Genomic DNA, 121,896 nt, shown 5'->3' with positions numbered 1-121,896 from the left:
TGAAAAAAAAAAAAAAAAAGTGAGGTCCAAAGCCTAAACAGAGTGGCTCTGTTGCTCTGGCTACAGGTCTTTTTCTTTTGAAAGTGTGATCTAGTAATAACCAAAAGCAGTCTGCAAATGCAAATCCAATTACTTAAATCAACTGTATTCTCACCCCTGGTGTAATGGAAGCTCATGCTACAGAGGAAAACCTGAATTTAGCATGGCCTGGGGTTCTGGGATCTGGGTTCTGAAAGCAGGTCTATCTAGAGCATCAGCTCTGAGGAAGCTTGCTCAAAGGAAGTGAACAGAAGAGAGATGTGCATGGGTGACCAAGTGGAAGCAGAAGACAAATGCCACGGCCAGGTGCAGGGGCCCACGCCTGTAATCTCAGCACTTTGGGAGGCTGAGGCTGGCAGATGACTTGAGATCAGGAGTTCGAGACCAGCCTGGCAAACATGGCAAAACCCCATTTCTAATAAAAATACAAAAAAAAAAAAATAGCCAGGTATGGTGGTGGGTGCCCATAATCCCAGCTACTGGGGAGGCTGAGGGAGAAGAATCGCTTGAACCCGGGAGGAAGAGGCTGCAGAGAGCTGAGATCTGGCTGCTGCACTCCAGCCTGGGTGACAGAGCGAGACCTAGCCTCTCTCTCTATATATATATATTCTATGAAACTGATTCTACTCTATAACGACATTTGTGAGAAATGTTGATTTTGACTAATGTATATAGAAATAAAACTGCTAAATTTAGCACTATTTACCGGAGATATAGAGCCTCATTATTTAAAATGCGATAAAGATTTTAGTTCAAAATCCCTTCGGTGTGGCTTATTGTGGAAGTGCACGTTTATCTCTTTTTACATACTTTTCTTTTTTTAGACAGAGTCTTGCTCTTTTTATTAATTAAAAAAGAGTAACAATTTTTTAAAAAAAGTAACAAATTAAAATTTAATTAAAAAAAACAAAAAAACAGAAATGAGGTCTCACTATGTTGCCCAGGTTGGTGTTGAACACCTGGGCCAAAACACCCCTCCCACATCAACCCTCCACCATTACTTCTAAAAAATAAAGCGAGGGTTACGGACATTGTTCAGGCGGGAAAAACTTGAAGTCTCTGGTCTACCTGCTTTCGCGGTGCCGGGTGCCCAGGATGACTGTTTGCATAGGATTTGCCAGATGAGCGTGTAGAAAGGCCTGTCTTCACAGGGGTGCCCCTAACTTTGCACCCTTATATCAAAGGATGCATTGTTGAACAGCTGCAGAGAGAGCTGCGCCCAGCCTTCACATTTAAAGAATATGAAAAACTCATTACTTATGGCATGGTCTGAGTTCAAATCCTGGCTTTTCCATATATTAGTGTGTGCTCTTAGCCAAGTTCTTTCTTTCACTCTTTATTAAAATATAAACTTCAGTTTTTAAATGAAGTAATACATGTACATGGTCAAACAATCTGACAACAGGATCTGGCGCATCTCAGAAATTTTCTAGGAATGTATATGTCCTTTTTTTACACAAATGTAATATACATAATGTTTTTATCTTAGTATCACTTAAAATATTATTTTCTAATGGGTTTCCTACTATTTTGTTTGAACGGATGTATCTTACTTACTGAAACAGTCCTGTTAACAAACACATACGGTGCTTTCTGGTTGGAGTCATTAAAGAACTCTCTTTGATGAACATCTTTGCTCACTTGCACAAGTTTGACAGGAGGATACATTCCTAGGAGGGCTTCTGGGTCCAAGGTTATGGTCATTTTCAATTTGAATAAGTATTACCAAATGGGCAAGTTATTTAAGTGAGCACTGATTGGCTCATCTTTATAAACAGTGGACAATAATGAGTTTCTCAAATGTTTCTTACAAGGATTAAATGAGATGGGGATGTAAAAGCCTAGCATACAGCAAGCAGGTTGTCAAAGAATGTTGGCCTCCAACATTTTATTTACGGAGAAAGACAACTATTTATGCATATTATGATGACTATAGCTTTAACCATGAGCTCAACAAACACAAAAAGTCACAGAAAATTCTGCAATACCGTGTTTATTTAATCTCCATTATTGAACTAGTGAAATCTCAGGTCAAACAGAATACATTTAAAAAGACACAAACTTGACATTAACTCTAAATACCATGGAGTATTTAGATTTGATCTGATGGTTCTCTTCTTACAAATACATCCCTCATAATAATAAAAAGTACTCCACTAGTATGCCAATTCAAATGTATCTTCCAGTCGTGTTTTGTCCTTGAGTGAAAAATCTTGCTGCTCAATTCAAGTCATTCTTTTATTCGTAACTCCCATATATATATATCCAACTCTGGAGAAAACCACTGGCAGAAAGATGGACAATTTTAGAACCCTCGTTTCCATTTCAGACATCCTGTTGTTCCCCAAACCTCTGGGGCCCTCGGGCATTTTTAAACGTTATCAAGAGTCCAGAAGGAGGTTAACGGGACGTCACAAAACGAAGCCCCCCAAGCTCCCGTCCCAGGGGCTCCTAGCCAGGACCCCGGCCTGAGGGAGCCTCCGGGCGAGAGGAAGAGGCCCAGGAAGCCATTGCTCCACTCCTTCCCGGCTGTTTCTGTGGCACTCAGGGTACTCGGCCCAGGGCACGGCGACCCCGCAGCACCCCCGGGCGTGGGGCACGGATCGCGGGGTGGGGGGGCTCCTGCCTTCCGGGTGCGTCGCGAGTTCCTGCCGCCCCCTCCCGCCTGTTGCACGGAAAGCCCCGAGCCACGGCGTTCGGCGCCGGCCGAGCGTGAACCGAGTCTGGGTTCGGCTCCCCCGAGCGGCTCGGTGGGCCGCGGAGCGCTTTCCGTGAGGCGGCTATGCGCACCGCGGGACATGGCTCCGGGCTCCCGCCCCGACCCTGTCGCAGCTCGGGACGCGGCCCCCAGCCTCCACCAAGGGGGCCGGGAGGCGGCGCGGCGCGGCGCGGGGGCGGCCTGGAGGCCGGGCCGCGGCCGAAGGCCCAGGGCGCGCTTCCGCCGGGCGCCGCGCGCGCCGCGGTAAATGGGAGGCTCGGCCGGCAGGGGCGGGGGCCGCGCAGCCGGGGACTTTCAGGAACTGCAGGAGCGGGCGGCGCGGGAGTCGCAGAGCGCCCAGCGGCGGGGCCTGAGCGTCGAGACTCGGGGCCGAGGAGCAGGAGCTGCCGCCGCGCCGGGGCCCAGCCGGAGCCGCCGCCCACGCCCTCGCGGCTCGGAACCACCATCCGCGGTGCAGGAGACGAGCCGGCCGTCCCGGGCCGCGAGAGCCGCCCGCCATGGCCACCAAGGTGAGGGGCGCGCGGCGCAGGCCGGGCCGGCCGCTCAGGCCCGCAGTGGCGCGGGGAGGGTCGGGGCCGGGGCCGCGGGGAGGGTCGGGAACGGGGGCCGCCGAGGGGCCACGCCGCGTCCTCGGTGGGGTCTCCGGGCGGCTCCGCGGCCCAGCCAGCCCCCTCCAGGCATGGGTGCGGCGGGCTGTGGCGACCGCCGGGATCCCGCCGGGGGAGGGCGTCGGGTCTGCGCGCAGACGCGGGTCGCGTCCCCGGGCGCAGCTAGGTTTGCGAAGTTTGCACCTGAGAGTGGGCTGCGGCTGGCGCTCCGGGAGGGGCCGCGGGAGCGGGACGGAAACTTCCCGCAGCCCGAGGAGGCCCCCCAGGCGACAGGCGCTCCCTGTGGTCCGCCGTCTCCGCGTCCCCTTCCGCTGCCGCCCGGGGGACCCTCGGCCCCGCGGGGGCGGGTAGAAGTCGGGACCCCGGCGGAGAGGACGCAGCGCTTCCCGTCCCGGCTTGCGGGAGCTCGCGGCCGGGGAGGGACGGAGGCTGGGACTCCCAGAGCCCTGCTGCCTTCGCTGCTGTTATTTTTTTTCTTTTGTTTTGCTACCTTTTCAGTGTGACTGGTATTGCCAGCATGAATAAAATATCAAGAGGGAAATGACTGTGCTTTCGATTACGTGTTTGCCTGAAAAAAGGCCCAGGCCCGAGTTACGTCGTGGAACTTTGGCTCCTGCTTGGTAATTGGCTAGGAGCGGTGGTTTGCCTGTTTTACGTTATTGTTTATGAAATTTGCAATCACTCCTAGCTCCCTGAGTGTTCAAAAGCCACCCTCCCCCGCTCCTTTTCCTTGGCCTTTTTCAGTAGTTACTTGATGTAAAATCGTTGCTGGGAAAGTCAGGGACGCGGAAGGAGGATCTGGGGGAGGAAGCTCCATCCCTGAGCCATTGGCTGCTGTGATACGCTGTGAGGAGTGGGTTTACTTTTGCATTTAGTTTTTGTAATGTCAGTTTCTAAGCATCAGAACCCTTTTCTCTATTTGTTTTTGAGATCTGTGAGCTACTTTGGGGTTGGTGGAAACCTTATTTTTTTATTTTTATTTTTCGATAGGTGTTTGTGTGTGTTGAGTGATAAGGTGGAAAATGATAAGAAATTTCAAATCCCTTTAAAAGATGAGAATTGCTTGACTTCATTCTGCCAGATTTTGTGCTCTGAATCCATCTAGGTGCCGCGTTTATGGAGAAATGGGGATTCTCCTCCAGGGAACCTGTTGCTGCAGTTACTGAAATAATTAACCTTCTTGTTAATGTATTATTGCCTGTGCTGTGCCTTGGTTTTATTAATGTGATAGAATTTGCCACCTTTTTAACGTATTAATTTTGTGTTGACCTTTTTAAAAATAAAACTTAGGCCAAGGATTTCTAAGGAAATTTGATTTTGAGGTTTGTCACCAAACGTTCCAGAAATTACCGGTTACACATCCTACTACACACTCATCTTGCAACCTGAAATCGGTTTATAGACCCTGCGCGGTGGCTCACTCCTGCCTGTAATCCCAGCACTTTGAGAGGCCGCGGTGGACAGATCACCTGAGGTCGGGAGGTCGAGGCCAGCATGGCCAGTATGATGAAACCCCATCTTTACTAAAAATACAAAAATTAGCTGGGTGTGGTAGCGTGTGCCTGTAGTCCCAGCTGCTCGGGAGTTTGAGGCAGGAGAGTCGCTTGAACCTGGGAGGTGGCGGTTGCAGAGAGCAAGGCTCTGTTAAAAAAAAATAAAAGGCGGTTTATGACCTAGAGATCTGTCCAGTGGTGGTCGTCAGTATTGTGTTTTTCCACTCTGGTCTGCTGAGGCTTGTTACCTGTACTGTCCTTTAAGTGGAATGCAGTTTAGCAACTAGTGCAGGTATACCTGGTGAAATTTTTATTTTGTTGTTAAGCCTAAACTTAATTTTTTCCCCCCAAAATTGAAAAGGACAGTGGTTCTTGTATTCATCTTTTTAATTGCATGTGTCTTTAGTTAAACACAAGTCTTAAAACATGTGTAAGCACTTCCTGCTTGGTTATCTACACCACTCCGAAGGCATATTCCAGTAGTTAGTTTCTTTCGGCTGTCTAATCACTCTTCCACATGGTGCTCATTTCCATGTTTACATTGTGACCAACAATTTCCGTTTGAAGAAAAAAGAAGAGCAGTGAAGCAGTTCTTAAAACGAAGACCCTTCCTTCGTTTTCTGACATGCTGATGATTGTTGTGTCCAACCAAAGTCTCATTTTTAAATTGTTCCCGGAGAGTCAAGTTGGTACTTTTCCACCCTTCCCCCATAAATACATGCCTGCCCTTCCCCACATCTGAGTAGTTCTATTTTTTTTCTTCGTTTTCTTCAAGAGTTGGGGGAATGTGTTTAGTAGTAATGACTACCTTTTAATAAAAATTTAGGCTCCATTGGCACTCAGGCTGTTGCTATAATTATTAAGTGATGAAAAGTAAATTCAGTGTCTGGATATTTTAGGTGATAACTGGTTTCCCTTTGAATTTACCAGAGAATTGGCTATAGTTTCTTCAGATACAATTTTCTTACTCGTTCTTATATTTTCTTAAGGATGTGGTTATCTCTGAATTATCGGGATTTAAAAAAAAATTCCGCTAGTATATTTTACAATAGAAAAAGAAATTATCTTTTAGAAGGACTGTGGTAGGACAGTCCTTCACTGCTAAGGAAAGTTAATCAGTAACTGCACATTTTAAAGGGATTATCTGTTTTCTATTTCTAATCCTTACTCAGTAGAATGCTGCATTCAGTTTAAGTGCAAATAGTGCAATCGAGTCTTGTTTTACAAATATTAATACAAAGACTGAAGAGCGTTTTTTGTCTTGACCTTTATTGGAAGCCTCCAAAGGTTATATTTTGACCTAGCCCTTTGGTGAATTTGAGTCATGATGTTTTATTTTAAAGATCAAGTCCTGGGAAAGAAATGCAGATTTTTTTTTTCAAGGTATATCAAAGGGGACACGAAGAAAATTGTTAGTGGAGGTTAAAACGTAGCTGTATAATTTAGCTGTAATTCCCATGTCAAAGTTAACCTTCAATCACTAATTTGGATCCTTTTGTGTTTACGTAGTCACCTTTGGAGTAATTGCAACAAGATTCCAGGAGTTCTTGATGCTTTTCATTTTTTTCCTTAACTTTTCAGTTCCAGTACCTAAAGTTACATGCATGTGTTACACAGCTTGTCTGATTGAATAAATGGTTATGGAATGTTAAAAATAATGGTAGGGAATGAATGAATTGCTTAAGATTATTCCATGTATAGGTTAGTGAGAACAATTTAGAAGGCATAGTTGTAGCCTCTCCAGAGCAGAAACCTTTATTTGAAGACTAGAATAGAAGTATCTAACAGATCTTAAAGTTGATTTTTATGATTTTTTAAGTGTTTGGAAAATGCTAACCATTTAACTTTGCATAACAGTAGTATTTTCTATGTGTCTTACATAGAATGTTTGTGTAGTATTTGTATAGTCAAAAGTTTTGTGACAGTCGAAAGATGGACAAATCTTACTAAAGAAGGAATAGATTAGAAGGCATAAAAATTTTGCACTTTTCTTCTATGCCTTGTTTTTATGTTGACCATCTGAAAATTATAGTTTTGCTTTAATCGCCTACTTAAAACTTTATAGCTTTGCAGTGCTGCTTTTTTTACCCCCCCCCCCCCCACCCCCGGACTACTGTTCTCCTTTGCCCTTCCCTAGGTACTTTGTTTCTACATGTTAGGTTTTTTGGTTTTATTTTGTTTTTTTGGAGGGGATAGTGTCTCGCTTTGTCATCCAGGCTAGAGTGCAGTGGCACGAACATGGCTCACTACAGTCTTCACCTCCCTGGCTCAAGTGATCCTCCCACCTCATTCTCTCAAGTAGCTTGGAATACAGGTGTGCCACCATGTCTGGCTACTTTTTGTATTTTTTGTAGAGATGGGGTTTCACCAGGTATCCTGAGCTCAGGTAATCCTCCCTTCTCAGCCTCACAAGTGCGCCAGGCCACATGTTAGGTCTTAACATGTCTAAGCATCACTTCCCCAGGAAAACCTTTCCTCGTGTCCCCAGCCCTGTTTCAAGGTCATATCATACACCCGACTGCCATTTTACATTTGTTTCTGTAACTAATGGCTGTCTCTTTTGAATGCTGTCAGCCTCAAGAGGCTGAGACTGTGTGTCTGCTCACTTTTGTACCTTCAGTGACCAGTTTAAAAGAGCAAAAAGATATTCCGGTGAGATAAGTGACTCAGTTATTGAAATAGAAAACTTAATCTCCGACTGTAAGCTTTTATTCTTTATGCATTGTAGTGTGTTTGTTAAAAGTGTATACAGGTACAACGCAAAATTTACATCTGCAGTTTAGGTATTGGGAATTATATTTTTAAAAACATAATTAATGATTACATGAGAAATTGCCTCTTATGCTTTAAGGCAGTTGGAACTTCTGAAACTTGAAAGAGTTGTCTTTAACCTGTGATTTGTCAGAAGTGTGTTTAATTTCCAAAAATATTGGGTTTTTCTCCTTATCTTTTTGTTGATGATTTCTAACTTGACTGTATGTGATCAAGGACTGTACCTGGAAATGTGTTGAGGCTAACTTTATACCTAGCATACAGTCAGCTTTTGTAATGTTTCACCTGTACACAAAAGGAATATGTATATATTATTGATGTGTGTGTATATTCTGTATACTGTATGTCCATTAGACTTACTCTGCTGTTTGCATCTATCCTTACTAATTGTGTTTCTCTCCTCCATCTGTTGTATCTAACTGATCCTCTGTCAACTTGATGGAGCTGTTAAAATGGTAAATTTTCTCTACATTTAGAGTTAGCATTATCTTCTAGGTGAATTGAAGTGTTTATCATTATGAAGTGAACCTCTTCATCTTTGGTAATGCATTTTTTCTTAAAGAATGTATTTCTCATGTTAATGTGATTTCACTAGCTTTTGGTAAATATTTCCAAGATATATAAAAGCCAATAGCTGAATTTTACCTTTTTATCTAGTCTGGTGATCTTAATGTCTGCCTGTAAAGTATTGTGTTTGCGGATGTATTTGGACTTCTGTCTGCCATCTTACAGATTGTAGGAGCCCACTCCCAACTGGGTGGAAGATTTGTGTTATATTTTCTTTTTACCAGTGGTTATCATAAGCATGTTAACATTAAGTCAAAGTCTGAAATTACTTCATATTATTACCCTTTTCCTTAGTTACAAAAAGACGTACTGTTATTTAACTCCAGTCATCTCCCCCAATATAATCAATTATTGCCCAGTATTTTAGTTATCTTTTTCACTACAGATTCGACATTATTTTTATTTTTATACAGTTAAATGTTTTAGATTTAATCATATTAATCATATTGTACTATGTCTTTGCTTACTATTTCTTCTCACATTTCAGTCTCTTCTTGAGATAATTTTCCTTCTACCTAAAATGAATTGGAATTTCCATTGAGAAGGTACGTTGTTGGTAAATCTCTTACGTGTCTTTTGGGTATGAAAATTACTCTCGTCTTAAAAGAGTTCTAGGTTGACAGCATTTTTTCCCAGTCCAGTGAAGGTATTCTTCCTTTGTTTCTACTGGCTTTGACATTTGCTGCTAAGAAGCCAGTTACCTAATTATCGTTCCTTTGTTGGTGGGGTGACTCCTCACTGCCTGTTTTTAAGACTTTGTCTGTGTCTTTAGTATTTTGCAGTTTGAATTTAGTGTGCCTGTGTATGGATTTTAATTACACAGCTTGGGCTTTGCTGGGTATCTCGGATCTGAGGACAGGTGCTACACTAGTTCTAGAACAGTGCTGTTCAGTGGAACTCGCTGTCATGATGGTCTACATCTGTGCAGTCCCATCTGGTAGCTGCCTGCCACTTGCGGCTAACAAGAACTTGAAATGTGGTTAATGTGACCGAGGCACTGTGTTTAAATTTTAATTTCAGTAGCCATATGTGGCTAATGGCTACTTTATAGGAGAGTACAGTTGTGGAAAACTCTCAGCAGCTATTCATGAAAATTGCCTTTTCTCCACTCTTTCTTTCTGGAACTGTAGTAACATGAAAAGGACCAAGAAAAAAATCTAACTTCCCACCTCTCAACTTGTCATTTTTCTTTGTGCTGCATTCTGGAGAATTTCTTTTGTTCTTACCTTCTGTTCACTATTCTTTCTTCAGTCAGACCAAGTCTCTTTTATCCATCCATTTAATTTTCATTTTCAGTTATCTTCAGTTTTTAGAAATTGTATTTGGTTCTATTTAAAATCTGCTTTTCGTTCATTATGGTTTCTGGTTCTTTGCTCATATTTTTAAGCTTTTCTTAAGGATGTAAAAACATTGATAGTTTTTTGTCTGTTCTAATATCAGAAGTCTGATTCACCCATCTGTGTCTGCACATTCTCACTCATTGTGCTTTGTTTTCTTGTGTGTTTTGTGATTTGATTTAATTTTCCCTTGAGTTGCTTGTTTTCCTTGGAACTTTATCTGAGAGAATCCTGTTACCTAGATTAACTTCCAGAGAGGATTTATGTGTGCTGGTACCAGTATCCTGGGGACATTATATCCGTGGGGTCACTGTATCTTTAATTCCTGCTTAATGTTTTTTCCACCATACTAAGTAGCATAAATATGGACCTGGCATCTCAGGAGAAATTACAGGTTTTCCTCTTTACCCTTACATTGGGGTCCTTTTGGAGTCCCAGCTTGTAGCCTAATACAGAAGTCTTTGTGTATTGCCTCCCCTGCCCCTACACAGTCCCTAGAGCCAGGCTTCCCGGTTTGTGGAGTCTCCAAGCAGGAAATCCTGCCTCAGCACATGTGTTCTCCCAGGGTTTCTGTTTTCACTTCCTTTGTGGCCTCTCTGGAGCCTTTCCTTTCGTGCTAACTCAGCAGTGTGTTTCAAAAGGTGTTTAGTTTGTGTCTTTTGCTTTTAATATTTTATTTAGCACTTCAGCTGTTTCAGCCTGGCAGTGGCTCAGGTATTAGCTTGCTGTAGTTGCTGGAACAAAATCCAAGTCAGAGCATCTTTGTAACAAACTGTCAAGTGAAGGGAGTGGAATATGTGCATGAAAGTGTTAATCTGTTCTTTGCAGCGGGGAAAAGGTGAAAAAGTTCTTAAGCATTTTGGTTGAAACCAAACCTTCAGTCAAGCTGTCAAACTGTGGGCATTCAAAACTTTCTGGTTGGCATTTGTCATTTTTCTTTTGACTATTAAAAGCACGTGATAGACTCCTCCTTCTTAATTTCTAGGCATTGTAAATGCAATGCTTAAGGATGCTATTTGGTCTGACTCAATTTTTCTAAGTTATTTTTAGTCTCTGGAAATCTGGTCATATTATAGTATTATTACACACAGGGGAAGTACTCAAAAATCACAGATTTGTGATTGTTCATTAAGTCAGAGAGACGCTTTAGGGATAAGTTAAAGAGGGGGAAATAGCAGCTTCATTCTGTTACCTGTTACCCATTGTCGTCCACCAACTCATTCATTTGAACTTCGGATGTGCTTGGTGCCAAGGCCTCTGTTCCATATTGGGATGTCAGTGTTAAAGGCCTGTCCTTGTACTCCAAGGGCACAGTGTCCTGAAGGAGGGCAGTCTGTCTGCAGGGGCACAGTGCAGGCTCCTGGCACAGTTCCTCAAGCCCAGAGGCTTTCAAAGGACCCAAGTCTTGAAATTTCTGTCTGTTCTCATGCTGCTATGAAGAAATGCCTGAGACTAGGTAATTTAAAAAGAAAAGAGATTTAATTGACTCACAGTTCCACAGGACTGGGGAGGCCTCAGGAAACTTAGAATCATGGTGGAAGGGAAAGCAAACATGTCCTTCTTTACATGGCAGCAGGAAGAAGTGCTGAGCAAAAGCAGGAAAAGCCCCTTATAAAAGCATCAGATCTTGTGAGAATTCATGTCAACAGGATGGGGGTGACTGCCCCCATGTTTCAATTACTTCCCACCAGGTGCCTCCTACAACATGTGGGGATTACGGGAACTACAATTCAATATGAGATTTGGGTGGGGACAAAGCCAAACCGTATCAGTGTGTTACTTTCTTTAGTATATTGAGTGAGGTCTTTTTTTTTTTTTTTTTTTTTTTTTTGAGACGGAGTTTTGCTCTTGTTACCCAGGCTGGAGTGCAATGGCACGATCTCGGCTCACCGCAACCTCCGCTTCCTGGGTTCAAGCAATTCTCCTGCCTCAGCCTCCTGAGTAGCTAGGATTACAGGCACGCAACAACATGCCCAGCTAATTTTTTGTATTTTTAGTAGAGACGGGGTTTCGCCATGTTGACCAGGATGGTCTCAATCTCTGGACCTTGTGATCCACCCGCCTCAGCCTCCCAAAGTGCTGGGATTACAGGCTTGAGCCACCGCGCCCGGCCTGTTGAGTGAGTTTTAACCCTTAGTCTGTCACTTCAGTTGCTTTAAAAGTATTTCCATAGTACAGCTCCAGTCTGAAAGTCCAGGCTTTGTCTTGTCGCATCCCAGATGTTCAGTTCAGCTGACATTTCAGTAGCTATTTTGTACCTCTTGGATGCTGGGAGTAAAGATTTGGATCCTCCCTAGGACAGCTGACATTAATGAATTGGTATATTTAAAATGTGTTAGTTTAAATGTATTTCCTAACTTAAATTCACAGAAAAAGGCTTGAAAATGTAGATGTATGTATAATAGTTGCCTGTTGTATAGTGGTTGCACATAGGACTTTTTTTATGTTTTAGCTTGTTTTATATTCTCAAGATTTTGAGTAATGGACATTGCTGCTTTTTTAACAAGGAAAAAAAGTTTTGTTTTTTTTTTTTTTTTTTAAATAAAAACTCACTGTCTTTAGGCTTCTAAAGCAGATTCCAAATTTATGTACCTTCTATTAATTTGTTTCAAAGTGTACTAATTTGGAAAAAAATTTTAATTAATGCTTAAAAACTAGTAAGGGCACCAAAGGGCACTGTAGAAAAATGAGAAAAATGCTAATGCATTCAGGATTACAAATATTACTTTGTACTTTCCTTAAATACCATATTTTCTTCTTTCAAGGGAGAAAAAGTATGTTTTAAAAGTAACTCTAAAAAAATAACTGAAAACTTACTGAACAACTAGCACTTAAACTGAAGGGGTTACACATTGCTGCTTCATGAATACATTGGTAATTTTACCTGCCTCTGTACGCCTTCTCCCTCAGGAGCTTAGAAGAGGCAGGGTGGCTGATCCTTTGTGGTTAGACATCGTTTCCAGAACTCTGCTTCTCCTACCTTCTTAAACCGTGATTCAGATTTTAGAGTCAAGAGTTGAGTAGTGTGATTTTACAGCTGTTTTGTTGATGCATCAGATTTCCTTTGTCCTGTGACTGTTATTACCAGTATTGCTGAACTGAACTGAGTCCATTTGCCCATGCAGTGGAAAGCCAAACACTGAAGTACCAGGTTTTTGCAGTAAGAAAGGCTTATTGCCAGACAGCTGAGCAAGGAGACGGGCGCTGGACTCAGGTCTGTTTCTTCACACTGGGGGCTAGGCCAAGTTTTGTACTTAGAAGGTAATGAGGCATGATCTGATTGGATCTTGCAATGAGGTGATGCTGGAGGCATGATCTGGATGAATCCTACCATGGGGTGACACCAGAGCTTGATCTGATTGGATTTTGGATCCTACCATGTGGTGTCCACTGTTTTTTTTTTCTTTTCTTTTTTTCTTCTGAGACGGGGTCTCTCCATGTTGCCCAGGCTGAAGTGCAGTGGTACAACTTCCGCTGACTGCAGCTTAACCTCCCAGGCTCAACTGATCCTCTTACCCTAACATCCTGAGTAAGCTAGTATCACAAGTGTGTGCCAGCATACCTGGCTAATTTAAAAAAAAATTTTTTTTTTTTTTTTTTGTAGAGATGGGGTCTCATTTTCTTGCTCAGGCTGGAGCACAGTGGCATAATAATAACTCAGTAATAATAACTCACTGCCACCTTGAACTCCTGGGCTTAAGTGATTTTCCAACCTCAGCCTCATAGCTGCTTGGACTACAGGTGTGTGCCAACCCTCCCCCACCTCCCCCCTCCCCAGCCAATTTTTTTTTTTTCTTTAGTAGAGTTGAGGTCTCGCCATGTTCCCCCAGCTGGTCTCAAGCTCCTAGGCTCAAATGATCCTCCCACATCAGCCTCCCAAAGTGTTGGGGTCCTCTTCTTAATTCAGTGCCCATTCCTCAGTCCGACCACTTGGGTTCTGTCCATGGTTGCACACTTAGTTCATCTGGGCATGCTCTGGTGATGTGACCTTCAACCTGGGGGTCCATGCCAAGTGAAAAGCAGCTCACAACTCTGTTACATAAAAGTTGAACCTGATTAGTCTCATACAATTCCACCAGTATATAAAGCACATTTAGTGTCCTTGCAACCCCTAAAAACTCCAAAAGCCTAGAAAGTCAGTAGCCATTAGGTTACTGAGATCTGTGGTTACAACAGGTTGAGCTGTTTGAATCATTTAAAGCCAAGATGTTACCACAAAGTATAGAGATTTTAAATTTTATTTTATTTTTGAGACGGAGTCATACTTTGTCACCCAGGCTGGAGTGCAGTGGTGTCATCTCAGCTCACCGCAACCTCTGCCCCCTAGGTTCAAGCAGTTCTCCTGTCTCAGCCTCCCAAGTAGCTGGGATTATAGATGTGTGCCACCACGTTTGGCTAATTTCTGTATTTTTAGTAGAGATGGGGTTTCACCATGTTGGCCAGCCAGGTTTTGAACTCCTGACACCAAGAGAGCCACCTGCCTTGGCCTCCCAAAGTGCTGGGATTACAGGCATGAGCCACCATGCCCAGCCGAGATTTTTAAATATTCTAATATTTATTTATATTAGAGTTTGATTATGATGACCATAAGCAAAGTTTTCAACCTTTTAAAACCCTTTGCCCTCCTTTTTTTTTTTTTTTAATTTTTAGACAGTCTTGCTCTGTTGCCCAGGCTGGAGTGCAGTGGTGCAAACACGGCTCACAGCAGTCTTGGACTCGCAGGCTCAAGGACTTCTTCTGCCTCAGCCTCCTGAGTATCTGTGATATGGTTAGGCTTCATGTCTCCATCCAAATCTCATCTTGAGTTGTAATCGCCATAATCCCCAAGTCTCAAGGGAAAGACCAGGTGGAGGTAGTTGAATCATGGGGATGATTTCCCCCATGCTGCGCTGATGGTTTAATAAGGGTCTCCTCCACCTTCGCTCAGTACTTCTTCCTGCCACCTTGTGAAGGTGACTTGCTTCCTGTTCACTTTCCACTGTGATTGTAAGTTTCCTGAGGCCTCCCTAGCCATGCTAAACTGAGAGTCAGTTAAACCTCTTTCCTTAATAAATTACCCAGTCTCTGGCAGTACTTTATAGCCGTGTGAAAACAGACTAATATAGTGTGGGACCACAGGCAAGCACAACTATGCCTAGCCAATTTATTTATTTATTTATTTATTTTGAGACGGAGTTTCACTCTTGTTACCCAGGCTGTAGTGCAATGGCACAGTCTCGGCTCACCGCAACCTCCGCCTCCTGGGTTCAGGAAATTCTCCTGCCTCAGCCTCCTGAGTAGCTGGGATTACAGGTACACGCCACCACGCCCAGCTAATTTTTTGTATTTTTAGTAGAGACGGGGTTTCACCATGTTGACCAGGATGGTCTCAATCTCTTGACCTCATGATCCACCCGCCTCGGCCTCCCAAAGTGCTGGGATTACAGGCTTGAGCCACCGCGCCCGGCCGCCAATTTATTTTTTTTATTTTTATTTTTATTTTTTTGTGACGGAGTTTTCGTTCTTGTTACCCAGGCTGGAGTGCAATGGCGCGATCTCGGCTCACTGCAAGCTCCGCCTCCTGGGTTCAAGCAATTCTCCTGCCTCAGCCTCCTGAGTAGCTGGGATTACAGGCATGCGCCATCATGCCCAGCTAATTTTTTGTATTTTTAGTAGAGACGGGGTTTCACCATGTTGACCAGGATGGTCTCGATCTCTCGACCTCGTGATCCACCCACCTCGGCCTCCCAAAGTGCTGGGATTACAGGCTTGAGCCACCGCGCCTGGCCATTGTGTGTTATTATAGTAAATAGTAATCTGCCCAGATTTGCTTTGTATAATATGTGCTACCATGATTATATAATGAAAATAATTTTTAGTGGGAGATTACTATCTAAAATAATCCTCTTTTTAAAATTATTTTATAAGTCAGATAATACATGCCTTTGTGTATATCCAGTTTTTAATGCTATTTTTGTCATATGTACCCATATCTAATTTTAATGAATTTGAATTTCAGCAGCTTCATTTTTCCTGTTTGCCTACTTAGAAGCTTTAAGGAAGTAAAGAAACAAATGTTTGTCAAAGTCAGAAAAAAGAATGGATATAGTCCCCAAACTAGATAAATCTACCTCTGATTAATCAAATGCACCCATGTATTATTGTAGGACCCATATGCATGAAGGCCCAGGCATGCTGTCTGTGCTCCTATGACCTGCCTCTGGAGAATCAGTAACAAGTAATGGGTATCTGAATAAGAGAAGGGCAGCAGATCATGAAGCCCTCATTGGCATTTGAACGAGGTGGCATTGTGGGATCCATGAACAGCATATGCTGTACCGTTAATTATGGAAGGAATACATGTAATTGTTACTGGCTGTGGTTAATATTAGAATATTATTATGCATGAACATCAAGGGGTGTTGACAGAAATATGGGTATGCTCCACTGTTACCAAAAATCAAATTTCATTTGTTTGTTTTTGAGACAGAACCTCACTCTGTTGCCCAGGCTGCAGTACAACGGCAGCCCGCTGCAGCCTCCACTTCCTGGGCTCCAATCATCCTTCCACCTCAGCCTCCCGAGTAGCTGGATTACAGACGTGCATCTCCATGTCTGGCCAGTTTTTATATTTTTTTGGTAGAGACAGTGTTTTGCCGTGTCGCCCAGGCTGGTCTTGAATTCCTGAGCTCAAGAGATCTGCCTGCCTTGGCCCCCCAAAGTGCTGGGATTACAGGCATGAACCACTGTGCTCAGCCAAGTTTTTTTTTTTTCATTCAGCAGTCTCTTTCCAGAATTTATACTGTAAGTGAAAATGCACGTAAATTTTTCTATTCAAAGAATTTGCAGTCTAATGGAGAACACAGACATACAGATATCTTCAATTAGGCGTACAGTTGCTATGGAAGAAGTACACTTAGTGTACAGTGAGATAGCACAGTACTTGGAGTCAGAAATGAGACCCTTCTAACCTGTTTCCCTCCATTTTGCTTGTGGAAACCTAAAAGTAAAAATAAATTTGCATCAATAAAGAGGCCATAGTGTGAAAATTGTATGTAGAAGTAAGTGCTAGTTAAATATTCTCACATTATGTTATTCATGGTGCAGAAGAGGGTCATTTCTCTACAGTTTAGGGAATGGCATTAAATACTTAAAGGCATGTTTAGTTTGAGGTCTCATTTAAAGAGCTCTTATTTTAGTGGCTGACCTTGCAGGATAAAAAATACATTTTATAGAAGTGTAAATGTCCAGTTTTCCCTGGTTGTGCTCTCTGGGACTAGTCACACTAAGCCACTCTTAGGAACCAGCGAGTATTCAAGGTAACTCGTCTTTCTGTGTCCAGGCTTGTTCTAAATCCTTTGTGGCCAAGGACATAGTGTCTTGGAATGGCTACAATGGATCTGCTCCTTTTGATTTCCAGGTAAGTTGTTGTTCGATGTGTTTTATTTACCTGGTTTGCAATACCCAGAGCTTATTCTAGAGAAGGGATTCCCAGCTGGCGAATTGTCAGGGGATCTTCAACTCTTTAAAATGTATATAGATTACGTAATAAAATACAGGATTGCTTAAAAACACTGGACTTATTGGTACCTTTTTGACATTAAGTATCAATGAATTATACTTGAGTGTAATTACTGTTATTTGTGTGTTTGGGATGTATATATGTTGAGGTCATTGGCATTCCTTTATGATTCATTGTAGCTATTACATAAAAGCTTATTTCCCTTATTAGTGTTTGGTTTCTCTTAAGTTTTTAGAATAAAAGAGAAATTGTGTCTTTTATTAGAGATGCAATGAATGAACAAAATTAGTTCGGCCTGATTATGAAGCGTCTGTATTTTCATGTAATCGTGGTGGTACAGCATAGAGATTAGGAGCCTGGGTTCAAATTCCAGTCCAGTTATTAATACGTAACTCTGGAAGGTTACTTAATGCTTTAGTTTTCTTGTCTGTAAAATACAAGTAACTGAATGGATTCGGGTGTGAATTTCATTGCACAGTCCAGGTGGGGGTAAAATTATAATTTTACTCTTCTGTAATAATTTACAACAAATTCATTCCCATCCTGCTGGGGAAGCAGACCTATAATCTTTTAGTTCCCAGACCACCAACTCTTGCCCAGGGTGAGGCATAATTTGAGGGTGGGGATAGTAACTTAGTGCCATGGCCTTGGGGATGTGACCCCATCTTGCCCTCCAGTCTCCTCTAGGCCTTTCCTGCTGCCCCTCGGTTTAGTAGTTCTCTGTACCACTTTATTGCTTGCTGCTTGAGGGCATGGGACCCACCTTGCTGGTTGTTCGTAGTCTTGGGGTACAAATCTCTGCAAAGCTCAGACATTTTCTCTCTTCATGTGACAAACAGCTGTTTGGATTCTCTACCCCCTCCGGTTGTTTCCTGGTTTCACTGTGGTTCTGGAAGCAGGTGAAAAAAACAAGAAAGCCTCACTGGGAAGGTGACACCCAGGCAGAGACCTGAGGTGGAGGGTGTCTGGATCTCAGGAAAGAGCAGACCCTTCAGGCTGGTGGTTGCACAGGGAGGCTGGAGCTGAGGGAGCACAGGGAAGACGGGCTGCTCCCCAGGTGGGGGAGGCCCAGGCAACCATGGGGACTTTGACGTTTATTTGGCAACAAAACCACTGGAGGGTTTTTACCACACCCAAAATGACTGACTTATAATTTTTTTTTTTTTTTTGGTTTTTAAGAGTTGAGTTTGCCTTTATTGGCTAAAGCTAACTGCAGAAGTTAACAGCATTCTGTTTGCTTTGATACTGGATTTAAGCCTTGTTTTATCCCTTCTTAAAACTTAATTGGTTGTATCTTATTAAAGCCACACTAGGAAAATCCTGCGCTCCATTTAAGTCAGTCAGTAGGAGAGCTTCAGAAGGATTGACACGTATCTTTCTCTATATATGAGGAATACTCCAGTCAAATCAGCTGGGAGAAAAAAATTTGTAAAGAAATTTTTAAAAAAATCTAATATCTTGAATTTGAGATTCTTTCTGATAGAAAATTTCAGATTATGTCTTCTGGATATCCTGAAAGTAAATAACAGCCCATCAGACCATTGACTGTTGTCATCATCATCATCATCAACATCCTGTTCACTTGACTGATGGTCACCTAGACATAAGCACAGTACTTTCAGCCTGCTGGATTTCAGGCTGATGAAACCATTTATGATCAGCGAGTACTCACTGCATTGCTCTTCTGATGAAGGTCAGTCTGTGGGTTTCTGATGTAAACATCCTGATGCCCTGGCAGTCTTGAGAGCAGCAGTAGAAGAAAGCAGCTGAAATCCTGAGAACTGGGTCAGAATGCTCTTATGGGCTTGGAAGAAATGGCATCATCTTAGCTTAGAATTTGGAGATTCAGTGAATCTTTATTCTTTCCTGGTTCTGTTAAGTGATTATTTTTAATATGAAATATATTACTGAAATTTCATGTTACTTGTCCTAAAAAATTCCACATCTGTGTGTTTTGAGGGTCTTTAAGATTAAGAGCATCCCCCAATGATTAGAGAGGCACAAGGTGGAAATAAAAGATTTTGTTACCTACAGGCCCTGGGAGTACACAGCATGCCTGGAGGTCACACAGGATGATCAGGGAGCTTGAAGGTCAGGAATCGTGAAGGGCGAGAGGGAGATTGAGACCCACCCAGAGACCCAAGGGCCAACGCCTTCATGGGGTCTAAACAGGTTTCCCTCAGAGAGGTTTAATTGGTTCTAGGAGGTTGCAGTGAAGTAGGCTGTGTGTGGCCTTCCCATGGGGAGGTGGTCACCAAGAGGAAGTTGTCTAAGACAGGTATCTGGATTGGCCACAGTGAGGACCTGGGAGGAGGGGTTGAACTGTGCCCTGTGCTGTGTCCAGGGTGGCAGAGCCCTACTTCTATGAGAAAGTCCTGCTTATCTTCAGAGTGCATGCTGAGGCAACATAAAATGATAGGAATTCATTCACTGCACTGTGACTTTTTAAACTATCATCTCAACAGTTTGGCATGATTCAGTATTTTCTATTTTGACTTTTTATTTATAAAACCTTCAAACATGGAGAAAAGTAGAACAGCACAGTGACCACCCCTCCCCGCCCCCGCCTTGTACCCATTACCAACTTCCGCAGTGATCCCGGCCTGTTTTGTTTCCTCTAACCTCCACTGCCCTATTTTCCTCTTCCCTCACTATTTTGAAGCAAATTCCAGACATCATTTCATGATGAATATTTTAATATACATCTCCAAAATTGTAGACTTAAATAACTGTCATTCCTGTTATACTAAAAAATTCAGAATAAGTTCTTAATATCTTTCTCTGTTATGACTTATTCTGGAATAAATTCAAACATCCAGTCTGTTGATAGGCAATGTAAACATTGATAAATTAAGTTTGCTGTATATATTAAGTTGTTTGATAGATATTAAAGTGAGAATAGTGCCATGTTATTGTTTGGCATTTGCATGAGTCCTCCCATGTTAATGTAAAACAAATTTGCCACAGGTAGTGTGACCGTACAGGTAACATAACCTAACAGTTAAAAAATATATGCATGTCTTGCTTTTATCTTGTTGACTCCAGTGCACTTACCAAAATCCTCATGATGCCACTGCCCAGTGTCACCTTGACTGTTGCCTAGACAGAACCTGTTTATCAAGACTGGGGAATTGCAGTGGAGAAAGAGTAGAGCTGACTGTGGGGGAGACCGAAGTTTATTACTCAAATCAGTCTCCCTGAGCATTCAGGGATTGGAGTTTTTAAAGAAAATTTGGCAGATAGGGGGTTGGGAAGTGGGGAGTGCTGATTGGTCAGGTTGGAGATAGAATCATAGGAGGCTGAAGTTCAGTTTTCTTAAAGTCTTCTGTTCCTGGGCTCCATGGCAGAACTGGTTGGGCCAGATTACTGGTCTGGGTGGCGTCAGCTAATCATGGACTACAGGGTCTGCAAAATATCTCAATCACTGATCTTAGGTTTTACAATAGTAATGTTATCCCCTGGAGCAATTTGGGAAGATTCACACTCTTGGAGCCAAAGGCTACATGATCCCTAAATTGTAATTTCTTGTAGCTAATTTGTTAGTCCTGCAGAGGCCAACTGGACCCCAGGCAATAAGGGGGTCTTTTCAGGAAAGGGCTGTTACCAGTTTTGTTTCAGAGTCAAACCATCAGAGTCAAACCATGCCTTAGCTTTTTTGCCGAAGTTAGTTCCGGCCTATGCCCAGGAGTGAACAAGGACAGCTTAAAGATTAGAAGCAAGGTAGAGTTGGTTAGGTCTGATTTCTTTCACTGTCATAAATTCCTCAGTTATAATTTTGCAAAGGTGGTTTCAAGGCGATGAAGCCCTTCTAAGCCTTTCTGTGCAGCTTAGGTGGTGCTAGCAATGGGAGGATGCTTAGGATAGGGGTTAAAGAATTGACAAAAATGAAGATTGAAAAGGAAATACAGTTGACCCTTGAACAACTTGGAGATTAGGAGCACCGAACCCCTGCCCAGTTGGAAATTCAGGTATAACTTTTGACTTCCCCAACACTTAACTACTAATAGTCTGCTGTTGACTGGAAGCCTGTTAAGAGTTAACACGTATTTTATATGTTATGTGTATTACATACTGTATTCTTACAGTAAAGCTAGAGAAAAGAAAATGTTACTGAGAAAATCATAAGGAAGAGAAAATATATTTACTATTAAGTGGAAGTAGAGCATTAGGTCTTCATCCTCATTGTCTTCACATGGAGTAGGTGGAAAAGAGGAGGGAAGGGTTGGTCTTGCTGGCAGAATTAGAAGAAACTGCATATAAAGTGGACCAGACCTGCGTTGTTCAAGGGTCAACTGTATTGATTATCTTATTTTTAACTTAAAATGTATAATGTGCATTTACTTACCAATCTTTTGATAGACAGCTATGATCTTTTCTTTGTGTGCCTCTGATTGCAATGCTAAATGATCCATTTTTGCATAATCCACACTCAATTCATTGCAATTCCCATTTTTTATTTTAAAAGAGCTTAAATAGTTTGGAGAATTTCAAAGCATCGTGAGTACAGAATTCTAGATTTTAAAATTTTATTTCCTAATTTTTTTTTTGAGATAGATTGTCAGAAACAATTGCTCAGTGTAGCCAAAAGAAACCCCCATTTAGCCAGAAAAATTTCTCAGCAAGGCACTTTTACTTTTGCAGAAGGGTACTGCTTGTGTAGGTTACAATGGCAAGAGCACACTAAACAAAGGAGGGAAGGAGTTTTTGACTCTAATGCAGTTCCTTTTTCTGTGTCCTTCCCCTATTGGCTGGGGTTGGACCACGCAATCTAAGCTGATCCCAATTGACTAAGACTTAAACTTTTTCCAAATAGGGTAAACACTGATTTTGCAAGCAGAGGAAAGATGGGTAGGATTGATTTACAACTTTTACAACTTACGACCAGAAAGTTGAGTCTTTGAAGAGGAACTTAGGTGTCCCAACACAGTCTCACTCTGTTGCCCAGGCTAGAGTGCAGTGGGGCAATCTCGGCTCACTGTAACCTCTGCCACCCAGGTTCAAGCAGTTTTCCTGCCTTAGCCTCCCACTTAGCTGGGATCACAGGCTCACACCTCGCCTGGCTAATTTTTGTATTTTTAGTAGAGACGGGGTCTCACCATGTTGGCCAGGCTGGTCTTGAACTCTTGGCCCCAAACTGTCTGCCCACCTCAGCCTCCCAAAATGCTGGAATTCTAGCCGCCTGTTGGGTTCACCTTGCCCACTGCCTAAACAGAGCAGATTTCTCAAGACAAGGGGAATTGCAATGGATAAAGTAATTCATGCAGTGCCAGAGACCGGAGTTTTATTACGCAAATCAGTGTACTCGTAGAGTTTCTTTCTTTTCTTTCTTTTTTTTTTCTTTCTTTCTTGACAGAGTCTCACTCTGTTGCCAGCAATCTGGAGTGCAGTGGCATGCGGCTCACTATAACTTCCACTTCCTGGGTTCAAGTGATTCTCCTTCCTCACCTACCTGAGTAGCTGAGACTACAGGTGCATGCCACCATGCCAAGCTAATTTTTGTATTTTTAGTAGAGATGAGGTTTCACCATGCTGGCCAGGATGGTCTCAATCTCTTGACCTCATGATCTGCCCACCTTGGCCTCCCAAAGTGCTGGGATTACAGGCCTGAGCCACAGCGCCTAGCTACCTGCTGAATTTTTAAGGACAACTTGGTGGGTGGGGGAAGCCAGTGAGTAGGGAGTGCTGATTGGTCAGGGATGAAATCATAGGAAGTCAACGCTGTCTTGCACCAAGTCAGTTCCTGGGTGGAGGGCACAACATCAAATGAGCCAGTTTACTGGTCAAGGTGCTGCCCAGCTGATCCATCAAGTGCAGGGTCTGCAAAATATCTCAAGCACTAATGTTAGGAGCAGTGGAGGGAGGGTCAGAATCCTGTAGTCCCCAGCTGCATGACTCCTAAATCATTTTTAATCTGTGGCTAATGTTAGTCCTACAAAGCCAATCTAGTCCCCAGGCAAGAAGGAGGTCTGCTTTGGCTGTTGTCCCCTCCTCTCCCCTCCCCTCTCTTTGGAGACAGAGTCTCACTCTGTTATCCAGGCTGGAGTGCAGTGGTGCAGTCTTGGCTCACTGTGGCCTCCACCTCCCAAATTCAAGGGATTCTCCTGCTGCAGCCTCCTGAGTAGCTGGAAGTACAGGCGCGCACCGTCATGCCCAATTAATTCTTTGTATTTGGTGTTTATTGGTTTGCAAGAAGGATTAACTGGAAGGGAAAAAGGATCCTGGCAAGTGTTGGGATTACAGGCATGCGCCACTGTGCCTGGCCTCATTTGTCTTAACTGCTGTCTCAACTACACTTACTTTGACAGTAAACTTTTTAGCCATGTACTAGATTTCTTGGAAACAATTACTGTTTTTTAAACTCGTGTTTCATTAGCTATGTAATAATTCAATTGCATAGCTACGATAATAACTTATTGTAATCACAACTGGTTTCTGGTAAGCCTATGGTTCAGTTGGTGGGATCACAATTGCCCCTGTGTGTTAGAGAGTATCCTGCTAAATGGAAGAGTTCATTACTATGCCACATATTTTATGTAAAGCATAGAGAGCATCGGTCTAGCTGTAAATTGATTGTGTGGAATACAGGCTGTGTGATACTCTTCTGTTAGTCATAGTTTTGAGATTTATGGCAAGTTCCTGGATTTGGTTAGGTTAGAGTATGGTTCTCATGGACCCAAGATTGAACCTTGAAAAGAATCGATAGTAAATGCTAAATTCGATATTGTTTTTGTTCCTTACTCTTGTAATTTGATTGAGTCCCTTAATGAATCAGTATCTTCCTGTCATATAATAATTTACAAAATGATCCGAGGTGCTTTTGTAACACTTTCAGTGTTAATTGGTTTGCAGGAAGGATCAGCCGGAAGGGAAAAAGGATCCTGGCAAAATTCTGGTGCGAGGTGCCGGTCCTGCTGTGCATATATCCCTTCAGGATCCCCTGAGGAAATTGTCTTCGGCTTCTCTGCCTTCTCATGCCATAAATCCTTCATTTGGTAATCTTTTCCGCTCTGTCAGCTGCTGATAGGCAAAAATCTCTTCTTTTGTCCAAGTATGATTCATTCTATCATTTTTGTGTAGTAACTTTAAATTAGCTCTTCAAATTTTATTTTTCCAACTTAATTCTCTTTGGCAGTCTTATTTTACCATATCCCTGAGCTTCCATTTGTGATGCAATAAAAGCCAGCTGTGGCTCAGTGGTGAGGTTTACATTAGTTCTATGAATCTAGAAGAGAAATTGCCTGAAGAGGAACTATTGATAAAAATAAATCGTGGTTAAGAATACTGGCCTCAGGCCAAGTATGGCTTACAGCAGAGACTCAGTCCTCATGTAACCTAGTTGTATGTGTATTTATGTTGATGACCTTAAGGAGAAGTATCATTTTGAGTAGCTTAAAGATCAGTATGTTTTACTTTAGTAATGTTCTTTAAATACTTTGATATAAAGTATTTAAATTCTTTAAAAAGGCCCATAGAGACTGGCACATCATCTAGGCTGACTCTGTCATTATTCGTGTGTGAAAGCTGAGATGTGGGAAGTAAGTATTCAGTGTCCTTCACCTTACACAATAATTCATGGTTATGATGGTGACCTTGAGTCATTAAGATTCTTTTTGGCAGAGTATGGTGGCTCACGCCTATAATTCCAACACTTTGGGAGACCGAAATGGGTGGATCACTTGAGGCCAAGACTTTGAGACTAGCCTAACCAACACGGTGAAACCCTACCTCAACGAAAAGTATAAAAATCAGCCGGGCCCGATGGCGTGTATCTGCAATCCCAGCTACTCGGAAGGTTGAGGAATGAGAATTGCTTGAACCTGGGAAGTGGAGATTGCAGTGAGCCCAGATAGTGCCACTGCCTTGCCAACCTGGGGACAGAGCAAGACTCCATCTCAAAAATCATAAAAAGAAAAGATTCTTCTAATTAATTATATTTTCAGAGTAAACTTTTTATGAAACTAGGAGAGTCTGTAGTATTTTATTTATTTATTTATTTATTTATTTTGAGACAGGCTCTGGCTTTCTGTCACCCAGGCTGGAATGCAGCAGCATGATTTCAGCTCACTGCCGCTTAAATGTCTTGGGCTCAGGTGATCCTGCCACCTCAGCCTCCCAGTTAGCGGAGACCACAGGTGTGCGCCACACCACCTGGCTAATTTTTGTATTTTTGGTAGAGAGGGGGTTTTGCCATATTGCCCAGACTGGTCTTGAACTCCTGAGCTCAAAGCGATCTGCCCACCTCCACCTCCCAAAATGCTAGAATCACAGTTTGTAAGCCACTGCACCCAGCCTTACAGTACTTATTTTTAAAACACCAAGAAAAATGGTTAGGCTAAAATTTTCCTGATGGTGTAGATCTTTGGAAAAGCTGAATAACCCAAATGATTTGTATTCTATAGGAGTTTTCTTACTGAAAAATAGTATTTTTAAAATTTCATCCATTTTTATTGTTGAGTTTTGGGGACTGCAGGTGGCAAGCAGGAGTGTGGGGAGGCCTTGCTGGGAAGGAGCCAGGCTACCTGTAGCCATCCTGATTAATCATTTCCATGGTGGGCCCAGGAAGGAGGGAGGAAGCCTCATCATAGGTTACACCTCGTCTGTTCTGGTTTTAGTAGTTCTACAATCCTGTAGTATATTCAGTGTATTTTATTTGTAAGTTATGTAAATACTCCTTTTTATCTCTGAATGCTGATTTATTTGCACAGAAACAACAGCAGGGAAGCCCTGCAGAAAATACGGTGTTAATTTTTAAAACTCTCTTGGTAAATGTACCTTTGTATTATTTGACCTATGGCTTTGTTTTGACCTGGCTTTACAAAGCCCTTTATCTGGGCCTCCTGCCACCCACAACCCCACATCCTCCCTAGCCCCTGTTTGTTCCTCACTGGCAAGACCCCTCTTTCTGCAGGTGTCAGCCTAGTGACCCCTCTTCAGCAACCTCCTTTAAAGCCCTTACTCTGTCACATCACCTGATTAACTCCTATAGTTGCGCTCACCACCTGGAATTGCTTTGCGTGTTGATGGCTGTCTCTTCTCCTAATGCTTTCAGTGCTTCTGAGGAAAGGACGATACCTTGTCCTTGGCTCTCCACCACTGTCTTCACCCAGAACGGCACTCCTGTAATAACTGCCTATTCAATATGGGTTGTTAAAATACAAATGTATCAGCTACCTAGCTTCAATCTGGTAGCTAGTCATTGGCTTTAGCCCCCAGAGAATGCAGAATTTTAGAATTGGCTCTGATGATGGCTTTAAGCAGAAAAACCTGGGTAGACTACAGAGGGAAAATTCCTTCAAACTGTGGTGGAGATTTAGAAAAAGTGTAATTAAGACATGTAGGGGATAAGCATTGGCATTTTGCAAAATAAAGTTTAGTTTATAGATTTGAAAGTTTAATGATTGCCTGTTAAAGTATTGGCTTTTGGTTCTTTTATCTGGGGCAGTAAACCTAGACTAACTGAAATTTTTTATTTCAAGGAAATTGTACTTTCTGTACCTGGAAAACTGAACTAGTAAGATTGAATTTATTTGGAAATGGCAGCGAAGCCTGAACTCTGTAAGCACCTCTTAGGTAGCAGGCGCTGTGCTACATGGTAAATGACTATACTGAGCAAGACCGAGAGGGAGTTTACAGTTCAGAAAATGCAGATGTGTCCACAAGCAACGATTATACAGCAGCCATAAAATCATAGGGGAGGGGTAGTATTACAAGGGCATCCATGGGAGGGATAGGTATGTAACCAATTTTGTAGGTCATAAAATGCTTCCCAGGCTGGGCAAGGTGGCTCACGCCTGTAATCCCAGCACTTTGGGAGGCCGAGGTGGGCGGATCATGAGGTCAAGAGATCGAGACCATCCTGTCCAACATGGTGAAACCTCGTCTCTACTAAAAAGTACAAAAATTAGCTGGGCATGGTGGCGCGCGCCTGTAGTCCCAGCTACTCGGGAGGCTGAGGCAGGAGAATTGCTTGAACGCAGGAGGCGGAGATTGCAGTGAGCCGAGATTGAGCCACTGCACTCCAGCCTAGCACCTGGCGACAGAGCAACACTCTGCCTCAAAACAAATAAAAAAATAAAATTCTTCCCACTTGTGAAATCTAAGCTGAGACTGAAAAGTGAGTAGGATTTAGTCAGGTGAAGAAAGAGGAAAGATTGTGACTTGTTTATGGAATTGAAGAGTTCAGGCCAGGTGTGGTAGCTCATGCCTGTAATCCCAGTATGCTGAGAGGCTGAGGCAGTAGGATCATTTGAGCCCCGAAGTTTGAGGCTGCAGTAAGCTGTGATGCGCCAGAGTACTCCAGCCTGGGTGACAGAGTGGGACCTTGTCTCAAAAAAAGAAAAGAAAATAGTTTAATAAGTCTGGAATTTATGGTTGAAGATAAGAATTGTAAGTGTTAAGGCCACGGAGGTGTTGGGGGTCAGGTGATCATATCATTTTTTGGGGGGGGGGTCCAAAGCGGAATACTTTCAGGAATAAAGAGTGTACCATTAATTCCACTGAGATGGCAGGGGTAAACTGGAGCTGGCCTGGATAGATGAGGATACATGGTCAGCCTCTTTATAAGCCGTGTTTATTCACATTGGGATTCATTTAGTGGACAAATAGGTGTGGAGCACCTACTGTGTTGCAGGCATTGTGCGTGGACTTTCTTGTGAGAGCTGTGGGAAGCATTGAAAGGTTTGGATCAAGAGGGGCAATACCCAGTGTGCACGTTGAAACGATCCTTGCAGCTGCAGGCAGAAGATGAATGGGAGCAAGGCTCGGCAGGTGTGGGGAGGCTAGAGGCGGCTTTTGAAGTGAATGAAAATGATTAAAGATGACTTGGACTATGGATCTCACACATGGGATGGAGAGAAGTGAGTAGGTTGTAGCACAATATTTAGAAAGTAGGTCTTTCTTAGAGGTGGAAAGGAATGAGAGGAGGAGTCACACCTTTCAGTTTCTTTCTGGGCAAGTGTGTAGGAGAGGTTCCATCTAGAAGTAGCTGGGGAATGCTCGAGAGAAGGCAGGTTCTGTGCTGGAATGCTGATGAGGCCTTGCTTGGTGTGTTGTGTATGCCCTTGGAACTGCATGCAGGAATCTGATAGGTGACAGATTTACAATCTGAACCTCAGGATGGACTTGGGATTCATCAGTATAAAGATGGCAGGTGATGTCATCAGTGGATGTCACCCAGGGAGAATATCCAGAGTAAGAAGAGTGTAGGACCCCGGGGAACACAGGCATTTACAGTGTGGCCTGGCTAACACCTGGGCAAGGAGAGAAGGTGGAAAGGAAGGAAGAAAACCAGAGGAAGGCAGGTGTGGAAAGGCTGGGGAGGAGAGTGTTGTAAGAAGGGAGAGTGGACAGCGATGTCTGATGCAGCTAGGCAGTCAGCTGGGATGAGGGCCTAGCATGGTGATTGGATTTATCGGTAAGAAGGCTGTAGGTATGCTTGGCCAGAGCCTTTTCAGTGGTGTCAGTGTGGGCAAGGCTTGACTAGTGGGAGTGAAGCATGAGTAGCAGATGAAGTAGACACAGAGTCTGTGGACAGCTTCTCTGAAATGTGAATTTCTTGATGTTAAGAGAAGGTATTAGTCAAAGGAGTATGTGCGGTTGAGGGAGGGTTTCTTTTTTCTTTTTAAGGATGTGACAGACAAGTGGGTTAAACAATATGGGAAGGAGAGAATAGCGAAGTTGTCATCAATGTGTGGGTGGGAGGAGTAACCAGGAGTCCCAGTGCAACTGGGTGGGCTCACATGCACATTATTGTTAGAGTTTGCTGGGGGAGTCTCTTTTCCTGGCTTCTCTCTCTCTCTCTCTCTCTCTTTTTTTTTTTTTTAACTTTCTGAAGTTGGGATATAGAGGTCATGGGCCGACATGTAACACCCAAGAGTTCCCTAAAGCAAAAATTTGATAGTGGTTTTTCATGTCAAGCTTAGAACATCTGATAATACTGTATTTAAAGTATTTTATTTTTCCTGAAAGCTCCTCTCAGGTCACTTTTAAGAGCATATCTTCATTTCTTTGACTTTTTAGCTCATGGCACTGCTGGCTGCCAGGGAGCTTGGTCAGTGCTTGGGTGCAGCAGCTGTCAGCTGAATGAGGCTAACTCCTTAGAAGGAAGGAGCGTGCAGTTAGGGTACCATTCTGGTTTATTCCACAATTATACATTTTTATTTATTTGTATGGTCTTTTAAAAATAGTGATAAGGCTGGACGCAGTGGCTAATGCCTGTAGTCTCAGCACTTTGGGAAGCTGAGGCAGGTGGATTACTTGAGGCCAAGAGTTCAAGACCAGCCTGGCCAACACAGCAAAACTCTGTTTCTACTAAAAACACAAAAAAAATTTAGCCAGGCATGGTGGCACATGCCTGTAATGCCCAGCTACATAGGAGGCTGAGGCAGCAGAATTACTTGAACCTGGAAGGTGGAGGCTACAGTGAGCCGAGATCGTGCCACTGCATCTCCAGGCTGGGTGTCAGAGCGAGACTGTCCAAAAAAAGTAAATAAATAAAAATAAATAAATATAAATAAACCTCTACAAAGTGTATGAACTCTTAGTTAAAATAAAAATAGTGGTGAAATACACATAACATAAAATTTACCGTTTTAACCATTTTAAGTACATGATTCAGTGACATTAGATATATTCACAGTGATGTATAGCCATCACCACTATTTAGAGAACTTTTTCACTATTCCAGATAGAAACTCTGTATTGCATTTCCCCACTGCCCCCAGCCTCTGGTAGCCCCTATTCTACTTGCTGGCTTTGCTTGCCTACTCTAGGTATCTCATATAATTGAATCATATATTTCTCTTTTTTTCTTTCTTTTTTTTTTTTTTTTTTTTTTGAGACAGAGTCTTGCCCTGTTACCCAAGCTGGAGTCCAATGGTGCGATCTTGGCTCACTGCAGCCTCCACTGGGATTACAGGCATGTGCCACCATGCCCAGCTGATCCCCTCACCTCAGCCTCCCAAGTAGCTGGGACTGCAGGTACAGACCACCAGGCCTAGATAATTTTTTTTTTTTTTTTTTGGTAGAGACAAGGTCTCTCCATGTTGCCCTGACTGGTCTTAAATTCCTGAGTGTGTGCGGCCCACCTTGGCCTCCAAAATGCTGGGGTTACAGGCATGAGCCACCAAGCCTAGCCTATGTATTTTTGTTAAACATTTTATTTCCCAGTATTAAAGACCCCAAAATACGTTGTTTTTACTCTTGTTTTGAAAGTCAGTTATCTTCTCAAAATCAGTTTTCTTTCAGAAAAGTTAAACAGTGAGATTTTATTTTTATTTTTTTTTATTTTTGCATGACCCATGTGTTGACTATTTTTGGTGCTCTTCCTTCTTTTGTGTGGATTCAGTTTTCCATTTAGTATCATTTTCGTTAGGTAAAAGTGCGTTTGATATTTCCTGTAGTATTGCTTTGCTGGTGACACATTTTTTTCTCAGCTTTTGTCTGAAATGCCTTTATTTCACCATCATTTTTGAAGGATGTTTTTGCTGGATATAGAATTCTAGGTTGGTAGTATTTGTTATTTTTCAGCACTTTTTAGGTGACTTTGGCTTGTATCATATTGTTCTTGAGAATTCTGCAGTTATTCTTTGTTCCTCTGTAGGTAATAATATATCTGTTTTTTTCCTTTCTCTGATTTTAAGGCTTTTTTCTTTGTTGCTGATATTCTGAAACAACTATGATGTGTCTGTGTGGTTTTCTTTGTGTTTTTTTTTCTGTGGAACAATAGCTTCTAGGATCTGTGGGTCATAGTTTTCACCAACTGGAAATTTTTGACGTTACTTCTTAATGCATTTTTTCTGTCTTCCCCTCCATCATTCTGGGATTTGAATTACATGTATACAGTAACTTGTTTCACAGGTGAGTAGGTAGGGGAATGTCTGGTTCCCTTACCAGCTGGCAATGTAGCAGAATCACCTTTCGTAGGAATCAGGCCTTTACTTTCCCTTGAACTCTAGGCTAGTTCTAGAGCCTTTGGTGGACTGGAAAGAGGCAATAGTTATGCCACAAGTTTTCGTACATGTGAATGTACATGTAATGTTAAAAACAAAGGTCGTGAGCTCCTGCATTTATGGGGCCCTATGTGCTGGTCCCTGTTCTGTGGGCTTTATTTTTATTACTTTATTTCTCCTTTGTGTCACGAGACACAGGCAGTTTGAGACTTATACTTTAAGGAATTAGTCCAAGTTTTCAGGACTGGTGAAACAGTGGCCTAGGGATTTGAACCTATGTGCCTGGCTTCAAAGGCAGCTTATCGTTGGTATGTTGCCAGTAATTTCATTTCCTCCCACTTTGGGGAGGAGGTGAGACATTGTAAATATACACACTGATGAGGGTGTGGGAGACAGGCACTGTTAACTGGGAGTACGTTTCTACCAGTTGTCTCTGGGGTTTGGGATTTGGCTATTGTTTGCTTTTAAACTTTTCTGTATTTATAATCCTGTCTCCCCACTCCCAGTGAGCATGTAGTTCTACAACTGGAAAAAGCAAATAAAGCTGTTTTAATTTGGGGCTGGCGGTGAGGTTATTTTCTTAGCCACAGCAAAGTAAGTTTTAATGTGCCTTGCCCTAGGGGTTAAATAGTGGGTTAGTAACCTTGCAGCTGTGATAAAGAACAGAGTAGATATGCTGATATGAAGAGTCTTTCAGATAAAATATGAATAAATAGAAGTCCTAAATAAATGAAATGTAGGTGAGCACATAAGGAATGTTAAAATAAGGAAGTATATACTGTGGTTCTCACTGGTTCTGGGCATGTGTGCTTTGACTAGTTGTGTATGTGCAAACGCATATGTCAGATGCATAATATTTTGAGGGCTATTTAAAAAATGATCAGCATTAGTGCCCTTTGGCACTTTTAGAAACTTTTCCTCTTTAACTTCATTATGTTGCTTTTGTTGTTGTATTAATAAAAGTATAGATGTGTATTTATATACACTGAAACTGTTAGTTCTCAGAATGAGAAGTCCAGAAATATGGTTTACCCCCTTAAGTAGCCTTTAATGCAGATTATCTTTGCCATCTAATCAGCTTTTTAGTTAAACTTTGGAGTATTTTGTGCTTTGTTGTAATCAAGGAAGCATTCTGTCATAAATTTTGGTGTTTGCAACATAATTCTGAGCATGCTAGGTAGAGACAATCCAAGGCAGTGCTTTAAATTTTTAAATTTTTTTTACTAGATAATAGGTTCACGTTTAAGAAAAAAAAACACAACGCTAAAAAAAAAAGTGCAAAAAATCCCCACTGAAAATTCCTCTCCTGCCTCTCCTCTTCCTTAGCCATCTTCTCTCAGCGGCAGTGTTACCAATTTCTCTTACATTCTTACCGAGATTTCTTGTGCATGCAGAAGCAAATGCATGTTCTGCGTCGCCCCATCTTCTTTCTTACACAAATGGTGTGCCTTGTTTTATTTTCTTATTTAAAAAATATGCATTAGAGATCATCCCACATCAGAAAAGTAAGCAAATCTTCATTCTTTTTCTGCATTATAGTACTCCATTTCATAGAGATCCTGTACTTTATTAGCCAGTCCTACCTTTTAAATTGTATTTGGTCTTTTGCTATTCTGGGTGACGCTGCAGTGAATAAACATGTATATATGTCAGTTTGCAAAAGTGTATTTCTAGGGGATAAGTTCCTAAAAGTGGAATTTCTGCTTTAGATACCATGTGTATTTGTAATCCTCACAAGCATTACGAAATTGCCTCTCCTGTCTGTTAGCACGATGTAAGGATACCTGTTTTCCCTAAACTGTATGCCCTCACCAACATGGTGTTAGCAGAGTTTCGCTTTCATTTTTTGCCAGCCTGATAGGTGAGAAATAAACTATTTGATTTTATATTATTTTATGAGTGAGGTTTTACATTCTAAAAGCTTTTTTTTTTTTTAACTGATTCATGCTCTTTATGTAGAGTAGCAGAACCAATCCTTAGTCTGTGTTATGAATTGCAAACATTTTCCCCAGATTGTCATTGATTTTTACCTTATGTTGGCTTTTGCCAGGCAGGTATGTTTTATTTTGGGTGAAGAGAGATTTCTCCCTGTTAAGAACTTGCGGATTTTATTTCATAAAGTCCTCCTCTACTGCAAAAGTATTTTTAGAAATTCTCCTAAGATTTCTTTGGTACTTTTAATTTTTTTTAAAAAAGACTTTGTTTAAGAGAATGCCAAACACATTCAAAAGTAGAAGTATAATGAAGCTGTTTGTAACCATTATCCGCCTTTGGCAACCACCCAACTCATTGCCTTCTTATTTCATCAAGACCCCATCAGTGTCTCTTGTTTCTGCATTATTTTTGAAGAAATGGCAGGTATTTTAACACTTCACCTATAAGTATTTTTGTGTGTACCTGTAAAGATGGGGAGGAAAGAGGAAATCATTAAAAAATATAACCACAATACTATTTTGATGCTTAAAAAGTGAATACTTAAAAAATATCACAGTCCTTTAAGAATCCAAATTTCATATTCATTTCTGCAGTTGGACTCAGAATCCCAATAAAGTCTACATATTGCCATCATGATCAGTCTCCTAAGTCTCTTCATTTATAGATTCCCTTACCTCACCCCCAACCCTTATCCCCTACTCGTTTTCGTCTTTGGGATTTGTTAGAGTGGATTTCTGTAGTACCTGGATTTCTTACCTTACGCTTGTTGCATAGTTTAAGATATTATTTTGTTTTCTTGTAAATTGTTATTAGGATTTAGAGAGTGAATAAGATTTGCATTCTTTTTTTTTTTTTTAGTCTATTTCATAACCGGAATTGTGTTCCATCAGAAGGCAGGTGATGTCTGGTTGTCTTTGTGATCCACTATGCTTAGATGAATTAAATCTTTGGGGATTGAAAAAAATGATCTCATTCTATTACTCCCTCTTTTATCAGCTGAAATACTTGTATAAGGAGAAACTTTTATCTACTACTAGGTTACTTCATAGTACAGGTTTTAAAGGATAAATGGTTGGGTTTTTTTTTTTTTTTTTTTTGGCTTTATATACCAGTTGTCAAAATGAATTGGTTTCCTGGTATTATATAATGATGACCAATTAGTTTTTATGAACTCATGATTTTAAGCAAATTTAATGTTTCAGTCTATTGTGGTCATCATCCCTATTGATGCTTGTACGTTGTTCCACATTTGGATAGCAAGCTCATCGTCAGATTGGTGCCTGTGTCTTTTTGATACAACCAGTAGGCTTTGCTAGTGTCCTTGATAATCTGGAGGAAAAGATGTTCCAGGCCCATCTTGTATGTTTTACATGGGGTTCTTGTTTCTTCCCCCTGAAACCTGGAGTCAGTCATTTCTCTAAGTAAATCTGGTTCCTTTTAAAGAAAAGTGCTGCTCAGAAATCCCATTCTGGGCATTAGATATGTGATTCCTTTTTTTTCAAATTAATCTTTGACCCATCATACGATTTATTTTGTTGTGAGGAGTAAAATAGGAATCCATTTTTCTTCCCCTCCAGGTAGTTAACTCATTTGTTCTAAAACAATAACATACCATCTTTATCGTGTTACCTACGTTTCTATATGTCTTTGGGACTTGTGGACTTTGTACTTTTCTAGTTTTTCCTTGTTTTATTTTTTTTTTAATTAAAAAAAAAAAAAAGATTGGGGGCCGTTCTTGTTTGTTTGTATGCCCAGATGAATTTTAGGATTCGTTTGTTCTGTTTCAGAAAAAAAAAAAAATTCTATTTGTATTTTTATTAGAATTAATGAGAGGAGGGGAGGTGCTATTAATGATATTGGGGCTTCTCATCTAAAAATATGGGAAACTCTTTGTATGAATCCATTTTGTTGCATAACAAACTATCCCCAAACATAAAGACATAAAACAACAAATATTTCATACTGCTTATGGTTCTGTGTGTTGACGACATGTGATTCTTGTGGTCTGGAGAGCTCAAACTAAGGCTGGATAGTCTTGGTGGCCTTTCCTTCTTGTTGGGGTCTTACCTTATACAGCTAGGATGATGCAGGCCTCTTTCCATGTGGTCTTGGATCTGCAGAGTTACTAACCCAGGCAGGTTCAGTGGTAGCACAGGTGATCCTGGTAGCAAGAAAGGGCAGCCCCCAGGTCTAAATGCTTTTCATGCCTGTGTTAGTATCACGTTTGCTATCGTTCTGTTGGCCAGAGTAAACACATGAACCGAACTTTTCCAAAGTATTTTTTTGGGGGGGTGTGTGTGTGTATGTGACCGAGTGTTGGTCCTGTTGGGCATGAGCTCAGCTCACCACAACCTCCGTCTCCCGGGCTCAAGTGATTGTCCTGCCTCAGCCTTCTCGAGTAGCTGGGATTACAGTTATGTGCCACTACGCCTGACTAATTTTTGTATTTTAGTAGAGACAGGGCTTCTCCCTGTTGGTTAGGCTGATCTTACACTCCCAACCTCAGGTGATCTGCCTGCCTCAGCCTCCCAAAGCTCTGGAATTACAGAGGTGAGCCACTGTCCCTGGCCATCATCCAGAGTCTTAATGGGGAGAGTGACAAAGTCATATTGCAAATTGGTAGATAAAGGGGTGGGAAGATTTACTGTGGCCATTGTTACAATCTGCCGTGCTGCATTAGTATGTACTCACAATGCTAATAAAGACGTACCTGAGACTGGGTAATTTATAAAGAAAAGAGGTTTAATGGACTCACGGTTCCACATGGCTAGGGAGACCTCACAGTTACGGTGGAGGGCAAAGGAGAAGCAAAGGCACATCTTAGATGGGGGCAGGCAAGAGAGCTTGTGCAGGAGGATTCCCTTTTATAAAACCATCAGATTTCATGACACTTATTCACTGCAAGAACAGTATGAGGGATACTACCCCCGTGATTGAGTGATCTCTACCTGGTCCTGCCCTTGACATGTGTGGATTATTACAATTCTAGGTGAGATTTGGGTGGAGACACAGCCAAACCATACCACGTGCTCTCACTTTTTGCCACTTTTCTGTGTGAGTTGAGAAATTCTCAAGATTTTTTCCAGATAGGTTTTACACATTTCTTAAGTTTATTCATAATATTTCATCTTTTGCTATTACTATACATGATGTCTTTTTCCTGTCATTTTAATTTAGAATTCTTAGACAGGTGATATATATATTTATCTGTATAGATACAGATAGATACACACACACACACACACACACACACACCATAGAGGTTAAATTAAATTATATAAAAAGAAACATGATAAATGTGACTTCCACTTGTGTTATCACTAATTGTCTTCTCCCATCTTTCTAAGTGACCAATTTAAAATTAATTTCTTGTTTTATTCATCTAGTCCTTTATGGAGAAATACTGACAAATATAAATATTCTATTCATGAAAAAGGTAGCATGCTATATGCCCTATTCCACAATTTGCTTTTTTTGACCATGTATTCATTCCATGTCTGGGTATATAGATTGTTTTCATTCTCTTCTTGCTACATAATGTTCCATTGTGATGACATAGCCTGGTTTATTTAATCAGTTTCCTGTTAGTAGAAGCAATATTGGGGTAGTATTCCTTAGCATCAGATTTGCAGAAATCCAAAAGTGGAGTGATTTATTCTATTAGTGAAGCTGTAGAAAGATGTTACTTTCATGTATAATATTGGTAGAAGTGTAAATGGTAGAACCCTACAACCCCAAATGGAGGCAATGGGGATCTGGCAGTGTCTACCAGATTAATTTGTCTTTCTTAGTGTGTGTGAGATTGACTATTTTGTGATATACTTAAGGGCCATTGTATATTTTAATGAATTCTTTTCTGCCCATTTTTATATTAGGTTGCTGGTCTTTTTCTTGAGTTCTAGAAACTCTTTATATATTAGAAGCTTAACAGTTTGTGATATGAATTGAAAGTATTCTTTCCTTTATGACTTCTGCTTTATGTTAAGACTAGTGATTTTTATATAATAAATTTGTTCTAGATCATATTATAGGGGTCAGCAAATTATGGCCCATGAACAAAATCTAGCCTGTCTTGTGCAGTTTGTAAATAAAGTTCTGTTGGAACCCAGCCACATCCATTTGTCTACATATTGTCTGTGGTTGCTTTTGCACTGCAGCAGCAGACAGACTGAATGGCCTGCAAACTCTAAAATGTTTACCATCTGGTCCTATACACAAGAAGGAAAAGCAACCCCTCATTTAAAGCAACCAAATCAAAGTGTTTTGTATGATGCAGCCATTTTGACATAGTCTTAGAAAAAATAGCCTAGGCAATATGGTGAGATCTTATCTCTTCAAAAAATTTAAAAATAAAATATTAGCCAGGAGTGGGGTCATGTGCCTATAGTCCTGTCTATCAGGAGGTGGAGGCAGGAGGATCACTTGAGCTCAGGAGTTCAAGGCTGCACTGAGTCATGATTGTACCACTGCCCTTCAGCTTGGGTGACAGAGGAAGATGTTGTCTCTTAAATAAAATAAAATATCCAATTAAATTAAATTTGTGTGTTTAATTACAAAGTATGACACAGAACACGCAGTCACACGTGGGTTTCAGAAGTATCTGTTTTGGCACATTACTTAGTAACATTGATGGTATGTGTGATATGGCCATTTGATGCCACCACATCAAACCACTGTTAAGATATCTTTGTCTAATTGTTCTTGTGTACACCGCGTATAGAAGCTTTGATCTCGGTGAGTGTGGGTAGAACAGCTCGTAAAATCATCCCAATTTCTAGCAGTTTGGTTACAGTGTGGCCTCAGTTCATATTTCCTGTGGTCTAAGTACTTTCCAGAGCCGTTCTGCATGAATGAACTAGAGAGAGGGAGAAGAGTTTGGAAGAGTATAGAACAATTTGATTTATGTGTTTTAAGTATTCAGAACTCTGCCGCATGCCCCCGCCCCCAAATTGTACAATTGCCTTTTGTTACACTCAGATTTCAGTTTACTCTAAGTATTTCTTTGGAATTTATAATTCTACTCAGTGAATTTCTATTTGCATTTGTTTGACTTGGAAATTTCCCAGACAGCTTGTCTAATTGACCATCAGTTTAAAAAATTCCTCTAAGTGCATTATATTTCAGAATAACAGATACAAACCCATTTTAGGAAAAAAAAAAAAAAACTTTTAAAGAACATACTAATTCACCAGTAGTTTATTCTTGAAAATTTTACTTACAAAATATTTTAAAATTTTTATTCATTCTCAATTGCTGCTACCAGTTCTTTTCAGAAATTTCTTCTGTTGGGAAAAGATCTTTTACTAGAACAACTTTTAAAACTTTAACCAAACTCTGTCATCTTGACTATTCTTTTGAATGGATTGTTAAAGAAATTGCTTCTAAACATTTAAGGAAACAAACTTCATTTCCTTGTTTGGAAATTTTAAGAGCAGCATTCGGGGAACATGATAATTAATTGACCCATACCCCTTTGGAGCTCCCTACCACATGCAGCTGACTTGGCCCTGCCATAGTTTAACGATTTGAATGATGACACTGGTGAATAGAAGGCATGCTCGTGAGGCTTTTTGATGACTTCCAGCAGGAAAAGATAAGGGAGAATTAGATGGTGGCTTCAGAATTCAGAAAGCTCTTAATAGGTTGGAGCAATCGGTTGAATCTAATAGCTTGACATTTTATAGCGATTATAATATTCTGTATTTGGTTCAAATAACAATGGAATAAGCACAAGGTTTAACAAAAGCTGTGGAAGTCACTGATACACAGTAGTCCTCTTTATTTACAGGGCATATGTTCCAAGACCTCCAGGGTTGCCTGCAACCAGGGATATTACCAAATTATGTATACTATGTTTTTTCTATACATGCTTATAACAAGGTTAATTTATAAATTAGATTCAGTAAGAGATGAACAAAAATACTAATAATAAAATAGAACAGTTATTATGGTATGCCAGCAACACTACTCTTGTGCGTCAGGGTCGTTAAAATAAGGATGACTTGAAGATGAGCACTGCCATGCCCTATAGTCTGCTAATTGAGGCGGCTACTACGGGACTATTGGGTGGGTGGTGTCTACAGCGTAGAGATGCTAGACAAAGGGATGATTCACGTCCCGGGTGGGATGGTGTGAGATTGCATCATGCTACTCAGAATGGCATGAATTCTGAAACTGATAAATTGTTTATTTCTGGAGTTTTCTATTTAATATTTTCAGACTGCGGTTGATAGCAGGTAACTGAAACCGAGGAATGTGAAACGATGGAAAAGGAGGGACTACTTATATTGGAAAGCATTTATGCCTTCACCGTGTAGAATAAGGACAAATACATCAACGTATATTAATAGCATAATAATGCTCAGGGTCTGTGAAAGTAAGTTCTGTTTTTTTCTCATGATCTTAATAAGCAAGATTGAGGAAGGCATTAAGTGTTGTAAAATTATATAAGTCACAATTGTGCTTAAGTTAACCAAGCTTGCCATTTAAAGAGGGTAAACTAGTTATATCTGGCAATATTACCTACTCCGTATGCAAAATTTCACTTCTCAAGGCTGTCCAATCCTTCTTTCCCTTGAATTTCTGAACAAGTTCTTGAAGTAAAGCTAACAGTGGAAAAGGCAGTATAGGAAAATGGTCTTTCAAAGGCCACATGGAAAATAGACTGATTGGCAGTTGGGGTTGAGGCCAGCACCTCTGTCTGTTTGGATAGGTCAGTGGTAGACAAGAGGAAGAAGTTGAGGAGTGAGAAGGGGAAAGTGAGAAAATAGGTGGCGGCAAAATGCAAGGATAGGAAAGAGAATAGAGGGGTGCTGGGAGATGGCGCCCAAGGCTTTCAGTTTCATTGAAGCTTCAGCATCTCTGGGCTGAATGGTCAGTATTCTTTTCTATTGATATATTATGCTCATTTGGAGCTGTGCTTATTACATCCTTTTGTCCTCCAAAATTATTCTCAGTTCAGATTTCGAAGAAGCATCCATTTAAGTCTTAATTCAATCTTTTAAATAAACTTACAGGGTTTATAAACATTTTTCTGTGAGTGTGCTTGTCCGTTTTGTGCTTGTAACAGAAGAACTAGGACTGGTAAACTTACAAAGGACAGAATTTATTCCTCATAATTCTGGAGGCAAGCACTTCAAGATCTAGGTGCTGACAAGGGTAGGGCCCAGCTCTGCTTCCAAGATGGCACCTTGAGTGCCACCTCCTCCAGGGGAAAGGGTGTTGTGTCTTCACACAGCAGAAGGATAGGCGAGAGTAAGCCCACTCCCATGAGCCCTTTTTGTAGCAGTGTTGATCTTCTCATGAGGGCAAAGCCTGCATGGCTCTGTGGCCTAAACACTTCCATTTGCGGCACCTCCCAATACCACTGCCTTGGGGGTTCAGTTTCAACATGAGTTTTGGAGGGTCCAAACCCTCAAACCATAGCAGTAAGTGCTCAGTAATATTTAAATGTGCAAGGCCACTTCCGTTTCTTTCTTTCTGACTTGTTTCACATTCTGTTTCACCAGATTCTAAGGTTAGTAAACAAGAGGCTTACGTATTCTTTTTTGTTTATTTGAGACGGAGTCTTGCTGTTGTTGCCCAGGCTGGAGTGCAATGGCGCAATCTAGGCTGACTGCTACGTCTACTTCCCAGGTTCAAATGATTCTCCTGCCTCAGCCTCTTAAGTAACTGAGATTACAGGTGCCCACCACCACACCTGGCTAATTTTTGTATTTTTAGTAGAGTCGGCGTTTCACGACGTTGGCCAGGCTGGCCTGGAACTCCTGACCTCAGGTGGTCCACCAGCCTTGGCTTGCCAGAGTCCTGGGATTGCAGGCGTGAGCCACCGTGCCCAGCTGAGGCTTAGGTACTCTGTATTTGGAGACTAATTGGATTCGGCTGGAGTTATAAAAATTTCAGCAGGATTCTTGAGGACTGATAACACAACAGCGGATTCCTCATGCCACAAGCGTGGCTATTTCGGTTCCCAGACTCCTCTTCAGGGCTAGCTTCCTTGCAGCCCTTCCCCTGCCTGCCTTTCTCTCCTGTCTGTTCTCCTGGCAGGAAGGATTGAGGTTGATGCAACATGTTTTTTAAAAACACTGGCACGGTGCAGTGGCTCATGCCTGTAATCCCAGCACTTTGGGAGTCTGAGGCAGGTGGATCATGAGGTCAGGAGCTCAAGACCATCCTGGCCAACATGGTAAAATCCCATCTCTACTAAAAATACAAAAATCAGCTGGGCATGGTGGCACGTGCCGGTAATCCTAGCCACTCAGGAGGCAGAGGCAGGAGAATTGCTTGAATCAGGGAATCGGAGGTTGCAGTGAGCCAAGACTACATCACTGCACTCCAACCTGGGCAAGAGAGAGAGACTCCATCTTAAAAAAAAAAAAAAAAAAAAAAAAATTAAAATAAACCAATAAGAACAACAAAAAAAACCCCGGCCAGGCATGGTGGCTCATGCCTGTAATCTCAACACTTTGGGAGGCTGAGGTGGGCAGATCACCTGAGGTCAGGAGTTCAAGACCAACCTGACCAATATAGTGAAACCCCATCTCTACTAAAAATACAAAAATTAGCCAGGTATGGTGGCAGGCACTCGTAATCCCAGAAGCTCGGGAGGCTGAGGCAAGAGAATTGCTCGAACCTGGGAGGCAGAGGTTGCAGTGAGCCAGAATTGCACCACTGCACTCCAGCCTGGGTAACAAGAGTGAAACCACCCCATAACATGACAAGCAGAATTCTGTCCACTTTTGCAGCCGCATGAGGAAAACACCTCAGTGCAGCTCCTTGGTCCTTAGTGACACCCTGAGGGAGCCGCCCTGCTGCCCTGGGCACCCTGCCATGCTCTCCACTCCGGTCCCAGCCTCCAAGGGCGGAGGTGAGGAGCTGCCGAGCTGAGCTGTCTTGACTCACAGGCTCACCCATCCTTCATTTGTTCCCAAAAATTTACTAGGAAAAATGTCAGATGTGGAGAAGGGTTGGAATTGAACACCATAGACCCACCGTCTAGATTCAGTACCTGCTTTGTCATGTGCTCATCCACCAATCCATCTTACTATTTTTTAGGTATTTCAAACTAGTATTTTGGCTTTTTTTTTCTTAGTCTGTTATCACTAAATGTGAACCTTTATCCTCATTAAAATAATTTCAGGCATCATTAAGCAAATATAGAGAAAGGACAATGGCCAGCAGAAGGGCCTTGCAAGGTCTTGCCATATGGTGGATGTTCAGTAAATATTGTTAAATTAGTGCGCTTGCATTAGTCCTATTAGACTAGCCCTGTCAGTAAACCTGAATTTGCCTTTTAGGACAAACAGTTACTTTTAAACCTCATGTTTCCTAGCACATGTAATCCCCAGTTTACAGGATGGACTTCAGGAAGATAGTCTGTGAAAGACAATCACTTAGAATTTGAAAGGGATTTAAAAATATGGTTTATATATTATAAAGGTATATGTATAACATTTTAAGCACATACTTTGTTTTTAACACAGCGATTAAAAACACTGGGATACATGTACAGCAGCGTTCCAGGGAATCCGTTTCCAGATCCTGTCTCAGGGAGCCTCTTGAGGAAAAGCTTACAAGAGCAGTCCCTCCTCACTCCAGCCAGAATAGCTTCTTCCTAATCTATCTTTTATGAAATTAAGGTTTCATGTAGGGGTGGGCGCAGTGGCTCACACCTGTAACCCCAATACGTTAAGAGGTCAAGGCAGGAAAGTCACTTGAGTCCAGGAGTTCGAGACCAGCCTGGGCAACCCTGTCTCTACAAAAAAATACAAAAATTAGCTGGTCACGGTGGCATGCGCCTGTAGTCCCAGCTACTGGGGAGGCTGAGGTGGGAAGATTGCTTGAGCATGGGAGGTCAAGGATGTGCTGTGCCCACTTTGGCCTCTCAAAGTGCTGGGATTACAGGCGTGAGCCACCACTCCTGGCCTTGCTCTCTCTAAAAAAAACAAAAAGACAAAAACAAAAAACGGGGGGAAAATCCCCACCTATTCCATTAACAACAACAGACCTGTTGCTCTTAGGAGATAAGAAGTGGAAATACACACACCGTTCATTCTGGGAACACTGACTCTCAACTGAAGAGAGAGGCACATACACATACACACGCATCCAAGATTCACAAGGTTGGGCAGTGGCACAATCCTGGCTTATTGTAACTTTGAATTTTGGGGCTCAAGCAATCCTCCTGTTTTCAGCCTCTTGAGTAGCTGGTGCTATAGGTGCTGGCTACCATGCCCAGCTAATTTTTCTTTAATTTTTTGGTAGAGATGGAATCTTGCTTTGTTGCCCAGGCTAGTCTCAAATCCCTAGCCTCAAGCAATCCTCCCACAATTTAGTCTCCCAAGTAGCTGGCATTGCAGGTATGAGCTGCTGCACTCAACCAAAATAGTTGTAACTCAAAAATATTTTGAGTTACTTTTTCAGGGGTGATCTCTAAACGCAGTGTGGTCAGCTGCCAGAAACCTCCCCTGCCTCCAGGACATAACAGGGTCATCACTCTTGATGTTATTCTTCCTCACAGTAGAGCAGATGAGTCATTTTGGTAACGTCTTTCTTTCTTCCGAAACAGCCACAGCCACTATCATGTTCAAAGCAGCATGCTTAGAAAGTGAACTGCACACCTGTTTGTGACATCCTCTTTTCTTCTCCATTCCTGGTAGGCACGGGTTATGTATGATTTTGCTGCTGAACCTGGAAATAATGAATTGACGGTTAATGAAGGAGAAATCATCACAATCACAAATCCGGTAAGAGAACTGTACATTTAAATCAGATTGTCCCATATGGACTTATTTTTAAGATTTTTTAATAAGTTAATCATTCAAACCCACATGATTTTTTTTCTGTTGCTGATGAAATATTGATGGTGAGGTAAGAAGCTATTATATAAATACAGAAAAAAGTCCCCTAAAGACAGCCATGTATGTAATTGAATTTATTATGTCTGCTGATTTTGTATCTTTTTCTTTATGTTTATCTTACAGGTTTTTTTTACTACTTAGAACCTTTTAGGTACCCCGTAGTTGTCCTGGAATGTAGTTCAGTGTGTTTGCCCCTAGCACGATAATACTGTGTCTCTAGAATAAATAAAAGATGATGGTGATTTTCCTAAATGTCTTAGCTGATTGATCCTGTCATTATTTTTCTAAGCTCTTAAATCAGGTTAGATTGCTGGAAAGCAGTATACTCAGACCAGCTCCAGTGGAGTTTGCTTAGTTAGCTCCCAGTGGAGTTCTCTTTGCTGAATTACAAGTTATTGCCTCAGCTTTTTTTGAGATGGAGTTTCACTCTTGTTGCCCAGGGTAGGATGCAATGGCATAATCTCAGCTCACTGCCACCTCTGCCTCCCGGGTTCAAGCAATTCTCCTGCCTCAGCCCCCCAAGTAGCTGGGATTACAGGCATGCACCACCATGCCTGGCTAATTTTATATTTTTAGTAGAGACAGGGTTTCTCCATGTTGGTCAGGCTGGTCTCAAACTCCCGACCTCAGGTGATCCACTTGCCTTGGCCTTCCAAAGTACTGAGACTATAGGCGTGAGCCACCGTGCCTGGCCGCCTCAGCTTTTATTCAAACAAGAAGCAACTATATGTATAACAAGCATTTCTGCATCTTTACAAAACCCTGTTAGAACTTCTGTATATATACATACACACATGTATCTTCAAAGTACACTCGTATGTACACATATGTACACATACATACACACATTCATCTTCAGATATATTTGTGTGTGTCTGCTCATATAACTGGGTTTATTATGCTCTCTGTGATAAGCATCTATGTGATCTCTTATTCCAGGTTCTTCTGGAGATTGGGCACATTTTGTTTGATGAAATAAAATCCTTATAGACTGTTGGATTTCTGTTACTGGTCTGTGTTGGCAGGAAGCTTAGAGGCAAGCGTAATACTCATTTTTGTCCAGTTTTCTTAGCCCAAGATTGTGTTATACTTTTTTCCATTATTTCTGTGTCATATTTGTCTTACTATGTTTAATTGTTCCTTTTACATGTAACTTTATTGTAACTGTTCTTAAAGTATGTAGCAAAATTATGAGATGAATTTCATTTGAAATAATGTTACAGGAAAAATTGTATCAATAATATTTCATTGCATGCTCATCTGGATAGAGAAGGAACAAAAGCATATAGGGAGAATTCGTCTGTGTAAAATGGGTAAAACTTGAACCCGTCCTTACCCACTTTCTTCACCTGGCTGATTTCGTGACACTGCCCTGTGCATCCCTGTCCTTGGTCCGTGCCTCCGCCCCAGGCCTCACACTGCAGCGTCTCTTCTGTGTCCTTTCCCTCGTGACCGTCACTCACATACTTAACGTGTGTGCAGTCCCGGGCAAGGTACCCTGGAGATACAAAAATAGAAAAGCTGGCCCTTGCCCTCTACCCCTTGTTTCCAGAGAGGTCTGTGTGCTGGTGTTTCTTACTGAAGGCTTCCAGAAGGGAGCTTGTTGTGACTGTATTGTAGAACATGTTGGATCCCACATGCCTCTCCCTGGCCTCGTGGGCTGTCTTCTTGTGTCCCTCCCCTCTCTGCCTTGTAAGTGTTGGGGTTCCTACATCATTTCATCTTCAGCCCATTTCCTTATACCAAAGGGTCTCAGATTTTTTTGTTGCCATCTCTGTGCTGATGACCTTAAACCTGTATCTGTAGCTTCCCCATGTGGCTCCAGCCTCAGAGGGTGCCATCAGCTGTGTCCCAGACACCTTCACTGAGTTTTTTCACAAGCACTTCAAACTGACCATGTCAAGACTCAGCTCATCACCCATCCTTCTCCTGACTTCTCTGTATTTCTGTTGTGGCACGCTTCCATTCAGTTGACCAAGGCTCCCAAGGCTAAGTCACTTAAAGCCACTGGTTTCTCTCCCTAAAGTTGTACTCTCGTCCTACCTCTCCTCTCCACCCTGCGCTTCCTGCCAGGGCCCTGAGCTCAGCTCTCATCTCTTGCCTGGACCGTGCACCTTCCTCACTGCCTCTCCCTCAAGCCCAGGGTCTGTCTAAATGGCCAGTGTGGCCAGATCACTCTTTGGCAGCATTCTGTCAGCTGTTGGTTGGCGGGACACCCAACCATGGACCCCATCAGACCTCGCCAGCCTTTCCCTGTGCATGTGCACGGGCACATGCACACCACTCATGCACATACTCTCACATGCACTCTCACACATTCTTGTGCATACCCCCCACACCCTTATGCATGCGCACGCACACACCTGCACACGCACCCTCACAGCTTCATACACACACCTCATGCTTACATACTTTACATACTCTCACTTGTGCACTTTTGCACACACATACATGGCCTCTCTCACCTGCTCTCACACCTCACTCGCATGTACACACCCTCTCTCACCTGCTGTCTCACACACCCAGTCATATGCATTCACATGTGTGAGCACACACATCCCTCACTCTCACCTGCTGTCAGACCCCTACTCATGCTCTCACCTATGCACTCACACGTGTGTACATGCACATGCACTGTCTCTCACACCCACACTCAGATGCAGCACTCAAACGTGCAAGCACACCCCTCACCTCTCACAGATGCAGCACTCACCCATGCAAGCACACACACCCCTCAGACACTCTCACCTCTCACAGATGCAGCACTCACACGTGCAAGCACACACACCCGTCAGACACTCTCAGCTGCTCTCGCACCCATACTGATGCTGTCACACAGATGCAGCACTCATGCATGTGCACACACCCACAAATGCTCTTACACAGATGCATCACACATGCAAGTGCACACATACCCCTCACTCTCACCTGCTCTTACACATGCACAGTCACATGCTCTCACACAGACGCAGCACTCACTCGTGGGAGCACGCACACACCTCTCACTCTCACCTGCTCTCAAGAACACCCACACTCATTCTCTCACACAGATGTAGCACTCACTTGTGCAAGCACACACACCTTTAAAACACTCTCACCTGCTCTCACACACATACACTCATGCTCTCACACAGATGCAGCACTCACCTGTGCAAGCACACACCTCTCAGACACTGACCTGCTCTCACGTGCTCCTGTGGAAGGAGAGAGTGAGGACTGTGGCAGAGAATGAGGAATGGCAGAAGTGATAGTAGTTGCTGAATAGAGAGAGTATTTAGAAAACATACTTTGTATGTCTTGGATTTAAAAAAGAATCATCTGGGTGCAGTGGTTCGTGCCTGTAATCCCTGCACGTTTGAAGGTTGAGGCAGATGGATCACTTTGAGCTCAGCAGTTCAAGACCAGCTTGGGTAACATGGCAAAACCTCATCTCTACAAAAAAATACAAAAATTTTGCCAGGTATGGTAGTGGGCACTTGTAATCCCAGCTATCCGGGAGGCTGAGGTGGGAGGGTCACTTAAGCTCAGGAGTTTGAGGCTGCAGTAAGCCAAGATTGCACCACTGCACATCAGCTTGGGAGACAAAATGAGATGCTGTCTCAAAAAAAGAAAAAAATGTCACTGGGTAAAAAAAGATTATGTAGTACTTTTGTATAATCTGCTAGGTGTGTATAAATTAAATAGATTTCATCTTTAATCATAGCAGAGATTAAAGATTCTTCAGTCTTACTCACCTTTTTTTTTCTTTTTTCCAGGCAGGGTTTTATCCTGTCGCACAGGCTGGAGTGCGGTGGCATGATCTTGGCTCACTGCAACCTCTGCCTCCTGGGTTTAAGCAATTCTCATGCCTCAGTCTCCCCAGTAGCTGGGATTACGGGTGTGAGCCACCACACCTGGCCTTATCTAATTTTTTTTATTGAAGTATTTAATTTTTCTTGGTAAAACAGTATTGTCCTCAAGTTGCTATTGTGGTCAAAAAGTGACAAAATTGTGACTTAAAGCAATTTTTTAAGAGAATGTGATTATTCAGATTCAGATAATTATTAACTAATTAATACATTATTTTAAACTTAAAAACTTACTATGTTAAGATTAGAAAGTGGGACTTGCCACTTAACATTGTTAGTAATTAATAAGATTAATATTAACATGAATAGCTTAGTATTTAGGTACAGTTTCTTCCAAGGATAACAACTTTTATTGTGAATAAAAGTTAAAATTTTTATTTTGATCATAAGTTGAAATGAGAATCCTGGTATATAGAGTTCTACTTTATTAGTTTATTAGTATTATTTATCCAGAAGAACTAAGGAACCATGGATCAGTTTCTGCATAACAGTCCTAAAACTTAGTGGTTTAACCCAGTAACCATTTGTTATTGCTCAGGAATCTACAAGTCAGCTGGATGGTTCTCTTGAGCTGCACTGCATGTGTCTGGAGTCACTGGACCCTGCAGGGGACTGACTGGTGTAAGGTAGTCTCACTAAAGAGTCTGGCCGTTCTCCAGGTTGGCTGGCTTTGGATAGGGTAACAGGGAGAATAGGTCTCTGTCTTCATCTAGCAACCCACATTCATTCATAAAGCGGCCTGGGTGCCCAAAGAGCCCAGTAAAGTGTGCCGAAGCCCTTGAGACAAGGTTCTGGATTCCCTGGAGGATCCCACCTGATTCTGTTAGCCAGCAAGGTGGCAAGAGGGCAGATTCCAGGCCTGGGATGCACGTCCCACCACGTCACATTCGGAGCTGCACGCCGCCGTATTCATCATCTGCCACAGACCAGTACACAGACAGGACGAGGGTCATCTAATCATCAGCCGTTTTCAGTCTTTGATCACTTATTTGAAGTTTGATTTTTCGTGCTTTTAGGTTACATCATTTTCTGAAGTAAAGAGAAGACTTAAGAATCTAAGATTTTGAACAATGTTTTCTAGGAATGAAAAGCTTAATGTTAATTACTTTATGTATAACAATTCCTTCACACAAAATTTCTCCAGGAAATCTCAACAAGAATCTTTTTCTTTCTTCTTCTTTTTTTTTTTTTTTGTGTGTGTGACTTACTAGGATGTTGGTGGAGGATGGCTGGAAGGAAGAAACATGAAAGGAGAACGAGGGCTGGTTCCCACAGACTATGTTGAAGTAAGAGCTTCCTGTCATTGATTAATTAGAGCTCATCTTTGTCAGGCATCGTTTTATGAATTATCAACTTAGGAGGTCAGCAACTTTCTGTAAAACAAAATTCCCGTTGTAAACATAATAAATGTTAACTATATAAAATATGGAAAGTACATTGAAATAGAACTAAAAAAAATATTACCTGTAAACTACAAATATTTACTTTAAGTTTCTTCCAGGGATAGGAACTTTTAATTAGTCCGAATAAAAGTTAGTATTTTTCCTTTGCTAATATTGTCTGTATTATAAATTTAATAAGCTATATTAAATTATATATCAATGTATTTGTTAATATATAATTTTTAAATACTTTATATATGTATATAATAATATATACATTTTATAAGATATATAAAGTATATGAATTACCAATGTAGGTATTTATAATATGTAATAGATATAACATATTTTTCCTTTGCTAATATTGCTGCTGTCTATAATATTGTTTGTTGAAATAGATTTTTAAGTGCATATCTGAGTTCCTTCTCCCATTCCCGTAGACAGAAGGGTTTCTTGGGTGAGCTGCTATAGGGATCTCGAGGTTAGAGCATTTAGGATGGCTACCCAGGAGAGCAACGCAGCAGCTTGGGGCACCCCCAGCTGAGCCAACTGCCTGGTGCCCCCTGCTGGTTGTCTTTCGGTCCCTCCAAACCGAGGATGTGCAGGTTCTTGGTGAACTTGTCTTTCATGTTGGGTGACAGAAAGAAGTGAAAGTTTCCTGATGCCCTGTGAGTACAACGGAGCTAGATCAAGAATAAAGGTACCTTTGGTTCACCTCCAAGAGAAAAGAATTCCCCTCAGAGGATGTTCGCCTAGAACCTGGCTGCAGAGTGAGATTGAAGGCCGTCTCTCTGTTTTTGATGGGCAGCGAGGGGTGGGGAGTCGTGACCCCTCAGAGAATCTGATGCCATCCCTAGGCTTTCCCGCAGAAACATGTGCCCATGCACACACCACAGCCTTTTCCATACAGCTGCAGACCCTGTTCACAGGCTCCTGGCCTCAATTCATAGGTCTTATGTTCATATCTTGTTTTATTTATATGCACTTTGCATCCAGGAGCCTACAGATTGACAAGATTGAGAAAAATCTGAGGATTTAAGTTGATACTGGCAGTAATTGGATTTTCTAGGATTCTACTTACAGAAAGGAATAGCTATTCCAGATATTCTTGGGTTTGCTTATCTTTTAAGAATATGAAACCCCCTCTAACAGAAATAGATCCTGCAGGCAGAAAGTCATTAAGGACATAGCTGAACTCAACACCATCAGTAAATCGATGCCCACTTATGGATGTCCATGTATTGCTTCATCAAACCACAGCAGGATACACATTTTTCTCAAGCTTACACAGAACATCCTCCAAGACAGTCCACATTCTGAGCCATAACACATACCTTAACATGTTTGAAAGAAATCATACAATGTCTGCTCTGAAACCACAATGGAATCACACCAGAAATCAAAACAGAAAGTTAGATGGAAAATCTCTAAATACTTAGAGATTGAACAACCCACTTGTAAATAATGCATGGATCAAAGAAGATATCTTGAGAAATTAAAAAATTGTTGAACTAAAGGAAAATGAAAATACAACTTATCAAAATATGGATATGCAGCGAAAGCAGTGGCTTAGAGAGAAATTTGTAGTTTGAAGAATATTTTTGACAATTCTTGCTTGTCCTCAGAGACTCCCTGAAGTAACCCTAATCCATGAAAATAATCGTGGTTCTTTCTACTATTCAGATTTTACCCAGTGATGGAAAAGATCAATTTTCTTGTGGAAATTCAGTGGCTGACCAAGCCTTCCTTGATTCTCTCTCAGCCAGCACAACTCAGGCCAGTTCATCGGCTGCCAGCAGCAATCACCAGGTATGTCTCACTTCCTCCTTTTGGATGTGGCTGGCTTTATTGTAAAAAGAGCATATTTGTGAAAGCTTCTGATGCATTATAGCTATTGCCATTCCCCAGAAGCATAAACAGAGTTGTTTTTAGGTTGTTACATAGCATTTCTGTTGAGTTACTAACAAAGAACTCACCTGTTAAGCCTAATAATGACTGTTTGCAAAATATAAGAGAAAAGGCAGGGTGTTAATTGAGATTACTTTTAGAACTCTGTCATGATAGGAACACAGGCCCCAAAAACTGCAAATACCCTCTTAGATAAAGGCACAGAAAAAAGAAGAGGAGGAGGAGGGTCTTGTCGAGGCGATCAGTGTCAGAGCCTCAGCCTGGATCAGGAAGTGGATTCTCTAGCCCTGGTACATTGCTGACACCCTCAGAGCTAGAGGCTCTCATCCTGCAAGTAGCAGCAATGCGTGTGAAAGTCCAGCAGATCCAGGCACTCAGCACTTGGTTTCTTATTGTATTGCTTCTAGGAAACTGAGAAGAGTGGGATAACTTGAGAAAAATACAGAGAAATTTTACATTAATTTTAATTAAAATTTCATCAGTTTAGGTGAAGTTGTCTAGTTCATTTATTCCCAAATGATGACCCAGAGTAAGTGACAAGAAGAAAATTGAGAAGATAGGTATCAAAATATTGCTGCTGCTGGGCATGGTGGCTCACACCTGTAATTCCAACACTTTGTGAGGCCAAGGTGGGTAGATTACTTGAGTGCAGGAGTTCGAGACCAGCCTGGGCAGCACGGTGAAACCCGGTCTCCACACATTAAAAAAAAAGTTTAAAAATAAATAAATAATTAATTAAAATACTGTCACTGCTTACATCTTTAGAAATGAATAGGCTTTAGGAGATGTTATTTCTTGATTTTTTAAAAACTACATAGATTTTAAATTCTATCAGGCCTAATAATCATATCACTTGCAATTATTTGCTTATAGAATATCTGTTTATTGGCCAGGTGTGGTGGCTCATGCCTGTAATCCCAGCACTTTGGAAGACCGAGGCAGGCGAATCACCTGAGGTTAGGAGTTTGAGACCATCTTGACCAACATGGTGAAACCCCATCTCTACTAAAAATACGAAAATTAGCTAGATGTGGTGGTGAGCACCTGTAATCCAAGCTGCTCGGAAGGCTGAGGCAGGAGAATCAGTTGAACCCAGGAGGCGGCCACTGCAGTGAGCTGAGATTGTGCCACTGTACTCCAGCCTGGGCAACAGAGTGAGACTCTGTCTCAAAAGAAAAAACAGAGTATCTGTTAATTGACCTTTCAAGTGAGTTTATTAAAAGTATATCACCATGTGCTAACTGCAGGTTTTATCATTTCAAAATAGCTTTTGGTAGACATTCTGAATTACAGATTAGACTCAGATATTTAAAATTTGCAGGCAAAGTGATCACTGTAACTGAAGAACACTTTTCTATATTTTATTAGCCTGTACTACTTGAGGACCTTGGCCAGCAAGGATTACTCACTGTGAAATTCAAATGTTAATTATGCATCAGTCAAAGTTTTCCCAAGGGTTCTCACCTGAGCCCCTTTGGGGTTTGAGGCCACACACCCTTTCCTAGTAGAGCCCATCCCGGGCACTGCAGGCTGTTGAGCAGCCTTCCTGACTTCTACCTACTTCTGTTCTACCTTCTAGCCAGTCACATGCATGCCGCCTTGGCTGTGACAACCAAAAATGTCTCCAGATACAGCCAAGCACGCCTAGGAGCAGAGCCAAGCCAGTTGAGATTTCACTGAATACAAAAAACCCATGACATGGGTTTACATTAATAAAAGACAACATTTTAATAAAATAATTGTAATGAGGAGAACAAAAAATAGAAATATTCATCTTATTTTAATTCCAAGGACTGACTGTAATTATTATTGTAAGATAGGCGGAAGCAGGTTAGCTAATGAACAGAAATTAAAACTCAGGTTTCAGTCATGTTCTGTATGAAATATATTCCTTGGTATTTACGTGTAGTGTAATATAAACTGGTATAAGTCTAAATTTTTTTTCATTTAGGTTATTTAGAAGGTAATAAAACCCAAAAAAGTGGGAATCTAGTCTAACATTGAATCTAATCAGATTCTTTGTAAGCAAAGAAAAGTGAACTGAAACTAGAAATAACAAAATGCAGAAAGCATAGCTATTGATAACTTGAGCATTGGAATTTAATTTAAATAAAGTAAAAAAATTTTTTTTGACAAAATATTTTAACAGCTATCTCTGCTCTCTATTATGTGGGATATGAGAACAATTTAAATAGGCCAAAATTTTGGTACACTTTATAAATACCCTGAAAGATGTCACAAGTAAGAAACCAGATGATCATTATTAATTGGTAGCTTTTAAAAACTTTTCCTGTCAGGTTTGCCCCTGCCTTTCATTTTCTGACTGTGAATAGGAAAATGCATGTTCTGGGGTGTGCTGCTTGGGAGGTTCTGACTGCTCACCCTGGCATGTGCCCTCTCCCAGGGTCTGTTTTGTTTTCAGAAGCTGGGCCTCTCTCCTGCCCATCAGGCCCATGGGCACATCCCCTCTCAGGCTTCATCTCTTCAGCTTGGCACTCTGCCAACTTCTAAGCCAGCCTCTCTCAACCCATCTTAGCATCAGTTAGTTTGAATTCGACTCTCCTCCCACATAAGCAACTAGAAGCCGCTTATTTGGTTGGTTATCTGACTTTCTGAGTGTTGTATGTTTCTTTAACTCATATATTTTTAAAGATCTCTTTGAATAATTTATTTCGAGCCTGCTACTCTTTCCTTGACTTTGTATTCTTAATCTGTGCTGCATTTCAGAGTAACTAGTTCATAAATGTATAACGTGCTATGTAAGACAGCACTTTCTTTTGGTTTTTCTTAAAACTCCTAATTTCAGGTTGCTTGGGGAACCCTTTAGTCCTAGATTCTTACTGAGTAGTCCATGTAAGCGGAGTTGCTGGTGTCAGGCAGTGTTGATGCATCCGGGACCATGGCTGGCTGTGATTGCTTTCCTCCTCTAACGGTGAGAAAACGCTTTGTCAGCTAAAACATCCAGTCTCTTGGCTGCAGTTTAGACTAGAATTGTCACTGTGAAAGGAATAGGATGAGTGGTTCTTTAAATGGGCTGAAACACTTCAATTTGGAAAATTATAAAGCTATTTATTAAAATACTTGGAGAAAATAATAGCATTTTTTGATGACCTTGGAGTATGGAAGCCCTTTCTAAGGCTGATGACACCAAGTCTAGTAGCCATTAAGGAGATAATTGATACATTTAAGTAAACAAGTAATGTTAAACTAGGAAAAATACTTCTGACCTGTGACAGATACAGGCTAATTCCATTCATATGCATATATATACTCTTGCTAATCTGAAAGAAAAAGATGAACAGTTCAGAAGAATTAGATAAAGGGTATAAACAGGCTGTTCGTTGGGGGGTAAAAAGAATAGTCAATAAACTTAGGGAAAATGCTCATTTGAGATTCTTCTGTCAAACCAGCAGAGAATGAAAACATTTCAGTACCTAGTATGATAAAGCTGTGGTCAGATAGGCAGGCAGTGTCATACAAAGCTAGGGAAAGGATAAATCGGTGAAGCTTTTCGGGACCAGTTCGGTGATACATATGAGGATTTACCATGCATACCCTTTAACGCCCCAGAAGTTCTGCGTTCCTGCTGTAGATCTGCTCGCAGAACACAGGTTTCTGGGCAAGAAAGTTTCCTACGGCATTGTCTGTAACAGCAGAAAACTGGAATGTACGTCTCTGTCAACAGAGGACTGATCAGAGGAACTCGAGGCAGCCACGCAGTGGAAAGCTGAGTTGCTTTTAGGGAGAATGAGGGTAGATTCAGATGCACAGATAGAGATACATGATTTTTTTTTAAAGGCACATTGATATGGGTAATGCTATCTTTTTTGTGTTTAAATGCACACACCATACACACACACCATGGATACAAAGTGTGTGGAAAATTTATTGAAGGATGCCCAAGAACTGAATCAAACTCATTATTTTCTTACTCGTATACAGTTTGTATTACTCAGGTGAGGACAACCATTTTATTACCTTTAAAAAGAAAGCACAGTTTTTAGGGGTTAGTATTAGTTTCATTGTTAGTTACTTATCTGTTATTTCACAGTTTCAAGAGTATTTCACATTAGTAGCTGTACCACTAGAATGAATTGACCAGCCAATGGGAATGAATGTCAGTTGTTAAAGATCTGTAGTCTGGTGTGTGCTAGTCTTGTTTTTCATCCAGTTATTGTTTAGATTCCATCATTGCTGTGATTCTGAAAAGGTCTCAGTATAGATCTTAAACTCTTAGATCACTGCTTCTTTAGAGTACCTACTTTTGAGAAATTAATAGAAAGTTTTGTTTGTACTTTTCTAAAGAATTAGAACAATGAGGTTTAAATGTTACTTAGAAGTTCTGTAAACCTAAATGTTTTATCTGAAGGTTTTCTACTTAAGAGGTTTGTTTTCTGTCTTCAAACACTAGAAAGATGTGTATACTTGGAATAAAGCTGCTTTTGTGAGAGCCCTTCTGGCCTCTGTCACATGCTGTCCTTGGCGCCTCTGTTTTTCTGTTTCACAGTGGCACACTCCGCCAGGCCCCAGGTGAGTGGTGTAGTGGGAAGCATGTAAGCTTTGCTCTTACACCAGCTTGCCGGTCTGGCTCCACTGGGTAAGAATTGTGGCTTTGGCCTAAGACCTGCCTCCTGAATTGTCAGAGGTTTAGGCCACCAGTGTATAGCAGTGCTGGATACATGGAAGACATTTCATAAAATATTTTCCTTCTTTTCCCACTTCTTCCCCCTTTTAAAAGGGTATCCTCAATCCACTTACCCTTTTGTGTTCCAACCTCTCTCACTATTCTACCTTCTCTAATTTTGTAGATTCCCTTATAAAGTCTCTCTAATCTTGAATTTTCTCTTTGTTTTGCCCAATTTCTGGCTTTTTGTTGAACAGTTCTATCAGCATGTCTCCTCTGTATCTCAAATTCATCTTGAATAAAATCACTTATTTCCCTACAAAATTAGTTTCTCTTCCTGACTTTCCTGTTTGATTCTCTGAAATGTTACTTTCTGTACCCTCTTGTTATTCTGCTTTAAAACCCTAACCGAGTGCCATCGTGAGCCACAGTTACTGAGAGGCGTGCTCTGCATCCTTGAGATGTGAAAGAGAAGGAACTGATTGAGATCCATTGTTCTAACAGATTTCCTGTCTTTTCTCTCCTCCTTAAGAGGCAGCCTAGCCTGGTGTCAGGGCAGTGAGCTCAGGAGCCAGACTGCCTAAGCTTGAATCCCAGATCTCACGCATCCTGTGTGAATCAGGCAGGGTAAGCTGCTCAGCATCTCTGTGCCTCAACTGTAAAACCTCATAGGATTTTTGGAAACAGTAAATGAAAAAAGAGTTCTAAAGTATTTAGAAGAGTATATGGCACTTGGTAGTGGTTTAATAATTGTTAATTATAATTATCCCATATCCCACTGCTTCTAAAACAAGACAGTAAGGACAAGTGCACTTCATTTTATTGCCCTTTGTTTTATTGCACTTGACAGGTAATGCATTTTTCACAGATTGAAAATTTTTGGCACCACTGCATTGAGCAAGTCTGTGGGCACCATTTTTTCAACAGCATGTACTCACTTGGTATCTCTGTAACATTTTGTTAATTCTTGCAGTGTTTCATATTTTTCATCGTTATTATATCTGTTATGGTGATATACGATGAGTGATCTTTGATGTTATTATTATAATTATTTCAAGGCACCACAATGGCGAGCTTAATTCACATGTTTTATGTGTTCCAACTATTCCCCCAACCAGCCGTTCCATCTTTCTCCCTCCCCTTGACCTCCCTGTTCTCTGAGACACAACAGTATGTCAATTAACCAATTTATAATCCTGCAGTGGCCTCTAGGTATTAAAGTGAAAAGAAGAGTCACATTTCCCTCATTATTTAAATCAAGAGCTAGAAATGATTAAGCTTAGTGAGGAAGGCTTGTCAAAAGCTGAAACAGGCCAAAAGTCAGGCCGTCTTGAGCCACTTAGCCAAGTTGTGAATGCAAAGGAAAAATTCTTAAAGGAAATTAAAAGTAGTAGTCCAGTGAACACTTGAATGATAAGAAAGTGATACAGCCTTATTGTTGTTAAGGAGAAAGTTTGAGTGGTCTGGAGAGAAGATCAAACCAGCCACAGCATTCCCTTAAGCCAAAGCCTAATCCAGAGCAAGGCCCTAGCTGTCTTCAGTTCTGTGAAGGCCAAGAGAGGTGAGGAAGCTGCAGAAGAAAAGTTTGAAGCTAGCAGAGGTTGGTTCATGAGGCTTAGGGAAAGAAGTTGTCTTCTTTATATAAAAGTACAAGATGAAGCGGCAAGTGCTGATGTAGAAGCTGCAACACATTATCCAGAAGATCTAGCAAAGGTTATTGATGATGATGATGCTTCACCTAAACAGCAGATTTCAGAGCAGATGAAACAGCCTTCTGTTGTTGAAAGAAGATGTCATCTGGAACTTGCACAGCCGGACTGTGCCTGACTTCAAAGCTTTGAAGAACAGGTTGACTCTCTCATTAGGGACTAATGCAGCTGGTAACTTTATGTTGAAGCCAGTGCTCATTTACCATTCTGAAAATCCTAGGGCCCTTAAAATTCTACCCTGCCTGTGTTCTGTAAAGGGAATAGCAAAGCCTGGATGACAGCACATCTGTTTGCAATATGATTTACTGAATATTTGAAGCCCACTATTGAGAACAACTACTGAGAAAATAAGATTTCTTTCAAAACATTACTGCTCACTGACAGTGCCCCTGGTCAGTAGAGATGTACATGAAGATTGATGTTGTTTTCCCGCCTGCTAACACAGCACTTATTCTACAGCCCATGGATGGAGGATAATTTCGACTTCTAAGTCTTACAAGAAATACATTTTGCAAGGGTATGACTGCCATAAATAGTGATTCCTCTGATGGATCTGGGCAAAGTACATTGAAAACCTTCTGAAAAGGATTCACCATTCTGGATGTCATGAAGGACATTCATGATTCATGGGAAAAGGTCAAAATATCAACATTGACAGGAGTTTGGAAGAGGTAGATTCCAACCCTCATAGAAGATGTTGCTGGAGGAAGTAACTGCAGATGTGGTAGAAATAGAGAACAAGCATGAGAAGTGGAGCCTGAAAATGTGACTAAATTGCTTCAACTTCATGATAAAACTTGAACAGATGAGGAGTTGCTTCTTAAGGATGAGCAAACAGTCTTTTCCTGAGATGGAATCTGTTCCTAGTGAGGATGCTATGAACATTGTTGAAATGACCACAAAGGATTTAGAGTATTCCATAGATTTAGTGGATAAAATAGCAGCAGGAATTGAGAGAATTGATTCCAGTTTTGAAAGAAGCTCTACTGTGGGCAGAATGCTATCAACAGCATCACATGCTACAGAGAAATCTTTCATGTAAGGAAGAGTCAGTTGATGTGGAAACTTCATTGTCTTACTTTAAGAAGTTGGCACAGCCACCCCAACCTTCAGCAACCACCATCCTGATCAGTCAGCAGCTGCAAATGTCAAAACAAGACCGTCCCCCAGCACAAAGGGTACAGCTTGACTAGTAGAAGGCTCAGATGATTGTTGGCAATTTTTAGCAATAAAGCATTTTTTAATTAAGGTATGTCTATTTTTTACACATAATGTGATTGCACATTTATACAGTATAGTGTAAATGTAACTGTTATGTACACTGGGGAATTAAAAAAAAAAATCCATGTGACTCATTTTATTGTGATGGACTGGAACCAAACCCTCAGCATTGCTGATGTATGCTTTTATGTCATATCCTTGTTTAAGAAACTTCAGAGGCTCGTCTGTTGCCTTCCGGGATAATAACTTTCTACATGTCAGCAACCTATCCCAGGGGAAGGTCACTGTATCAGAGTTATGAAGGCAGATGCTGAACAATTCATAGTAGGGAAATTGTAGAAGAAATTCATCTGAGGTTGAGATGCTTTTCCAAGCTCAGTTATATTTCTGTGATGCCTCACTGTGGCCACCCATTACCTTATCTTTGTGCTGTGTATTTGTCTCTAGCCAAGCTGATGATTCTCCAAATATATCCCATGCTGTCCCACCTTGTATTTTTACCTTTGGCTCGATCTTCTAAGAATAATAGAGTGATTCCTTCCATCTTTAGGAAGCCCATCTCTTCAGACTCAGCTCAAATACCTTTCTTTTATAAAAACCTTTAGCTTCCTCTTTTATTTCTCTGGATTCCATGAACAAAATTCATGACTCTTATCACAAATTATATTGCTTATTTGTAAGTTGTTAAGCTTGATAAGCAAAGAATTTGTCTTTTTTTCTATTCCCAGTAACCTATAAGACACTTTGTTCCATAGTGCTCTGTACTTGTTTGAATAATTTTTTTTCAGTTATAAATACATCAAAAGATACTTGACAATGTAAAGTATTAAGAGACTTAAAGATATCCTGAATCTCTTCCTGGAGAAGTTTGTGTTCTTAATACTCACCACTGGACTAGGAGCTGTCTATCACTGTCCTATCATTCTACCATCTGATGGGCTACCCAATTAAAAATAGGGAGATTTTCTTACAGAAAATTCTCTGGCATTGTTAATTTTTTAAAAACAGTTTGGATATTAAACACATGCTTGAAGTTAAGTGGGTATTTAGGGATATATTATTTTTCTATTTGGAGATTTTCCATGTAATTATAGTTGTTACAAATGAATTTTTATTGGTTACAGGCTGAGGAAGGCAATGGTACTTTTATGTTGGAACTACTTTTTGCTTTCTTAATTCTCAAAAGTCTATTGTTAGGCCTTTTTTTTGTAGTCCATTTAAAAATAAGTTGGTAAAAGAAAACCTTCACAAAGATTCAGTATTAGATGTGTTCTAATTTCATTAACTCACATAAGTCTTACAGTGCCTTAGACATCTTATAATTGCATATTGAGACTTTCTCTTTACACAGCTCTATCGAAAAGGTGCTCTTCATCTTCACTGTCATTCTCACCCTTGATATGAATTCTTTTTAGTTGGTAATAGGGCTTTTTAAAGAAGATCGTATACCAGTGTTAGAGGATTTAGGGACGTTTGCCTTCAGAACTGCACGAGGCTGCCAATACTAACTTTCTGTGCTTTATCACAGATCCCTGACATCTGAACCTTTCAAAAATACTTGCTGGTAAAGTTTACTATGTAGGATGGTTATTGTTTGTTTTGTCTAAATGGAAACAAGTTACGAAAGCAAAGTCCTTTTTTTTTTTAAACCTTAAAACTGCACTGATAATGGACCAGCCAGCATTGTTATACATGCGTCCTGTCATCAGAACAGTGTCTATAAAAGCTTATTTCACAGGCCTTCTCTTAGACAAGTCTGTCTGGAAGCAACTTACTTGCTAATTGTAGCGCCATCCTGTTCTGTACTCAAAGCTACCTATTTTAAGACTTCGAACTATCAGAATAAGTAGACTCTCTAAGCTAATAAAAATATTATTCATTTGCTTTAAGGAAATTTTTATTGTTTTAATTCTCCTTAGTTAAAAAATAAACACCTGAAATTGACATCCTTAGGTTCAGAATGTCAATTAACAAAGTATTTGTTAAATAATTTTACCTCTTTTGGTAATTCCTTCCCAGTCAGTAGTAATACTGATATGACTGGCTATAAATAGATTGAGTCTGTTGTTGTGATAAACCTTCATTTTTAAAAGAATGTACAAGTTTTATGTTTCCATCAGTGGTTTTCTAATGTCAGTACAGATTCATCTGTACAATTAGATCATATCCTTTGAGCTAACGATCTGTAAAGAACAAAACAGGAAACTACAAATTCTTTCTTATTTTGAGCTAAAGTGGTTAGATTTTTTTATATAAGAGAACATTATAACCTCTTTGTGCCCTTTTGAGGAAGAGCTACATTTTTGTCAGAAATTCTGATTTAGATGTTCTCCTGTTTAAAAATCAGATATTATTTCCTTTCTATTCCTATCTCCTAATACAGTTGCACGTGGTATAGTCATATGATGGGGCTGTGGCATGATAGGCCAGGTGACATCATCACAGGTGGTGTGGAAGGATGTGACAGGCACAGTGAGGAGTTTCTTATGTGGGGATAGGTGGACCCCTGAATGCTGACAGGCACCCTCCCCCCCACCAAGATAATAAGATAGAAGGTAGTGATTAGAAACTCCTCTTAACTGTTGGACTTATCAGATGGGATGATCTTTATTGACCTGTAGTGGACTTTTGGTATCTGCTGGAAGGAATCAAGTGGACTATAAGAACTGTGACCACTCATAGTATGTTTTGAGCTTTCGTATACCCTTTGTACACATTTGGTAGAAAGCCAAACAGAAAGCAACTTTAATTAAATGTAAGTCACCATTTTCATTAATTCTCAAACCTAGCCCACCTGCGAGGCCTGATGTAGTTACAGTGGACACAGAGAAGTCCTGGTGCTGTCACCCATCTCTGCCACTCCACAGTTGCCGTCCTCATGGTCTGTGCAATGAGAGCTGTTCCTCTTAGGCCATGTCTTAGCTGCTTACTAGGAAACCAGTGAACTGAGTCTGGTCTAACCATGTTATTCAAACAAGCCGGCATTTTTTTTTTTTTTTTTTGTCGTCAGAAGTAGGGATTTGCTTCTTACTGGTCCAGGTACCCCAAGGATGTCATATGAGGAGCAGAATACAACAAAATAGAAATATATAACAACCAGAAACCACTATTTTTGTGGTCAGCAGTTGCTAATTAGCATTCTTACTATCTTTGAAAACAATTGATAAAGTAACCTTTTATTGTTACAGAAGCAGTACATATGCATTGTAGAAAATTTAGACTAGCAAACAGAAAAGTATCACATTTCCACACTAACACAGTCGCTACTCTTTACGCTAGGTGTCTATCTTATTTTCCCTGTGTGAACGTGGGTATACACACAAACATACAGATATAAATTGTATATAAATGGTAATGGTTTACCACCAGTTGGTAATCCTTGCCAGAATCAGTAATGTTATTCCGTCCACACTCACTGAGCTGGTTTCATCTAGAAGGTAGCACTTTCCTGTATGAGCTGAAGCTAGTTAATTATGTCGAATTCCAATTTGGAATTCAGGATAGATGGCTAATTCCATCTCTCCTTAATTGCCAGGTTTCAAAGAAGCTGTTTTATAGCTACTACAAATAGTGATCAATGGGCATTCCTGTCTTTCTTTTTTCTGATAGTAGCATGGACCCATGGATTTACATTGATTTAATAATGTGCTTTGGTTTTTTTCTTTGTGCTTAAAGTCATCACCTTTCAGAAGCCCATTCAAGCTGATTTTTCTACCTCATTAATATTTGAAACCTTTCTTGCTCTTATATAGCGCTAATTCTTTCATCTCTGTCATTACTGAGTCAGCTTAATTTTTGTCTTCATTATGAGTCATATTTTCCTTGCTTCTTTTCCTGCCTGATAAGTTTTTATTGGATGTCAGACATTGCAATTTTCACCTTGCTACATGCTGGATATTTTTGCATCCGATCAACATTTTTGAGCCTTGTTCTGGGATGCACCTAAGTTGCTTTGAAACCATCGAATGCTTTCAGGTTTTATTTTTGAGCCCAGAGCAACATTTAGCTTAGGGATATTTTTGCCCCTGTCCTGAAACAAATCCTTCTTAATATTGTACTCGATGTCCCATGAATCTTGAAGTTTTCCATTTAGGCTGGTGGGAATAGCCCTGTGTGAGGGATTGCACTCTTAATTCTTTCCTCTGTTTCTTTTCCTGACCTTGGGTAGTTCCTTCATGTGATGGGCTCATCAGTGCAGATCTGTGGTGCCCTCTGCAGTCTCCGGAGTTCTCTCTGTGCATCTCTCTGTCTTCCCCAGACTCTCCTCCCACCACAGAGACCACCAAGCTTTGTGTGTCTCTCCAGGCAGTGGACAGCACTTGTAGGCTTACTCTGTCTGTTTCCCATATCTCAGCATCACTGTTCTTCACTGCCTGGTGTCCAGTGATTTGAATGTGGTTTCCTGTATTTCATCATATTTTTAGCTTTAAATGGAGCATAAACTGGCTCTCTGTTACTCCATCTTTGTTGTCTGCTTTGTGTATTAACTAATTTTCAGCTCCAAGTTTATTTTCATCTATCAGGTGAGAATAATACCACCACTTACTCCACAAGAGAGTTGCCCCTGAAAAGGACACCGTCACCCACTATATACATGTTGTTGGTACTGACTTCCCTACTGGACAGTTGTGGAACAGGAATTGAAGCCTGGAAGTTGGACTCTACAGTGGTCCTCTTACCACAGCTGCTGCAGTTTAGCCATGGATTGGCTTCATGGAAGTGTGTCAGTTATCTCTTCTCACAAGTGCTGTATTGTAAGCCAGTTCGACATCTAAGAGCACACACAAGGAGGCACTGGCTTTTGCTCCTGAGTTCAAAGACCAGCTGGGCTGTTCTGTTGTTCACAGCTGTGACTGGTCGGACTCACGTGTGGCTCTGTGGTTAGCTTCAAGTTGACTAGGTGACTTTGCTCATTTTGGCTGGACTCTCCCACATACGTGTCTAATGCCTCTGAAAGCAAAAGGTTCCGAATATTAACTTTTTTTCAAACTTAGCTATTTGTATTTTTTCCTCTGGAGTTTGTTTCTCTGGTTGTGTGACTTGCATGATACTTGTTCCATTCTTTTTGTGCTGCTTATAATTATTTTTAGGGCTTCAGTAATACTGTACTGTGATACCAAGCAACAGACTTTAGAAAACATCGTGCATTGAAGATAACCCACTGCTACATCATTGGGGCTTTTTGCATGTAGTGTTTGTGAGTGAGTAGCATGCTGGTTTTCTGGAGAATTTGGTCCTGCCATGAAAGTGCTGGTTTTAGGTAAAAGCTTTGGCCTGCTCTTTCACTCTTGTTCACTGGGCACCTTTTTTATTTTAAGGTGGATATTTTGGCTCAGATTGGTTGTGTCGAAAGTATCAGCCAGTCACCACCTTCTTCTCCTTCTCCTTTCATAAATAAGGTAAATTTCAAACTTGAACACAAGAGGAAATAAACATTTAATAAACCCCAAAAGTCATCGTTTTTTTCCCAAGTGAAGTGATTGTGTCAGGTAAAGTATCTTACAGGAGCTGCTCTTGGGGCATGGTAACGTGGGATGTGGGATATGTGGGAACTGGAGAGATCGTGGGGATTTATACGGTGGAGGCCTCTTAGCAAGGCTCAACTGATGAATTTATCCCCCAGGCAGTGAGATCTGATGGAAGGTCTTCAATTCTGTGGATGACTGTGAGTCAGGGGGAGAGTGGTACCACAGAGAGAGGGGAAAAAAAGAGGGTGAAGACATTGTCCTGTAGAAATTAGAGAGGAAGGGAAAGTGTAAGGAAAGAAACAGGCGAGGCATCTCAGCATTGGAAACCTGAGTGAAGGGGCTAATGGGATTATTGCAGGACCAAATGTCTGCAGTTGAGAGATGAAGGAATTGTGGGGATGGAGAACAAAAACGTCAGAGACACTGGGTGCAGTGGCTCACACCTGTAATCCTGGCAGTTTGGGAGGCAAAGGTGGGACAGATCAGGAGTTCTAGACCAGCCTGGCCAACATGGCAAAACCCATCTCTACTAAAAATATAAAAATTAGCAGGGCATGGTGGTGCACACCTGTAATCCCAGCTACTTGGGAGGCTGAGGCAGGAGAATCGCTTGAACCTGGGAAGCAGAGGTTCCAGTGAGCCGAGATTGCACCAGTGCACTCCAGCCTGTCTTTAAAAAAAAAAAAAAAAAAAAAAAAAAAAAAAAGGCATACACCAAAGGATACTTTAGTCAGATTATTGTAGTCAGGTTTGTTACAGTATAGCTTAGGTTTTGGAAAAAAGCCAAGATCTCAGCATTTAGCAGCAGAAAGTATTTGTACAAAAGTCTCAAGAATTAGGAGTTGCTGTTGTTGACCTTTAAGGTAAAAACATTCCTGTCTTCTTCCTCTTTTATGTATCTGAAAGGAACAGAATGTTGGCTGGAATAGAAAATATCTTAAGCCTGTTATCATCTCTTCAATTAAAAGTCTCTTTAGTAATATGACCTGGCTGTGCAGCCATTTGTAAATATCACTGATTTTTTTCCTGCGTAGCATAAACTAACAGATATATTATTTATATGCTATGTATATTAGCATATATGCGTTACCTATATGCTAGATAGATTATTAGTAAATCAGATGGGAATTTACTTAAAGAAATGCTAGTCTTTATTCTTTTCTTTATATTTTAGATCAGCCTTCACATATTAAGATAACCTCTACCAAATGCATACTGTGTGCCAGGTATTGCATTAGATGCTTCTTATGCATTATGTCATTTAGTCCTTACAGAAGATAATGTTAGTATACCCATTGTGTAAGTGTGGTGACTAAGAGAGCTAAGTAGATTGCCCAAGGCCACACAGCTAGTGGCAAGTGATAAAGCCAGGATTCAAACCCAGATAGCAGGCTTTAAGCCTAAGTTCTTAACCACTACACCCATGTGGTACAATGATTACTAGACTCAATTTCAGCAACTTCCTGAAGGGATTTAAACTCCGCCTAGTGTACCAGGATTCATCTTGCCCTTTTTCATCCCATGTTATGTATTTGTACCATGTACAGCTTTCCTACAGTCAACACACAGCACCACCACGGGCCTGCGTGTCCACCCCTCCCACCCCTCGTGGCCATTCTCAGCCTGTTCTGTGGTCCAGTGGCTCTGCAGTCAAGGTCAAGCCGGTCTACTTTCTGAAGCAATTTAGCTAATGCTGTAAATCCTTTGAGTGGACGTGTTTAAATAAGTCTCCTGATATAAAGCCTGAATAAATGTGTTTCTTTGCATTATGAGGAGAGGGTGGCTTTTAAATTTGGAACGTTCAGCCAGCAAATTTGTTAGTATATTGCCTCTGGCCCTAAAGGAGCATTTGATATAGTTGGGGCAGGAGTTAGAAAGAGGGTCGGACATAATCATCTACCTGTGGTGATTACATAGATTTAAATGTGTCCCAGCGACCCAAGCAAACATGCTTTGGGAGTGTATTCATTCAACAGATACTTAGTTTACGAAGCGTTTACCCAGGGCCCCACGTTCACGGGCAGCAGGAGGTGGCAGGTTAGCCTGATGAACACAGCCCCTCCCTGCGTCCTTCTAATGGAGCTCAGATGAGAGTGATTGTATATGTTGATTTTGTTTGTCGCATTTCCCAATGTTTTGCTAAAATTTCAAGCGTAGAAAAGTTCAATGAATTTACCCACCTTCTAGATATTAACCATTCCCATGTTTCTGCTCTTGCTTTCCTCTCATGTTTGCCCATCCCTCCATCTCCTGTGCCTGTCTGTATCCTCCAACTTTTCTGTAGTAAGCTGATTCCATTCTCAGAACTCAGACACAGTAATTTTAAGAGTACTCAGTGTCACATGCTAAAAATTCTTTCTTCACTCTGTTGCCCAGGCTGGAGTGCAATGGTATGATTTCGGCTCACTGCAACCTCCGCCTCCCGGGTTCAAGTGATTCTCCTGCTTCAGCTTCCTGAGTAGCTGAGATTACAGGCGCACACCACCACACCCAGCTAATTTTTGTATTTTTAGTAGAGATGGGGCTTCACCATTGTTGGCCAGGCTGGTCTCAAACCCTGACCTTAAGTGATCCACCTGCCTCAACCTCCCAAAATGTTGGGATTACAGGCGTGAGCCACTGTGCCTGGCCAAAAATCTTTTTTTCTGAAGTCACATGCTGAAAATCACTTACTCTGTGATAGACCACACAAGTGAGTGTTTTAGAAAAGACTCAAGTTAGTATACATAAGGCAAATCTCATTTCCTCATTTTGGTGATTGTTATGAAGGTTAGAGGTGTACAAAGAGTAAAATGTATTTCATGCAAATGATCAAGAACATCACATTGAAAATATTTGAGTGCTTGCCACTTCATGCAAGGCATTTGGAGAATCTTTTGGGGAAACGTTCTCTAGGTAAGACAGAGCTGTGCCCCTGACTCACTGAGGGGACTGATGATCAGATTTGCAAATAATGAATAAAGAAAAAGGAGGTGAGTGGGTGTCAGCCAGTAGGCTGTGGGAAGGCCAGAGCCCTTTTCATGGGAAAGGACTTTGCCAAATTTAGAAAGATAAGAGTGCAGTATAAGATAAGAGTACAGTATAGTGTGAGGAACAGCAGAGATTTAGAAAAGTTTAGGGAAATGTGTGAAGTTTGAAGCTTCAGAGTGAAGCTTAGTAGCAGGTAGGGAGAATGGGGAATGGATCACAAGGCGAAGTTGGGACCTGCACTGAAGAAACATTTGATTGAGACACAAGAAGCTTAGAGTTCATTCCAAGGGCAGCGAATGCCAATGAAGGGATTTTAATTACCCGTGATGGACAGTGAGTCAGGAAGAGCTTTTCAAAATAAGGAGTGAAAAGAGAAAGAGGATGAAGATGCTGCTCCGTAGAAGGGAAGAGGAGGGAAAAGTGGAAGGAAAGGACAGAGAGGCGCCACAGGATGGAAACCTCAGCCCAGGAGTGGCGTGAATTTCACCGTGACCAGATGTCTGTAGTTAGGGAACTACCGAGGAGATTTGGGGGTTGAGAGCAAAGAAGTCAGAGACCGACGTATAGGAAGGATGGGTTCAGCGAGAAAGCCTGTGACTGGTTACAGATAGGAGGGCAAGGGACCTGCAGGGCCAGAAAGGGCCATCTGCTGAGGGAGTGAATCCCAGGGTCATGACAGCTGGAGAAAAGATCCCAGTTGATAGGGTTTTGAGAAATGTATTATCAGCAGGAATTGAGTTGAAATGTTCCAGAAAAAAGAAAAGATAATGTTCCAGAAAAAAGAAAAAATCCAGAGAGATAGAAACAAACATACCCACAAGGATTTCATAACCTAGGTAGAGAGCTAAGATCATATACTAGTTTGACAATTATTATACACCTGTAAATTATTAACCAAGTAATTTTCAAAGAACGATTATTTGTTTCTGTCCTAGTTAAATGGATTTTGATTTTTTGAGGACAGTTGCTATGAATAGTTTACCTCCAGTTTTTTCTTCCATCTTTACGAAAATCATCCCTGGCCAGTTTGCTAAGACATAATGGTCTTCTGGAAGGCCCCAGCGAACATCACGCTTCCTGTTCTAGCTCACAGTCCTGTGTTTATTTGCAGTTTACTTCACTTAGCTTCTTCTTACCTTCTGAATCCAGGCTGCTCACTTCTGAACTCTGGCCTGAGTTACAAAGCTGGAGAGAGGCAGAGCTGTAATAGAGTTCCAACCCGCTCGGCTCCTGACTGTGGCCCTCCCTCCGAGCCCCTCCATTTCATACCCTGAGGCTGCTGTACCAGTGACAGTCTGTCCTTAGTGTCCCAGACTTTAGTACTTTTTCAAGTTCTTATTTGAAAAAACAAAACCTCATAACTTAAGAGTTTGGAGGACACAGAATATACTGCTAAATAAAATAGGAGAATAAAACTACATCCCTTAAGAGAACTGTAGAAGGAAGGGTTTCTCTGAACTGAAATGTGACTGCCAGACCTTCAGCACAATTGCTTTTATCTCCAGCGTCCACTGGGGTCATCTGAGAGTCCATCCCAAAGCCAAATGTCACCTTGTAAGCTGTGTGTTTGAGAAGTCACAGTCTTGTGGATGAAACCTCTTTCTCCTGTTAGTATTTGACATAGAGTAAAATCACAAGTAACTTCAGTTTTTTCCTTAGAGGTATATGGGGCAGTAGAATGACATCATACTTTCACATGAAAAGCGTATAGTCCGTTTTTGATGGCTGGCACGAGACAGCCAGCTGTCTGCCCCGTGTGTCACTGGATGAAGAGTTAAAACAAACCAGCCACTAGGGTATCCTACAACATTAGGGGCTATATTAGACATGGTGGGTAATTTTCTTGCAAATCTGTTTTTCTTTTTTAACCAGCACCGTGTGTGTGTGTGTGTGTGTGTGTGTGTGTGTGTGCGCGCGCATGCGCGTGCGCGTGTGTGTGTATGAGAGAGAGAGAGAGAGAGAGAATGAATAGGACTCAAAGGGGAAAACTTGCTATTTCATTTTACGAAATAGATTCAGTACTGAAATTGTGGAGTGAACGGCATTAATGATTTCATCCAAATTCAGTAAACAGTGATAAATGAAAATCAGTATTTTAACTCAACATTCTACTATGAAAGTTCAGATTGTTTTAGTGTTTAATAAGCTGATGCTAAAATGTATACATAAAAATAAGCAGCTAAGAGATGTTATGCTAAAGTATTGATGGTTTTTCTATGAAAGAGTGGTGCTAGTACAAATAGATCAATAAGAAACAAGAGTCCAGATACAGACCTGGATCTGATACGTGATGAAGGCGACATTTCAAATCATGGGGGAAATACGAATTGTTTGCGAAATGGTATTAGGGTGACAGACTGAGGACAAGACGTTCAGCTCGATGCCTGTATTCTTTGTTGGTTTGTTTGTTTCTTTCTTTCTTTTTTTTTTTTTTGAGACAGAATTTCTCTCGCCTAGTCTCAAGTGTGGAGGCGTGATCTCAGCTCACTGCAATCTCCGCCTCCGAGGCTCAAGTGATTCTCCTACCTCAGCCTCTCAAGTAGCTGGGATTACAGGCGTCCACCACCATGCCCAGCTAATTTTTACATTTTTAGTAGAGACAGGGTTTCGCCATGTTAGCCAGGATGGTCTCAATCTCTTGACCTCATGATCTGCCTGTCTCAGCCTCCCCACGTGCTGGGATTACAGGTGTGAGCCACCACGGCCGGCCAAGAAATATTTTTTAATAAAATATGAAAGTCCTTTTCTGTGTAAGACAAAACCCCTCAGCGTGACAGTTGTCAGACTGTGGGAATGTGACTGCATTCTCCTTGAAAAGCAATTTTACAAAAGTCATCAATTCTGAATATATGGTCTTCTTAAGCCTAGCATTTTTTCTTCTGGAAATTTCACTCAGATGTTTTGAATTGCAGCTTTCATCAAAAGGACCACCAGAATGGCTGATTTTAGAAAGCAGAGAGGTTTATAGGCAATAACCGTTTGCAGACTGGGAAGAGACCTTCTCTGGTGTGTGCCAAAGAAGGAAGGGGCACATTGGGCTTTATGCCCCACTGGGCCTGTATCACACTGGAGTCATATCTGTTTAGCAGTTTGGGGCAAAGCTATACATATTTATGAGGGAAGTCAAGAGCATGTGCAGTGGGTAAACATATGTAACATACATCCTTGTTCACTTCCAGGTGAGATTTTAGCATTAAAATGAGGTGGAACTGGGCTGTTGATGTGAAAAGGTGAGCTATAGGACACAGTTTGTGCACAGCCTCAGTGAGCTGCTGAAACTGGCGTTAAGGCCTACCGTTGCTTGTCAGAAGTTTGTAGACCAGTCCTCTGCCCAGTTAAAGTGGTCCTGGTCTGCATTGTAAATCAGTTAGAGGGGTCTGATAGCTCCTGTTCTGAGTGACTTTAGAGCCCTAGTAATTTAGGAAGGTGCTCTGTTTCCCTAACTTTAGGGTCCATCTTAGTTGATAAAGGGGTATCTATTTTGGTCTCTCAGATCACACTGTATTATTTACAGTACCCAAAGACTGAAAACAATTTGATAAATGAACATTAGCGTATACTGGACAAGTTGTAGGAAATATATACAATGGAATTTTATGGAGACAGTGTAAAAGAATATTGTGTCCTTATGTGCTGATGTACCTTGGAGAAGATTTTAAGCTGTTAAGAGAAAAAAAAAAGTACTGAGCAAAAAGTAATAAGATCTAGGCCCACTTACGTGTTTAAAAACAGAAAGGATCTCTGTGCATGGGATGTTTGAGTAAATATATACAAGGAATTGTTAGTAATATGAAACAAAAATTACAGTAGGCCATTGTTTCAGAGTTCCTGCACTAGGCCCAGCAGACCAGACCAAACCAGAACAGAGTCATCTGTGCTAAATCCCCATCATCAAAATGAAACTTGAAGGAAGCAGATAGGTCCCAAAACAGACTGATTTTTTTTGAGAACAGGAGATTCCAGTTTACCTGAGTTAGCATAATAAGGAGTGTCCTCTGCTTTAACCTTACAAAAAAGTAATGTAAAGTAAACTAATGTTAACCATCAACTCTTTGCTATTGTTCTCTTTCCTTATTCCCATCTTCAAAAACCCAGATTGTAGGAAGGAGGCTGCCCGGATTCACGAATCTCCAGCAAAAGCCAAGTAGATCTGTAACTAAATTTGTTGTAATTTTGTGTCTTTTGACACTAGTAGTCATCTAGCATCTTAAGATGTTAGGTGTATTTGTTAAATTGCATATCCTTTTACTTTGTTGGAATTGTTTTATTATACTTGTATTATTTTCAAATTTAAAAAACCTACTTAAAAATATCCAGAATCTACAAAGAACTTAAACAAATTTACAAGAAAAAAACAACCCCATCAAAAAGTGGGTGAAGGATATGAATAGACACTTCTCAAAAGACATTCATGCAGCCAACAAACATGAAAAAAAGTTCATCAGCACTGGTCATTAGAGAAATGCAAATCAAAACCACATTGATATACCATCTCACGCCAGTTAGAATGGGGATTATTCAAAAATCAGGTGATAACAGATGCTGGAGAGGATGTGGAGAAATAGGGACACTTTTATACTGTTGGTGGGAGTGTAAATTAGTTCAGTCATTGTGGAAGACAGTGTGGCAATTCCTCAAGGATCTAGGAATAGGAATATCATTTGACCCAGCAATCCCATTACTCGGTATATAATCAAAGGATTATAAATCATTCTATTATAAAGACACATGCACACGTATGTTTATTGCGGCACTGTTCACGATAGCAAAGAGTTGGAACCAACCCAGATGTCCATCAGTGATAGACTGGATAAAGAAAATGTGGCACATGGAATACTATGTAGCCATAAAAAAATACACTATGGAATACTATGTAGCCATAAAAAAGAATGAATTCATGTCCTTTGCAGGGACATGGATAAAGCTAGAAACTGTCATTATCAGCAAACTGACACAAGAACAGAAAACCAAACACTGCATGTTCTCACTCATAGTGGGTGTTGAACAATGAGAACACATGGGCACAGGGAGGGGAACATCACACATCAGGGCCTGTCGGAGGATTGGGGGATAGGGGAGGGATAGCATTAGGAGAAATACCTAATGTAGATGACGGGATGATGGGTGCAGCAAAACACTATGGCACATGTATACCTGTGTAACAAGCACATGTACCCCAGAACTTAAAAGTATAATAAAAAAAGAAAAATTATTTTTAGTAAAAATCTGTGCATTAAGAAAAACAGGTTGCTGTAAAGCAGTTGAAGTGAATGAAATAAGTCTTCATTATCAGCATATATAATCTCAAACACCTAATGTTGAGTGGGGGAAAAAACTTGCAAAGAGATACATACCGTATGACATCCTTTAAGTCAGTTTCAGAAGTATAAAACAGTTGTTTGTGAATGTGGGCATGTGCAGTTGAAGTATGAAAAGACATGGGAATGGATACAGGTTTAGAAAAGTTGTAGTTCCTTCTGGAGAGGAAGAAAGAGAGGGCTCCAGCTGTGTCTAATAATTTCTTTGTTGCTGTTTTCAAAGTTCCTAAGAAAATATGGCAAAATGTGTTCACATCAGTAAAATTAGGTTGCTGCTGCTTTCTGTGCTTTCCTACGTGTTTGAAATGAAAATATTATGTATTTAAAGTTGTTTTGAATATATTTCTATTAAATTTTTTAGCAGTCCTGTTCTATTCAGTTGTGTCATTTCATTATTGAATTGAGTCATGGTTTCCAGAAGTCACAAAACTTCTATTTTTTACCCCTCTCAATAGGTTGGCAGTGGCAATGACCCCTGGTCAGCCTGGAGTGCCTCCAAATCTGGGAACTGGGAGAGCTCCGAAGGCTGGGGGGCCAAGCCAGATGGGGCTGGGGCCCAAAGAAACACAAACACTCCCGACAACTGGGACACTGCCTTCGGCCACCCGCAGGCCTACCAAGGACCAGGTGAGGAGAGGGGTGCGAGGCCCCCCCTGCCCGCCTGTGGCTGAGTGGGGGGAGACGGGGAAGACCAAACTGTTTTCGCTGTTCCCACACTCAGCACAACACAGAACACACTGTGACCACAGCATGGGAGGGGAGGATTGCACCACACACCAAACAGCTCCTCAGCGGACACCAACTGGGTGTCCTGCAGTCGCAACACTGTCTATCTGGAGTCAGATCCGGGGGTTCCCATGCCCCCCAACTTGGGCTCAGTTAATTTGCTGGAGCGGCTCACAGAACTCAGGGAAACGCTTTACTTACTACTGTTAGTTTATTACAAAGCAAAATTTACAGGATGCAAATAAAGAGCCAGATGAGCCGGGCATGGTGGCTCATGCCTGTAATCCCAGCACTTTGGGAGGCTGAGGCAGGTGGATCACGAGGTCAAGAGATCGAGGCCATCCTGGTCAACATGGTGAAACCCTGTCTCTACTAAAAATACAAAACATTAGCTGGGCATGGTGGTGCGTGCCTGTAATCCCAGCTACTCAGGAGGCTGAGGCAGGAGAATTGCCTGAACCCAGGAGGCGGAGGTTGCGGTGAGCTGAGATCACGCCATTGCACTCCAGCCTGGGTAACGAGCGAAACTCCGTGTAAAAAAAAAAAAAAAAAAAAAAAAAAAAAGCCAGACAAAGAGATGCATAGGGTGAGGCATGGGGCAGGGCCACAGAGCTTTCACAACCCCGCCCCGGGTGCTCCTACATGTGCAGCTCCCCAGAATCGTTTTTCCTGTAGCTCAAGGATTTTTAGGGTGCCTTCATCACATAGGCATGTTCAGTTATTTATTTTTTATTTATTTTTTGAGATGGAGTTTCACTCTGGTTGTCCAGGCTGGAATGCAGTGGTGTGATCTCAGCTCACCACAGCCTCCACCTCCCAGGTTCAAGTGATTCTTTTGCCTCAGCCTCCTGAGTAACTGGGATTATAGTCGCCCACCACCACACCTAGCTAGTTTATTGTATTTTTAGTAGAGGCGAGGTTTCACCATGTTGGCCAAGCTGGTCTCAAACTCCTGATCTCAGGTGATCCACCCACCTCAGCCTCCCAACGTACTGGGATTACAGGCATGAGCCACCACACCCGTCTGGCATGATTGATTATCAATTCAACCTCTTGTCCCTCTTTTCTTCCCAGAGAATGGGAAGTAGAGCTGGAGCTGGAAGTTCTAAGCTTCTATTCCTGGCTTGGTCCTTCTGGTGACCAGCCCCCATCCCACCAAGAGTCACTTTGTTAGAACAAAAGATGATGCCTCTACCACTCGAGAAATTCCAAGGGTTAGGAGGTCTGTGTCAGGAGCCAGGGTCAGAGACCAAATAATCAGAACAAAAGATGTACCTAGCACATCTGGCATTCAGAAAGTTATAAGGGTTTTAGGAGCTCTGTGCCAGGAACTGGGGACACAGACCAGATATCTATTTCTTACCTCACAGTACCACTCTGGGTCATTGAGTCAAAAATAGATTTTATTCAAAAGAACTGCTTGCAGTTGCCCTTATTCAGTAATAGCAAACCTGGATTCAAATGTAGATGGTCATTAACCGTAAATTTATTTCAGTCTCACTTATCTGTACGGAGTCACAGATTCAAACGCTTGCTTGGTAAAGTAAAAGCAAAGCAGGTGGTGGAGGCTGCAGAAGGCCAAGGGCCCCTGCTGTCGCCTGAGGATCTCTGCATTTGCAGGGCAGCTGAGCCCATGTTCTGATCTCCGCATCTTCAGAGATGTGACAAGTCTTGGTTATTTGTCACCTTATTTTAACGTCTTAGCAGCTAACACATTTGTTTTAAAATCTTGAGCCAGAGACGTGTATGTGGATGGGAGGTAGCTCATCCTGCTGGTATAGTCTCTGCATTTACTGTTTGATCTTTAACTCCTGTTTGACTAGGCCAGGCGTCCCCAGACTTTTTACACAGGGGACCACTTCACTGTCCCTCAGACCGTTGGAGGGCCGCCACATCCTGTGCTCCTCTCACTGACCACCAATGGAAGAGGTGCCCCTTCCTGAAGTGCGGCGGGGGGCCAGATAAATGGCTTCAGGGGACCGCAAGTTTGGGGACTCCTGGACTAGGCTATGAATAGAAATACTGAGGCTGAGGAGAAGTGTATGGAATGGGAAACAATTCGGGAGTTAAGGATATTTTTGTCTGTTCTGAAATTAAATAAGAAGATAATCTTCTGTGATTTTTGTACGATCCCTGAATCTTGCCTCCTCAGTAAGCATATTGGGCCAAAAATTAAATGTCTGTTCTAAACAGCAGGGACCTTGCACATAAACCCAGAGACGGGCCCAGGTCCTGGCTCAAGGCTGGCGGTCATAGACAGGAGCTGCCTGCAGCAGAATCAGGACTGTGGGCTGGGTGGAATCATTGAGAGACTCCTGGCGTCCGGCTTTTTCGGTTGGCCCAGATCCTTCTCATAGTTGTTCTTTTCCCATTTGGTATTTGTCTCTCAGCTTCTCCACAGTGGCATTCTTAGGGTCTGACACTAAAGGACACTCAGGCCGTTAGAGTAGGGGAGGAACAAGGAGGAGGAGAGCTGACAGCAGCTTTTCTGACACAGGGATTATTGTCAGAATAGTAGCTACTGATGCTACTTAATTACTTCTCTCTGGTCTTTTTCTCGTTCGCTTTTCTCCCACACCCCAACCCGGTCTTTTGAATATCCTCCTCGGTGCCCGTCTCTCCCCTTTATTCCTTGTGTTAAACATTTGCCTTTCACGGATCTGTCGTCCCTTTGGTCCTCCCCCAGCCTCTTGAATTAAAGGGAATTCTGCTTATTTGTAAGTTTATAAGACTAGATTTGTCAGTGTAGAGGCCTCTACAAGTCTTTTCTCCTGTGTATCACTTAACATTCTTATAGTCTGCATTTATCTGAAGTTACCTGGACTGACAGCCTTATCTTTTTTTTTGTTTTCTTTGAGACGGAGTTTCGCTCTTGTTACCCAGGCTGGAGTGCAATGGCGCGATCTCGGCTCACCGCAACCTCCGCCTCCTGGGTTCAGGCAATTCTCCTGCCTCAGCCTCCTGAGTAGCTGGGATTACAGGCACGCGCCACCACGCCCAGCTAATTTTTTTGTATTTTTAGTAGAGACGGGGTTTCACCATGTTGACCAGGATGGTCTCGATCTCTCGACCTCGTGATCCACCCGCCTCGGCCTCCCAAAGTGCTGGGATTACAGGCTTGAGCCACCGCGCCCGGCCGACTGACAGCCTTTTAAAAAAATAATCTATACTTGAGGTATACAGTAGTGTTGTAATATACATGTATATAGTGAAATTCTTACTGCAGTCAAGCACTTAACATATCCCTCACCTCACATGGTTACCTAAGTGCCTGTGTGTGTGTGTGTGTGTGTGAGAGAGAGAGAGAGAGAGAGAGAGCGAGCACCTAAAATGTACTCCGTCAGCAAGTTTCCCACATACAATGCGGTATCATTAACTGTAGTCCTCATACTGTACGTTAGCTCTCTAGACTTACCCTACGTAACTGCAGCGTTGAACCTTTGACCTGCATCTCCCTAGTTTCCCCTCTCCCTGCCCCTGGTAACCATCCTTCTACTCTCTACTTCTGTAAGTTTTAAAAGATTTTTTTAAAGACCTGTTAAAAATTTCACATGGAAATAAGATCACGTGATATTTTTCTCTCTGTGTCTGGCTTGTTTCACTTAGCCTGATGTCCTTCAGGTTCATCTATGGTGTCACAAATGTCAGGATTTCCTTTTAAGGCTGAATAATATTCCATTTTATGTGTGTACTACGGTTTCTTTATTCATTCATCCATAGACAGACACTTAGGTTGATTCCATATCTTGGCAATTGCAAATAATGCTGCATTGGAAATGGGCATGCAGCTATCTCTACAAGGTACTGCTCTCATTTCTTTTGTATATATATATGGGAGAGGAGTTGCAGGGTCATACGGTAGTCCTATTTTTTATTGTTTGAGCCTCCATACTGTTTTCCATAGCAGCTATGCCAATTTACATTTCCATCAAAAGTATACAAGGGTTTCTTTTTCTTCACACCTTTACCAGCACTCGTGATCCCTTGACTTTTTAAATAATAGCCATCCAGCCGAGCACGGTGGCTCACGCCTGTAATCTTAGCACTTTGTGAGGCGGAGGCAGGCGGATCACCTGAGCTCAGGAGTTCAAGACCAGCCAGGGCAACATGTTGAAACCCTGTCTCTACTAAAAATCCAAAAAGTGGCTGGGCATAACGATGGACACCTGTAATCCTAGCTACTCTGGAAACTGAGGCACAAGATCACTTGAACCTGGGAGGTGGAAGTTGCAGTGAGCCAAGATTGTGCCTCTGGGTGACAGAGCGAGACTCCATCTCAAACAAACAAACAAACAAATAAATAAATAATAGCCATCCTAAGAGGTGGGAAGTGATATTTCATTGCGGTTTTGATTTCCATTTCCCTAGTGATTAGTGATGTTGCATGCCTTTTCATAGACCTCTTGGCCATTTTTTTTTGGTCTTTGGAAAAATGTCAGTTTGGGTCCTATGTTCACTTTTTTAACTGAGCTTTTTTTTTTTTTTTAAGCTATTGAGTTTTGCAAGTTCCTTGTGTGTTTTGAATGTTAACATGTCATCAGATGCATGCATAGTTCACAAACATTTTCTCCCAGCCCGTAGGCTGCCTTTTCATTTTGATTGTCTCCTTTGCTGCTCAGAAGCTTTTTCGTTTCATGTAGTCCCGCTTGTTTTTGACTTTGTTTCTTGCGCTTTTAGTGTGATATTCAAAAAACAGTGGCCAAGGCCAGTGTCAAGGAGCTTTTCCCCTGTTTCCTTCTAGGAGTTTTATGGTTTCAGGTCTTCCATTTAGGTCTGGAATCTGTCTGAAGTTTATTTTTGTGTGTGGTGTAAGACAGAGGTCCAGTTTTATTCTTTTGCATGTGGATATCTGGTTTTCCCAGAACCACTTATTAAAGAGACTGTCCTTTCTCCATTGTGTCATCTTGGTGCCTTTGTCAAAAATTAATCTGATAACCCTCTTTAAGTTGCTTCTGATTTGTCTTTTGCACTAAAAGAATCTGTAATTCAAGCCTTAAAATTGACTAATAGCCTTTACTCTTAACATCCATGTTATGCTCCTATACTATACCCTTTTCTCCATCAAAAAAAAAAAAAAATTGATTTGCCCAGTAGGTAGTTATTATCAGAAAAGTAATTTTATTTTTATTTTGGTCTTTTTTTAACTGATAGTCTTCCATTTTCACCTCTAGCAACTGGCGACGATGATGACTGGGATGAAGACTGGGATGGACCCAAGTCCTCTTCCTACTTTAAGGATTCAGAATCAGCTGACGCAGGGGGCGTTCAACGAGGAAATAGTCGTGCTAGTGCCTCGTCCATGAAAATTCCCCTTAACAAGTAAGTTTAAAGGGGAGCCAGGGAACCAGGGCTTAGTACAAAGTATGTACCATACAAAGAGACAGCTGGCTTTTTCCCTTTCTAGTAATCTCATAAGTTTTGGATATGATTTGGTTATTTTTATTTGGATTTTAAGTTAGAAGCTTACTTGAAAAGATTTTCGTTTTATAAGAGAAATATTTCTTTTATTTAACGATTTCCCAAATTGTTTTCATTACTTAACACCTTGATCAATTTATGACATATTAAGGTTTCACTGCTAATGTTACAGGAAAGCTAAAAAATAATAACTCTTTTAAATGTTCCACTATTTTATTAATCACTTGCTGTTTGCCAGTCATTGTGCAAAATGGTTTGTATGCATTCCCATATAACCTTCATATCCTTTTGTGGTACATAAAACCCGTTTTACTTCGGACAAACTGATGCCCAGAGAGACGCACCGAAGTCTTCCACCTAGGAAGCCAGGCCCTCAGGCACCAAAGCACATGCTCTTGGCCCCTGTGCCTAAAAATGTGGTCAAGAGCTTTGTTTCAGCTTTGGTTTCTCTTAGATATAAAACAAAAAAAGTGGTGTTACTTTGTGTTTTGTTTTGTTTTGAGACAGGTGTCTCACTCTTATCACCCAGGCTGAAGTGCTGTGGTGTGATCTCGGCTCACTAAACCTCCACCTCCCAGGTTCAAGCGATTCGTGTGCCTCATCCACCCAGATAGCTGGGATTACAACCACATGCTACTGTGCCCTGCTAATTTTTGTATTTTTAGTAGAGACAGAGTTTCACCATGCTGGCCAGGCTACTCTCAAACTCCTGGCCTCAAGTGATTTGCCCGCCTCTGCCTCCCAAAGTGCTGGGATTACAGGCTTGAGCCACTACACCTAGCCAGAAAAAAAGTTTTTAACAGTACTTGTAGATACCCTACTTAGCAGGAAAGCATGTGGACACCAGTGACCATGGATATAGCGCTGTAGGATTCTTTGGAGAGACCTAAATAAGGCTATAGTTTATGCCAGTGTAGCTTGAAGGAGATGTATTAATAATTTATGACTTCCATCAGAATCTTCAAGTGCTCTTCTTCCAGTAGTTATGTTTAGTTTATTTTTCAAAATTACAAGTACTTTTTTCCAATATTCCAAGTTCATGAATCAAAGCAGATATGAAAGAATATTAATCTGTGTCTGGGAAAATTAAAAACATAACGATATCTAAATAAACATCTATTTAAACATCAGGATGTAGGTCTAGATCTAGTGTAATCAGTTCTACAAGTTTTCCAAAGTAAATTGAAATAGCTTCAGGTGATTAAATGAGTTCTTTTTTGACTGCACACTTTTGCTGCCTCTTACCCAGTTTCTTCCATTATATATTTTCATGCTTAATTGTATGCATAATAAAATTAGTCATTCTCTGTTTTGTTCGTCAACTGTGTCTTGTTTCAGAGTCAAATTTGAAGTTTTCAGTAATGGTCAGTAGTGATGTGCATCATTGTCAGCTGTTCTTTCAATGTCAATATAAAGGATATTGAAAACTCATACAAATCAACCCCTTTTTGAAAACGAAGGAAGTAGAGAGAAAAATGAATGGCCACGTTTTCATGGCTGATGAGTGAGGTTCCAGCTTCTGCCTGGGAGTCTCTGACTCTGGTTTTTTGTGCGCTCCTCTGCTCCACACTTGCTCTCTGATTTGTTCATAACCTTAGGCAAGTTTCATGACCTGTTGGAACCTCTAAAGTTTCTTTGTCTCTAAAGCAAGGAGGTTGGCTTTACGAATTCTTTCTGCTCTAAATTATCATCCCGAGTTGAAACCACACCTGTGCCTCTAAGGCATCTGTCTCTATAGTGCTGTGAACAATTTAAAACCCTGTGTATGTGTGTTTAACTGTACTAATGTATAAATGTATAAATGAGTCTCTTAAACTTAATTATAAAAAATGTTTTTAAGTATTAGCACTTTTTCAGCAATTACTCCATTTTATATGACAGCTGTATTCTAGTCATGGAACATAAATCCTATACTGGAAAAGGAGATCTGAAATTTAAATATACTTGAGCATTATAAGAATTCATCTTGGGCCAGGTGCAGTGGCTCATGCCTGTAATCCCAGCACTTTGGGAGGCCGAGGTAGGCAGATCACTAGATCAGGAGTTTGAGACCAGCCTGGCCAACATGGTGAAACCTCAATCTGTACCAAAAAAATAAAAATTTAGTCAGGCATGGTGGCGCGCCTGTAATCCCAGCTACTTGGAAGGCTGAGGCAGGAGAGGAGCTTGAACCCAGGAGGCAGAGGTTGCAGTGAGCCAAGATGGCACCACTGCACTCCAGCCTGGGTGACAGAGACTCCATCTCTAAATAAATAAGTGTTCCAGGTCAGCCTGTTAATTCATTAAGCATTCAGTATGCTCCACAAACTCCTCCTGAAAACACAAACGTTTCCTCTGAGTGACTCTGGCTGCTGTAATAAACAGGTATAAATGGAAAGTGGCAGTCAGGTGTGATGAATGGAATCACAAAATATGCTCAAAATGCCAAGGAAGCGTGAGGAAGACTGTACCTGAGGCTGCAGGGAGTACTTCCAAAGAGAGGATGACTTAATCACCAATGACTTAAATGTACTGAGTACACGCTAGGCTCTTTACGTCAATCTTTAAGTTCCTTATCACCTTAGAAGGTAGGCCATTCTGGCCCCATTCTTCCCACAAGGAGTTTGCAGCTCCTAAGGCCACCTAAGTGTTGGAGTTGGAATTCAGACCGCACGCCATCCAGCTCCAGGACACCTCTGGTCTCTTGTATAAGCTGTGTTTTAAAGGAATGTCTAGAGAAAGGAGACTTGAGAACAGTTAGTCGAGAATGCAGGAGAAGACATGGCCCCTGAGAGCATCACACTGGCTTTTGGCTTGACACGTGAATGAAAGGAGAAGCAGTGCGGCTGGAACTTCATAGAAATAAGATTCCTTTTCCCATTGTAGATATTTTAGTTCCTTTTTTTCTGTTAAAGAAAAATTCAAAAACCCAAATTAATCTTGTCTTTTTCAGTAGCACTTTGGATAGTGGTCCTCCAATTTTAGAAACGTCCTTGGGATACAGATTTCATTTCTGGAAATAGTCAAGTTTATTTAAGTTTTTGGGTCTTAAGTGACCGCCCTTACCCTCCCCACCTCACCCTCTAGCCAAATTTATTGATGATACTTTTGAGTTTCTTTACTAAGGAGACTTGTTTTTTGCTGTCATGAACTGCTTCTGCCATCAATTCCAAAAGATACAAACACATATGCTGATCATCAGGACATCCTCTTTGGGATAATTGTGGCCTCTGGAGTGAGCTTGTTGAAAGGCAACTTTAATTTGGATGTAGAAATGCCAGCAGGTGGCTGTTGCCCGCTATGGCCAACTCAGATTGGTGTGCTACTACTCACTGCCCCAGGGAAATAGGGGACATTATTTTCAGGTCTGCCCTTCACTCTCTGGGGTGACGGAATGTTTCAGATAATAGTCAAGCAAATAGAGCGCCTGTAAACATCACACCTTCTGGAGTCAAACTGTTCTCTTTACCAGATCAAGCTTAATTAAATGCCTAATTGGCCATTGAACAATCTGATTACATTAGGTTTCTTTTACCGCAGTTTCCTAGCACCTGAAAGACAGGACAAGGTCAAAACTGGTAAATTAAGTAAATGTGGACGGGAGTTGTAAACTTCTTGAAAGACTTAAGACTCACCAACATTTATATTCATGATTAGATTTCCTGGATTTGCAAAACCTGGCACGGAACAGTATTTGTTGGCCAAACAACTAGCAAAACCCAAAGAGAAAATTCCCATCATTGTAAGTTTGTTCATTTTTGTGTGCTTTCTTTCTGATTAAGCTCTTTCGTGATACTGTACCTTAAAGCTAAGTAGGTTATTCATCTTTTGGAAAGTATTTTAAATATATTTAATGCCCTAAGGAACTGGTAAGATCTGTTAGTTTTGTAGTATTGAAGATAATTAGTACAAATTAATGTCATTATGTTGTTTACTCTTTATGTTTCAGATTTTTAGTTTTGAACAAACACTCATAATACATACTGTTTTGATCATTTTTTTCTAAAGTGTCTTGAAGTGTATTTTACATCTGTTTTTCTGCCAGCCCTATGTTTAATGAACTCAAGTCAAGTATTTACGTTTCTTCCCTCGTAAAGTACATGTATGTTATTAGAATAAGGTGCCCCTTCAGGGATATTGGTAATAGTGTTTTTTTCCAGTAAACCAGCTGTCAGATTGAGGTAAGGAGCTTCCAGATAGAAGCTGGGAGTTAAGGACATCATTAAGAATATCTGTCTTAAAATTCTGTGGTTATTGTATAACGTGACACAAGCCCTTTGGTTTCATTCCACATTTTGATCAGTGATAGATTTTCTGTCCAGGTGATATTTAGTTGTAGATTTCCAAATGCAATTGAGAACGGTAGCTACCTTCTGTTCCTGTTGACTTAGCCCTGTAACCATCAGATTGGGAACAGGGGGAGGCCTTGAGTGTTCTCACCCTGGACTCAGTTAAGGATAAGGAAACGTCTGGTCTTACTCTGTGATCTTTGGAGACTTGATAAAATTGCAGGAATAGTGTTAGATTCTCTAATTATTTGTCTCTACATATTTGAACTCTTGGAACTCTTCAGACTCAAGAGCTGTATAACCAAGAGCCTTTGTTATGCTTTTTCCCTCAAGCAAATTTAGGGTAACTAACTTCTGAGTACTACTAATATGAAAGGTTTTTTTTCCTGTTTTCTCTGGACTTTAAAAAAAATGAACATGTACCATTATTCTTTTCATTACATTTAAAACTCTGCAAAATCAAGGGCTCACAGCTCTGCCTCAGATTCTTTGTCCCAACCATGCAGTGGTGGTACAGAGCTAAGGGTCTCAGCCTTTCATTGACCTGCAAGTTTTAGGTAGAATCGGACCCATTACTAGGCAGGTCTGCCTGTGTGGGCTTCTTACATGGAAAAAGCCGAGGAAAGCCACTGTGTCTTCAGGAGGCCCAGAGAAAGCAGAGACTCTCTTTGCTCTAAAAGTGCATTAACCTTGCCCACTCATGAAACAGAGCCCTGTGAAACTGGGCCCTTAGCCAAGCACCATTGCCGCTCTCAGCGTGTTCACGGAGGGAGTTCCCAAAAGTCATCTCCTCTGCAGCTTTCTGGTAGTTTCTTGGATCTGGGCATTCTCTGAGTGCGTTATAGTCATTTATTCTCAGAGATTTTCTTCTTAGTCTCTTTTTAAACTACTCTTATCCTTGGACTCGGGCACTTTTCTGACCTAACAGACTCTGGACTTTTATATCCCAATATGCTTTTCCCATCTTCCACTTAAATATGTGTGTGTGTGTGTGTGTGTGTGTGTATATATATATATATACACACACATATATATATATATATATATACACACACATATATATATATATATATATACACACACACATATATATATATATATATACACACACACACACACACACACATATATATGTATATGTGTGTGTGTGTATATATATACACACACATATATATATATATGGCCAGGTGCAGTGGCTCACCTGTAATCCTAGCACTTTGGGAGACTAAGCTGGGTAGATCACGAGGTCAGGAGTTCAAGACTAGCCTGGCCAAAATGGTGAAACTTTGTCTCTACTAAAAATAAAAAATTAGCCAGGCGTGGTGGTGGGTGCCTGTAATTCCAGCTACTTAGGAGGCTGAGGCAGAGAATTGCTTGAACCCGGGAGGTGGAGGTTGCAGTGAGCCGAGATTGTGCCACTGCACTTCAGCCTGGGCACCAGAGAGACTCTGGCAAAAAAAAAAAAAAAAAAAAAAGTGTGTGTGTGTGTATATGGACTGAGTATACTTTTTTTTTTTTAATGTCTGTCTGGCCTTGCCTCTCTGAGGTCTCAACCTAAACAAATCTCTCTTCCTTCAGCCCAGTCTGTGTGATTTTTTTCATTTTCTTTTCACCTTCTTACTGTACTTTTTCAAATCTGCAGGAATAAAACCTGTTCTATATATTATTTCATTCTCCTCGAATCTCTGAATGAATTCCCTTCCTAGAAATAGTGGTCCTTTTGCAGTTTATTCTATTCCTAGATTATAACTCAATTATTTTTCATTTTCAAGCCAAGAAGATAGGTAACATTCTCAGTATAATAAGGACTTCTATTGCTCTGAAATGAGCTTCGATAAGATCTGCTGTCCTACAGTCTGAATCTCTAGAATCAATCTGTCATTGTGATCAAAGTTTCTGAAATGAATGTGCCAGCAAACAGCTTGAGACTGTTGGTGACTCAGGGAGTGACTACAGGAGCTGTACATGAGCTCCAGCATCCAGATTTCTCTGCAGCTGCCCCCATGGCCTTGGATGCTGTTTTAAATAAGACGAAAAAACCAGGTTTGGGACAGCAGACCTATTGTCACCTAGCAAGGCCTAGCAGAAATGATGCTCAGGCTCAAAACTTACATAGGAGGTCTCTACATCCTCATTTGGAACTTAGCTTGTTTCCCTTCCTCACCTCCCGCTACAGCTAAAACCCCAGCTAACTAATGTTAGCCTCACCTGAATTTTTGAACTTTTGCCCCAGTCACAGGTAGAAGAGAAGGCCAGTGGGAATGGAATGGAGGCCTCCCCTCTTCGGGCAAACCTTGCCCAGGTGGGCGTGATACCTGGGGTTGGAAGTGAGCCAGACCACTGTGCACAGGCACAGCAGTCCGTGGAAAAAACAGCTAGCCTGGTTCTTGCTTTGAGACATAGTACCTCCGCATGCCCCCTGCCACCACCCACCCCTTGACACTAGTAGTAAAACAATGACTCTCAGGCTCTGGCCAGTCTGATGAATCACTCTGTGAGCCAAAACAGTGTTGCTCAAAGTGTGGTGCACAGGCCAGTTGTCCATCTGAAAACTGCTTGTTCCTGATCCACTGTGAGATAGGTACAGAACATGAGAGTATTTAGAAAACTTGAGGGCAATTCGGTATTATTGAAAAAAATCACAATGTGTCATGTTTCACCAAACTATTAGTTTATGATAGATTGGAAAATTTTTAAAACTAGTTCTTTATCACATATAGCTTGAGACAGCTGGACTAGAAAGAGACAAAGGGACATCGTAACCAGCACTCTCCTCGGGGAAGGGAAGCTGGCATCTCTTCTCCATAGGCTGAGCTACCCACATGGGAGCAGAGGGGTTGTCCCACAGGTGTGTTCTTTAAACATAGTATCTAATAGGAACAGAAACCATTGAACCATTTATGTTACTTCTCAAAGAGGAACAAGAATGGCCCACGAAAGGACTTCTCATTCTGAAAAGAATTACTTGCTGATGTATATCAATTGTATTTATTATTTTTATTTTTCCATGTAACAAAATTACTTCTTTCTGGAACGTTGCATAGGTTGGAGATTATGGCCCAATGTGGGTTTATCCTACCTCTACATTTGACTGTGTGGTAGCAGATCCCAGGAAAGGCTCCAAAATGTATGGTCTGAAGAGCTACATTGAATATCAGCTGACACCTACTGTAAGTGTCCACATTATCAAAAGCAAAATCATGTTTGCATCACTGATTGCAGCTTGCTGTTTTCTTCATGTTCTGGAGTTGGCATTGATAACCTTTTCTCTTCCCCTTATTTCGTAGAACACTAATCGATCTGTAAACCACCGATATAAGCACTTTGACTGGTTATATGAGCGCCTCCTGGTTAAGTTTGGGTCAGCCATTCCAATCCCTTCGCTTCCGGACAAACAAGTCACAGGTGAGTGTGTTTAATGCTAAACTCAGGATGACAAATAAAAAGACTCCAGTTAGCTTATCCTCCTGTAAGTCAGTGATAGCATTTTACATCCTGTAGAGCAGCAGGATGTAGGAGTTGGAAACAGTAATTAAATTCAGCTATGAAGAGAGAACCATAGCATTTAGTACATATATCTGGAAGTTGCCCAAACATCCAACAAGAACATTTAATGGGCAAATCAGAGGTCTTGGTATGTGTCTTGAATTCCAGCAGAGTCATTGTCTTCATTGCAGTACCCTTTCCTGTAAAAGAAATATTTAAAATATTTAAATATTTCACATTTAAAATATGTGAAAAGGGACACCTGAAAAAATAGAAATGAATGATTCAAATAGGCTAAAAAGGAGATAAAAACATATGACCCACATAACTGCAAACAGGTTATACAGGTGAGCTGCATCATTTCATTAGACGAGTGAGCGCTGGCCAGAGAAGCCACAGAGTTGCAGAGTGTTAATGAAGGAAGAAGCTGCTCCATTTATTACCCTCTCCCTTTTCTTATTTTTTAAAAATGCCACATTCCCCTCACCCCACCCCAGTCTTTTGGTAAGTAACCCATGGTGTTACTAGAGCACCTTGTGGGTATTCATGTAGAAAGGGTTTGTTTCTGTGTCTGGGAATTGTTTTTGTTTTTAATCTCCAGCCTAGGATGGACTCTGGTACTCTGTGTAGGCACTCGGGCTCAGCATGCGTGTGTTAAAATAAAGGTTGTGAAGAAACAGACTTAAAGGTTAAGCAAAGTTTTAGTATATTGCTAGAAAATGTTCACGTTCATGAATTAGTGAAAATAGAAAAGAGTGGATCGAGGGTGAGAGGAGGTCTTAAAAGATCAGAGCCAGAGAAGCCTGTAAGAGATGTGAAGGAGATGTGAAGAGGCTCACCGGAACCCAGAGAGAAGAAACATGAGAGGTGAAGGAACGGTTCTATCCCCAAATGTCAGTGAAGACCAGAGGCGGTGGAATTCTCACTGCGCTCACGAGAGTCGAGATAAACAGTTCAGGGAGGGCCTGCGACTTCACAGCCAGGTGGTGATGCCAGATGGAGTCATGTCAGCACTGCGTGGGGTTTGCCCCACGTGTGCCTGAACACTTTCCGAGTGCTTCTCGTCTGTCCTCACAGATAGTCGTTTTCATCTTCACTTTATAGATGAGGAAAAGGAAACCCAGAGACATTAAACAGGTTCCCCTCTCTCTTGCCTAAAAAGGAATTTGAATCTGATCCCACAGCTTACTCTGTTCCTGTTAACATGTGGACTGACTAATCTTTCCCTAGAATTAGTATTCATACAATGAATAAATTACTCTCCTTAAAACATTACTCTGTATTTTACTTTATGTTTATTTTTCGCTGTTTCATGGAGATGGAAACTTTTGTTTTTGATTTTGATGTTTTTGGAAAACTTTTCAAAAGTTTCAAATTGTCGTAGCAAAATGGAAAATGGGGCTGCACTGCTGCGTAGAGAAACACATCCCCACAGTCCCTTAGGTGACACTCGAGTGGTCCCTCATGATGCTGGGGCTGTGGAGTGACAGCCAGACAGCCGTGGGCTGCTGCTGCCTTCTGCCCAGAGGTGCTGACTGCACTCCTACTTCTAACCCAGCCCAGACACTCCCTGTACCTCCTTTTGTCATCCTTACTGCTTTCCATCAGCTTTCTTTTTAAAAATACAGATTTCTTTCCATGAGAACTTCAGCTCTGCCTTTTAAAATTAATAGTCTGTTTCCTTGAATTTTGTACTCTCCTTTATCAACTTAGCCCAGTATGTGCTCCATAGTGTTTAAATACATGGATTAATGGCCTGTTTCAGGATTGTAGGAAATTCTCAGTCTTTTAGATTTTAATACAGTGTTTATTCTGAATTGGATAATTCAGTGCTCTTTTAAAGCTTCTGAGAGTCACGGTTCTCCTATCATACTAAGGTTTGTTTAAAAAAAAAAAAATAAGTTCAGGCGTGCAGCCAGGGGAATGCCATAGAAAAACAAGAACGCAGCAGCCCCTCGGTGTAAAGAAAGTTGAGCTTTGATTCACTGACTGGGATGTGAGCCAAGGAAGCTGAAGAGCACAGAAGGGCTCTATTCCCCTCTCACTTGTTTCCTCCTGCCTGTGATGCCTACAGATCGTGATTATATAAGAACTCCCCTCTAACTTCACTACGGGACAAAAAATAAAAGGCATGATTAGTAGATGATGCCGTGACATTGCTGTGGACCCAATAATTCATCCTTGAAAAATGTACAGTTAAGATTTCTTTGTTTTGATATTATTGTTCTTTATGGAAATAATATTGAATGAATATGGTTTTATTCCTGGTACCAAACTGATGTATTTACATACTTAGTGAAAACCTTAGTAAAGTTCATTGAAAACAGGGAAATAAACGTTCCTCCTTTATTTTAATTCTCTGCAACTTGGTCTGAAAACCCTACCAAGCATAAAATTACATCTGAAGTCATAAGCTTAGAGATAAACCAGCTATGTCAGAAAAATTTTCACAAGAATAATTTTTCAATAAAACAACCAGTGATTGGGTAATGAACTCTGGGTATAACTCACCTGGCCATATGGGGAGTTCATCGTATCCCAGGTTCATGCTGGCTTTCCGGCCAGGAGATGGATTGTTGTCTTTCCAAGGCATGAGGCTTTGTTTCTGCTTAATCTACTCCTAGCAAACGCAAAGTTTTAAATGCTTTAGTACACAGACAATGTCTAGACTCATTGTTCTGTTCAAGTCTACATTTTAGATGATAAAAGTTTTTGATATGTAGGTGTATAATATCTGTATTTTATTTATATATTTCTTTATTTTTTATTTTGGAGACAGGGTCTCTGTCACCCTGGCTGGAGTGCCGTGGCACTATCATAGCTCATTGCAGCCTTGACTTCCTGGACTCAAGCGATCCTCCCACCTCAGCCTCCTAAATAGCTGGGATTATAGGTGCATGCCACCATTGCCTGGCTATACTCATAATTTCTATTAAAAAAAAAAAAGTTCAGGTTTTTTTTTAATTTTATTTTTAAACTTATGTACTGTAAATTCACTCTTCGGTGTGCAGTTCTGAGTTTTAATAGCTACCACTGCAGTCTTGCAACCACCACTACATTTCATGGTACAGAACATTTCCGTGACCTACCCAGGTTCCCCCATGCTGCCCATTCCCCTAGTCTTAACCATGGCAACAGCTGATGTGTGCTTTGTGTTCATGATTTTGCCTTTTCTAGAGTGTCATTGTAAATGGAAGCATGCAGCATGTAGTCTTTTGATTGTGGCTGCTTTCATTTAGCATAATGCATTTGCAATTCATCCATTTTGTTGTCCATAGTTTGTTCTTATTGTGGCCAGTAGTATTCCAGTGTTTAGATATACCATAACTTGTTGATGCATGCACCCATTGAAGGCAATTATGAATAAAGCTTCCATAAACATTTGCTTACAGGTTTTTGTATGACCATAGTTTTTATTCCTCTTGGGTAAATAGGAGTAGAAAGACTGGGTCATTTGGCAGGTATGTGTTTAATGTTTAAGAAATTGCCAGACTGTTTTTCAAAGAGGCTATACCATTTTGGAATCCTCAACAGCAGTGTACGAGAGTATCAGTAGTTCCACATCCTTACCTGTACTTGACAGTGTCAGGTTTTCCTCATTTTAACCAATCTTATAGGTATGGAACATATCTCAGCGTGGTTTTGATTTGCATTTCCTGATGGTGAGTAGGATTGAGCATCTTTTCATGTGCTTATTTCCCATCTGTAGATCTTCGGTGGTGAAGCCTCTGTTCAGATCTTGTGCTCGTTTTTTATCAGTCTCTTATTGTTGAAACCTGATATTTTAAATATATATATATATATATATATGTATGTATATGTGTATTCTCTAGACACAAGTTCTTTGTTAGATTCGTGATTTGCAAATAACTTGTCACAACTGTGGCTTTGCTTGGCTTATCATTTTCTTTCTTTTCTTTTCTATTTTCTTTTCTTTCTTCGACAGGGTCTCACTCTGGTCACCCAGGCTGGAGTGTAATGGCGCCATCTCAGCTCACTACAACCGTGACTCCCTGGGCTCAAGCAATCTTCCAGCTTCAGCTTCCCAAGTAGCTAGAACTGTAGGCTCTCATCAGCACTGCTTGCTAATTTTTTGTATTTTTGGTAGAGACAGCGTTTCACCATGTTGCCTAGGCTGGTCTCGACATCCTGAGCTCAAGCGATCTGCTCACCTCGGCCTCCCAAAATGTTGGGATTAGAGGCATGAGCTACCACACTAGCCTTGTTTTTTTCTTAATAGTGTCTTTTATGTAACAAAGGCTTTTAATTTTAATGAAGTCCATTTTATCAGTTTTTCTTTCGTAGGCTGTGCTTGAGTTGTCATGGCTAAGATATTTCACATTTTCTTCTAAAGGTTTTATAGTTTTAGGTTTTCCATTTAGGTCATTGATAGATTTTGAGGTTATTTTTGTATAAGATGTGCAGTGGTGGAAGTAGTGCATTTTTTTTTCGCATTGAGATACTCAGTGGGTCTCACACCATGTTTTGGAAAGACAGATCTGTTTTCCATTTATTAGAAAGATGTTTGTAAAGGAAAAAATCAATTGACTGTATTTGTAGGTTTATATTCTGTTCTGTTCCTTTGGTTTATGTGTCCATTCTTGTGCCAACACTACACTGTCTTGATTTGTGTAGCTTTATGGTAAGTCTTTAAATCAGGTAGAGTGAGTCCTCCAGCTTGGTTCCTTTACAACATTGTTTTGGCTGTTCTTTTTCTTTTGCCTTTCCTTGTAAATTTAAATGTAGTTTGTAGATATTTTTAATCGTGTTGGAATTTTTATTGGAACCACATTGATTCTGTAGATTAATTTTCACATCTTGATATCTCATCTTCTTATCCATTTATAGAAATATATTTGATTTTTGTTCGTGTTTTGTAGTCTTCAACATACAGATTCTGCATGTATTTTGTTAGATTTATATGGAAGAATTTCAGGCCGGGCACGGTGGCTCACGCCTGTAATCCCAGCACTTTGGGAGGCTGAGGTAGGTGGATCACCTGAGGTCCTGAGTTCAAGACCAGCCTGGCCAACATTGTGAAACCCCATCTTTAATAATAATAATAATAACACAAATTATCCAGGCATGGTGGCGTGCACCTGTAGTCCCAGCTACTCCAGAGGCTGAGGCAGGAGAATCGCTTGAATCCAGGAGGTGGAGACTATGTCTCAAATAAAAAAAAAGATTTCTATGTAAAAATTTCATTGGAGAGTTGAATTATAAATGGTACTATTTATTTTTTAAATTTCTGTTTTCTAGTTGTGTATTGCACATAGAGATACAATTGATTTTTGTGTATCCACCTTTTATCTGTGGCCTTGCCACACTCAGTAGTTGCAGGAGCTTTTTTGTGGCTGTGGATTCTTTGTGGTTTTTTTCTCTTTTCTTTTTTAATGTAGACAATTATGTCAGCTTGAAATAGAGAGTTTTATTTCATCCTTTCCAATCCATGGGCCTTCTATTTCCATTTTTGCTTTATTACACTTGCTAGGACTTCCTGTATGCTGTTGAATAGAAATGGTGAAAGCAATCATCTTTGCCTTATTCCAGATCTTAGGACAGAGCATTCAGTCTTTCACCACTATGTATGATGTTAGCTGTAGGTTTTTTGTTAGATGTGCTTTTATCAAGGAATTTCCCTTCTGTTTCTAGGTTGTTGAAAGTTTTCGTTCATGAATAGATACTATTTCGTTTTATTTGTGTATCCATCGAGTGATTGTATGGCTTTTCTTCTGCTGTTAATACTGTAAATCACATTGATCAGCTTTCCACTGCTGAACCAGTCTTACATGCCTGGAATAAACCTCCCTTGATGGCAATAGATTATTCATATATATTGCTGGATTCAATTTGCTAGTATTTGGTTGAGGATTTGGTTCATGATGATGATTAGTCTATAGTTTTCTTGTAATGTCTTTGGTTTTAGTATCAGGGCAATGCTAGTCTCATAGGATGAGTTTGGAATTATTCCCTTCCTTTTTATATTCTGGAAGAGATTGATACTGTTCTATAAATGTTTGCTAGAATTCACTGCTGAAATCACCTGAACCTGGCGTTTTCTTTGTGGGAAGTCTTTATGGACTGTTCAGGCTATCTCTTCTTCAGTGAGCTTTGGTAGCTTGGATCTTTAAAGGAAATTGATTTATTTCATATAAGTTATTAGGTATGGTTTTAGAGTTGCTCATCATAGTTCTTTGTACTTTTAAAGACATTAGGGTCTGTAGTGATATATACTGCTTCATTTCTGATTGTTATCATTGTTACCTCTCTTTTTTCTTTGGTTTTATTGAAATTTCTCTTTTCTGTTGTATTGTTTTCTGTTCTTTTATCATTTCTCTCCATCTGCTTGATTTGAGTTTGATTTCCTCTTTTTCTAGTTTCTTAACATAGAAATTTAGATTATTGTTTTGTATATTTCTCCTATCACAGGCATCAAAGTTTCCTCTAAGCACTGCTTTTGCTGCATTCCATTAAGTCTGATATATTGAGTTTTCATGTTCATTCAGGTCAAAACATTTTCTAATTTTTCTCATAAGTTCTTATTTGATACATGGGTTATTTAGAAATATACCTATATCTCAGTATCTGTGGGAATTGGTTCCAGAACCACCCACAGATACCAAAATCCTTGGATGCTCGAGTGCCTGATATAAAATGGTGTAGTATTTGCATATAACCTGTGCATATTCTCCCATATATTTTAAATCATCCCTAGATTAATTATAATACCTAATACAATGTAAAGGCAATGTAAATCATTATTATACTGTATTGTTTTGAGAATAATAACAAAGAAAAAAGTCTGTACATATTCATTACAGAAACATTTTTTTCCCTCAGATATTTTCAATCTGAATCCATGGATGCAGAGCATGAGGATACGAGAACCAACTCTGTTGTTGATTTCCAAATATTTGGCTATTTCTCAGGTTTTTTTCTTTGAACCTCTAGTTTTATTTTATTATGTTCAAAGAACATACTTTGCATGATTTTTAGTCCTTCTACAAATGTAAAAGTCTCAATAAATATTGAGACTTGTTTTATGGCTTAGCATATGGTCTGTCCTACAGAATATTCCATGTGTGCTTCAAAGGAATGTTTCTGTAGCAGTTGAATGGAGCATTTCATTCATGCCAGTTAGGCTGGGTTGATACTGTTATTCAGGTTTCTATATTCTTGCCAGTTTTCCTTCTAGTTCTATCTATTATTGAGTATCGGGTGTTGAAATTTAACATTATTATTGGTGGACTATCTCTCCTTTTAATTCTGTCACTTTTTGTTTTGTGTGTTTTGAGGCTCTCTTGTTAAGTAGACATACAGTTTATGATACCTTCCTGATGTAGTGATTCTTTTATCAAGACATGTCCCCCATTGTCTCCTGCAAGATTTTCTGTGTTAAAGTGTACTTGTCTAATGCTAATATAACCACTCCACTTCTCTGATAGTTACTGTTTATATGGTATATATTTTTCTCGTCCGTTCACTTTTAGTATATGTGTGTCTTTGAAACTAAGCTATCTCTCTTATAGGCAAGATAGTTGGATCTTACTTTTTTTTATCAAGTCTGACAATCTCTGCTTTTGATTGGGGTTTTTAGGCCATTTGTATTTAATATAATTATTGACATGGTTAGATTCACATTTGCCATGTTGTTACTTGTTTTCTGTATCATGTTTGCTTCTTTTTCCTCCTTTACTGCCTTTCCTTTGTGTTAAATAAATATTTTACAGTATATCGTTTTAATTCCTCTCATTGTTTAAATTTTTAAAGTTATTTTCTTAGGGATTGCCCTAGGGGATATAATATGCATCTGTTTTTAACATCATAATACACTTTAGATGAATACTAATTCCAGTAAAATATGGAAACTTTTCTCCTACATAGCTCTATTTCCTTCTCTCATTTATGCTATTATTTTCATGTGTATTACATCTGTATGTTATGTATCCAACAATAGAGTGTGATAATTACGGCTTTCTTCAGTCTTGTTTCTTTTAAAGATGCTAAGGAAACAAATTAGAAAAAATATATCCGTAGAGTCTTTTACATTAACCGTTATATTTCTGGTGCTGTTTATTTCTCTCTGCAGATTCAAGTCACCATCTTTAGTAATTTCTTTTTAGCCTGAAGGACTTCCTTTAATACTTCTTACAATGCAAGTCTGTTATCCGTGAATTCTCTCATTATTTATCTGGGTATGCCTTTATTTTTAGCGGATAGTTGTACTGAACTGGCTCCATTATGTCAAACAGCAAGTCAGCTGTTAATGCTGTTTATCTCACATGCCTGCACCACTACACGTGATCAGTCGTTTTTCACTTGCTGCTTTCAAGGTTTTGTCTTTGTCTTTCAGTAGTTTAACTGTCATATCTAGTTGTGAATCTCTGTATCCTACAAATACAGACTGTGTCGAGGTTTGTTGAGCTTCTTGAAAGTGTACATTAATTTTTCCATCAAATTTGAGGCATTTTCTGCCATTACTTCTTCAATTTTTTTTATGTCTCACTCTCTCTTCTTCCCCTGGGATTCTCATTACAAGTGTTCAGTGTGCTTGATGGATTCTAAGGTGTGTTCATTTTACATTTCGGTTTTTTTCTCTCTGTTCTTCATATTCTGTTGATCTATCTTCAGATTTGCTGGGGTTTTCTTCTGCTGCTATCTTAAACCTTCTGTTGAGCCTTATCTGCAGTAAATTTTTAATTTTAATTACTATACTTTAAACTCCAAAATTTCCATGTGATTCTTTTTTGGTAATTTATCTCTCCTTGAAACTCTGTGTTTTGATCCTCTGTCATATTTTTCTTTAACTTTTTAGACTTCCTTTAGTTCTTCAAACATCTTTATAGAATCTGCTTTATCTGCCACATTCTCTTTTTTCCTGCTAAATTCAACATCTGAGGATACTCGGAGATAGTGTCTATCGACTGCTTTTTTCTCAATATGGGTCATATCTTGCTATTTCTTTGCATATCTTAATTTTTTGTTGAAAACTGGCCATTTTTGAGAATATATTTTAGCAACTCTGGATTCTGAGTTTACCTCCTTGAAGGTTGTTGTTTCTGCTTTTTGTTTGCTGGTCAAGTAACCTGCCTCAGATTACATCTCTGAAGTCTGTCTCCCTGGCAGTTCAGTTATTGCTACGTTTGTTTATTTTGATTATTTTTACATTGCCTTCCTAGGGTTTGCTCCTGTGTCTTGTGTGGATTGGTAGTAAGCCTATGATTGATTGACAGAGGTTGTGCCCAACCACCTCAGGCCAGTAAGGCTTCTATTCTCTGTTGATGTAACTAACTCGATGTAACTCATCCAGAGCTCAGGTCATTTTCATGTTTCTCTGGCTTTTACTTTGTACCAGACCCTTTTGTGTCTCCTTTACTTGTCTGTATAGCCTCAGAGTTGGCCAGAATTGTGTGCCTGGCCTGGACCCTCTCTGATCTCCACTGTTAGTGCACACAGCCTCAGCCTGGGATTTGCATAGTTCGACCTTGGCTATCGGGGCTGTTGGCCCTCTCCATTCATCTGTCTCTGAGATCGTCACTGCCACTGACACCACCGTTGAACATGGGCATCTCCCATCACTCCAAATCAAGTGAGCCTCCTGCCCTGCTGGAGAAGCTACAGCTGCCCATCTTCACAGCCTCCTCCACCCTAATGGTACCTCTGTGTTGAATACGTGTGAGGTGGGGTGGCACACAGCCTGCAGGTCCAGGGGAGACGGGAGCAGCCTCCCAACACCACAGATTTCCACTGTTGTTGCCTGAAGTTCAGTTCTTCAAGCATACACACGTCTCAGATGACCGTTTGCCTTTTGTTGATTTCTAGAGCACTGATTTGGTTGTTTTTGTCAATGTTGTTCAGCTTTAGAGTTGCTTTTGGGGGGTAGGGTTAGTTGATCTCTCTAGGCCATAGCTGGAACTTCTATCACTAGAAGCCTTTGAACTAATGTTAATTTTTGTTTGTAGGTCTATAAACATTCTCAGTGTTCACTTGATGTTTGTTATGCCAGCCTTGTCAAGCTGACTTTCTACTTTTTCAGACAGGAAGAACCACCCATTAAACTGTTTCAGTATGGTCATAAGTTCTGGAATAGCAGCTTACATTATTGCATTTATGGAAAAATTCCTTTGCTATTTCAGCTTAAGTAATTTAAAATATGTGGAGGTAAAAAGCTACAGCCTTGGGTTACTTTTCATAAAGCTAAATTTAAACTTGTATATATGTAATTTATATTGCATTCTGAAACATTTTTATAATATGGAAATGTCACATAGTTTGTAAGAATGACATGAAATTCCACTGACCACTCCTTTCTTGCCTATAGGACTTCACGTGGCCACACAGAAACTGGCCTGTTCACTTACCGGAAAGACAACAGGTTTTCATGTTGAGATAAGATTTAATTATTTTTTAGTACTTTAGGGGTACTTGAAGAAAACAGCACCTTGAGGCTAATATTCTTGTCACAAAGGGTTTGTGAATATGTTAAATTGAAATTGCATTCTTAAACACTGAAGTCTGTTGCGTCTTACCTGTGGGTCTTTGAGCATTCATTGTGTTGCTTGTTTTTCAGATTGGCGAAAAATCACCATGGTTTACTTTTTGCTGAATAACTTTCTACCAAGTAGCCAGTAGCCATCGAAATGGTTTTTCAGTTACTGTGTGGACAGTAATTCATTTTAGACAAAGTTGTATGTCATTCTTGCTGCGTCTCTTGCAGGTCGCTTTGAAGAGGAATTTATCAAAATGCGCATGGAGAGACTTCAGGCCTGGATGACCAGGATGTGTCGCCATCCAGTGATCTCAGAAAGTGAAGTTTTCCAGCAGTTCCTGAATTTCCGAGATGAGAAGGTAGGACGTTGTATTAATGTAGCATCAGAGAATATTGAGAGTTACATTCACACCAAATTTATTTCTGAAAGGAGTTAAAATTTGTTAGTTAGTTATTTCTCACTTTCTCCACTGACAGTGAGGGGACAGAAACCTAAATCCCCACCATAGGAAATTTGTCCTGTTGTGTGAAGAGCTGCCTGCCAGAAGGGCTTCCCCCAACACTGGGAATGGGTTAGCTCAGGATGGGCAGGGGCAGGGTGAAGGATGTAATAGAGTCAGCAGTTTTTCCCTAGATGTTTATAAAAATAGGAGGATAGGCCCCTAACTCTGCAGGTATTATCAGCATGAAGTGAGGGGAGGAGTGAACGATTTTCCCAGTCACGCTGCCCTTACAGGAAAGGGAGAGGCAGAGATGAGCTGTTCTTCCCAGATCAGGCCATTTTCATCACTGTAATGGTGAGTCCAAAGTCAGTGCTCGCCTCTCTCTCTGCCCGCCCCTGTGGCCAGTTCGTCTGCCAGTGGTCATCTGTTCTTCATTAAAATCAAGGAGAAGTTGGCTGCCTGACATCTCATAATTGGAAATAGTTTTCTTTCTCAGTAAGCATTTACTGTACTCCTTATTGTATCATTTTATTCTCTAAAGATGTTTCTTCCACAGTTTCTCTCAAAAAATACTGCATATCTTAGAAATGCCCTAAAGAATAAAAGCAGGAGTTGGTTCAGAAGCCACGACAGACCGCTAAAGCTCACAAGCCACAGCAGATGCTAAATACATTATCAGCCTGGGAAATAAATTCTGAAGCTGTTTTTGTCTTTAATCAAATAACAGAATATCATATACCCTCTTGGAATTTTGAGAGGTTTACTTGCCAAACTTCTTTGTAGTACTTTTCCCTTGTTGAAGTGAACACACAGTAAGTTTTAAATATTAGGGCTGTGTCTCCTTGTCTTTGTGAATTGGTATATATCACAGGTCTCTCACCATGTCTTACGAATTTGTGTATATCCATGGTAAGAGGATACTCAGTCACCCTATGTATGTCATGTAGCTATTTAGTAGTAAAACTAAGTTATTTGAATTCAGTAAATGTTGTGTTACTTTGTAGTTACAGAAACTACAGGGAACTGCCTCCAAGTTTGTTGCCTTCCTAGTTCCCACAGTGCCTTAACCAGGGCTTATTTGATAGATTTTCCAAGGATTTGATTTAGAAAGCACTTCTGAAGGTCATCTTTTATGCATGGTGGAGTTTAATAAATCCTAGACATTGGTTGTGTTGTTTGTTTTAAATGACTGCCACCTTCAAAGAGTGATCAACTTGTCATACAAGTGGTATGAGAGAAAAAAGAAAGAACTTGAAATCAGAGCACTTGAGTTCTCGTCTTAGCTCCAACTTTAACTGCCTCTGTGATCTTAGTGAAATTTGGTCCAGAATTTCCTTACTTGCTAAGTGGCAGTGTAGAAACTATGATTCTGTGGTAAGTAGCAGCTTATGTAAATAAATGGTGGACACAGAAACCCCCCGAAAGAATCTACAGAGAAATTATTAGAAATAAGTGGTTAGTAAGGTAGCTGGACATTGCATATTTATCAGCAAAAACAGAAACTGAAAATCTAGGGGAAAAAAATCTAGTTTGATGTTATTTGATACTACAGTAACATCAAAAGTATCGCATATCCAGGAATTAATACAAGAAAATGCACAAAAGAGCTACATAGAAAACTATGAAACATTATTGAGAAAAATAATAAAAAGACGTAAATAAATTTTCTAATACTGTGTCTCATGGACTGAAAACAATAAAGATGTCATATGTAGAAAATCAGAACGCTGAGAATGGCCAGGATGCCCTTGGGAAAGGATGAAGTAGGAGGAGAACGTCACTGTATGTCAGAACTCATTGGGAAGCTAAAAACTTTAAAAGCATGATATTGGCATGAGGCTAGACAAGCCAACCAGTGGAGCAGAACAGAGTAGACACTTGATCTGTGACAAAGATGGCACTGAGCATAGTAGGGAAAGGATAGTCTTTCCAGTAACTGGTTCTGGTTCAGTTGGATGGCACACCACGGGGAAATGAAATGTGCTCACTACCTCACTACAATCTGCAGTTGATTTCATTAGGGCTGTTACTTATATTACTATGTTTTTAAAACATGACCCAGGCCAGTTGCGATAGATCACTTGAGGTTAGGAATTTGAGATCAGCTTGGCCAATATGTTGAAAACCTGTCTCTACTAAAAATACAAAAATTCGCCAGGTGTGGTGGCACACACCTGTAATCCCAGCTACTTGGGAGGCTGAAGCAGGAGAATTGTTTGAACCTGGGGGTGAAGGTTGCAAGTGAGCCAAGATCATGCCACTGCACTCCAGCCTGAGGAACAGAGCAAAACTCTGTTTCAAATATATATACGTGTGTGTGCGTGCATGTGTATACGTGTGTGTGTGCGTGTGTGTGTGTGTATACATATATACAAACATATATATATATACAGTGTGTGTGTATGTGTGTGTATTATATTTGAAATTAGCTTTGAAGTAAGAAAAAACATCCCAGAGGTAGAATGGAGGAGAGTACCTATGAAACACGATTGGCACCTCCCAGGGAACAGTGGTGCCTGGGCAGCTTTTCCCATGGCCACATGTGCTGAAGGTTGAGCTGTGAGTCTCCTGTGAAGTCACAGCAGACAAGCATTGAGAAAGTTTCTTTTACTCTTTGAGTATTGGTTGAAAAGAAAGCATCCAAAACTATAGCCAAAGGAGTCATTACGCTTCCAGAAAAATCTCAAAAGTGCCGCAAGCAACAGTAGTAGCTATTGGATCAGACCTTAAAGGTAAGGGTGGAAAGACTTAACCAGTTAGCTTGAAAGTTCTCCCAGAATATGGAGGCACCAAAGTAGTTCTAGATAAGGGTCATTTCTTATTTAGAGGTGGTGCCATTCTTGGAAAGTATGTAAGCCGAAATAAGTCCCTACTGAAATGGCATCACATGCGGCTGCCCATGCCATCACAGCCGAAAGACCTCCTCATGTAAATGGCTTCCATATCTCTTATACTAAACTATTGATATTTAAAAAAAGATTGGCAAAGTATTGATAATTATCGAAGCTGAACCTGTAGGGGTTTATTATACTTTTCTCTTTCATATATGTTTGAAAGTTTTCATTGTATAAAGTTTTTTTGAAAATGATTTCCATGTGGTTCGCAGATCTAAATGTGAAAAGCAGCACAGTAATGCTTACAGAAGATAACGTAGGAGAACATCTTGTATCCTAGAGAGCAGGGAAGTATTTCTGAAGTATGACTTGAAAAAGACTATGCAGGAAAGACGTGGATAGACTACATTAGAACTTTTTTTTTCAGCAGAGCCATTACAAGCAAAAAACATGCTACTGAGTAGAAGATAATTGCAACATATGTAAGCAATGAAGGGCTAGATTTTAGAATATGTGAAAACCAATAGGCCCAGTAGAAAATTGGAGATTTGATAATGTACTTCATAAAATAAGGTGTCTGATCAACAACAGATATATAGAAAAGTACTTAATCTCATTAGCAATCAAGAAATACAAATTAAAACCCACAGCAAGATACCACTACACGCTCACCAGAATGGCTAAAACTGATCAGACCATGTGTCATCTTGGTGCGGTGAGATGCTGCTGGGACTCATTAACCTCTTGGGGAAATTGGTAAGACCAGTTTGGAAAAGTTTGGCATTTACTAAGGTTGAACCTCTCCTGTGACCCAGCATTTCCACTCCTGGGTATATACTGAATAGAAATGCATGCACACAGACACCAGGAGACATGTACATAACAACTGTATTCATAACTTGATAAGGTTGGCCACTAGTAGCAGAATGGATAAATAAATTGGGGATTCCTCATACAGTAGAATATTATACAGCAGTGAAATGAATGAACTATAGTTCTACACAAGAATGTGACTGTAGTTCCTAACCAAGATTGAGCAAAAGAAGCCAAACACCAAAGAATGTGTTTATAGGGTTCATTGTTAGCTTGAAAAACTAGCAAGACAGGTCAGGGTGCATGCCTAGGTAGTAAAACTCTAAACAAAGTATCTTAGTCTGTTTGTGCGGCTGTAACAAAATACAAAATACTTGAGACTGGCTAATTTATCAAGAACAGAAATTTATTTCTCACATTTACAGAGGCTGGAAGTCAAAGATCAAGGCACCAGCATTTGGTGGTTGGTGAGGGCTGCATCCTCCAAAGGGGAGAAATGCTGAGCTCCTACATGGTGGAAAGTGGAAGAGCAAAAAGGGACAAATTTCTTCCAGCGAGCCCTTTTATGAGGACATGAATCTCATTCCCAAGGGGAGCAGCCCTCGTGACCGTATCACTTCTTAAAGGCCACACCTCTTCATATGATCACATTGGCTATTAAGTGTCAAAACATGAATTTTGGAGGGAACACATTCAAACCATAGCAGAAAAGCAAGGAGATGAAAACCATAAGAGAAGGATTATTAGTGACCTTTGTGTGGGGGCTGGGGAGGAGGTAGCAATACTTACGGAAAGGACAATGAGGAGGGGGACTTTTGGAAGGGAGCTCTTTGCTTCATCTTGGCCTAGGTGGTTGTTAGGCAAGTCTTCATTTTGTGACAGTTCATTGCACTGGATATTTTTGCTTTGGGTACCCTGTGTGTGTGTATACCTTAATATGTTTTTTAAAAAATAAGTCATAATACTGGTTTCTAGCTTATATTTTAGAAAAGCATTTACCTTTTTAGAAAACAATTAACCTAAACATTTGAGGTACTTGGTCAGAATACATCGGGTGGGCCGAGTGCAGTGGCTTATGCCTGGAATCCCAGCACTTTGGGAGGCCAGGGCGAGCAGATTGCTTGAACCCAGGAGTTCCCGACCAGCCTGGCTAACACAGCAAAACCCTATCTCTACAAAAAATACAAAAATTAGCCAGACGTGGGGGCGCATGCCTAAAGGCCCAGCTACTTGGGGGGCTGAGGTGGGAGGATCACTTGAACCTGGGAGTTCAAGGGTACAGTAAGCTGAGATCATTCCACTGCACTCCAGCCTAGAGGGCAAAGTGAGACCCTTTCTCAGGAAAAGAAAAAAAGTATAGGGTGTTTCTATTTGCCTTGTTTATGTACGTAGCCACTGGAAAGGGAACATGGCTGAATCGGTTCATTCTCAAAAGACTTGGTCCCATAAGGGCCGTTCTGTGGCATGACACTGTTCATGCCCTGAGACGACATTTGGGGTATAAAGGTACTTAGCCCATGGTGCAGAGAGAGATAGAGTGGGAGCTGCTTCCTGAAAATTGGAAAGACAAAGGTGATCAGTGAACTGGTCCTGTCTGGGAATTTTGGAGACCAGTTTGACTGTGCTCTCCACTTGAACCTTACCACATTCTCATTTACAGGAATGGAAAACTGGAAAGAGGAAGGCCGAGAAAGATGAGCTGGCGGGAGTCATGATATTTTCCACCATGGAACCAGAGGCACCTGACTTGGACTTAGTAGAAATGTGAGAGGCGCTGCCAGGTTTTCCTTTTTCTCAATCCGCAACCTCCTCCTTTGGCTTTCAGGCCTCAGCCAGGATAGCCGCAGCTGAAACGCAAATTGTCAGACTAGAGTTTTATGAAATGAGTGGGATTTGTAGTCCAATGACATGGAAAATATCATTTGTACATAGAAGTACTGTCTTTCTAACCATAGCATCAGATTAAACTTCTTTCTTTTACCTTAAAGCCAGTGACTTTGTAGTTGACGGTATTGAGTAGCTGTTTCCAATAGTGTGATGACACCAAGTGGCATGGAGCCGCCTACAACCCACACGGTATTCAGACAGCAGATCTCTGAACATGGCGTTGAGGAGGCGGTCTCTAACCTGCTTTTTCTTTATGTTTTTTTTTTTTTAATCCATTGATTTTAATTATTTAGTTTTTAAATACAGGCTCAGTTGAAACTTTGGAGTAGTTCCTTTTCTATTAAGGATTTATAAGAAATTTGTGTTTTTTAATTTTTAAGCTTTTTATCATAAAATTATTGCATACGTGTTACCAAAAGTATAGACAAGAAACATACACACGCACATAAACATAACCCTTCAACCACCCAGAGAGAAAATCAGTGTTAATATGTTAGTTTATAGTCTCCCAAACCACCTCTGTACACAATTACAGGAAAGATTGTTTAAACAAAAATGATCTCACACTATCTGTTTTGTTTTATAATCTGCTTTTTTCATCTTACAGTATATTGTGATCTTTTCAGGTTGGTAAATATACTTTGACGTCCTTATAAAGAACTGGTACCAGGCTGGGTGCGGTGGCTCACACCTGTAATCCCAGCACTTCGGGAGGCCGAGGCGGGTGGATCACGAGGTCAAGAGATCGAGAGCATTCTGGTCAACATGGTGAAACCCCGTCTCTACTAAAAATACAAAAATTAGCTGGGCATGGTGGCACACGCCTGTAGTCCCAGCTACTCGGGAGGCTGAGGCAGGAGAATTGCTTGAACCCAGGAGGCAGAGGTTGTGGTGAGCCGAGATCGCGCCATTGCACTCCAGCCTGGGTAACAAGAGCGAAACTCCGTCTCAAAAAAAAGAACTGGTACCTTTAGGGTGACTTAGCTGATTATGCGTCTAGGTTTTTGTCTATTTAATGGAGTACTTGGAATGAATGACCAGCTGGCATCAGCAACCCCCGTTATTTTTTTATAGATTCGATGGCTCCCTCCAGTGATTGGAATTTTACTAAATGAGATACTCAAGAAGTTATTATTTTATTTACTTTAGAATAATTATAATTAAAATTCACAAAGAATTGAAGAGGAAGAAAGGAAGCAAAGTTAAAATAATAACTGCTTTTTAAGTAGTTCTTCAAACGTCTGCATCAAGCCTGTATTTAAAGCTAACTTAGTGCCAGGGGAGTTGCTACCATGCAGGAAAACAAGTGTCTATGCTTATGTTTGGCCTGTGTGTCTCTGATCGACAGCAGTGCTATTTCTCTTGCTTATGTGACTGATGGCTGCCTGTGCCCACAGAGAGCAGAAGTGCGAGGCTGTCGGGAAGTTCACCAAGGCCATGGATGATGGCGTGAAGGAGCTGCTGACCGTGGGGCAGGAGCACTGGAAACGGTGCACAGGGCGTAAGTCCACTCCTCACGGCCGACTGGGCTTGTAGGTGGTGATGCAGGCTCAGTTTTACGTCCCTGATCATGGAGGGGAACCTGATACCTTGAACAGAAATGTATTTGGTGGATGGCATTAATGTCCCTCCTATGACTGCTTAACCTCACTTCACCCAAGCTAAATCACAAAAAATTGACTAACAAAGCCAGGTTAAGAAATCTCTTAAGGAACACCATATTCACTTAATTAGGTCCAGTAATTTCAGGCTTTATAATCTTTGGAAAATTAATCATTTTTGCCTGTTTAGAGAGCGCTTGTCATTATTCTTAGTCTCATTTTATTTTTAATTTTCATTTGGTAAGATGTTGTATATTTGACTAAAGCCATAATTTTTAGAAAAAAAAAAAGTCATAGAAAATATGTCAGAGCAGAAGCACTGCCGAGGAGAGTGTCACTATGAGTCCCGGCTTTCTGCCTACCCTGCGGTGTCCCTGGGAGCTTCCTGCCTCCTTCTTTTTCCTTTGTGTGTAGGCTGTGGTTCTGCTGAACGTTTTTCCTGTATTCCCCAGAACTATGCAGCTTTGTCGCCACACATGTGGCCCAGGATCAAAAAGCAGTCACGTATCCAGCTGTGGGGCTAGCGCTGCGGGCTGCTGCCCTGTTACCCCCTCAGGCTCAGAGGCTGCAGAATGACTTGGCAGGCCCTGAGATGCTGGGATCGCACTGCTGTTGAACGCACAGAAGTCTGACCACCGTAGAGCACTACGACTTTTCTCTCCTTTCTGTCTGGTCTGCCCTATGTCTCAACCTCTGGAGAAAAGGGACTTCTAATCTATCACTAAGAATTTTCTGGCCTTCACCTCCTAACACTGTACAGAAATGTTGGTTATATTCCATTTAAAAACATTTAAATGGCTTATATTTTAAATTATGAGTAATATATATCAGCCCTTTGATGTTCAGCAGAGGAAAAGGATCTGTTAATTTTTTTTTAAGGTGGGGTTTTTATACTAAAGGAAAACAGTCAGAATTTGAAATCCAATAATAATTTTAAAGAGCAGGAAACTAAATGTGGAATGACTCGTAGATGAATTAATAAGATAGCACAGGAACGACAATGGCAATATTACTGTTGATTCAATCCAGATCTGAAAATCCGAAGCCATACATAAGGAGTCAGCAAACGATAGTCTGAGGGCCAAATCTGGCTTGCCACCTATTTTGTAAATAAAGTTTTATTGGAACACACCCATACCCATTTATTTATATATTGTCTTTGGCTACGTTTGTGTCATAATGGTAGAGTTGAGTAGTTTCAGCAGAAACTTGTGGCTCTATAAAGCCTAAAACGTTTACTGTCTGGTACTTTGCAGAGGAAGTTTTCCAGGCCCTGCCTTACCTCAACCATTGGCCAGTGCTACTCTACCTCTTCCTCTACCAGCAGTAATACGAGTACCAGTGGCACTTTGCCATCCACAAATTATCTTATTCCAACAAAACTTGTAGCATACCAGCTGTTTGTGCTTGAGGTGCAGACATCAGGAATAACAGTTGTTTCTTTCCCATAGCAAGGAAACATGATGCTGTATCCTAAATACATAAAATTAGCCCTGAGAAAATAATGTATACAAATAAACAGCATCTAGAAAACAAAACCTGTGTCAAGACAGGTCACAGAGGATGACTCATGAAGAAAAAGTAAAGTTGACATTGTTCTCTAAAGCAGAGGTCCCCAATCCCCAGGCCATGGTCTGGTACATGGACCATGACAGCACAGCAGGAGGCAAGTGAAGCTTCATCTCTATTATAGGCATTACTGCCTGAGCTCTGCCTCGTATCAGATCAGCGGTGGCATTAGATTCTCAGAAGAGTTCACACCCTATTATGGGCCGCACATGCAAGGCATCTAGGTTATGAGCCCTTGTGAGAATCTAATGCGTGATGATCTGAGGTGGAACAGTTTCATCCCCAAACCATCCCCCCAGCCTGCTGTCTGCCCGTGGAAAAGTGTCTTCCATGAAACCAGCCCCTGTTGCCAGAAAGATTGGGGACTGATCCTCTAAAGTAAGAATGAAGGAATTCTGTTTTAAAGGCAGTGAATTAATCTTGACTGTAAACTCTTACAAGACCATCATAACACATCATTTAAATCCGTATGTTCTTTGAAAGCCATTTTTCCTGAGTGCAAATTTTACAATCCCATTTTTTAAGGATATCACAAAAATTTGGAATTGCGGTATCTTTTAAAGAATTAAACCCCTTATGTCTAATATCTGACCAACTCTATGTCCTATGTAATCCACAAGGCTAAATGTAGAAAGAAAATCCTGGCTTCAGGCTACTCTTTTGTGGGATGGGGAAAGGGATTGAGGCACTTTGTTTAGCATATGATTCAGGCATATCTCCTTCTCTTCCTCAAAATAGTTCTTTAAAATTCCTAGTTTTCTAGAATGAAAACTCTAGCACACACTCTGCATGGTGAACCACATGCCAGATGCCTTCAGCCTCAGGTAGAGAGGCAAAAACAGAGGTACTGCAGGGTGGACAGTTTATTAAATTAACTAATGGAATTTTATTAAGCTTCTGTAATTTGGATTCATGTTTCCTGATAACTGCAGCTTATAGAACTTAACTCAAATGTCTCTGGCCAAAATATTTTTTAAAGAAACATTAAAAGTTTAATTTTTCTCCTTTAAAACTGCAATGAGTCTTTAAATGCAAATAATGGTTTCTTTTGAAAGGCTGTATTTAAGGGGACTCTGTACAAATGCAAAGAAAGTAGCCTAAGGTGCAGAGACTCTTGGGAATTCTCCAAAGTGATGCGAGAATTTTAGCACCTTAAAAAGAAACCTTAGAGATCATTTAGTGAAATCATCTCATTATACAGATGAGACAACTCAGACCCTTCTTCTCTGGTCTTGCAAAGTCTGACTGTTGTATTTTTCTCCACACCTTGTTGGTTTCAGTCTTTGGTGGTTATGGTTTGCAAATGGTCATTTATGCATCCGTAACAGAGTGGGAAAGGCTACGTATTTGAAATCGCAAGTCCACGTCCACCATTTATTAACCATGTGACCTTGGACAAATCAGTTATGTGAGCCTTGTTTTCCTAATCCTCAGCATGAGGATGGTATCTCCGCATCTGGTAGAGGGGCTACATGATGATCAAGAACAGTCTTGCTGGCCGGGCGCGGTGGCTCAAGCCTGTAATCCCAGCACTTTGGGAGGCCGAGGCGGGTGGATCATGAGGTCGAGAGATCGAGACCATCCTGGTCAACATGGTGAAATCCCGTCTCTACTAAAAATACAAAAAATTAGCTGGGCATGGTGGCTCGTGCCTGTAATCCCAGCTACTCAGGAGGCTGAGGCAGGAGAATTGCCTGAACCCAGGAGGCGGAGGTTGCGGTGAGCCGAGATCGCGCCATTGCACTCCAGCCTGGGTAACAAGAGCGAAACTCCGTCTCAAAAAAAAAAAAAGAACAGTCTTGCTGAAAGTACTTCGTAAACTAGAAACCACTTAAAGGTGCTTCCGTTTTAGTTACATCTCATTCGGTGAGTGAGACTGTAGAAGTGATTGTCAATAATAATGGCATCTACCATTAATTGAACGGTCAATTAAAAATAATCCAAAAAACCATTCATTGAAAAACAGTCACTTTTGCAACAATATTTTATGAAGGAATATAGACTATTTTGAATCACTTCAAATGTTTCTGTAACATAATCACTTTTAGGAAACAGTTTAATCCCATTTCAATTTGCTCAGAAGACTAATGGTTTATTGCATTTTCTCTTTCAGCATTACCGAAGGAATATCAGAAGATAGGAAAGGCCTTGCAGAGTTTAGCCACGGTGTTCAGTTCTAGCGGCTATCAAGGTGTGTCTACATTCATTCATTCAGTTGGCCTTTAGAGCCTTTTCCAGACCTGTCGGCTGCTTAGGATCCTGTGGATGACAACTCCCTCCTCAGTGAAGCACCCTGGTTATTGGTGTGTAAATTGGCTAGGCTGCTGCACTTAGTGTTGAGTTACAGCACCCCACAAAAAGAATTGTGAAGAGAAAAAAGGGGGTGAGGGAGAAGAATCCACAGATGTAAGAAACACATCAGTTCTGTGCCTCGTGGACCTTTACAGCCTGATTTAGGCAGCCAGCTTACCCCGAGAGGCCTCACTGTAGCAGAGTGACAGTCTCATCTTAGGTGTCATAATGGTACTGCTTTATGTTTTAGAGTCCTCAACTACTAGGCAGGATTTATGGATGAGATGCTCATGTCCAGTGAGAGGGTGTCGGGTGTGGATAAACAAAGGCTGGTGAGCACTGCCAGTGGGGAAGGCAGATGGCGGGCGATGGGCATTCATTCTATTCCCACTAGTTTTGAAAATGTTTGAAAGTTTCAACAATAGATTTACCAGTAAAATCTATAATAAAATTTGTAATAAGTGAAAAGAAAATATATGTAACTTGTAACCACTGATAAAACTGATCATTTTCAGGTGAAACAGATCTCAACGATGCAATAACAGAAGCAGGAAAGACTTATGAAGAAATTGCCAGTCTTGTGGCAGAACAGGTACTAACATAATCACACAATTCCAATTAAGATTTTATGCTGTCTAGTCCACATATTTAATTTAAAATCTATCTTACGACAAACTTCTCAAATAAATACCCTCGTCTTTCCTGTTTCTGCGTATGTTTGTTAATTGTATTTAATAATGGTTTCTTAGGTTAAGCCAAAGTGGATGGATAAATTTGTCATCAAGAAATCTAAATAGGCCAGGCACAGTGGCTCACACCTGTAATCTGGCAGTTTGGGAGGTAAAGGCAGGTGAATCACTTGAGTCCAGGAGTTTGAGACCAGTCTGGGCAACACAGGGAACCCCTAAAAATTAGCCAGGTGTAGTGGTGTACACCTGTGGTTCCAGCTACTCGGGAGGCTGAGGTAGGAAGATCACTTGGGCCCGGGAAGTCAAGGCTACAGTGAGCCATGATCATACCACTGCACTCCAGCCTGGGTGACAGAGTGTGACTCTATCTCAAAAGAAAAAGAAATATAAATGAATACAATCCAGTATTGATTCCTGCAATCCATTCTTAGCCATCAGTGGACTCTAATGAACAGGAAAGAACGCTGTCTCAGGTCTGTATGGACCGTTGCTTAGCCTCTCTGAGCCATGGTTTCCTCATCTGTTCGTCTGCAGTGGTAGTGCCTACCCTGTATGGTTCTCAAGATTTAAGAGCTCATAAATAAAAAACACTGGCTACAGTCCCCAGGACAGGGCAGGTCCTTGTCATAACCACATAGCTTTAGCTTTTATTGGAATCTTTAGTAGCCCAATTTCAGGGTTGTTTTTTTTTTTCTTTTTTTTAAGTAACAGATAAGTTCCCTTAAGAAGAATCAAAGTTAATTTTCCAATCCCTTAATTAAAAAACGTTTTTTTCAGATGACTTAAAACTATATTTGTGGATGCACAGATGTGTACACACACTAATGTGGTTATGGGCTACTTTGCTGATACTTCTAAAAAAGCATTCATTTTAGAAATGTGAGTAACATAGCTACTAAAATTATAATTCAGAAAAAATAGAAAAATTTTAATATGATTACTAGGTGTTTTAATAATATTTTTATATTCTCTGCTCATATTTAGAAGTTAAACTACAGCAGCTCATTTGCTTGTGTATAAATGTACAGTATTAGATGCACTTTTTTCCTTTGTGGTGGTATATTTTGGGCCATGTCAAAATAATTTTACAAACCAACTTAAAAATTACATGTTTTGTCATTTTCTTTATAACGTATGATTCAAAGTATGGCAGTCTTTGGAGTTATTTCCTTTTAGAAAAAGTAATGTGAATGCTTAACACTCAGTAATTTAGTGTAGCACATGCTGGATTTATAGTCTTTGGATATAATAGTTACCTTTTCCTGGATTTTCTGAATTTCTCTGCCAGTAACAACCAGCTTGTATCTTGTTATAGCCAAAGAAAGATCTCCATTTCCTGATGGAATGTAATCACGAGTATAAAGGTTTTCTTGGCTGCTTCCCCGACATCATTGGCACTCACAAGGTAACCTGATCATAGACATTTAAATACACCACCAGATGAAGCAGGCATGTATGTTCAGTCATCAGTATAGGCTTTACAGCTTTATTATTAAAAAGGAAACAATAGATAATTCAGGTTTTGTAACTGACTTTTAAAATTGGAGTGTCTTCACATATTAATTCTGGTTTTCTCTCCCTTTTAAAAAATCTGTACATCACCTCAGGCATGAGTTGTGAGTATTTTGTGTCAACCATAGTAGTCTAGTATATTGCGATGTACTCGGATTTGTTAGGAAAATCTCTGCCAAGGGCTGGTCTGTGATCTTAACAGTCCTGGCATGTGGCCATTTTAGCATTCTGCTTTATAACTGAAATAATCGTGAAGGGGTTGCGTAGGTAAATTAGGCTTGTACAACTTCAGATAACTTAATATAAAACTCAGAACAGTGAGCTTGTTGTAGAAATGTATGCCGGCAGCATCAGAGTTGTAGGCCTGGAGCCTAATGTATGCATGAGTATAGAGCTTTTCTTTCCAGACAGCCCTAAGTAACGAGCAGCATGATGATGCTGGAGTGGGAAATGTTTGGCAGCGTTTCCCACCACGTCCATCTAAGTCTTTACATTGATTCAGTGCCTCTTACAAAAGTCTAAGTAAAGCCGTGACTTACAATCAGCACACTTAAGCACTAGCTTATAAAATACTCTGTTGTGTAAAAGAAGAGATGGAGACTGCCTGTGTGCACACACTGCCCTGTACCTAGCCAGATGACTTTCAAGACTTGCTAATACCTGATTGCCATGATGTGCTACTCTTCAAATGGCACTGGCTTCCGAATATTACAGAGATGGTGTGCTGTTTGGTCTTCTCTTTTGTTGTAGCTTAAAACTTTTCATTTTAGCTTAGTTAGATTTTTCAAGAATAGCAACCGTTTTGCTTCCAAGGGACTTGAAGGAAGTTAAATTCAGATGCTTTCCTTTCTTCTTATTTTGTGGACATATTTCCTGTTCAGTAGCAAATCAGTTATAGACTATATTAGCATTGTTATATTTTAAACTAATGACTAATCATTTTAGCTCTATTAATACTGCTGCATTTTATATTTCACAGGGAGCAATAGAAAAAGTGAAAGAAGGTGACAAACTAGTTGCAACAAGTAAAATCACCCCACAAGACAAACAGAACATGGTGAAGAGAGTCAGCACCATGTCTTACGCGCTGCAAGGTGAGATCAAAGCGTCCTTATGAGGTGCTGGTGGAGATTTTTTCCCCCAGCAAAGTTTGCCTTGCTGGAGAGAAATCCAAATGTGAACAACAGTTAAACAAGTCCCTTGTTTGCAGGATCCCGGTGTTGATGGAAATCTGTGATTTTTATTCAGTTTTTCAGCTGTCTACCTTATGTAGCTATGGATGACAGCTTGATCAAAGCTGCACATTTTATTATTTCTCAGAGACATGGAAGATTCCTGTCGTAATCCGTGATGTCATCATGCTCTGTTAAATGCCAGAGCTCAGCTTTAGCAGTCTGTCACCTGCATGCCTTGGGATCGTGGAATGTGAAGGGATTCGGGTGTCTCATTTTAGGCAGGTTTTTTGTGTTTTTTAAAAAAAAGACATTGATGTGTATAGATTTGAGTGTTTTTGAGCAGATGAGAGCAGCAAATGGATTTTTCCTGTTGGTGGAGGGGTGGATAGCACTGATGTGGGCAGAGGAGAACGGAGAGGGTGTTCGGGTCGGAACAAAAGCCACAAAATCGTGGTGCTAGATTGTGTCATGGGCGTGAAAGAGTAACACATACTTAGAGGTTATTGGGAAGTAAATTTGGATTGTGAAAGAACTTGAAAACTCTAGACTTGATGTGGGTGTTAAGAAGCCATTAAAAGGTTTTTAAGGGAGACAAAAAAATCAATCCTCAAGGGAGAAGGATTTGATAGGTATGGAGGGCGATTGGAGGGTGCAGACACTGTCCCGGAGCTCAGCCAGAAGACCATCACTTGTGTAGTCTGAGCTTTGAGGACCTACAGATGTGGTCCTGGGGAGAAGAGAATGAAGCACGTTCGCAGGCTTTTCCAAGGAGCAGCTTTCAAGACTGGGGCGTTCGTGGGAGAAAGAGAAGGACGAGGGAGTGTCCAGAGCCAAGGCTGCGGCAGCAAAAACAAGGAAACCTGATTGAAGTTTTGGGTTTTGAAGGGTTTGAAATGGGGAATTTGGTTTTGAACTTGTGTTTGAGGTTATCAAATTGATAAATACAAAGCTTTGTACAACTTCAAATAACTGAATGTAAAAGGTAGAGCAGTTTGCATGTCATGGGGATCTGTGCAGACACTGGCTTTCTAGACCTGGAGTGTTTGGGAGAAGATGGCGTGGGAGGCGTCCGAGGGAGGTGATGAGGCCCTCTGATGACAAAGACACCTCCAGTGTTGGGCAGAGGGAAACAGACAAATAAGGAGTCCATGTATTCAGCAAAGATGAAGAAGGTTGTCCTTCAGCATCCAATCCTCCTGCCCAGTGAGAGGTGGAGTTCTGACAGCGTTGCTGGTGCTCAGGGGCAACAAAGGTCCCCATACTGTCCCACGTGCTGCCCAGCCTTTCACCAGACACATGCTGAAGCAGTTGCTGCACAGGAGGAGGCGGGGCAGGGCCCCCAGGTGCCTTGCTAGGTCCAGCGCAGACACACTGGAGGCTTTGACCTGCGGTCATCTGTAGCAAATGTGACAGTGTTTTCTATTGGATTGATTCTGTTAGAGTAATAGTCCACATTTGGGTGATTTATCTGTATTGCATTTTGTGGTATTTAATATGCATGTCAGTGAAAGTCATTTATTTACTGGAAAGTAATGTTTGTCATTAACTGTTCGACATTTTGTTTTGCTTTGTTTGAGACAGTCTCACTCTGTCGCCCAGGCTGGAGTGCAGTGGTGCCATCTTGGCTCACTGCAACCTCCGTCTCCAGGTTTAAGCGATTCTCCTGCCTCAGCCTCCCAAGTAGCTGAAATTACAAGTGTCTGCCACCACACCCAGCTAATTTTTGTATTTTTAGTAGAGATGGGTTTTGCCATGTTGACCTCAGGTGATCCATTCACCTTGGCCTCCCAAAGTGCTGAGATTACAGATGTGAGCCACTGCGCCCAGCTCAACGTGTTTTTCTAGCCTCTTTATAAAGTGGTTTGCCAAGAACTGGCACTGTGCTGCAGCAGCCAGATGAGGTCAGGTTGATGATTAACTGTAACCAAGCAGAGAAACCAGGTGTCGTCATTTGAAAACTTGGAGGGAAAACTGATGGATGTTTTGGTTTTGGTTGTAGCTGAGATGAATCACTTTCACAGTAACCGGATCTATGATTACAACAGCGTCATCCGCCTGTACCTGGAGCAGCAAGTGCAGTTTTACGAAACGGTGAGTGAGCGTCCGTGTGCCTTTTGCATGTGCTCCAAGAGCAGGTTCCGGTAAACCACTTTGACCACGTAAAGTTAATCTGTTTATCGTCTTTAATCCTAAGTAATAAAGGAGCCTGAATTTTGGACAGGATTTGTTTTTTTAATCTCCTAATTCCATCCGCCCTTTGCTTTTTGGATAACACTGGGTTAAAAAGGTTTTCTCCTGAAGAAGGGGTCTTGGATGCTAGTTGCAAGGCCCCAAGAAGTTCCTTATTGTGCGGCCCCTTCCCCTCTGTCACAGCCTCTCTGTGCCTCTGTGCACCAGGAACGGTGCTGAATGAGATGAGGTCACCCAGCCGTCCCTGGGGCTCCGGCGGCAGCTGGAACAGGAGCCTGGCACCACACAGGAAACCAAAGGCAGCCTGTGCTTTTTGTGAATGAGGTTTTCACAGTGCACCATGGAAATCGCAGAGAGAAAACAAAAAAAGCAAGACCAGGAATGGTTCTATTCACAAAGTAATAATGAAAACTTAAATTTTCTTACCTCTGCCTAGTAATTTTGTTGTTAACCAGAGTATATAGAACAAAGATCCAGTAGCATGTTCACCTAGGCACCTGCAGGTAAGGTCTGTAATGGAAAATCCAGCCTCTGCTGGCTGCTAGCTGCCTACCCAGCTCTCCTCTGGCCATGAGATCTAAGCCACGTTCAAAGGGAGTGGGGAGCCAGCATTCTACTCACAGCCACGCTGGTGGCCTCTGCGAACTGGACGCTGCTGAAAACCCCTGTCTCCAACAGTCAGTTCTTCAAAGGGAGCTGTGCTTGATGTGCCTAATGCGTGTTTGTGAATTGTGTCTTGGACAGTTAGTTTGGGTGACTAACTTATGGGAGGAAGTCACCTAAGCCCTGTCCTCCCTTACAGGACATGGGGCCGGTGCTCTGTCAATGCACACCTTCCCTCCATTGGTGCCGTTCTATGTCTTTCATTGTGTATTAGAATAGAGCAGAGTGTATTTGTGTGAGAAAATAATGCAAGGGCAACTCAGAATTTTGAAAATGTTGGTTTGTTGATTTTCAAGTCCAAGTGTAGTATCGTTATTTATGACATTGTCATTCAGAATCGAAAACCATGTATTTCATCACTGTCTTTGCATAAACCTAAGTGGCTGATAGAACATTGCCAGGTTTTAGATCTAATGCTTTATGGCAAAGTAACCCTTAAGTTATTAAAATGTGCATGTGTTCGTGGGCGGACATGTGTTGAGTGTTTCTTATATACCAAGCCCTCACTCCAGATGCTTAGTGTCCCAGGATGGATGAGACAGCCATGCCCTCCAGGAGCAGGAGGCCCAGCACATAACCTTGTTAGCGTCACAGGCAGGCTTGTGCTGTTTGCACACTTTGCAGTGACAGAGCAGGTGTGGCCAGGGCAACACGACCTTCAGGGGAGTCTGGAAGCTTATACTCCTCCAGGAAAGGAGGGGGCTCTAGGCAAGCGTGATGGCCTGTGCCCCCGGCTCATCCGAGGAAAAGCAGGGGGTCTGGAAGCCCCACTAGGGCAGAGGTGGGAGCACGCATGGACGCCTCCTGGCTGGAATGGACCTCAGGGCCAGCTCAGGCCCCAGCACCACCAGCGCCTTCTGGGATTCAGGTCTCTCCAGCAGCAATGCAGGGCGGGGCTGGTGCCAAAAAGACCAGTTAAAGAATTGGAATGTGTGTAATGTTGAAATTGTTAGAGTTGTGAGTATTAGAACCCTGCGAGGCCATAACTGGAGTGCTATCTCAGTGTGGTTTTGTTTTGCTTTCTTGTCAGATTGCAGAAAAGCTGAGGCAGGCCCTCAGCCGCTTCCCGGTGATGTAGGACCCAGGCGGGCTTGCAGAGAACGTGGAGCGCTTCCTCCTGACTTGGGGCAATGCAATTCAAAACTTTTCCCCTATTATTCAGAAAAAAAAGGCAACAAAACCAAAAAGAAACAGAGTTGCAAAAAAATGCATTTATTTCATTAACCAGCCTAAATGCAGCAGCTATTTAGGGATGGTCTTTTGTTCATTTCCACATCCATTATTTAAACCAGTGGCAATTGTCTCTATTTTTAGAAAATACTTAAAAGTTACCAGAATTTTCCATTGAAAGGGGTTTCTCCCCACTGATATTTTACATAGTCATAATTTATAAGTCTCCCACAATCTTCCAGTTCTTACCCAGCGTCAGATCATTACTAATTACTTTCTTAAAAATATGAAATATGCCAGAATAAAAATCTATATATGTTTGTCTATTTTTATAACTCCTCAGTCCTCTGGGTTCCTCTCATGGAGGGAGTCTGCATGCCTTTCACTGCCACAGCCACAGCCCAAGTGCATACACTTCCTGAGGAAGGGTGCAGGGGCCGGGGCTGCTAGCGCCTTCACAGGTGCATGGCAGGCGGGCCATCCCGTGTCCCTGCAGGGGGACCCCGCAGCCTGGCGGATGAGCAGATACCGCGGCCACCCGTGTCCTCAGCATTATTTCTGACGTCTTGCTCTTCTGTGAGGACCAGCGCTTTCTCTCTTTGCACGGCCTTCCTAATCACCATTAAGGCATGTTCTGTGCCATAAAGAATACATTCAAAGAATTGAGGGACTTTTTTGAGAGTTCTGAGGCTTTGGCCTGACGGGTGAGTGGCTGTGCTGATGCCTGCGCGCCGGAGGGCCGGGGGGAGCGAGCACACTTCTTGGCCCCTTCTTGCTCTTGGGCTGCTCACCAGCTGTGATGAGCAGCACTGCCGTGGGCGTGACACACTGCTTTGGATGGTGGGCTCATGGCCACTTGGTGTCTTCAGCAAAGAGAAAAGGCAGAGTTTAGCACCCCTGCCCTCTCCATTCAATGGAAAAGGTTGCAGCCTGAACAGTGTGCAGAATCCCTGGGGCTCTGACGCTGGAGAGAAAGTACAGGCCAGTGCCCTTCCCAGCTACACCCGAAACCTCAGACGAGACGTTTCCGAGCACCAGCACTTCAGCTCATGGCATAAAGCGAAACAGGAGCTTGGCGCAGCGTCAGCTCTAACTCTGAACACTGGCAGACACCGTCTCGCTCCTGCGGAGGAGCGCTTCCGTCTCTCACAGGTGCCTTACCGCGCGCCCTCCCACTGCTTTCGTCTTGCTGACCTAATAATGACAGGAAGTGGAAAGTCTGGGCCAGAGTAAATAAAATGAAACCAAAAATAAGATGAGGAAATCAAATGAATATGAGAACATCTTGTTCTTCAGTGTCACGGGTTTTTGCTAATGTTTCGTAAGTAATTTTCCCCACTTGATTTTTCTTCTATAAAATCCCTAGAACAATGTTTATGCTACAGCCATTTAATATATGTACAAATTGTAAAGAATATGTATAAATGTTTTACACGAATATAAGAGCATGTAGAAGCCAACGTATAAATAAATTGTTTAAAAAATACTGTACAGTAAATTCTCAAAGCACTTTTTCAAAACACTTTCTGGTCTTTGTGTGTGATTTTTGTTGTTATTAAGTACTACTTACTCCAGCTGCTGAAAATGGTCCAGGTAATGAATTCTTCTCCATATGCTGTTTCTGCTGACATGAAGTCATCATTTCAGTTCCTTAAGTCAGTGTTGAAGTCCCACGAGCATCATACACACCAGGGAGTGCAAGAGCAGACACTCAGGCCTTGTGTCCGCCCCCCGGGTATTCGGATTTGACTGGTATGAGGCAGGGGCCAGGAAAGTGAAAAGGGGCTGGGGAAAAGGAGATGGCATGGGCTCTTCAGAGCGGTGGTAGCCAACTGCGAGCCAGGAAAAGCAGAGAAAATGTGAAAGAAAACAAGAGAATCCACGGGTTTGATACCTGAAGATCCTCCTTCAAGTATCAAAGTGTTTATGACATAGCGTATATATCCTTCTCAGGGGGTCACATGCACCATGTGGTCCTTAGACATGTTACTGTTTTGATTTTTAATTATTTGTATCAACCTGTAGATACTACAGAAGAGCTATAGTTGTACAATCATTAACTTTTACAAATACAGTGGAAAAAAACCTAAGTATTTGGAGAGGAGAGATGAAGGTATGGTGGGAGAAAAGGTCCGTCTCCTCAAGCAAGTGACACCAGTCGCCTCCCACCAGGAACAGCATTCCAGGATGTCAACCCACTGCGTGGTTGTAGGTGTTGGGGTCACCAAGAAAGAGGACTCACAGAGGCACGGGGTGGAACAACGTGGCTTTGTTCATTTTCTTATTGGTGACTTTATTCACTTTCTTCTTTCTTTCTTTCTTTTGGTAGCTTTATTCATTTTCCTATTCTGTCATTTCAAAAATGTTTTCTTGCAAAGGACCTACTGGATGTGGGATTTGACGTTGCCATGCTTACAAGCAAGTAAGTTAGTCAGTCTGTTGCTGTTCCGTGGATGCTGGCAGGGGACATGAGACTCCTGGGTGTACTCACATAGAGAATAGACAGCATGATCTACTTCTGTCGTGGGCTTCAGCCCCGGGTGCCCCCCAACACCCGGTGGGCAGGGTTGACAGGCTGTGCACAACAGCCTCTCCCAGCGCCACTGGTCCACATCTTCACTGAGGGGAATCCATAGATCCCTACCTAACAACTGGGAATCCAGAAGCTCACAGTCTACTTTAGTATGCATTTATTTTTGAGACAGCCTCGTTCTGTGGCCCAGGCTGGAGTGCAGTGGCCTTACCTCAGTTCACTACAACCTCTGTCTCCCGATTTAAGCAATTCTCCTGCCTCAACCTCCCAAGTAACTGGGATTACAGGCACACGCCACCACCACACACAGCTAATTTTTTTTTTATTATTATTTTTAGTCAAAACAGGGTTTCACAATGTTAGCCAGACTGGTCTTGAACTCCTGACCTCAGGTGATCTGCCCACCTCAGCCTCCCAAAGTGCTGGGATTACAGGCATGAGCCACCACACCCAACCTCACAGTCTATAAAGTAGTGAAAGTGAAAAATGAGAGATTGCTGAGTGGAACTCAACAGTGATGGATGAGAAGGGTCCTTTTTTTCCTCTGTGTGTCTCAAAACAAAAAGCGATTGAAAATTGAACAGGTTGGAAAAATTGAGTTATACACACAGAGGCTGTGTAACTCAATTTTTCCAACCTGTTCAATTTTAAACCCCTTTCTTTTTTAGATGGAGTCTTGCTCTGTCACCAGCTGGAGTGCAGAGGCACGATCTCTGCTCACCGCAGCCTCCACCTACCAGTCTCAAGCGATTCTCCTGCCTCAGCCTCCTGAGTAGCTGGGACTACAGGTGCACGCCACCACACCCAACTGATTTTTTTATTTTTAGTAGTGACGGTGTTTCACCATGTTGGTCAGGATGGTCGTGATCTCTTGACCTTGTGATCTGCCAGCCTCTGCCTCCCAGAGTGCTGGGATTAACATGCATGAACCATCACTCCCAGCCTGATTTTAAATCCCTTTCTGCAAGCAAGTAGAAGGCATGAGTTTCCCCTTTGGGGAGAATGTTTTTCTGTGGGTCTCTTGCACTCCATCTGGCTTTTTTGCTGTGTCAAGAACACAGATCCCTGACTGCTCTTCACCCAGGCCACCCCTCCACACTGTGTGTGTAGCAAGCAACTTGAGGGACAAGGTCACGTCTTGGAAGGAGCACAGGCTTGCCTACTGCTTGCTATAAAACAGTGGGTTTTCCAGCTCCACGTCCTCCTCTAACAACCCACTGTTGGGGCAGGCACCCTCTGGCTACTCAGGGTTCCACCAAGGGACTGGCTGGGCAAGAACTGGAGCCCGTGCTGCTTGTCGAGCTATGGCTCATCGGGTCCTTTGTCTCTGACCCGGGAGTCTCGTGCCTCCTGCCGGTGTACATGAAACAGTAACAGACTAACTTAATTGCTTCTAAGTAGGGCAACATCAAATCCCAGACCCAGCAGGTACTTTTGTAAGAAAATATTTTTTAAATGACACTAAATAAAGCCACCAAAAAGACGGACGCTAGCGTAGACTGCTGGAAGATGAGGAATGGTCTTTCGCATCCCGTCAGCATACAGTGAAAAGAACCAGAACAAGTTGAGATTTCATCAAAGCAGAAACGAGAATGTTTGGAATGCATTGGCAATTCAAAGGACAAAAAGCAAGGTTGTCTGAAGATCATGAAGCCCCATGGGACAAGATGGCTTAGTTTCTAAGCTTGGAGGTCTTTGGGTGGGATCCATATCTTTAGAAAAAATTGCCAAATCCAGTGAATCAGTCTGTAGGATTTGCAGAACTCAAGAGAGAGAATGGCAGGTCGTGTGAGCTTCAGTCCAGGAACCATGTGAGCTTTGAAAGAACCACTCTTTTGAAGTACTATTTTTTAAAGGTTGGGCAACTTCCCACCTGGCTTGCCTCTGAGTGGAGGAGGTACCTAGTGCTGGGTGAGGGAGGCCAAGGGTTTGGCTTAGGGGATGCCATTAATTCTGGAGAGAAGCCATTGACTGAACTGAAAAATGCTAGGTTATCAGCAAGCTGGAGTTTCACCCTGCTCCACTGGGTATGAGGTGATGGTGAGCATGGGCATGGGTGACTGCCACCACCAAATGTCCAAGGCTGCAGGGAACAGGTAGCCCCATCAGTTGTCCTTAAAACTAGTTCTCAACCAGAAGTCCTCTTGCTCTTCAGTATTCGGCTGCTTCTGGAGACAGTTGCTGAGGGATGTTACTGTCATCTAGTGGATCCTACAATGCACAGCACAGCCTCCGTGATAAAGAACTATTTGCCCAAAATGTCAGTGGTGCCAAGGTTGAGAAGCCTTGCTTTAAAGCAGACAACTGCTATTTACCTAGTGATAAATAGGCATTTTCAGGTACATACAGAAGGAGCTCAATAAATGCCTGTGGATAAGGGTAAAAAACCATTATCAATAAAATCTGAGAGACCAGGGTAGTGCAGAAATAGAGTGATGGAGGAATCTCTCAAGGGTGTTGAGGATTCAGCTTCTCCATTTGTTTTTTGGGGATGTGATTAGGAGTGATCTTTATTATAAAATCATGGTTTTTGGAATTTTTTTTTAAATGAGGTCGTATTATAAAAAAAAATTTAAGCTGTTAGATTTGGTTTCCCAAATCACATGTTGACTAAACGTTCACTAGTACCGACTGTGAACCAGGCACTGATTTTCCTTTCCACATACAAATATCATTTCATGCTTATGTCGACCCTGGGATGTGAGAACTGTTAAAAGTTTGGAGACTTTCCTTCCAGCGAAGAAACACTTGGTAATGTAAAGAGAATTGAATTGTCAGGAGCCAAGGGTCCCAACTTGGATACCAGCATCTGTCCCCTTGAACAAGTCGGTGAGCTCTTGTCTGCTCATCTCCAGAGCGCAGGGATGAAAACAGATACATCCAAAAGCCCTTCCCACCTGTGGGACCCTCCCTGCATCACTTAGAGAAGAGCAGGGGTGTGGTCCCAGGCCAGGGACTCCTGGCTTCAGCCAGGGGCAGCACCTCTGAAACAGACACCCAAGGCCTGCCTACCAAGTGTCCCGTAGGTGACCCTCACAGTAAGAGTCACCTACAAAGGTGGGAGATGCTCTTTTTCCCTTGTTTCAGTACCTTATGGAGACATGGATTTCTGCTTATTCCATGTGTTACAATTATTTGCAGACATAATTTTTAGATCCTCATATGTCCCAAATTTGACCGTTGGGAATCTCTCATGTGAATTGATTACTGTGGTCTCATGTAATTTTGTATCCTTTATCTGTGCTTTCTTTGTGCTTTTTCATGCTGTGGCAGTCTTCCTAATGACCATTTTTAAATGACTACGCATAAGTCCACGTACCAGTTTCCAATAGTTAGACATTTAGATGTAAAATTTTTCTTTAGCTTTTATTTCTAACTATATCAGTGAGCACTTATGCACCATCATCATGGGGTAGTTAAGACTACAAGTATTTTTTTAAAAATTTTATTGTAAAATATGCATAGCATGAAATTTACCATTTTAGACATTTTTAAGTGCACGGTTCCGTGGCATTAAGTGCTTTTACATTGTTGTGTAACCATTACCATCATCCATTTCCAGAACTTTTTCATCTTCCCAAACTGAAACCCTGTACCAATTAAACAGTAATTCCCCATTTCTCCTCCTCCCACCCTGGCACCCACCCTTCTACTCTCTGTCTCTATGATTCGACTGCTCTAGGGACCTCGTAGGTGGAATTAGATGATATCTGTTCTCTATGACCTAGTTCACTTAGCATGATGTCTACAGAGATTTCTCCATGTGATTTCTCATAAGAATTTTGTAGGTTTGATTCTGAAAAGACAGTATTTTTGAAGTACAGTCTTAAAACAGAGACCTACTCAAACTATTCCAAAAAATAAAGGAGATAATACTTCCAAACTCATTCTACTAGGCCAGTATTACCCTG

At 41.3% G+C, this 121,896-nt stretch overlaps 1 protein-coding gene across 3 annotated transcripts; it reads left to right on the top strand.

The window, feature by feature from the left end:
• The first annotated feature begins 3,085 nt into the window (after positions 1-3,085).
• SNX9 (sorting nexin 9) lies at positions 3,086-116,950 on the top strand. 3 transcript variants are annotated; one of them, XM_074397203.1, is made up of 19 exons: positions 3,086-3,267; positions 43,579-43,665; positions 48,839-48,913; positions 50,693-50,818; positions 63,790-63,870; positions 72,683-72,854; positions 78,125-78,272; positions 82,008-82,092; positions 85,684-85,809; positions 85,927-86,044; positions 96,843-96,973; positions 102,365-102,468; positions 103,989-104,092; positions 107,875-107,952; positions 108,569-108,645; positions 110,058-110,147; positions 111,234-111,348; positions 113,429-113,520; positions 115,313-116,950. In XM_074397203.1, exons 1-19 carry the CDS (start codon positions 3,256-3,258, stop codon positions 115,358-115,360), a joined length of 1,869 nt encoding a protein of 622 aa, XP_074253304.1. In that variant the 5' UTR covers positions 3,086-3,255; the 3' UTR covers positions 115,361-116,950. The 3 variants fall into 3 exon arrangements, with proteins under 3 accessions (XP_074253304.1, XP_039323522.1, XP_074253305.1); XM_074397204.1 differs by lacking the exon at positions 3,086-3,267 and adding an exon at positions 4,143-4,212; XM_039467588.2 differs by lacking the exon at positions 63,790-63,870.
• The last annotated feature ends 4,946 nt before the right edge of the window (positions 116,951-121,896 follow it).

Source organism: Saimiri boliviensis, chromosome 4 (assembly GCF_048565385.1).
Source record: "Saimiri boliviensis isolate mSaiBol1 chromosome 4, mSaiBol1.pri, whole genome shotgun sequence".
NCBI classification, from domain to species: Eukaryota; Metazoa; Chordata; class Mammalia; order Primates; family Cebidae; genus Saimiri; species Saimiri boliviensis.
This window is presented reverse-complemented; position numbering and strand designations above follow the sequence as displayed.

Coding starts and splice junctions, on each gene's coding strand:
- SNX9 (XM_074397203.1), top strand. Junction 72,855..78,124: donor GCAGGCCTACCAAGGACCAG/GTGAGGAGAGGG, acceptor TTTCACCTCTAG/CAACTGGCGACGATGATGAC. Junction 86,045..96,842: donor TCCGGACAAACAAGTCACAG/GTGAGTGTGTTT, acceptor CGTCTCTTGCAG/GTCGCTTTGAAGAGGAATTT.